The following is a 144179-nucleotide window of genomic DNA, read 5'->3' as shown; positions in this document are numbered from 1 at the left end:
GTGGAGGATGAGGCTCCCAAATCGAAACGGAAGCGCAAGAATACAGGAAAACCTAAACCGGTAAGTACTTGCTTTTGCCTTACCATACACACCGATGACTTATCTTTCTTCCCTGCATAAGAATAGTTTAAATAAGAATGCTATAAGGTGTTCTTAAACGAAAAAGTTAGTATACCCTGCCACCTACATGACACCCGGTCTTACTATTGACATACTGTTAACAGAAGGATGAAATAAAAACGACAAAATTGTTAAGGTATATAGTCGTACAGTTCAGCTAAATAAAGACAGTAACCGACACTGAATTATAAATTCGAAATTTTGAAATGTAGATATGTCATATGTTAGTCCGCCAGAGACGACCATGTTTATGTTGAGTAAATAGAAAACTCTCGATCTCAGGTTTGAATGCGACAAGAAGTGGGATCTGTTACTTTTACTGAACATATATGTTCGATCCCTGCATTGGCCGAGAAAGTTCATCCAGATTTTCCGGCGTGGTTCTCCCTTGTCAGTGATGCAGGACGGAGGGGCTGACAAGGAAAGCTATCTAGTCGTTCGGATGGGACGAAAAACCGAGGTCCCGTGTACACATTGGCGTGCACGTAAAAGATCCCTTGGCAGTTGGAATTCGATATAAGAGTAGGCCGTAGTGCCGCTGCCCGGGCAAAATTTCCCTCATAGCACACTGTATGGCGTATGCCCGTCTTCATTAGCCCAGGTTAGGAGCAGAACAGTAGGACGTTAAACCCCATTTCATTTCATTTCATTTCATTTCTGAACATATATCTTAATTAACCTATTGGTCAAACTCTAATTAGTCAATTTTAGAGAATTAGGTCGGTTATCAAGGACGTTGATCGCCGTTTCTTAATTAATCACTTATTAATTAAAATAGTAATAACAATTTTTTATCAAAAATAACAAATATACAAATTTGGTTTAGGTCAATCAGATGACATTCCTTACTGATCAATAACCCTATCCCTATTGGAGTAACGATTGGTCTGGACGAGTCTGGATATAGTGTGAAATGTTGTTTCACATTAATATATTTGATATGAATTATTAATACGTTAATCTATCAAAATGATATCTACTTGTAAACAAATTGTCTGGAGAAGATAACTGTGTGGGAATATAGATAATGGGCTTAAGACGAACGAGATATTCAAGTGGTATTCGGAGCTTAGACCTCTTTATTTACACCAGTGACGTGGTGATACCCAGGACCAACTCCTCGTTTATGTATGCAGCTAAGACTCAAGTATATAGGCTCAGTACTAACAAATATGAGCAATGAAGACATTTTAAATAACAGATGAAATACAAATGTCCTACAAAATGGCCGCTCCCCGTGAATAAATTGTGTAAAAGTATGTAATGCCAAGGTTGTGGACCCTCTAGAGGTCACAATTTTTATCCGATTTTGATGAAACTGAAAATGTATGTTTATTTCCCAAAGTTCTCGGTTCCTTTCTATATTCATGCATAGCGTACCTCCACTTTATGAAGTATGGTCCCTAGTTGTCCAAAAAACGCGTTTTTTGCCTGTGGTCCCTCTAGATGTCTTTTTATCCGATTTTAAAGACCGTTCAAATATATCACCGCTACACCCAAATGACGGTTGAGTTCGAATTTCAACAAAAATCCCTCTGAAACTGTCCGACACAATGGCCGCCCATCGTACGCAAATAGAGTAAAGGTCTGTAAAACCAAGGCTGTGAACCCTTTAGAAGTCACAATTCGTATAGGATTTTGTTGAAACTTGAAATAAATGTTCGAAAGAATCGCGTTTTTAGCCCGTGGACCCACTAGTTAACAATTTTTATCCGATTAATAAAAACCATTTAAATGTATCACCGTTACACTGCCCGACAAAATGTCCGCTCCACGTACTTTCGTAGTGTGAAAGTATGTAGGTTGTGGACCCACTAGGGGTCACAATTTTTATCCGATTTTGATGAGACTTGAAATATATGTTTATGTCCCAAAGATCTCATTTCGTTTCGATATTCGGGCATATCGGACTGTAACTGCCGGGATTATGGCCCCTGATATTACACCGGATGTTCTATTTTCTTGATTATACAAGGCGCGTTTACTTTAGAAGTTTGTTGCCAAATAGATTTTTGGGTTTTTTTAATTTCTGCAATTTGCTTTGAAGTCTCTGCAGCTTTTGTGTGCACTAAACAAAATAACTCGTTTATCAAGATGACAATAATGCGTTTTAGAGAAATAAAGATCGTTAAAATGGGGATAATATGGTTTAGAAAACTGAAACTGTGTTTCTAAGCCGTATTATCCATATAGTAATTACTTATATTGGGTGGAGGAATTGGAAGAATCGATAACATGGGTTGTTCTACTTATTGCTTATTACTAGAGTTTTAGTTATAAGGAATTATAATCCGATATCGTTTGACACCTGAGACCACTATACGATCTCTATTCGATGGTTGGTGTCAAGTTATTAATGAGGTTTCGTATTGCTTATTACTGTAACAATATATAACATAATTATTACTGTATCCAGTGGTTTATACAGAATTTGCGATATAATTTCATTTTATATGTTATTTGTTTTGATGGTATGACGTCTATACACAAAGATATAACTAATTTGTAATTACCAGGTTTTGGAAATGAAAATAGTACATGTACCTGAATCACGATCGAAATTATATTTTCTACTTTTAAGAAACGGATTGACATTTTTTATCTTTGTGTACATACCGGCCACCAATGTTCACTCTAAGGTTTAGTAGTTTATAAATGGAAACTCATTAATAACTAATAAACAGCTGTGAGAAATACAATTTAGTTTTTAAGAAAGATCCGTCAAACTAAATGAAAAGCGGCGAATTTCAAAGAACTAAAACTCAGATTGTCGTGATGTGGATTGCTCATTAGCAGTCAAAGTAAAGTGGGATGATATTTTTCATCCTGAAGCAATATAGCTTTAACCAAGAAATGAAATATGGCTCGTTGAAATCACAGTATCGCAATCTGATTAAAATACATTATATTTTAAATAATTTATACTTCCGATGGTCTCAAACCCATATTTTCCTGGTTGGTTCAAATCCCGACTAAACAAATGATTTCACTGGCAAATCACCCACATTCAAAAGTACACAGGTTTTTTTTTTGTTTTTTGTTTTTTTTTTTTTGTTTTTTTTAAACTCTTTCAGATCCGAGGGATTAAAGGGAAATCGGAACAATAAAAATGGAAACTAAATAGGATCTAAGTTTTAACCGATTGCACAGTCTCGCTTATCTAGTCTACTTACTTCCAGTAAATCCTCTTAAAACTTTTCTGGTTAATTTCTCGACAAAGCGAGGTGGCTTAGTTATCGAGACTACTGAAAGTATTCATTATTATTATATGAAACTCTTGCTCTCCGTCGATATATATAAATTAGAGATTTGATCGTTCAGTGTGAAAAGCTTTTACAAGAATCTTATTAATATAATTCTCTGATTTATGTTTGTTTAAGACGCACTTTCTTATTAGTTATCGGTTATTTATCAGTTTTGAATCTTTTCAAATATTTACCTAGCCCGCAGCAAATGTAATAATAAGTCATTAGAGGATAAAATTCGTCTCGAGTTTCCTCTGAACGTGTACGTTAGGAAGCAAGCCAGAGACTTGTATACGCGTCTGGATAATTACGGAAAATCGATTGTGGATAAACTAATTTTATGTGTGTGTTCCATATTATCACAGACAAAACGTTTATCTTAATATCTATATAGAACAATTTGGTTATGTTTTGTTTTTGTTTTAATAGCCATGTTATTTAACAAGTCAATTTCTCACTAATTAATTTTATATAAATTACCCATAAAGTTATGTTTAGAGTTATATTACTTACTTTAACGCCCGGTTTCAATGATTACTTCATAGATTAGTTCGCCATTGCCGTGGATGTAGATTACCCAAATTGTTACTGTCGGGGGGGGGGGGGGGGCGTTAGTGAGTCAAGTGGCGTGGTTTCGATTGCCCACTTGTACGTGTCAAGTAGTAGGGTCGCTTGCCCAACCTCGTGGGTGTACTGTGCCACCAGCCCCCCCCCCCCCAACAGCTAAACACCCCTACGCGAAATCTAATTCTTGAAATTTAAATAGAACCATATGTTAGTTCCGAAATTACCTAGTTTGTGTCAAGGGGACGTTAACCTCTCATTAGGAGCGTCATGGGTTTTAATGAAAAATCTCAGGACATGTCTATTGGACAATAACACCTCTCTAAATGCGAAACAGGAAGTGTTTATCGACATTGTTACATGCTATTTTAGCATTTTAAAAGAAATTACTAAAACAGAGGGATGTTATTGTCCAATCGACAGTGTCTAATTGACCAATCAAAACGCAAGATTCACCCGTAAGCATGTTACAATTCAAGTTAATTCGTTACTGCTTTAAGTAAGTCACTCGAATATTACGGATTAAACGAGATTACTTCCTTTAACATTACTTATACAAATTAGTTTGTCACTGCCTTGCTACCCTGGGTTTATTTCATAAGTTAGTTAGTTAGTCGTTACTTATTGTAACTTTCATAAGATACAATAAAAAACAGTGATGCTACATGATATATTACACAAATGAATCAGTTATTAATTAATTATAGCCGAGGTGGCACACTCTGCAATAATTCAATTAAGCGCAACCGAAGTAAAAGTGGATGAGTATCAATAATTGACAAGTTATCTTTTATTGTGTTAGGAGAATATTATTGGCCATATAAAGGGAATCTCTTGGGCCTTTAGCCATTATATGGTTTGAAAAATATGAACATTTTCCTGTGTGTAACTTCTTATCGACAGCCATTCGATCGATGTTCAACTTTTCACTTTTATACAGTGCTACATTAAAGATGCCCTCCCACGAACGTATTTATAGGGTAGTTATTTCCAATAAAAATATGGCTAGCTGCGATGAGAACCCCTGTACAGCCAGGGAGTCTTTAAATGTACTGACAATGTTTGGACTAGACCTCGAATTTTCGTTCCATACAGATCATTTTACCATAATTTCCTTGCAAATTTTATAATAATTGTAAAATGAATATATTATCATAACCGGGCTTTATAAGCGATCGACTCATATTTCTTTTGATTTAAAGATACTTTCCCGCGTACAACTGTGTGATGATATATTTGGACTAAAGATATATTCAAGCTAATTAATCTGTCAAAAAATTGCTTCACATCCCTCTCAATACTTTGTACTCGCGGTGAGATACCTCAAGCCCTTAAATAAACTGTTGTTAGAAACCATTACTGTCTCCTCACTTCATTGAGCGGGGGGGGGGGGGGGGCATTTTGTTCCGAATGTATTTTTCATTACTTACTGTTCATTTACCATACATATAGAGGCCTAAGTAAATTCTTAATTATTGTCTGTCAACTTCTTTTTGCACCGTTTAATTGCAGAGCCTTATGTACGTTGACACCCGTCAATGTTCCAAATACCGCCTAACCATTTGATCAAGAAATAACATCCGCCCCCTCAGTCAAGCTAGCACACGATAAGTTGACAGACATCTGTCGGGTTTCCAGTTAGTAATAGCCTGACATTTTTGCCCAGTGCTTGCCCCATGGGTGTTTTTTTGCATAATCCAGTATTTTTCTAGTAAGATTGTGTTTCTATACTTTCCATACATACCACATTTGCCATACTTTTATTGGAAATAACCACACGATAAATACTCTCGGGACAATGTATCTTTAATCTATTGGGAACTGCGTTCAATAGATTCGAATCTTTGATGTTTACTTCTGTCAACGTGACTTTACTACCGTTGCCATGTTAACCTATCACAGTTGTGTAATTATATTCCAGAAAAATAGGACCTTAAACCCTATATCTTTTTAATTGTATAACCTGATGAATTTGACTACCATAGATATTTATAAATGTGACTATTATAGATACAGATACAACGTGGGTGAATTTGTTAGACACAGATATAGCGTGAGTGAACTTGTCAACCACAGATAAAAAAAAATATTGGCTTAAGCCTCAGGGCCACAATTTGTGACTGGTGTCGTGCAAATTTTTCCGGAACACCTGATACGAATTGTTACTGGCTGATCTGTGATAGATCCACTTAGCTAACTAATTTATTTCCGTCTTTTGACATTATATTATTTTATGCGTTGCAAATGGCCTTGCCGTTTTGAAATACCTGTGTTGTTCTGTGTTTTGTTAATAGACCTTTCGACTAGACTCTCTGCGGTTTGAATGTTCACAAGCTCGATTCACGTTTCTCATGGATGTTTCAAGTAGGGTTGACATGGAAAGTGTATCTAGTCTTTCGAATGGTACGAAAAAACGAGGTTCATTCGTATACATTTTGTCGTACGCGTAAAAACGTCCTTGACAGTTGGAATTGGAAGAAGAGTAGACAGACCACCTCCACTCCCACCTACCACAATTTGCATTGTACAAGACACCACAGAATTGAAATTAACCATATTATGTTAATCTCAAAATATTAAGATGACGAGACATATTTTAAACCCCTTTCCATTATAATTATTCGCTAAAGTATATCTGGGAACGTCACTTTAAAAACTAGCATCGACCGTTTAACTAATTGTGTTATAGTCGCCTTCGTCCTCCCAGTGGGATAGATGTAATAATAGCCATAATGGCTTCTGTTAAAGTAATGATGTAACTGTTGTCATTTCCGGTAATTTTATGGTTCGCCATTAACCAGAATGGCGTTTTTGGCGTGTCTTACGATATCACAGTTTGGCATGAAATCAATTGCCCCAAGTTTTTAGAATACACAATTGATGTAGATTGTCGTGTTCATTTGTAAATACGGCAGGTTAATCGTTAGTGATTTGTCCTTGTTTCGATGTACCCACGAGTTTCTGATAATTGGTTTCGTGCTGGTGGTGTACGGTGTGCTTCCCTTTTCCAGAACATCTACTACTACTTTTACATGAATTTGAATACAAAATTGCAATTCAAAATTTGTTTAAATGAGGAATTGTGACCGTGTGCGATGTACACCGTGTGCTATGTTCACCAAATAAGCTAAGACATTCTCTAATTTTTCATAACGTGGGTACATCATTCACACTGTGCAACAAATCCACAGGCTTCATCCAAATCCGGTCTCACGCTGCTATGAAATGCTGCGATAACCTCACCATTGGTAACCATTGGTAGATAACCTCACCCATACAGCGCCGGATTAACCATGGTGGGTCCTTGGGCATTTGCGCCCCCCCCCCCCAACACAAGTGACCAGAACGTGGGGACCTTGCTACGGAAAGTAATATCCGCGAAGGCCGTAACGTTACGACATAGTAACTGACCGGAGTCGGAGGGCCCTGCCACTGTCACTAGCAGATGGAGTCCTCGCCAGACCATACTCACCTGTGTGAGGTTCCCTGATGTGGGGGGGGGGGCGCCCCCACGGCCATGAACTTTAAATGCTCTTTTTTTTATTTTCAGCAAGTTTCCAGCTTTGTAAATCCAGCATTTGAAACAGACGAAAGTTCACAATCAGTTAAACTAGCGGAATTAGTCGAACAGCTCATCGACCACCCAGAGAACGAACAAGGTGACTGTCATCCGTTCGGTCGTGGTAACGTCTACGAGAGGGCGTTTCATGGGAAGAGTAGCGACGGCTTCCTGGATTCGGGGAAGATGATAATTTGGTTCGTGTTAGCTCTGATGATGTTAGGAATGGCGGGAGGAATTATATTTTTATCAGGTAACTTCTACGCTTAGATTTAAGAGACAATATTCGAGAATAAAAAATAGCAAATATAAAATTGGAAACCAAACGCAAGTACACGCAAAGATGTTCTTACCAAAACTTGTCCGTCCAAACATTCCAATGATCCGCTCAAGTTAATTTTAGGGCAATTTGAACTTTGCATTTGTAGGGCGCATGTGAATTAATACTTAAGACATGTGTGCCACTGCTTGTGCGGGCATGTTGACTCTCAGTTATGTACATAATGATGGACCCCACGATTTACGTAGAGTTGACTGTTCATGCCGATGTTGCTTATATTGTAGGTTTCCTTCGACATCAGTGACTCAGTAAATAGGGTGACACCTCGTTAGCTAGGAGGTCCGGAGTTCGAACCAAGATTTAGACGAGAAAGTTCCCTGGGATTCTCCAGCCTGGTTTCCTCCTGTGGGTGGTAGAGGAAGGGTGGCCTTGCAAGTAACAGTCTCTAGTCGTGAAATCACGTTTTAGCTTGTGGACACTCTAGAGGTCACAATTTTGATCCGATTGTGATGAAACTTGGAATACATGTTTATAACCCAAAGATCTTGGTTGCTTTGATGAAACTTGAAATGTACGTTTATAACCCAAAGATCTCGGTTCCTTTCGATATTCGCGGATATCATACCGTAACTTCCTGAATCATGGCCCGATTGTACGAAAAATCGCGTTTTTAGGTTGTGGACCCTATAGAAGTCATAATTTTTATCCGATTAAAAAAACGTTTGAATATATCACTGTTACACCCTAAGGATGGTTGAGTTCGAATTTCGTAAAAATCGGACCAAAACTGACAGACAAAATGGCCACCCCTCGTACTCAAATAGGGTAAAAATATGGTATATCAATGTTGTGGACCCTCTAAAGGGGACAATTTTCTTCTGACTTTGATGAAACTTGAAATGTAAGTTTATATCCCAATTAAAGATCTTGGTTCCTTTCGATATTTGTGCATATCGGATTGTAACTGCCTGAATTATGGCCAATGATTGTACGAAAAATCGTGGTCCCTCTAGAGGTCACAATTATTATCTGATTTACAGAAACGTTCGAATATATCACCGTTACACCGTAATGCTGGTGGAGTTTGAATGTCGTGAAAATCGGACCAAAACTTCCGGATAAAATGGCCGCCCCTCGTACGCTAATAGTGTAAACATCTGGAGGTCACAATTTTGATCCGATTTTGATGAAACTTGAAATCCATGCTTATAACCCAAAGGTCTTGGTTGCTTTCGATATTCGCGCATATCGGATCGTAGCTTCCTGAATTATGGCCCTTGATTGTACGAAAAGTCGTGTTCTCTCTAGAGGTCACAATTATTATCTGATTTACAAAAACGTTCGAATATATCACCGTTACACCGTAACGATACTGAGTTAAAGAGTTGGCTCCTTTAACGTCTTACGTTTCTGCAGCAAACGAACTAATGAAGATGAGTATAGACTACGTAGTGTGGTAATGAAGGAAATTTGCCATGACCGCGGCGCTATGGCCTACTCTTTTTTCGATTTCCAATTATCAGAGGATCTTCAACTACTGTACGCTTTCCTTGCTATAACCCGCCCCATCCTGCTCTACTGACGGAAACCACACTGGTAAATCCCGAGTAATATTGTCTGATAACACTGGAATTGAACCCCGTGTCTCACCGAACTATCGTGGCTTCCAATAAAGAGTAAATAAGAAATGAGGACTTAGGAGAAATAGCTAAGAATCAGCAATATGCCAATACGTCATTAAATGTATGTGTATTGAAACGAAATAAGAAAAAGTATCTTGAACTGTATTATGATGTTAAACACGATTAAGCTATATGTACACTCACCCCCTATACCCACCGCCAGTCTTTGTTTGTGCATGATGGTAATCAGTCATACCGAACTAAACTAAAAAAAATGCACGTTCTTCTTGATATCTACTTGATAAATTCAGAACTGATATTCATAATTGTCGACTCTAATATAGGACTAGCATTTTCTGTCTGCAGCCTTGGCGTCATGTTCGCATTCGCACAGCTGTACCATATAATCCTTACTCATCTGTTTCCAATATCTGTAAATTTCATCTTATTTATAAGATGGGTAAAATTCGATCTAATCTAAATACTGAAACGTGTAAAATGCTTGGAAATTCTCTAATTAGACTATTGCAATTCTATATTAATTGGTCTTCCCGATACCCCCCCCCCCACACACACACACATACACTCCCATTAAATCCGTTATTAAATAAAGTCAGCAAGAATCGGAACATTAACCGCATCTTGGTCGGCTATTCCACGAGTTTTAAAACAACTTCAATGGTTCCCAATTCCATATCGAATTGATTTCAATGTGTTTTGTTTAACTTATCTGTCACTAGATTGTCCAGAATAACTCCTTCATGTCCTGCAACTCATAAAACCTGTAGTCAGCTTCTTTCGCCAAACCAGCACCCAGTGTTTGGGGGGCGGGTGGGGTCGATTGGGTTAACGTATGTGCTTTAGATCATAAGGTATATCATTAAGTTAAGTGTCTTGGTTTCCATCTCAAACGTGTATGTAATAAGGATTGGGGTTGCCGGATCATCTGGTTTCATCCCACTGTTAAAGATACCTATGCGCACTAGCAAATCACTGAAATCACTGAAATACGTTAGACACGGATTATTCAATCCCGGTGGTGACTCTCTCTCTCTCTCTCTCTCTCTCTCTCTCTCTCTCATTTTGTTGTTTTAATATCTCGCTTGTATATGACAAAGGATATATCGACTATGTCAATGGCCTGTTACCGACCTCCCATTAGCATCATTAATATTGAGCTGAAAGAACCAGCGTCGTTCAAAATGTATAACAATACGGAAACCCATTTGGCTTATTTCCGCCTTGAAGGTGATTAGTTGATTCTCTATTGATTTTACCTGTTTAAGATGACAGAGCAGTTATTATTCAAACCAGTCGGGTTTTTTTTGTTTTTTTATTCCACCGAGAAAAATGAAAGGAAACAAATAAAGATCAGTGTTTAATCTAAAGTAGTTTCTGTCCGGACAAACCCCCCTTCCACAGTAGTTTTAAAGCAATAATGTGAGTCTGAATATTTTGACGTTAAAGGGACAGTCTTGTTAAAGTATTTTAGTGAATCCAGCGGATTAATTCTGCATGTAAGACTCTTAGAAACATATATCCTAATCTTTTATAACTATCTGAAGCTCGGTGGTAAATTTTCAAAGAAATACGAACTTTCGGTTTCCATATATTTTGGTACATAAGTTCCAACATTTCGCGCTTTCCACGTATACACACTTGCATTCGTTGTAGTCAAGTTGAAATAGTCCAAAATCACATATTTCAGAGGTGGCCATTCTGCAAATAAAATGGTGGACGAAAATGAAGTCAGATCGCGTGTTCCCACTCTTTTTAGAAAGAACTTCCTATATGCCAATTTCCATGTTTTCGTCAAAATGTGAACGATTCTGTAAAAACGATATAAAAGCGATCGTTGGCATTATAGTCAACCATACAACTTAAATGAATTATTAAGCACCGTTAAACAAATCTAGCGATCAAGAAGCTGAAAATTTCAGAAAAACTGGTTGGGCAATTTTGGCATTTAATCATATCTTAAACCTCATATCATTTCATTTTTCATTCTTATACCCACCTTCATTAGTCACCTTATCACATGTTCTAATTCGTTTTACGGGATTGCGGTCATTGAACGACTGAACTTTTTCGATTTCATTAGACCCGACATGTAGCATACATGTATGTAATTGATCATGTGGTGGTTCAATACGGCCTAATTATAAACACATCGATTAATGACGTTATTGACATTGTATTTACAACCTGCTTATTATAAATTAACCTTGGTTAAGAAATCTTCATTATCAGATTAATCAGTATGAACGTTGTTTTCCGTCCCATCCGAACACAACTAGGCACACTGTCTTTGTTAGTCTAGCATGCGCCACCCTTGACGAGTCAAGGCCAGGCTTGAAAAACTCCGAAGGTTTTTCTTGGGGCACTTCGGTATTCGAAATTAAATGAAATGGAATGGGGTTTAACATCCTACTATTCTGCTTCGGGATTCGAACGAGGAACAATCTAGTTAAGAGTCCCGTTCTCTAACCCCTCGACTACCATGCCCCAATGTGAAACACACACATACGTCTTTGTCAGGCTTGTACAAAATTATAATTAAATACAGAAGTACAACAATGTCAACTTCTCTAATGAGAAATAGTATCAGGTGCTCAGGATATTGTTGATAATAAGTTGATATACTCTGACCCGTTTACGGAACGTGAACCATTTGTAGCTAAACCGACTAGGGGTAACTAACGAACAGGGGCTAATTACAAATTTAGCAATGCCGAAAGAAGTAAACCCACAAAAACAATAGTTGGTCCCTTTAAAATTTCAATCAATTTTTCTGAAAAGAAAAAAAAGGTCGGTTTTATAGAAACCGGTTTTTCAGATGAGTTGCGTGACCGATTCGGCGCCATTGTTAATATTAATAATTAATATTTTATTGTGGATATAAAAACCTTTAATTAATCATAATTACAGATTTTACAGATGTATGCTTTTCGCTTCAGAAAAAAGGCATGGTATTGACAATATCGATTAATGGTTGGCGATTAATCGGATTATTTTAGCGGGCGTGGTGTCTTCATTTCCCCTTAAACCACTTAGTACCGCGGTATTAATGCCACCGTATCCGATTTATTGTGTAATGCTTTTTTCTAACGCAATGGAGTTAATTGTTTAAATCAGTACCTGGAGGTCTTCTTTTGTTGTTGGTGTAAATCATGTTGTTTTAAAGGGAAGTATTAAAGGGAATCATGATGCATCAAATAATTCATTGATTATGGTTCTTGAGAAGCTGCAGTATGTTTGTATTTAAACCACGGTTGGTTACCATGTTGCACACCCGGGGCTTCTTCTTTGGATGAAATCCACCTTGGACGCTTCACTGCAAAGACATTGTGTCTTACACAAAAAAGCTGGACCAAGCCTATTTTCTCTGGCAAGTTTCTTACGATATCACCCTTGGTGGAAGTGGGCGTAAAACTCCAGGAACGAACGAACCATGTTGCTGGGGGTTGTTATGGCCTAGTGGTCTAGCGTGTCGCGCTTCGAGCTCTAGCTGGCCGGTCACATCTGGCATGCGGTTGTGGTTTCGATCCCTGGTGTAAGCGTATGTGGTTTAAACCAGGTGGGTTTACACCGCGTACTCCGGTTTCCGCCTACAGGAAAGACCCCTGTGAGTGCGCTAGGTATAATAAAATGAGACCACTCTTGTCTGCGATATCACCATCGATGGAAGCAGACGTTAAACACAAAAAGAAGAAGAAAAAAGGGGGTTTCTTCGACTTTAATTCTTTCACTCTTTCCGTTTCATTTTAGTTTGTTTATTGCATGACATCATGGTCTAAAGAGCCTTCTTTATAAGGTACGCTCAATAATGTGCAAATTGTGATTAGTGGACTCCATATCAACCTACGAATAAAATCCCGTGATACAGAAGAAAATTCCGCGAAATATTTTAAAATACTTTTAACATTAAGACTTTTAATTGACCGACTAATGAAGATGAATACGTTTTCTTGAACCTGTCCTTATATTTGCCGTTAATCGAAACACCGAGCGAATGGACGGAATGATAGGCACATATAGGCACATATGGAGACTTCGTGGATACTTCCATCGATTACAGACCAAGCTACTTGTATTGTCGCCCCTATTGAGATACCAATGACCGTTCATTCAGAGTCAATATTTATTTTAAAGGACATCCTTGCTTTCGGTTGGCCGGTGGGTATCGCTCTAATGCCTTACGTGTGATGCTTGATGAGGGCAACACATGATCTGTCCAATTCATCGCCAATTGCTTTCTTTGGTGGGTTTTCCCGGATTCGCCCAAGTACCTGTTGATGTAGTTTGCATTCAGTGTCTTGGTTTTCTTCCACATTTCCGACTCATAAAGTAAAATATACTGAATTTACATTCGAACTGAACAACTGCAGCTTGATCTTCAGATAAAGAATGTTGTTTCTCAAGGTGATAATATTGTGGTATTCAAGTGTGAGTTAACTGTGGAACATCATGACAAGGTCTGTCATCTATGCAAGTCATAGTTTCGATCACGCGTTTGTACGTGACTAGGAATATGTTTTCTGCAAGTACCCCAGGTTTCTACGCACAGTTTCAACAAAAATAATAAAACGTTACATTGGTTGGTGGTCTACTGACCTCTCTGAGCAGTGGTTCATTGCATAATGAGCCTTAGGGAGTGGCGTCAGAGACAGATAGGAGGGAGTATGGGCTGACCCATGCCCCTACCCACCAAATATTCTTAGGCAGATAAAACTTCGGCAATACTATATACCGGAAAACCCAGGAAACACCGGAAAACAACCGGAAAACACCGGAAAACAAGCGGAAAACACCATTTTATACTGGAATATAGTTTTCCGGTATATAAAACTTCGTATTAATAGAATGCCAGTTTATAGAAAAATATCCCTTTAATATGTGAAATCTTTTCCGTATGATTTTGTTTTTTATCAATAGTTAATAGATGTATGTCTCGAGTTCATGCACCATCCCACAGAGCCAAGTACGATCTCTCAAGAACTCGATTCTACAATTGGACGAAGCAAAAGAAGAGATACAAATCAAATAATAAATTGTCACGAGAAAAGATATGGCGAAAGGCCACGCATATGTAGATTTCACCAATCAATCATCGCTAAAGTTAAATACCTTATTATTTCAATCAATCACTTTGGCTGATCAATCGACAACCTGTTCACATAGTATTATCATGCTATGATAATTCTATTTGCAATGAGGAGAAATACATGTTCAATTTTGCGATATCGATATCAAAATATTTTTATAAATTTTTCATTGTTGAGTATTGAGTAAAATTATGATAGAAAATACATGTGAATAGTGCTTTGGTTATATTTACCTTCCGTGTGCATTTTACCAATTAATAGTTAAAATGGTGGAGTATTTGTTTTTTTCATTTCTTCGAAAAAGTACCACCAGCAGTTGTTGCAAAGAAACAGGATAAAGGAAAACTAAGGGCCTATCACAAAGAATTATCCAGTTGTAATCATTAAAGTATATCTTCCCGGCTGACTGGAGGGGGTTAACGTCCGTTTCCAGCTGGGGTGATATCATAAACTAAGATATCTGGAACAGTTTCTTAAAATAACCAACCGTGCTAATGTCACTTAGTGAAATATATCACTATTTTATTCTAAAGGTAGAATGTAACCTATAGGTTGTTAACACCTTGTAGGCGTTCACATTATTTCACATAAACAGTTATTTTTTATCACGATGATGATGTTATACTGCATTTACACCAACTATTATGTAACTATTATAGGGGAATAAATCATAAAATAGTGTTAATTTTACAGCGTTTATTGGGTTGCAAAAGTGTAATCGGTATTTATGAGTACTGAATACCAGGAAAGGTGTAATTCTTTGAATCGATTCTGGTCCCCATTCCATCCAACTTACATGGCCCTTGTTCTAGTTTTAAAGCGAGAATTTCATATTTTCTAAGAAAGTCAACTCACTATTATATGATCATAGATGTCATTCTCACACTTAAAACTCATTTACACAGGAAATAACAACACAATTACCTCCCTTGTTTTCCTATTGAAAACAATGGTCAGCCATTTCCTCAACGTTGGAATTTGAAGTTGAAAATGATATTTTTGCCAATTTCTCAGCTGGCAATAGTGAATTATAGAATTAATAGGATTATTCTTTAACAAGGTAGGACTGTTTATGGATACCATCTATTTTGAGGCTTTATTTTAATACATTTTAAAAATATAATCTCCTTTTGATTCCTGCTTATAACCCCTTTATAGACAAGGGATGATCGAAGAGATTATCCAACTGGCTATATTGCATCATATACCAGATTAAACGTGCAGTACAGGTTGCTTTACAAGACAAACGACATTACACAATCAAGCCAGGGGTAGTAACTAATGACTTCTACTTGGTCTTTCGCCGTGTCAAGCCAGTAATAACGTCGACCATCTGTTGGTCATAACATGATATGTATGTTTTAATCAATTTCATGGATGGAAGGTGTTAAATAACATTTGCATATAATATATTCCGTTTGCACTTAAACTCCAATTTTAGCTTTTATGCACTTAAAGACGTTTAAATGTTTCAAAATATTACCAAGTACTATATCTTAATTAATTGGTGCATAAATGAATAAACCACATTTTTCAGCTAAGTTGTAAGGATATGTGTATTGAATTTTATTCAAGATTTATATTCATTGCAAATTGATACAGATCGTCTAATTGTCCAACAGCAGTTGAATTCGAATCAGTCTGATTGTCCATTTAATGTCGTTGTAAAATGAAACGAAGTAACTGACCGACTATATGTAATCTGGGTCGGGCTAAACGCCCTATACTTATTTTTATAGAGGTCTATAGTCAATTTCAAGTTTTCTTAAATTAGAAGTCGTTGACTTGAAATAAATATCCAACAAATTACACCCGCGTTGGTGTAATAATTAAAATGGAAGTGTGATTTACAAAACATCCTTGAGGGTTAATGCTTAATCTACACCAACGGGTGTTAAACATGCATTATGCAAGAGCTAAATCTGATTATTGCAAGTCTTAATTTAGGCTTCAGATGTTATAGAAATTATAAATTAGATCTTTATTTAAACAACAAGACCAAAATCAACTCTGTAGACCCACGGATGGCTCGGCTACAGCTCGGATTTAAATAGGATTTCACTAATTGATTAAATCAAATAATGGGTAACCTGATGAAAATACGTCAGTTAGATCGAGGCTAAATGATAGAGTGTACTTAGCGAGGCCGCTGTAAAGCGTTTCGGTATGCCATTGAAATACAAAAAAAAATCGATGAATTTAACCAAGACATATCAATTGTCTACAGTAGAAATACGACGACGATGCTTGACGATTAGTCATGATATTTTAATTGATAACCAACTATAAACCTATTAAAGACAAAATCAATTTTACATTGTTTTCGTAGCGACAGAAGTTCCGAGAGCTTTAATTCACATGCCGTAGCCACTAAATATTGCATTCTACCCCTAGAAAATGTTCTACAATTCTAGGCATAATACGCGATTAGGAATAGGTCCTAGGTAAATTATCAATAGAATAATTGTATCTCGGTATTAATGAGAATGGTGGACAAATTGCTCATGGAGCTTGGATATGACTAGCCTCCAATGAAAAGCTCAAACATGAAAATACGTTCGGCATCGACTCGATCGTTAAAATAACTTTGATTTGTGATTTTAAAGTAGGAAATTCAGAGGCGAGCATCAATAGTTATCGAACCATCGAATCCTATAGTAAACCAAGTTTTTCAGATTGAGTTAGTACCTCTATGACGCACACTACAATATGCGGTGATGATCTTTCTGCCCGACAGAACGAAGCCAGGTATTTGTCGTTTTCATTTAAGGCTAGGAAATTGGAGATATTTGATATAGTCCTGAAATCACGTTTTCGATCTTAAATTAATAGGTAATTCAAACTGTTCTCATAAGGACGTAGTTTATACTGATATAGCTTCTGTCGTTAAAGTGATCGTCCCAGATATCATACGGTATATTGTTGTGGGTTGTAATGTTCTTATCCAACGCTATAATGTACTGAGACGGAATATTTACCGAGACTGCATGTTTCAGCTCTAAATGTTATATCTTTTAGGAACGACCGCCCATGCTTAACGGGGTTGCGTAATTCATATACGGATTTTCCTCCATTAGCTAATGTTTGCCCTTAAGCTTTTGGGTATCTGTTCTGGGGCTCCAAATGCAGTTTCTGAATTGGAACTTTTGCTGGATGATTTGGCTATCAAGGCTAATAATGGATTTTATTAAAGTAGTCACCAAGAAACATAACAGATTGCGTTTAAAGTCTTCATGGGGCTGGGGCAGGTCGAAGCAACCTGCGCACTCTCTTGTTAAATTATAATTATTATTATTCGAACTAACCTTTTTTTTAGAAATATGGGAACAACAGAAGAAAGGTCGTTGCAGATGTCTTAAGAGATTTAGATAGTGTGAAAACTGTAATTATTATTAACAATGAGTCTAGTAAATGCGATCTTTATACTTTAATAAAAGATAACGACTGTTTTGTTCCTAAACCATATTCGTCCACTATTTCCCAGTACCTCAGCCACTAACTATGGCCTCATTCTGGTGATCATGACATAATCTTGAGACTGTGTTGGAACGTTATATTCTTCTGAATGAGTCAACATGTAAACTCTGAAATATTGATTACAGCATGTTTAATATGTTTAGCCCTCCATGACTTGAGGAACAATTTCCAGCCAAATAAATATACTAAATCGCATTCAAAAGAATTAGGTTCTTTATTTAATGGCCCAATGGTCCAATACAATTTAGCACAATGACAACTGTGTATATGAATGAAATGTTAACATTTTTAGTGATCATGCAATTATTTTTCAAATTCATTACTATAAACTGTTACTACCAATATCCAATTTTATTATCGGAAATTGTTGTACAGTTGTTATCGATATTTTTGTTTTTTATATTATGGTCGATCACTTTAATAAACTGTTTATCTAGATATACAATCGACCAATGATCTGAATAGTTTGATAAACCATGGTTTCTACTGAACCCTTTTCGGTATGTTTTTTTGGGGGGATGAAAGGGGGGGGTAATTTTACATTTATTTTTCAAATCTATAACGCTTAATAAACTAGGGCCTTCCTATTGTTTTGTATTTTCACGATAGCAAAGGTATTCTCAATATCAATTTATTTTTAAGCTGTGTTGACCATTTTATCTCGTGACTGTTGCATTCGATACGGCCCCTTTTACACCAAAAAGGGCCCTGTGGGTAATTTGTACTGTGGCTTGAACTCGCCGGAAGAGACATCTATGTGTTTATAGTGCCGCCAGTTCACCAGGAAATGTGAGGGCATTCATACATTAGTGCCTGTCTTTAAGAAGAACTAGCTGGGATTTGTACCCTGATTGAAGTTTAAAACTTATGTTCTAAAAATGCCAGAAAATGTTCAATATTTTAATATTGCTATTTTATTTAACTTGTGTTACTCGTCTACCATATATTATACTTCAGACTGCACCAAAACGAATTTGTTTTTTAAATATGTCTCGGGCTTTCACAACGCACTGGACCTGACGTTAACTATATTATTGTTATTAACCATGAAAGTAATGCCCTTTTCATTTCTTTTCCAGAAAGACGAAGCGCTGATTTTGTTATACCAGTAAATGCAACGACGCCGCTGATTAGTTGAATGATAATCTACATCATTACGTGCCACGAACCTTTTAAACAATCAACAAAAGTGCAATTATGTATTCGTTGTGATTCTAAATATTGAAAAGTGCTATGGCTGTGGGGAAGAATTATAAAGTATAAACTGAATTTAATATACATTGTACAGAATGTCATTGTTGTTTAACACAGATCACTAATTTAATATTCATCAACTGTGATTATGCTGATTGATTTTACTAATAATATATTACATATGATTTAGGACCGGGCCTGAGGGCTGTGTATTTGATCCACCGAAAGTACGTATAGCGAATGTCAAAAAATAAGGAAAATGCGACTTGATGGTACTGAAATACTGAGGCCCATCTTCCATATGGCTGCCGTTGGATATTTCCAAAATAGTAGTCCCCAAGGATTATTACTGCCAATTTTGATACTTGTATCCAAATTTGAAAGGTTTCTTTGGTATTATATAGTTACCTGCTGCACTATTAATGGGGAAGACCAACGATTTTCAGCAAGATTTCCATAAATCTTAATTATATATTGATAAATTATCCCCTCTGTAAATGAAATGAAATGGGGTTTAACGTCCTACTGTTCTGCTCCGAATGGGCTAATGAAGACGGACATACGCCATACAGTGTGCTATGAGGGAAATTTAAACCGGGCAGCGACACTATGGCCTACTCTTATATTGAATTTCAACTGCCAAGGGATCTTTATATGTGCATGCCAATGTATACACGGGACCTCGGTTTTTGTCCCATCCGAACGACTAGACAGCTGTCCTTGTCAGGTCCTGCACAATCCCCTCTGTAACACAGGCAAAAAGCGAGCAATTATTTTTTTATTAAAACCGGAAGAGATGTAGTTGGTTCAAAAATTAATTGCTCGTTTACTAAAACATGTTTGCTTGTGTTACAGAAAGGATTATATAAGAATATATGTTTGATATTTATGGAAACCTTGGTCTTCCCCTTTAATTAAGCAATAATGTACGTGCGTATCTGACTTGTCGTAAACTTTCTAAACTGCGTAGTCGCAATGAAAAAAAAAAGGAATTTATTGTCGATAAGTTTAAAATCTACGCTGATGAAATTTTACTACAAAAGAAAGATCGGCGAATATTTAATGAATTAAATGAATAGGTAAATGACCATACATTCACTGCCGCTATTTCAATGTTTAGAACAGAACACGAAATATTTTCCCCATTTACATTTGTCGACCGATCAAAGAAACTACGCCTCAGGGCGGGACTGAACATCAAAGAACGTCATTAAAACATTCAAAATTTACTTCTTTAAAAAGTTTACGCCGCTATTTACTGAAAATTGTTACATTATCATTGATAAAGACATAAGTATAAAATATAAATGGCGAAAACCACAGTATAAAGATCCTTGTTCCAGAAAGCTGATTAGATCTATTCATTCGTAGTACGTCAGGCTGTTCGCGATAAAACAGTGTTTAAATATCTCCAATACTTGGTCGCTTGATAATGAAATATTAATATATATGTATATATTTACTATATCGATTATTTCCATGATAATCTTGGTTAAAGCACACTTCAACTAAACAGGGTACCGATCTGCTGTTACCTTGGAAACTGAATAATGTCGGATTAAACACTCTTTAAAGCCCTTAAACAAAGTTTAAGTAATCAGACCTCTTTGATGCAGGTCAATAATATGTTGATTTGTTTTCTGGGATGACAATCTGTCGTCATTGAAAAGTTACGTTTTTAGATAATATCGGTGTTAAAAAAAACAGATTGTGTCTTCTACTGTCGACATTAGTATTAGTAAGCAAGCCGACTTACTCTTTATATTTTGAAACAAAATGTAATCCTATTTAACTTGCTCCATCCCTAATCGAAATAACACATCAGATAATCTGGACCCAAATCAATAGATTTAGCCCCTTTAACAAATCAGACCTGGTCGAGTGTGTGAAATAGGTTTATTTAACGTCCGCTTCCACAAAAGTGTTATCAAAAAACGATTGTGTTTATCACTTAAACACTGATCAGCAGTTTCATTGTTTATTTGAATCAAAGTACGCCCAGCTTAAAATTACAAAAAGAAAAACATGTTAAAAAGGTTGATCCGTTATTGATAAAGGGTGCGACATTACGATCTCCAATGCGGATGTGTTTGAGCATCTATTGACATGTTTTCCTGGAAAGAATTTTTGGATTTTTATTTGAAAAATAAATGATGATTTTTTTTAAATTCTATACAAACTAATGAAAATTGTCAGTGAATTATAGTTGAGGTTTTTTTCCCCAAAATACATTAAGTTTTAATTTTTGGACGATATTTCTGTCTTTTAAATTCCCATTCATAGTGGTACAAATTCCGAAACGGTTCGATAGTGGACTCTGACTACCACTGGCCTGCAGTGGTAGAAAAAGTGATTAACAGATTCAATATTGACTTTTTCGGTTACCGTATTTCACTTTTAGCGAAAAGATAATCAAGGCCCACCAAAATCAAATAAATGTTTATCATAACTTGCAGATTTGGTCCCATATGCGCTTTTGTACACTCTACCATCTATCAATGAAATAGAACCATGTTTCAATAACTCTGAATTTTGAATTTTGTACCTAACGAAATGTGTTTTTCGATAACTAATTGCCGTGTCACTGCTCTAGCTGGTAACGTGGATTTCTATTCAAGGGAGGTAAATCTTTATGGAAGAGAACTTTTACCGACGAATAGCTCCAAATAGTCATTGATTAATTTCATTTGTCATATCAAGGTGAAAGACTCGAGATCATCAACCTTCTTTCTTTAGCTCAATAATTGGTTAGATTTCTAACTCACCATATGCCTAAAACACACCAGTTTATATATATAAAAAAAATTAAATGGTTTGACATTACCTAAAATGTCAAAAAAGTGATAATATAAATATTAAAAATTTTAATAGGGGATTTATATTTGGTGTAAAACACACGCTTGGGTATTTTATATATTTAAAAAAAATGTATTGATGGGCCTATGCACAAATGATTTTTGTTCTTATCTCAACTTTCGTTCACGTCTTGTAGGTGTGCTCTCTTCGGAATTATATGCGTGGGTTTGGTTTGGTTTTTTTTTTTTTTTTTTTTTTTTTTTTTTTTTTTTTTTTTTTGGGGGGGGGGCGGTATTTTAATCCTTAAGATAGTGTTAATGCAAGTTTATGATCGCTAGCAGATTTGTTTAATGCTTGAATGAGAATGTTAGGAATGAAACATAAAGTTTGCAACTCTTTATCGTAGAGATACAGATAGTTGCACAAGACTTGGATAAAGGTTTCAAAGAATCATTCATACCGAATGATTAGTCAAGGGGGTGAATATTAATTCTGTTTTTTAATAGTACCCCGTTTCTGGTGGGGCAATTTAGTTTTTGTGTACATGTTATTTTGTGCGGAGTTATTGCTGTGTGTATAGATGTCTACAATATTTGAAATATTTGTGTATATTATGAAATGCTGTATAATTTGTTATAATATAATGCATAATAATTAATCATTGAGTTGGTTTGGTGTTGGGTATTCCTTTGTTTGAACGAACACACTACGGCAGTCAATGGTGTTTCGGTGTTGCGGACAGAGAGGAGGCGGGGGGGGGGGGGCAAGACAGGCACCCTCACACCTCACACAGAACTTCACCCTTACAAACCCACAATTTCGTTCATGTAATTTTTCGGAAAATTAAGAAAAAACAGGTGCTCTAGAGTACCATCCAATTGTAATACCACCAAACAATATCAAAAGATACATTTTCCAGCAACATGGACAAGTGAGCTATATATTACAGAAGATTGCCATTGGTGATCAATTTTCGGGGTCACTTATGGAGATTTATTTTGCGATCTTTTATTTTCCTAGTATAACACGAATGTGAAATGCCATCTGAGAACAATTCGCTTCGTTTTTTTACACTGATTTTTTTTTACAAGGATTTGATTTCCGGTCAATGTAGGAATTTAGGGTTCGGTTCAGGGCCGACATCAAGATATTACGTTATTCGTTTTAATTCCGTTGTGCGTTGACTTTCCAACATAACGCGTGTATTATAAATGTAGTAATTTGAAAACTCACTCTACTTTCTATTCTTGGAGACGAGGAAGCTCAGTGAAAAAGACGTTTGGACACAGATCACTAAAGATTTCCCCATTGACTCCAATGTTAATTCTCGTATCTTAGACCGGCTCTAACTTTTTCCCAAATTTTCGTTGGGTAGAACGCTTTCTACCACAGATGGAGCAACATGTGGCAACCACTTGCCCAAAAGCACGTATGAGGTTCTTCATGAAAAACTTGAGATACACAAGCTTGAAGTAGAGACAAGTAAACATGCAATTTCAGGCCCTACATTTCAACGTAACCAACCTCTCAACTCTTGTATCCTTCCGCATCAAAATTATGAATATTCACCAAAACCTGGCAGAAAATGTATTTTCAAACCCTTTTCCTCAATTCTACACCAAAAAGTCAACAAAAATCGCCATGCAAAAGGGGGAAAAAGGAAAAGGGAGAGGAAGACTAAAAATAGCTTTGGCCCTTGTTTCGTGGGTGACGGCGTAGGAATATTTGGTGATCTGTGTCCGTTTGCTTGCAAATCTGGTGGTCCCGTGTTAAACCCCGGTGTTGGTCGAGAACGTTCATCGGGATTTGTCGGTGTTGTTCCCCGAGGAAAAACGTATAATCGTTCGGAGGTCTCATGTACACAGTGGGGTGTACACCAAAGTACCCTGACAGTTGGAATTCGAAATAAGAGTAAGCCGTAACGCCTCTGTTCGGGCAAAACTTCCCTCATAACACACTGTGTGGCATCAGTCCGTCTTCATTAGCCCAAATCGGAGCAGAACAGTAGGACCTTAATAAACCCCATTTCATTTCACTAAGATTTTGATCAATGTGCACCGATACTTTTCCTAACACGGCATCTAATTGGTTAATTTCTTTACGCCACACCCTCACAATTTATAGTCAAGATGAATTTAAATATATGGGTTTAGCGTCCAATTTTCTGAACTAACTAGACACGCTTTGTCATAAAAGGGACATTTTGCTTGGACATTAGCGTTTACGTTGACTCTTTTCCGAATTCCAGCGCCAACAAGTACATTGGTGGACATAGGATCTCATCCCACCAAAAGGACTGTTTGATACCAGGCCCTCCGTCCTGTACCTGTACCTGAACATTATCGGCGAACACAGGGTTCGGATTTGGGATCTCCTGGTTAGTACGTTAGCACATATTCCCTGTGGACCACCGTGGATCAGTTATTAGACGGATGTCTCAATATAAGTATTCTGTACTACTAACAGACACCCATTACACACGTTTAGAAGTTCGACTCTGCAGTTTGGATTAACATGTAGACATGACAATCCTCAGAAGAAAAAGTAAACATTGTCAAGAGTTTTTTTACGAGGTCACAAATTTGCCTCAAAATGTTTCGTTTTGAATATTTTCTATAACAAAATTATAATATATGATTTTTCTTATAACAAAATTATAATATTTGATTTTTCTTATAACAAAATTATAACATTTGATTTTTGTTAAAGAAAGGCGGCGGGTTTTATATTACTTTCAAAAGGACCAAATAGAAAGTGTTCTACATTTCGTCAAAATATAGATCTTCTTATCTTAAATGTCACCGGTTGACCTGAAAGTAAAAGATTAAGGCCACACACCCACGATGATCTATCTGAATCAACAGAGTGCGCGAAAGACGTGCAGTCGGTAGTATTTAAGAATCCATTTTCCAGGTGACTTATACGTTCGACTGTCCTTTATTTAGACAACGTCCAGCTCTGCGCTATTATATATCAGTGATAATGTTTACGTTGAATGTAGCTTTGTTTGTAGCTATTGTAGCGGTATGTTCCGCTCACATGTGTATGCTGAGTCCTGCGCAAAGAGGTTCATTGATGGGTTTCAATAAAGTTGGTAAGGTATATTTTATCAAACTTAAACGTTATTCAGCACAAATTTGTTATCTCGTGATTTGTTTATCTTGAATAAAATCGTGTTCGATACAAAGGGATTATCAGAATTATTTGGCACCCATATATATCATTAATCGGACGGTAGCAATGACATTCGAGGCTACATTGTTATTGTATCACCGATAAATAGGCTCAGAGTGAAGTAATTTGACTAATATTTTCAACATATTCCCTTTTCATGATCTATTCTGTTTAACTATTATAGCCAGAACTGCCAGCTCTTTATCTAATCTTACGTAATGCCCATTTAAGGCATGGCGCATATTTTTGATTTTACGAGTAGATCCCAAAATTGAAATATTCGACTAAAAACAAAGCACATGGGCCACAGATACCTCGATGTGAAGGTGGATAAAATGAGTTCTCATTCAGACGTCGATATAGATGGCGGTGTAAAGTACGACAGCAGGAAGTCGAAATATACTAGGCCGAAGTGACGTAGGCCGGGAAAATATTCCTTCATTGTAGCACACTTCATGGCAAATGTCCGTATTTGTGCAAAAAATGTAAGACTTTAAACCCCTTTTCATTTCATTTATTAGGTGCTACTGACTGTTATCTGAAGACCGGGCCGTGTGGAGGCAGACCAAAATCAGATAACTATGTTACTCTAAAGTAAGTTAGTGAATAAAAGTCGTACTATACTGTTGATTCTTTTGAACGGAAACGCATTTGATGATATTTACTTAATTACTTGATTGGGTTCTTCTTTGTGCCACATTTAGCAATTTCATTGAGTTTTAATCAATTCTGTCTTGTATCGTGTTTCATAGTAACGGGTGGGTGTAAACGAGTGGACAACCCCTTGATTTGTAATCGAAATATTCTAAATAGGTTTACTTTTAAACAATACCATCAATTATCTTGTGAACTTTATAATTCAGCATGACTTGTTCAAATTCAGTCCGGAAATTCAGAAATTCGACCGATTTTTTTCTCGTATCCTAATGTTCAACCACTGTATCACGTTCACAATATTTGTTAAGTCCTGGTTTTTTTAATATTAATATACTGTTATTAAAATTTAACCTGCAGAGCAATGCAGAATTTAACAGTTGTCCTCCAGAAGAATTTAGATCATTATTCAACCACTGACCCGGTAAGTATAAAACTGATCAAATGTGAATAAAAACACAAGAATTATGCATTTCGTAAACACTTTTTTGATACTCCTGGTTAGTATGTCAGAGTATCAATTGTAAAAGTTCTGGGGTTAAAATAGCAATACTGATATTAATTAATAAAAGAAAGAGGTCTATTTACAGTAAGCTATGTAATCGAGAGACAGTGGACATTTTTCGATAATATTCGGACTAGTAGAATATTATAAACTTTTAGAATTTCTAATTTAATATGAATATTCATGGATGATTAATGACCATAAATAAATCTTTAATAGACATAATTGCTGCATCAAATAGATACGTATTTGCAGGCCCGGCAGAGTAAAGGGACTAGTTTGTCCAGGTTATTGCAAACAGGTAACTATTCAGTTAGATGCAGTGACCGAACTGACGAGGCCTGATTTTAACACAGACATGAGACTTCTAGAAGTAGAACATAGGTTTTCAGAAGTAAACTGATCCCTGGTCTAAGACCCCCCCCCCCCAGTTGTGAGGGTCGCGATTAGTTAACTGGACAGTCGATTTTAAATATTTAATTCCACCTGACTTCCGTTGTATGACAGACCAAGAGACAGTGACGAAAAAACTGCATCATAAGTAATAGAGGTTTGACCATATTAATTGGCAGCTATTGATAGGGTAAATTTAAAACACCCAGTCTTACGAGGTTTCTGTGGAGCATTTGGCAGAGAGGGGTGGATAAAAGGGACCAAAAAGGGGTAAAATTTGCCTAATAAGTAATAGGATCGGAATTATTTCAAAAATGTTGCCACAAAATGTATGAAGATAAAAAGTATAAATCTGCCCGGGGAAAAGTGGGGCCCTGATTGTTTCTAACTGCCTGACTGGACGGGGCCAAAATTTGCCTCATAAGTAATAGGATCAGAATTACTTCTAAAATGTTGCCACTCAATGGACGAATATAAAAAATATAAATCTGGCCGGAAAAAGCGGGCCCATGTCCTTTTCTGACTGCCTTAAAAAGTGTGGACGGGGGCCAAATTTCGTGCCAAATGTTAGCTACGTATGAGTCGATTCTCAAAATATCAAATCTGACTGGTTTCAGTGGGGCACATCCCTAATCTGACCATTTAAAATCTGCCCCATCTGCCTAACCCGCAAAAGAGTTCGAAATTTGCCTATTAAGTAATACGATCAGGAATAGTTTTGAAATGTTATATCTGAATCTGATCGGAAAAAATGGGGCCTACCTTACAAAATGTGGACGGGGTCCCAAAAATGCCTCATAAGTATAAAAATAAAATTAGTGCCAAATGTTAGCTAATTATTAGACGGTTCTAAAAATATCAAATCTGACTGGTTTCAATGGGGAGAACTCCAAATCTGACCATTTAAATTTGCCTAATCTGCTACGCCCACAAATGACGTCAAAATTTACCCCATAAGTAATATGACTGAAACTGATGTCAAACGTTAACTATGTATTGGTGGGTTTCTGTGGGGACAAACATCTTCCAATCACGATTTGGGGCAATCTGACCCACTCCTCTTGCAGTGCCACGGCCAATTCTTGCATTGTTGTCGGTTGACGTTGACGTCGACGAACACGTCTCCCGATCAAATTAAACGTAACATACTAAAGCAAAGATAGCAAACATATAAACCAGAACGCAGCAGTTTTCATCAACCCTTCCTTGAAGTGTCAAATTTGACAATGAACCCCTCCCACGTGTATGGCGCTATTGCGTGTCGCATGTGCAGCTCAGTAGTTCTGTTAGAGCGATAAGTTCTTCATCTGTGAACATACCCTCAAGGCATTCAAATCTCCATGGCTATTTATCATATCGTAACCTGCTTAGGTATTTGCATTTCAATATCACCTATTTTTTTTTGAAGAGTATATTTGATCGGTTTATACAATCACAATCATTATAATTGTGATCTCTAGAGGACCCATATACTAAAAGTGTGATTTTTAATACAACCAGGGCCATAACCCAAGAAGTTACGGTCCGATATCCGCTAATATCGAAAGGAAAGAGATTTTTTGGTTATAAACACATTGTAAGTTTCATCAAAATCGGATAAAACCTGTGGTCTCTCGAGTGTCCACAACATTGGTATTATTATTCATATATTTGTCTAGTTCAGCATCACAGGAAAGCACCATCGACTGCAGTGCATTCGTGGTAAGGGATTTAAAAAAGAATTAAAACTTCACTTCATAGCCGAGTATTTGTACTACCCAGAAATCGCTTAGAAAGTGTGTGCGACGAAGTGTTTGCCTAAAGTCCTAAGATGGTAGCCCCCACAATCAAAAATTGTGCCACTAGATTTGCACATCAAACGATACGATAACGGAGAGATGTGATCTAGTGTAAGAGAGGCCATACATGTATCACTGGATAGATATTTTTAAAAAATATCTTAATAATATAAAGTGCTGGCATGACACACGGACGCGTATGGCACATGTTGTGTAATGAACTTGAATTTCAGAAGGCGTTATCTTTAGACGGGGTTTTTTCCAGGGTCAGTTCACGATTTCGTTTGGAGCAAATGAAGGATCTGGTATGCAGATGTTGGGTATGATCCCTGATACCAGCGAACAATCATTGAGTCTTTACGCCATGAATGTTACCATTCCTTCTGTTAGGTGTGTATTATTTTATCATTCTTCAAGCCTTGATCTCCCTTGTTGAAATGTCTTGGTTCCGACTATAATAATGGTATGGACAATACCGCGTCTATTGTGCATACGGTAATAAAATGTCTGGCTGTTCGCGTATACGGTTCATCCGATGGCTTATGTGAAATGTTCTAATCTTCGAACGGAGGATGGAAATCTTTTTTGCGCCCAACCAAGTGATGTACGTAAATTTCGATATGGCAGAGACACTAGAGTTCAACCAAGTGATGTACTTGTGATGGTTAAATTATTAAAGTAATGTTTTAATCGGTCTGTATAAGAGTTTTATAATATATAATTTGGCCACTATTATCCAATGTACTTATAGACTGGTATTGTATTTTATATTTCAGTGCTGGACAGTATGTCTTGCAGGTAATTTCTTTTTCTCTAAAAGAACAGTCTATTCTTTAGACAATAAAACGATTTATATCGTATCGATATAGACGACAATGATGTGCAACATTTTTCGTATAACCGGAGTCCAAACACCACCCTAGGTAAGCGACATTCGATCCCTCGACAGCTTCAGCTCCTACTAGAATAAGCATATCCAGTTTTGAGCCACGGTGGCTAAGTGGGTATGACGCATTGGCCGAGAAAGTTCATCGGGATTTTCCGACGTGGTTTCCCCTTGTCAGAGGTGCAGGACGGAGGGCATGACAAGGACAGCTGTATAGTCGTTCGGATGGTAAGAAAAACCGAGGTCCAGTGTATACATTGGCATGCACGTAAAAGATCCCGTTGGCGGTTGGAATTCGATATATGAGTAGGCCATAGTGCCGCTGCCCGGGCATAATGTCCCTTATAGCACACAGTATGGCGTATACCCGTCTTCATTAGCTTAGTCCGAGCAGAACAGTAGGACATTAAACCCCATTTGATTTCATTTCATATCCAGTTTGGCGCGTGGTATTTTAGTTTTCTTCAGCAGTGGACACATTAGCCGAATCATTCGGCCGAACCAATCGATGCCGAATTTTATTCGGCCGAATGGGTGGACACACTAGCCGAATGCTTCGCCCGATTCAACCTGTCGATTGCATCACCTTTCACGTCACATGATTAAACATATATGGCGGCGTCTATGTCTTCAATCTATCACGTGACTTCTCGATATGAGTGGTGATTGGCTAATGAATTCTATATTCGGCCGAATGCTTCGGCGAAGCGGACACACCATGCGAATATAATTCGGCCGAATATATCAAACCTGTTTGGTCGGTAAATGATCGAGCCTACGAAGCGAGGCCGCACCGCTGGTGCAGTCTGGATCACCCAGTTCCTGGGAAAATTTCGAGTAACGGATAGGTTTATGAGGGACTGGGTGATACAGACTGCTACAAACTAAACTTATTTCCGGGCTGATGAAGACGAATTTCGGCAAGTGACAGCGCTTCACGTTTGATTTGTAATTAATAACGCTGTTAAATGGCCAATTAAATTACACCGGAAGCTGAATAATGATCAAATAAGGTCTCGTTGGCAATAAAAACGACGGGTAGTGTTAGAACTAGTGAGTATTGTGAGATGTTAGCAGACGTAATGCCTTGAAGACGTGAAAACAAAGATGGCGGCTGAAATACCTTCTTATATACTATAATATATAGTCAAGCAGTAGTAAGAAGTTTTATTTTAATCCCTTCAAGTGCCTATGGGACCGTTGGTTTGACAGCTGATCGATTACCCCCCACCCCACATTGGCTATCGAAGGAACAAGAACGCTTTTCCTACCACCAACAACACCATTCCATTAGTTTCAACGATCCAGGAATTAATTTTTAAAATAATAATGGGCTTTTTAACTTTTTATATTTATATTTCAGTCAGTATACATCACAAACAATCCAAAGACTCTCTTCTTCTACGAATGTGCTGACATCATGATAATGTAAATCCAATAGTTTTGTTGCTGAATATCTTAGGCGGTGCAAAATATCCACAGAAAGAATCTGGTTATAATAAAAAATGTACATTTATTTGTTTAAAAAATTAAAAGTTTATCAAAGCAGATAAATTATCACTGCTTGTCTTTCTGAGGAATTTAGAGACAGTGATACAGTGAACTGAAGGAATGAAGGTTTTCGCCGCTTGTTGTATACATTATATTTCTAACGTAATTTGACTGTACAGTTAAATTGTATTAGATTACATTAGATCAGATTCGAGACTAATTTGCTAAGCTATATCTGAGATATACACTTCCTGACTTTCAATTTACGAATCATACAAATGAAATAAAATGAAATGGGGTTTAACGTCCTACTGTTCTGCTCCTATACTGGGCTAATAATGAAGACGGGCATACGCCATACAGTGTGCTATGAGGGAAATTGTGCCCGAGGGAAATTGTGCCTTCGCCTACTCTTATATCGAAATCCAACTGCCAGGGGATCTTTTACGTGCATTCCAATATATACACGGGACCTCGGTTTTTCCTCTCATCCGAAGGACTAGACAGCTGTCCTTGTCAGGCCCTCCGTTCTGCACCACTGACACGGGGAAATCACGTCGGAAAATCCTGATGAACTTTCTCGGCCAATGCAGGGATCGAACACCCGACCTCCAGGCTAGCGAGCCAGCGTCTTAACCATCTAGCCACCGTGGCTCCCACGAATCATACAAGTTGTTTAGTAGTTTAATGAACGTTCTTGAAAAATTAATTCATTTTTAATGTTGTTATTAAAATAACATTTATTTATCGGTGAATGTGACAATATCTCTTTAAGAATACAACAGCCATTTTTACAAAACACTTTCCCTTGCCGTTGTTACGGATATTGTAGTTGTTGACGGTCAGTGTAGGAAACATAATTATTTTCCATGTTTCACAGAATCTCTTCCAGTATTGTCTCAATTACACATGCAGTATCCCAGCATTAGACGCTCATTAATAAGCAGTATTTGTATTCCATAGAATTGCGACCTGCATATTCTAGTTCAATTACTAAATGCCATTGAAACATCGTGTTGTGGAGACATTAATTTAAAGTTTGATATCTATATGCTATACTTAATTGCATCATCATGCAGGCAATGTTCAGAAAGTTATATATAAATTAATAATAAAACATACTACAAACAATACTAAGACCAAGTTTGAAAAATTGGATATTTCAAACATAAACGTAAGAAGTGGTTGAAAATGCTTTTCAAATGCTTCGCCTTGCTTCTCTCTAAAGCTTCAAGTTCGTTTATTCGTGGTGTCTTTGTTTGATTGTTTTCAATCTCATGACGTTACTATGAGCCCGCCGTTTATGTGATTGTTTGCCTGGAACGTTGTTTGTGTCGAAATTCTGAAAATCCCCAGAACAATTGAAATTTCGGGACAAGGAATTGATCGGGTCTCATCGTTTTGACTAACTCGTGACTCACAAATATCAATGTAGCTATCACGAAAGCCAGGGGGTCATCAATATTGTAAGAGATCTGATTTTAAGATGTGAATAAGCTTTGTCATGATAGTATTGATTGAAGTCACGTGGTGGTAATAAACGCAAACTAATAACAATATCATATTATCTTTAAATACATATTGATAAATATTCATTATAACAATACCTTATTATCCTTGAACTGCATGATTATAGGATACTTTAAGGTATGGTGGCTGATTGGTATCATGTCGTGGTGTTATGATGTCGTCCTTCATAAGGCGACAACCCAACATCACAACCCGACATTACGACATTTTAACCCCGACGATACGACATTTTCACCCGACACCACGACATTAAAAATGTCGTAAATATATCGTATTGTCGGGTTAAAATGTCGTGATGTCGGGCTGTCAGGTTGTAGTGTTGTCGGCCAAGGTCCTCTCCAAATGTAAAATATTATTATGTTGGTCAAGAAAGTTCCCCAGGATTTTGCAGCGTGATTTCTCCCTGACGGTAGTGCTGGACGAATGGCCTGGAAAAGAGCAGTGTCTAATTGTGTAGATGGGACAAAAACACAAGTTCCTGTGTAAACATTGGTGTGTACATCGATAGAATTCCATAGAAAATTTCTGTCATAGCAGTCTACATAGCGTATTCCTATCTTCAATAGTCCGATTGACGCAGCAAAGTAAGAAAATTGAATGAAATGAAATTGGGTTAAACGTCCTACTGGGTTAATGAAGACGGGTTATACGCTATACCGTGTATTATGAGGAAAACTTTGCCCGTGATAGCGGGGCTACGGCCTACTCTTATTGAATTCCAACTGTCAGGGGGTATTTTACGTGCACGCCTTCGGACTCGATTTTTCGTCCCATCCGAACGACTGTCATGGGGTCTTTTACGTGTACGCCTATGGCAATATGTACATGAGACCTCGGTTTTTCGTTACATCCGACCGACTGTACGGCTGTAGTAGTCCCATCCGAACGACTGTCATGGGGTCTTTTACGTGCTCGCCTATGGCAATATGTACCTGGGACCTCGGTTTTTCGTCCCATCCGACCGACTGTACGGCTGTAGTAGTACCAATTATAGTAGTTGAAGTCGTGGTAGTAGTAGTATAGAAGGTCTCCGTAGACTGAGAATGTATTAATAAAAATGCTCTACAATAGGAGGATGCCTTAAAAACCAAACATTAGACATCGTTATTTAAGTCCCCTAACGCGTGGGTTTTATCATAAGGTATGCCATCGATCCAATTCCCGTGGCTTCGATTCCATGCATGCGTATGTGTAGGAGTAGGATCGCCTGTACTGCCTTTAATCCTAGTGGACTTTTTCAGAGTACTCCGGCCAACGCAGGGATCGAACACGGGACCTCCAGGTTAGCGAGCCAACTTCCTACTCGCTGAGCCACCGTGGCTCCCATAGCCTCTAACAATCTTATTTCACTTATTTTCTACACAATTGTGCATTTAGAAAAATATACAATCGAAAATAAAAATGTACAAATCCTGAAAAGTAAACTTAAAGTGCCCTCTGAAAACCCTTGGTTTGAGCAACTTAATCGGACGCACCTGATACCACTTTTATTTTGAGGGGAATTTCTCATGGCTAACAATTTATTCAGTAGATCATTTCGACATCTTAATTTAATCAGATTAATACTGAAGTGTTTATGTGAAAAGAGATCTAAGCCTTGAACTGTGAACAATATAAATATCTTATCTTGTATATTGACACAAATTATCTGAACAATGTACCAAATCCTATAATAATCCCACAGTTCAGGTAAGATTACCACATGTTCACTGTACACGTTCAATCGTGCGTATGGACTTTATCGCGATTTAAGTAGACCAAGTACAGATTTTGTAGCCTTAAAGGTAGAATCCCAATTTTTGAGGGAAACGACCAGACACTGCCCTTGTCAGCACCCCCAGCAAGGGCTAAATCTATTTAAATTTGTTAAGGCCAGCTCAATTTTTATCAAGGTCGCTGTACTGAGATGTAAATAAGGTTAGGTCACGTGGTTGTTCTCGTTATTGTAGGTTAGGGTAAACATTGGGGCTAGATCCAGGGTTAGGTTTAAGAGTTTTGGGGAGAAGTTTAAAAGTCTCCACATAAGCACAATTCACCAAGAAAGTAAACATTTTAAAATTTAAATAATCCAAGACTTACATAAATATCGATGGTTATTAGAACCTTTAAATATCTCATTGACGGATTGACCTACATTTCGTTAATTTCGCATGCAATCTAATTTGAACACCCCAAGGTAACAGTTTAGTCAAGTCACGTCAAATCGAAAATTTACCGACTCAGGAAGACCTTAAAAGGCCAGTTAGGTCGATTTTGATCTTTTAAACATGAATTCTTGTATTTGGTTAAAATTCAGAAATGATACTCTCCTAAACAAGTTGGTCAACTTTAAGGATTACTTATTAAGATTTGATAAAAAGAAAAGTTTGCCAGATCTGGACAGCGATAACGCCTTAAATGGGACATTAAATTAAGCATTTTCAACGTTTTCCAAACAGCTTTCGGGATTTCAACCAAATTGGTATATACACTGCTTTAATGGTGGACAGAGAGGAGACACCATAAAGTGACAAATGTAGATGTTGTCAATCCTTTCAACTTTTTCTCACCAACATAATGGATTTCAATTTTATAGGAATATTGCTTGTATGGAGCTTATTCTGGTGTGTTCAAATAAAGATGCGTTACCCTATATTAGACATTTTTGATAGGTATGCTGCTCGGGTGGTGCTTATTTACATTTTAATAGTAAAGAGGGGAAAATAGGGTAATTCTAGATATTTCTATTTACCATTTAAATCAAATTTTGAAGGAAAGTGGGTTTAACTATATATTTTATAGTCGTTCTAAAAAATACAAAGGTGACACTTTATGATAAAAAATATTTTCTTAAAATGGTTAAAAGGTATATCATTTATAGTTCCAAAATGGACTGGAAGGCCTTCAAACTTCAAAGTAGAACAAGATAATTTGAATTCTTATTTTGGAACCTTTTCTCGAATCATTCAAACAAGGCAAAATAGTCAAGAGTAATGTCTTGAATGACTAGTATTTTTTAATCAAACTTTACAAGCTACTAAAGCATTGTCTTGGGCGTCCAATTTTGAACCATTTTGGGCATAGTTACGTTGTGGAAATAGCAGTGTCGCTGGAACCAATAATTTGCAATTATGTATTCATTAGTTTAAAAATAGCCTGAGTTTAGCTAGGTACGTGGTATGCTGACAGCGACACCCCCATCCCCTACCCCCCCCCCTCCCCAAACACACACACACACACACACACACAAACCCTGAGCTCTTACCACACGTTAAGATTTAAATCGTCTTACAGGTAAGCTTCCGTTCATGCGAAACCATAACTTACCTCCCTTATTTACGCTTATATAAGAATACCATATTAAACCAAAAGAGGGCGTTATGCTTGGTGTTCATCTAAGAGTATACAAATGTCACGTGTGTGTACCGGTTGATATAGGTAAAAATAAAAGATAAGGTTTGTAACTCGTGGTTAATCTATCTCGGCAGGGTATTTAAAACACAATCAGCGTTTTCTACAACTCAGTTATTTGTTCTGCTGTCCTGAATTTAGACCACATCGAACTCTGTCTTGTTATCATTCATAATGTTTACTTTGAAAGCAGCTTTGTTTGTAGCTATTGTAGCGGTATGTTCAGCTCACATGTGTCTGCTGAGTCCTGCACAAAGAGGTTCATTGATGGGCTTCAATAAAGCAGGTAAATATAAATTCATGTAATGTAGCTTTGGCTCAGTGAGTAAAGGGTTGATTCACTATTCCAGAAATCGGGAGTTCGATCCCGGTGATGGATGAAAAGGGTTCCCGGATGTTCCAGCGTGGCCTGCCCTTCCCAGAATAGTGTTTAGTCGTTCGGATTGAACGAAAAACCGAGGTCACGTGTACACGTTGGCGTGCATGTATAATAACTATTGATAGTTGAAATTCTAAATAAGAGTAGGCGGTAGCTCCGCTGTCTGGGCAAAAGTTCGCTCATAACAAAGTCATTCATAAAACACTGAACAAAAAGGTGAAGCAACGTGATAAATCAATTCTCGGTTAACATAATAATAATAGATTCCATAAATGTAATAAAGCAAAGAATTAAATTTATACTTAATTGATACTGTTTTACTCAAGTCCCACACGCATGGAATGGTGACAAATTGCCTGACCTTGGCTAGATAATGATTGAATGAAATTGGTGACATAATAAAGTTGATATTTTTTTCTCGTAGGTGCTAATGACTGTATTTTGTTGAAATCTCCATGTGGTGGACGACCAAAATCAGACAATGTGATAACTTTAAGGTAATTTGAGTTCGAATCCGTCTTTGCTAGTTGAATCTATCTTTCATAAAATATAATTTGTTTAAAATAGTATTGTCATGCAAAAAAGAGCATTCTTTATATATTAATTTGGACAGTTTACCCCTTTTTATGGTTAACGCGTGCGCGTTGCATCATAATGTATGTCATTGCTGGCGTGGTTTCGATTCCCCACTTCTCCGTGACAAGGAGTAGGATCGTCTGTCCAACCTCGTGGGTTTTCTCCGGATCCTCCAATTTCCTCCCACTGCTAAAGACCCCTACGCGCAAGTGAATTATAGAAATAAAATTGAATCATGTTAGCCCCAAAATGACCTAGTTGGTGTTGAGTTGTCGTTAAACCCCATTTCTCTCTCTTTGTTTTTCATCCCACAACTAGGCACACTTTCCGTGTCATCCTGCGTCAGTCCTGACAACGGAAATCGGCCTTGATAAATCCCGAAGGTTCTCTTTGCGCATGCCTGGATACGAACCCGGGAAAAAAACTGGACCATTATTTGATGACACCAAACTAATATGAACATCCATTTATTTTAATTCCAGGTCGATGCAAAATTTTACTGTTGTCATTCAAAAGAATTTAGATCATTGGGCACAAGCAACACCAGTAAGTACTGCTTCATTTTTTGATGTCAGTGTTCAGATCACGTGAACAAATTAACCAATCAAATCATAGGTAGAGATGTTCGGGGCTGTGTTATTGCTTGTGCGTGTGGGACGTATAACACAAAGTAGACTAATCGAGCATCTCATATATTTGATAAATCCTTTCTTTGTTGTTCTTTATAGCAATAAATTAAATAAAATGTTGCGCGGTTTGAATATTGTTCAGTGGGCATTACATGCATATGGATGACATGCTATAAATAGATTTGATTTTGATTCATTCATGTCGAAATTGACATAGGACCTACATTGGTAGCGAAGCAGATTTGTTACTTAGCCCGACTGGGTGTCTAATAAATTAATGGTCCTGGAATAACAACGTGTAACGTTCTAACAAACAGTGATATACATCCAAACAATGGTTTATAATACTATACAATTTTAACATTTGCAGGGACAATTTACATTTAATATCGCCCAACCTGATGGATCTGGTATAAAGGAGTTGGGTATGATTCCTGATATGGGAGAACCATCTTTGACTTTGTACGCTTTGAACGTCACCATTCCTTCATCAAGGTACGTCTACTTTTACTACATAGTTACACCCAATAGTTTTACTTGGCTTAAATTAATAGTCTTTGGTGGGGGTATAGCGCCAGAGTGGAGGGGATAGCAACTGCATCGGGATAAAATGTTGTTTTTCTGTCTCATGATTACGTCACTGGACATACGGCCTAAATTTACTGTGAGAGTCGTATAATTAAGACGCTGAATTCGCGATTAGAATGTCCGGGATTTTTACTTTGAAATAATAATGTCCAAGGTTATTTGAAACTTAAATATGGATGATATGCTAATATCTGGTCGGCAGACACGGAGAGTGCTAAAAATCAAGCTTTAGGGGACATAAGATTCTGTCCTATTTGCTGTGTACATCCAAGAAGTTATATTTTCGGTTCACGTGTCTTTTGTATTAATTAATATGGGTTTGTTTTTGTATTTCAGTGCCGGCAATTATATTTTACAGGTAGGTTTGTTTCTTAAACAATATATGTCACCCAGAGCACGACATAAAATGTTTAGCCTAATGGTGCATATCATAAATTGGCGGGACTCGAGCTGTATTGCCGTCGCCCCCTTTCGTCACCAATCCCCCGGCCGTCGATGAGCCAGCTTTGTCCATCGTTCACAATGTGACTACAGACTGGTATCTTTTATTTCGTTTTAATGCAATGTTTCGTTTCTGGGGATATGTATCTAATTATGTTGTCTAAGCCGTGTTCGAGGGGGGGGGGGGCTGACAGGTTAACACGTTTGATCAGAAGGTCTGTCATTGCGTCAAGTGGTGTGGTTTGGATTCCCCGCAGGTACGTGACAAGGAATAGGGTCGCCTGTCCAACCTGGTGGGTTGCTAACCTGGTGGGTCCCGCTGCTAAAGACCCCTGCGCTCAAGGGAATTAGTGAAATAAAATTGAACCATGTGTTAGTCCCGAAATGACCTAGTTTGTGTCGATTGGACGCTAAACTCTCTCTCTCTCCCCTTCTCTCTCTCTCTCTCTCTCTCTCTCTCTCTCTCTCTGATGAATTAAGACTGAATTTTGTTGTTTTTTGTATTTCAGACACAATATGTCACCAAGAACCCACAAGCTCCCTCAGTGTTCTACCAGTGTGCCGATATCATGATTATGTAAACTGAATTATATTTAAATATTTGTTGATAGAGAAATCTGAATTGTTATGGCTATATTAAACGACTGGTTAACGTAATGTTTAACAAATATATTATTATTTGGAACGATTTGGGGACAAAACCTGACACACTTTTAGGTTTAAAATCAGCGAGTTAATTTGAATGAAAATTAACCGTTACTGCGCCGCAACTGTACATAAATAGATGAAAAATACGATTGTGAATTTTTCTTCTTTTATTTTACAGGGCAGAGCAGGATAAAACACATATTATTGGTTAAAAGTGAAATATTGCCCAGTCAGGGGTAAACCCAATAAAAATGGTGAAACGTTTAAATATTGTTTTACATTTTTTTTACAAAGTCGTAAATATAGCCACTGCAACCAATATATAAATCGTATAGTCAGTTTGCTGAAATTCATCATTACATTACATAATGGTTATGCGCACAAATACTTATCTCAGAAATATTTATGTTCACGGTTTCAATTCATTCAAATTGTTATTTTATTATTTGATAATAATATGTTGTTGTCATCCTTAATACTGTGTATGTTTGCATTTGCTATTAGACAATGAAAAAAAATTGAGAAAACGTACGAAATTGCTTATAAGAATGAAGTTGTCGCCCTTTAACTATAACTAATTCTTGTATTAGTGTTTATCGTCCGATTCCACGGAGGACGATATCGCAGACAATTCATCTTATTTTGCTGGGCTGAGCGTACCCGCGAGGTGAGGGTGGGGGGGGGGGCCTGTGGGAGGAAACCCAGAGTACCCGGAGTAAACCCTATAGAGCTCGAAGCTCGACACACTAGGACATCTCAACTATAACTGCGATAGAATAATTTTTATACACCCGTATTTTCATGTGAAAGTATATTGTCTGTGATCACTCTAGAGGTCATAATTTTTATTTTGACGAAACCTGAAATTTAGGTTTATATCCTTTCGATATTGGCGGACCGTAACTTCATAGATTATGGCCCCTGATTGTACGAAAAATCACACTTTTAGCTTGTGAACTATCCGTTCGAAACTACCCTACAAAATGGTCGCTCTTCGTGCGCAAATCGTGTAAAATTATTTAAAGGAGCTAAAGCTCTATTCTTTGGCCCCTACAAATGGACACAAATGGGTCACAACGCATATAATAGTGTATTATGTATGTATATAAACTGATTTATATTCAATAGGGTTTTTTTACTGTAATTTACTGATACTGATAGTCCAAAATTGTTTGACAGCCTTTGGTGCCTGGTTATTCCAGTCTAGGCCGTTAATATTCTCCTGTTACATATTTAGCCTCGTTCGTCGAGTCGCAGTATTACAAGTCGCGCTCGAAAGCCTTCTGGCACGCGGTTCGTGTGCCAATTTTAAAATTTTAATTTTGTCTTAAATGTTGGATATCAGAAGCCCATCTTTTCGGGGTAAGATCACAACACCAATGTTGGTGTTTGTAATGTCGAAGTCTGTGGATGATATTGAGTAAGAGACTTGCCTCCGTTAATACCAAGGTTGTAGAACCTCTAAAGGTCACATTTTTAATGAATTTTGATAAAACTTGGTTCCTGTCGATATATCGGATCGTCACTTCCTGGATTAGGGAACCTAATTGTACGAAATGACCGTTGCACCATAATGACGGTTGAGTTCGAATTTCGTGACAAATCGGTCCAAAACTGCCCGACAAAATCGCCGCTCCTTGTACGCAAATAGTGTAAAAGTATGTAATACCAAAGTTGTTGACCATCTAGAGGTCACAATTTTTATCGGATTTTGATGAAACTTGAAATGCATTTTTGTAATTCATAGATCTCGGTTCCTTTTGATATTCGCGCATATCATGGATTATGGCCCCCGATTGTACGAAAAATCGCTTTTTTTTAGCTTGCTCTCTGTCCATCTCTTGCAAAATGTGGGCTTATCTTGCATGACAACCGCTTGTTATACTAAGGAATTGCAAGAAGTGGAATTCGTTTCGGGCATCGCCGTATATGGAGGTGTTTCATATGCACTACCAATTAATCTTCCATTATCCAAACGAGTAGACACAATTTATTTTTCAGTCTTATTGTCGTTAGCCTGAAAAAAGTAGGAATCGAACTTTAAAATCTCCACGGCTATGTACTCGGAAATTAGAACCCGGAAACTTCTGGTGGTCGCGAGGCAAGTGTCCTAACCACACAGCATAAGCGAAGATAACTAAGACGTACTCAGTTATGAAGGCGGGCCCAACTATACCCCGTGATGAGGTCGGAACTCACCATTGCACAGATGGCAATGAAGTATGGTCTAATCTGTGTCTTTAAAGGAGCAGTCCCACATTATATGTTATATCGTATCGGGGGGTTTGGGCGAATGGTTAGCGCGTGCGTGTTGTAGCATAAGGTTTGTCATTGAGTCAACTGGCGTGGTTTCGATTCCCCGGTTGTACGTAACAAGGTGTAGGATAGTGTGTCCAAACTCGTGGGTTTTCTCCGGGTCCTCCGGTTTCCGCCCACTGCTAAAGACTCCTATGTGCAAGCGAATTATTGAAATAAAATTAAACCATTGTGTTAGTCCCGAAATTACCTAGTTTGTGTCGAGTGGACGTGAAACCCCATTTCTCTCTCTGTAACTATACCTGAAGTTCTTTTGATATGAATAACGAACTCTCAGTTTCCATTTGGGGTTGGCGGTAAGTCTCCTAATTCCACGCCGTGTATGTGACTGGGTAACAATGTTAAAGTGGTAATTGATCATCGCAATTATCAAGTCACTCATATCAACATACCAACGAAGAATAAAATTACTTTCATGACGAGTTACGTAAATCTGCAGTTAAGCAAATCCTCCAATTTTATATATTAATCGTCATATTTTGGGCGTCATTTATACATATTTAAACCGACATTTATTTACGGTAGTCTGTGATAGAGTCAAACATCCTACTAATAAAGACGGGTATACGACATATTACCGTGTGCTATAAGGGAAAATTTGCCTGAAAAGCGGCGCTACGGTCTAGCCTACACATATCAAATTCCAACTGCCAAGGGATCTTTTATGTACATGCCAATGTGTACACGTGACCTCAGTTTTCAAACCCATCCGAACGACTATACGGTACGTGTCCCTTGTCAGACCCTCTGTTCTACATCATTGACGGGGCCAATATAAATGATGAGACTGTTAACTATTAACATTGATTAGAATTAACTAATTAATTTCCTATTGATTTGAACAGCATGAGAAAGTTCTGATCGTTGCTCTTCTCATCCGAGATAACACCGTGATAATATCAAAACTATCTCAGTGAGTTGTTAACACGTGTTTGTTGTTGGCCGTTTCCCCGGCTTAATTCGTCAAAGGATGTGACTGCAGGTAACGTTTTTGTTTTAAATGTTTAGAAAAAAATTGGATAACGTTCGAAATTTTGTTGACCCACCTCGCCGCTCTATTTTTGTTTTCCTGTCGGTGATGGTTCGTCGACGATTTTTATCTCCCGTAGTTGATACACGGCGACAAATAAACGGCAATGTGATGATCTTTCGGTCGTGGTGGTCATGTGTTTAGTGTGATATGTATTCATAACGACAGGGATGTGTTCGGATAGTATCAGAGGAGAATGTTTAGTTTCAAGAACAAAGGCCCTCAACACTCTTTTAACCTACTAATAGTAAACAAGACTATATTATCAATAGTAAGCAATCTATTGAGCTCCAAAACATACGCTTTACAAACTAAATAACAACTATATTATTAGGCTGGGGCTATTATTATGATTACTACTTATACTCAGGCTATTTTGGTTTAATGACCTTTCCAGTTATACTATTTGAATGCTTTGCCATACTGCTTTATTCAAATTTCTAACGACGCAGAGATATCGACCCTAGCTATCGGCCTACATAGTTATAAATTATAGAATATATCACATTATAATATTAGCGATTATTGTGGATGTTCTATTGGAATTTAGACATTTAATTCATTTTTATGAAGATTAATAATGTGGATAGTGCTTTAAGAAATGTCGGTTAGTGATGACATAATAGAGTGTAAAATCATGTACTTATTTTAGACGATAACTTTTGGAATATAGATGTAGGCTTATCATCAATTGCCTGAATAATTATGTGTCATCCTATATGAATAACAAAGATGGAATATTAGGATAAATTTAAGGTAACTGCACATAAATATTCGTGGTATCGTTCACCTTCCAGTACAGTTCGTCAGTTGATGATATTTTTAAGAGGTCTCTTGTCTTACGATGGTGTTGTCCTGCGTCTAGTTCGGATTCACTTTGATGTCCATATGCCATTGGCTTTGCGCCTTTTTAAATGTAGACCTATATTGTCGTCATCTGCGTCTGTCCAGTTTTTCTTGTGAACGCTCTACACACTAAAGTTCTTGCATTTTTTTTTTAATTTACAGAGGTTATCTTTTTGGTCAAAAGGAAGAATCCTATGTAAATTTAGAATTTATCGAAATGACCCGAAGACGTGCGCTAGCCGTTAAATTAGTATTTTGGTGTCTTTTTTAATTGATACATATCAGCCGGGAGTTGTATTTACCCATATATATAGAGAGAGAAACGTTAGCATCCTTACCTCCAATTAGAAACCGGTGTCTTGGTTTGACAAGGTACCTTTTTTGGCTCTGTTTTTCAAGACCTTCATAATTTTTGCAAGTAGAGTGGCAGGCGTATAAACATAGTACACAACAGACCTAACAGAACACATATTTACGGAAACAATTTGCATAACTAAATAAGAAATAAATATCCCAAACGAAGATTTATATTACTCATCAAACGTTGGGTTGTTGAAAGGTTTCTAGCACACATTTTATAAAGACAATGAAAATGCATATGAAACAATTTTCGGCTCTTATATTAGGTTCAGTATGAAAACGGGGACCAAGTAGACACGAAAAACGATGTTAATTCACCCATTCACAAGGAACCGGGCCATTTGGTGTAGTATTTTTTATTTATTTGTTTATATCTTTTTCTTTTATATCAAATATCAATAGGTTTATTGTCTATTAATATGTAGGTCCAAGATTTCTAGTTTTGTAACTAAACGCGGATCGGTATCGAGCCAAATCGCGATGTTTTGTAGCGTTACCACAGAGTTTTACTCTGTGGCGTTACTATACTAGTTTAGCCATAATGTACTTACTCAATGTTATATACCAATTACTGGACCTACTGGTAATACTAGTTTGGCTGGTTGCGTTAATATAAACCATATTTAATAAACATGTTTATATATTTGGTAACATACTGTTAAATTAGTTTGAAAAACATACGGTATATCTTAGCTTAAAGAGAAGTTGCACAGACCCTTGTGAATATGGAATTTTGGGATTTTTTGCTTAATGCGTGCGTATAGGTATAAATATCGGAATTTTGCACCCACCAAAACCCTCACACATTTTTCTAAATCAATGAATACTTAATGTTACGTGAAGTGTGCCAGGACTTTGTCGATCATGCCTTCGGGTATGGGTGATTAATGGCACTATAATAATTAGTTGGGGTTGGGGTGTCCAAAGTTTTCGGCTTATATTCTGCTTTTCATATTTTGCGATGTTTCCGCTCCTGTCCACATAAACGAACCGTTTAAACCACGAACTTGTCTCGTAAATGGTATGTATATTAACAAGTATGTATGCAATAAATCAAAAAAGCTTTGAAAGTTTCCTAGTAGGCGATGATAGATTGAATCCAAACATGATCAACTACTTCACTTAAAGATATTAAAAACAAACAAAGGTACATGAAAATCCACTTTATTTTGTTCAGAGAACTTGGATCTGTGGGAATTTATTGACGAAACGGATTTTCATATAGATTAAAGATTTTGGCATTAAGTGTAATATTATTTCCGGTGTGTTAATTTGTTTATTAAATTTGTACTTGAAGAGGAGAATATAAAGATCCTTTCCTTAAAGATGCATTATAGAGCTAAACCTGCCCAATTTACATGCCCTTCTTTTGATTTCAAAAGTTATATAAATTATTAATTAGACATTAATTCACGTAGCAAGCCCATAATCAACTCTCTAGGCCATCGGATGGCCGTAATTTTCAATGGATTGAAACAAGATCGCCATTTAATAATTAGATCTAAAATTGGAAAATTGAGACTATGTTTATTATCGTACTTGACGGGGGGGGGGGGGATGGCTGTCATTGAGTCGACTGGCGTGGTTTCGAATCCCCGGTTGTACGTGACAAGGAGTAGGGTCGCCTGTCCAACCTCGTGGGTTTTCTCCGGGTCCACCGGTTTTCTCCCACTGCTAAAGACCCCTATGCGCAAGCGAATTATTGAAATAAAATTAAACCATATGTTAGTCCCGAAATTACCTAGTTTGTATTGAGTGGACGTTAAACCCCATTTCTCTCTCTCTCTCTCTCTCTTATCGTACTATATACTTACCCACCCATCCCCCCCCCCCCCAAAAAAAAAAAAAAAATCGCTCAGAATAAAGTATTCAGCTTTATGAACGAAAAAACGTTTAAACCCATTATTTCTATATATATTAGGATTACATATATACGACACATAAATACGTAGTCATTTGCAAAATATATGTACTTCAATATTTGTGTATTTTTTTTTTTTTTTTTTTTTCTTCAAATTTAGGTTTCGCTTATAACATGTGCCATGTTATGGCATTCAAACGCCAATCTTTCAAATTCTGTTTAAAAATCTTTGTGTCATCATGGACAACAATCTATCAATGGGAAATCAAATCAGTTTCTTCTGAAAAACATGTCATTGCCATGTTCGAAACATTGGTTCAATACGTCATTTTATAACAGCAACTCTGGTCCGATGTCCTATTCTTCTCGTCTAGACTACTGTAATAGTCTACTACCTGGAATATCGAATGAGCAACAAAATCGACTTCAAAGGATATAAAATTCATTTCAGCTGTTTTAACCCCCTTCATTGGCTTCGTATCAATGAACGTATTGAATTCAAATTACTGTGTTTAACATATCAGGCACTTCAGAAATAGCACCTGTGTACCTCAAGGATCTTGCTCGGAAACATTAAATTTTTACTCTCTAGGAACCTTAGATCAAAAAATAACTTTCAGCTACAGCTACCAACTTACAATTTAAAAACGTTTGGAGCAAAATTATTTTCATATCTGGCAGCTTCACATTGGAATAATCTCCCTACTTATTTGAAACAGTGTCCAACCCTATCAGCTCGCTCGACCTAGCTTAACCCGACAATGGGACATATTGGTGTAAAATATCCCGTTAAGCACACTATCGCCTCCTAAGTTACCGAACTAACTCTTAGATAGATGTGACTCAGCCTCTCAACAACACAAATTAGGTCATTTAGGGACTAACATATCTAATGCTTTCATATCAAACATTCACTTGCGCGTATGGAATTGTCACGTAAACGCGTGGAATCAAAACCACAACCCCTGCCTCGATGATTGACAGGCCCGCAAATCAAAGCGCGTGCGTTATCCTCGCTGATAGATAATACACACGTATATTTTGTAGCAATTACATGATATTTTGTTGTTTTCATATACAGGTAAAAAACTTGATGTGGGCCTTTAAATTGTGATCAAGCGCTATAATTTATATAGTTATGCTTTAGAGCATTCTAAACTTTACTAAAATATATGCACAATGAAATGTATGCGAGTTATATATGTAATTATCTGTTACTTATATCATGTCTGTGCATATTCTTTACATACCATTGTTATTTACAGTATACAGAAATTCCTTTTATTTTCTAGTGCACAGAATCACAAGAAAATAAATGGTTTATACAAGTCAATTCTTGTATCTCCGTAGACCTACACTTATAGATAAAGCGCCATGTTTAAGCTATAGTCATGATGAAAGAACTTCTCATATCCGTCAACCTGTCTAGTACAGAGGTCAAATAAGTAAATAAAAAAATCCTTGCCTGTAACAGGTGTGTTTAACTGTTTACTTTCAATAAGAGGAATATACACCACCGCTTATAATGGTAAGTAAGATATTTATATAAATTAGATATAAAACTGTCCCTGTGTATCGTAATGGGGAAAGGGTGGGTTGGGGGAATTCCCCTCCTGTAAATGACTTCAGAAAGTTGATTGTAATATATTTGAACAAGAGACTCTGTACATTATGTATATACACCACACGTGGATATGACAACGATTTCGCCATGTTTTTAAAAACAAAGGTGTCACCTGAAAAATTAACTAGGGTTTGTTTAGATTCGACACTATATACGTTTTAAATACAGACAGGGTTTATTTTATACTAAATGAAAATATACATTGATTCAAACAAAGATAAAGTGAGGGGTCCGAATTGGGCCTAGAAACTATTGTCTGACTCCATAGTCTCTCTTCCTAAACATTACATTTTATGCATTTTTGGTTTGTGTAAAGTGTATTTTTAAAAGAAGAGAACTGTGTCAGCACATATCAGAAAGAGGAGTTTATTTATTTCTTAAAATCTTTGTCATTTTAAAAATGAACTGAAATTAGATGAAATGAGGTTTAACGTCCTACTGTTCTGCGTACAGTGTGCTATGAGCAAAACTTTGCTCGGGCAGCGGCACAACCGCCTACTCTTATTTCAAATTCCAACTGTTAAGGGTTCTTTTACGTGCACACCAATGTGTCTCCGGGACCTCGAAACGACTAGACGCGGTTCCTTGTCAGGCCCTGTCCCGCACACTTACTCACTGAGCCACCGCGACTCTCTTGTCATTTTAGGATTGTTTAATTCCTTGCAAACAAGGGCCGACGAGGTTTTTTTGGTCAATAGCGTCCAAAGTATTGCAAATTGTGACCGACAAGGAAAGGTATGTTATAGACATGCATACAACAATATCGTGAAGAAAGATTTGTCTATTAAATTAATATCAGTCTAAAATCATTCATTTCCTTACAGTTTTTACAAAGATACGATGAATTGAAAAAATTATCAAACTTCATCATCCCCTGCATGCAGGCAATATAAACAGGAAATGATCAAAGCAAGCCAGTGCCATCTATAATCTTCGTTAAAATCCCCCATGGTTCTTTTATCTATATAAATAAAATCAAAGATGTGTGTAGGTATGTTCGCCCATCACGCTTCGTCGCCGCGATCCACCCCCACATATGTGATATCAAATTAACAAATTAACTAGCATGACACCGTGAGTTTTTTAGTCCGTGATTTATGAAGGTCAAGAAGATCATTTATTAGTTTAACACCGCCAAAAATTTGTACCTGCAGCTTTACTGCAATTAAATGGTGAATGGGGGGAGGGTGTCGGGGGTAGTAATATTAAAAGAGTAAGCAAGTCGTTGCTAATTCTTTATATTTTGGTTATTATCCAGTAATAGTTTTAACCATGCTGAAACCGAAAAACAGATCGGTTTCGTTCTCTATAGCTGTGACGTTATCAGGGTAACTGTCATTATCTATAAACGAACATAGCTGTCTGCACACGTTATATTAATCATCGATAAAACGACTTTTTTCGTGTATTCACCGACAAACGTATATTTACAGAGTTTGAAGAGTATCAATTATAGCACGTGCACGTGGTGATATTTATAAACGGTGATCGACAGTTATTCTAATAACCTGACCTCCGGCGTCTTAATTGGTTTATTACAGACAAGCGGGTTTGTACTTCAGTACTGTCATAAGGTCCTTGGTACTGTCTAGTGGAAACGAATAAAATAGTAAAAAACTAAAACGACTGGACTTGAGAATTGAGAATTATATTTTTTGTGAAATAATTTTGCTATCAATAGAAAAACTAATCAGATCGGTGTCGTTTACTTCTGAAAATAAACATTAGAATATGTAACTTCTCTATTTATAAATAACCCACACAATGATTACTGATCTTTATGAAAATCACTGCATAGACTTTAACTGTCCAACGCGTAATCTATCTTATAAAGTCTGGACAATAAATTGGCAGATGTCTTAGATTCCCATACATTCAAATTTGAACATATCCGGGGTTACGATATTGTCAAACCAAGTCAATTATGCAGTGGGTGTTTTGTTTATCATTTTGTGAGACCAATTCAGTGTTTTGTTTATCATTTTGTGAGACCAATTCAGCGTTTAACTTCCCCTATGTTTTCAAGGTGTATTTAAAGGGGTACTATCACTTTTGTAAAAGTATCGTATTCAAACTAACCCAACTTATTTTGCACGAATATTTGCTAATCTCATTAAAATAACACTAGTAGGCTACAGGATCATTTTCACGCCAAAGGCCGCCAATACATCATGTGCTTCGTTGAATATCTGAACTATAAAAATATAAGGAACACGTTTATCATTGGCCTTGCTCGGCTGGAACAAATACCTTTACATATGTTTCTGTTTCTTGTTAATCTTCCGCAGCCAAGCGCTGTTGTTTGGCATTCGACCTATATGGATATTGGATATATCCCAATCTGATTAGTATTTTGGATATTTATAACTAATAGATCTAACAACACAAGTATTAAAATCGTGATCTAGTAATGTTTATGGCCAACTAAGAATAAGACGAGAAGTATATATCAAGAGAAAGGTCGTGTACCCCAGCTATGCATATTAAAAATGACATTGTCTGATTTATTTCATATCTAGCGGTCAGAATATAAATCTTTGGGGACGTCAGATCTTATAGAAAGGGGGGAGGGAGGGGGAATGGCCGAATGGTTAGCATGTGCGCACTGTATCATAAGGTCTGCCATTGAGTCAACTGGCGTGGTTTCGATTCCCCGGTTGTACGTGGCAAGGAGTAGGGTCGCCTGTCCAACCTCGTGGGTTTTCTCCGGGTTCTCCGGTTTCCTCCCACTGCTAATGACCCCTACGCGCCAGCGAATTATTGAAATAAAATTGAACCAAGTATTAGTCCCGAAATGACATAGTTTGTGTCGAGTGGACGTTAAGCCCCATTTCATCTCTCTCTCTCTCTCTCTCGAAAGGAAATGCAAAAATATGAAAAACAGTACATAATCTGGCCTGTATCTCAAATTGACCATCAGTGTTCTTTTCGATCCTGGACGCCGGTTCTACTGGGTAGGATCGGAAGCTATGAACTCGCGTTTTTAGATCCCCAACAACGTGATATGGTGTCTCCGAAAAAATTCTGAGAATTATTTTATTAAATTTGGTGTGTTGATTTGTTTTTGTGAAGTGGGTATCTGTCTTTGCTATTTTAGTTTCGAAATAACAGTAAAATCAGATGTAATGTAAGCACTGATGCGTGGTTTCACGCCTTGATAATTGTAATTCCCTGTGTGTGCTGGTCTGCTACTAAACTAAAGAAAGTACGTTTGGCAGCCTTTCAATTATTTTACTTCTTACTGGGTTTTTTTTCTTTGGTTTTTTTCTGTGTCTTTTGTGTTTATCTTTCATCTTTTGAAATTATTTATTTTATTATAAATAATTTAGTCACCTACTTGTATGTCAAGGCATTTAAGCACTTTGGTCAAGACAGCAATATGGTAATGACAATAAATGCATATAAAATGTTAGGGCCAAAATTAATTTTGTATTTATAACAGTCGAGAACCGGTAAGAACGGCCTTTTGTCAAATTCACCAAAAGTATTGCAGAAAGTGACCGACGAGGAAAGATTCTTGTCGATTCTTAGTAGGACCGACACTATAAAAATAGTAAACAGAAAATTTACTCGCATGGATCGATTATCAGATCAACACAAATCAAACCATTATTTAAAGGTTGGGGTCCAACTATTTATTTTTAAATAACTGTCATAATTATATCATTCCAGGCGGAACCTAAAGTATTCACGTTTTCACCATCATCAGTTGAGAAAGCCAGGATAAATTACAAGAGGAATTCTATACCCTATTTACCATTTAAAAAGAAACCTAAACGACTAGAGATACCATTGAACGATGCTGATATATCGAAAAGCAGAGAAAGCCTGTTTGCTCAATACCGCCGACGAAGCTACGCAGAAAAGTAGGTCTATAAAATTAATAATCCTTATTGTTTCTATTTTATACGGCCACATTTTCATGTGGGCGTATGTCGCCACCCCTGTCCGTCCGGCCCGGGCATTTGGACATTCGACCGTTAAGATTTGTTTGTAGACACTTTACAAGTCACAAATTTTATCATGATTTTGACGAAACTTAAAATATGTTTATATCCCAAACATTTCGGATGGGTACGTATCGAGCCACAACTTCACGGATTATTGTCCCAGGTTGTACGAAAACCCCAGTTTTTAGCTTGTGGGCCCTCTGTTTATTTTATGTATATCCCAAAGATCTCAGATGGGTTTTTGGTACGAATCGGACCGTAACTTCCTGGATTATTACCCGATTCCCCGGTTGTACGTGACAAGGATTAGGCTCGCTTGTCCAACCTCGTGGGTTTTCTCCGGGTCCTCCGGTTTCCTCCCACTGCTAAAGACCCCTACGCGCAAGCGAATTATTGAAATAAAAAATTGAACCATGTGTTAGTCCCGAAATGGCCTAGTTTGTGTCGAGTGGACGTTAAACCCCATTTCTCTCTCTCTCTCTCATAACTCCGGAATGCACAAAATTCGAATTCATCCCGGGTGCAGTAGAATCTGTATTCAGCAGTCACTAAAGGGAATTTTCATTACTGACCGCTTAAATATACATTTAGAAAAAGAGCTGGTAGTTCTTGCTATAATAGTTCAAAACTAGATAAATGCCATATAAATATATTGAAAATTTCATCTAAGCCAAGTTATCACTTTTGGTAGATTTGACAAGATATTTGCATTGATTGTTTATTATCGTAACACGGTACTGGTATATTCGAGATTTAGACTAGCTTTCCCATTTTTAAATTAAATCATTAAATTGCCGAACCGTTCTAATCTACTTAAAATCAGGATCATCGGATGGCATCGAGGGTTGATTACGATCTTGCCATGTTAATAAATGTAATATTTTAAGACCGACCTGCAATAGGCATATGTAGCTCTTGAATGATGTATCCTTAACGAGAGTGACCACCTAATAAAATCTCAGCGTTTGTTAGTACCGTGAACGTGCCTTTATTTTGTCTTGGGCGACGTGACGCAACCCTTGTGTTATTTGTCACTAGTTCTCACAATGTTTATACCTAAATAATAAGAAGAAGTTGTTAACACATAATGTCTAAATGTCTTCAAGAGATATAATGAGTTTCTGGGTTTATATCCTAATTTTGGTAACCATAGATTTGATGAGCGTGCATACTAAAGTATTTAATCCGTTTCTAATGGGGAGGATTATAACCCAGACAATGACATGCCAGCAACCGCGGTTTAACTAGACCAGGGGGATTATCAATTTGAAAGTGAGCTAGTGGCTTAAAGGAGCTAAATCGCTAATATTTAGGACCTACAAATTGACACAAATGGGTCGCAACGTATATAGTAATGTAATATGAATGTAAATAAACTGATTTACATTCAGTCGTTTCCGTTTTTACTCTAATTTCCAAGCAGTTATGTTCGGCGAAATACCCCAGAAGTCTCAATCGAATGGCAATCTCTGCGTCTGGTTATTCCAGTTTACACCGTTAGTATTTATTGCGCATGCTCTTCAGAGAAGAATATGGAGTCACCGTTTGACATGACTTGTGGAATATGTCTAACCTCGTTCTTGGAGTCACTTGCTACAATGTTAACCATCAAAAGATCTTGAATGAATTTGAATTTTGTGCATTCCAGATTTATGCCCCCTGCCTTTTACGCAAAATGCTCGATTCAGATGAAACTTAAAATGTATGCTAAGGATCAAAAGATCTTGGGAGATGCTAATTGTGGGCCGGTTGGGGAGGTTCGGTAATTTCCGGATTCCACAATGGCCGCTTTATATAAATGAGTATTTTTACATAAAATGTGAAATATGTATACAGTTTGTGGACCTTTATAGCTCATATTGTTTGTCCGATTTAGAGAAACTATCTTAAATCAAACGAGGCGCATCGGACTTCCGTTCCGATGGTATTCCCTCTTTCAGAAAATCTTGTGAAGCTAATTACGTTTGACCATATCGACCATATCATCCATTACAAGCTCACGCGGCCGAGGGAGATGCCATCAGCGGGGTGTGATTTGGGAATGTTGGGGATGGGCTTCTATAATTTGATTAGATCCATGCTGGGCCGAAATTACATTTATTGTCCACTTTAAATGACGATAATCAATTTATTTTGTTACTTTAAGTTTACATTTTAAATTAAAATAGAAACCCTTATTCATTAAGTGTTGTCTTTAATTAACAATAATAATTTAACACGCCGGAAATAAACGAATTATTGCTTTTTGAGGAGCCACTGACGTACATAAAAATGTTGATATATTAGCATGGCGTTTCCATGATAACGATAAAAACTATTATTAGAACATTTTATAATGGTATTTGGTATGACATATAATATATAAATCATTTAAATTAATGTAATAAAGGAACGTCTTCTCTAATTAAAGTTGAACTAAAAATTTCAATAAGTAATTTCAAGTAACGGGTATCGTTTATGGGGTTGTTTGTGCTTGCTGTTTCTTGGAGCTTGAAATCCTGAAAGCACTACTGTTATTGACCACAAAGTATGAAGATGCATTAGGCTCTTGAATCCAATGTCCAACCTATTACTCCGATTTAATAAGTAGTGATAGGTGTTGTGAGAGAGTTTGGGTATGCTGACTTTATCTGGAACACCTATACCACTTGTCATTTTTAGAAGGATTGTGTATCTAATCAATCATCGGTGTATATTGTTTGTAGTAACGATTTCTATTTTGAAATTCACACAATATCATTTAGGTCACCACTTTAAGCTACTGGCTTCCGTCAAATAGTTTATATAGAGACCACTTCAGTCAATATTGCTAACCCTTATAGTTAATTACAGAACTCAATTATGTTTACACAAACAGAATTCTTCGTAGGTTGAACGGAATTTAAAAATAACAATAACACGACCGACTCCTATAAGGCTGCGAAGAGTTAAAATACATTGATTTCGGTTTTGTGTAATTTGGATAGGACATACTGATTTCGAATCATGTATACGGTAGTAGCAGAATACAAGTCGGAAACTCGTGATACGACATTAATCAAACGCAACATAACTGGTGAAGTTAGCGAGATCGTACAACTTATGATACCGGTACTTATAATTCTTATACTCACGTCCTTAATGTAATTATGCGAATAACGACAGAGTTAATCCAGATAGATATGTTTGCATTGTGATTACTTAGCTGGATTATCAAAGATAAGCCTATAAAGAATTTCTGGTGTTGTGTATACTATTGAAATGGTAATAATATATAAAACTTTGTAAGAAAAATCTTTGATCATGTGTCAAGTTATTATGCAATTGTGTTAATGCGTCACACTCCATTGGCGATCGGTTATAACACATACTTATGGAAAAACAGCTACTAATTTATTTGGGCGACGTTTATTTGCTCTACCCAGTTACTAAATGTCTCTAAAAGATTAATATCATAATAGTCTATTGTGTGATATATAGGGAATCTTCTGGTGTGGGACATTGTAAACAAATTTGTATCAAGTGGATCATATACTATGATACATAAGAAATATTCATAATGTGATCAAAACAGGATTTATTTCACCATCAAAGAAAATTGTGATCTGATAGTGTATACCAAGTGATAAACTAGAAAGAGCCTAAACTTTATAAGAAATTAAAAATATATCAATGACCTTTGGAACATCTAATACCACTTCCCATTCGATTTTTTAAGAGATCTAATTTATGTTGTAATTTTATATTAGAAACAATTATACATGCGCTACATGTATAATAAACTATTGTTCGTGTTTTGGTGTAAAAGTGTGTAACTTCGTCTGAAAGAATGTAAGGTTATTTAAAGTAGTGTATGTTTTTCTAAAAGTAGTGCCTATACCATTACTTAAAAAGATGTACTTGTATCTAAAAGAGTGTGTCGTTTCTTTAAAGGGTGAACCGTTACCTTAAAGCGAGTACATCGTTATCCAGAAGAGTGTGCGATTAATAGTGTCGGTACTTTTTTTTTAATGATAGACCGTTACGTATAGGCTACCTCAAGAAGACATACGTTTTCCGTTATCTAATAAATGTACCAGTATCCAATAGCGTAAATGTATATTAACAGCTATCAAAAAGAGAGGGCTACCGTTATGTAATAAATAGAGCAGTATAATTGTGTACAATGGAGTATTTCTATCATAACAGACAATCATTTAGAAGGGAGAGGTGTTCCACTCCCGAAACGTACAATAGTAACTCTCCCGATACGTACAATAGAAGGTAAGACTTCGTAACATTTTGGCTAATTCTTTTGACGCCGATGTCCCTATACAGCCCTCTGTCCTGATTAACAATAGAGGCTATAGGTAATTCTAACATGAAACATACACTGCGTTGCCTGGAAACGAACAAAGTCCACTTGAAACCTTCTCTGCTGTGATGTTAAACTAGTTTTAAAAACTGATCCGTTTAGGATTTAGTAGGTTTCGGTGACAAGGGAAATAACTCCGCTTAAAATCGAAACTCAACAACTAATTTTAAAAAATCGCAAAACTTTACCAGAGTTTGGTGACAAGGGCAGAAAATGTCTATGTGATTAGCTGAACAATCCTATCGAGTTTATTTCTCCTAAAACTCCTGTGGAGCGTTTACAAGACGAACCACAGTGAGTGACGACCTACTCCAACATTATGAACCGTGAACATAGAGATAAGAGATATTTTAGAATTGGCTTATAATAAGTTATACAATACAAATGATATGTACATGTTTTACTTTTTTTTACAGTAAGAAGTTTGCAAAGCACGAAACAGAAGAGTTACTCAGGTGTTCATCAGATTTAAGCTTGGATGAAGGGTAAGAACTTTTATAATTTTGTTTCGAATACATCGAATTCAATATCACCACCCATCATCGACATCATCATCATCCATTGGCATTATCATTTCAAAATCGCTCGATCGCTTTAAGATCCTGCATGTCGCCAAACACAGAAGTTTAGTTTATCTGGCTCTTCCGATAGCCGACATATTTATCAAATACTGGGCCCATAGCTGATTGGTAATTTATCTTTTATACAAACCTTCAGCCATCTGAAACCATAATTGGCATTCCCCGATGCTTAGCCGAAATTGTATTCTAAAACCCAAATTATAAATTGGAGTAGTCCCCCTTGAATTACTAAAACAATAAACGAAAGTTTGCCCGGTTTATTTCAACAATGCCAAGTCTGGTCGTGAAAAGGTTGAGAAACAGTCGCGCCTTATAGTTTGTCAAGAAAGAATACTCAAGTTTCACACACCAGAGAATTACTAAGCTGTGTCTTGATACACCAACCAAGTAAGTGTTATTTATTTTTCATTCATAATTTTAGACAGAAGGTCGTGTGAATTATACGGGGACGTATCTAGCTAGGCTTATTCAATCATAATCATTGAATGTATACATACCTATATCACTTCGTTTCAATTTGCCGAGTATCTGTGATTTGACTTTGTCTCAGCCACATCATTCACAGATTACAAAAAAACCAATTTTGCTCGTGCACTTAACAACAAAAGAGTCATTATAAATATCAAATTTTTGTATCATTGATTGATCAAGCAAATCAACAGTACCGGTACTGGCGGTACAGTAGTACTTAACAAACAAAAAATATACCCCTTTAATTGTGAAAAATGATCCAGCTCATCAGTTGCGCAAAATCTTGATAAACATTAACAGTGCAAAGTCAAAAGAGAATTGCAGTCTGGTTGTATTTAATACTTAATAAAAACAAATGTAGGGGTATATGCCATGATAATCATAAATAAATAATAATATGATTTTAAAGACCTCTCATCATGATGGATGGAATGTGAATGCAATATTTTTTTGTAGCAATGCAAAAGCACATTTAATTTATGATCTCTATTAAGTCTACATTGTATCTGACAGTAGGCTATTATAGTACCATTATGCATGATTATAGGTAGGAGTAAGAATAATGATCAAGGGTTGAAGTTATGTTAAGTGGACCTGTGGTACACTTTGCCCTTGACATGAACATGACATAGGCCTACAATCAACACAGGATAGAAAGCCAATATAAAGTTTCAAATAAACACACAGACATTAAATGGTTTTTTTTCTGTTACCTTGCATATATATGCACAAGAACTGAAGAAGAATTTTTTTTTCAAATTATGAATAATTTATGAAAAATGGTGCCTCACTTGTTGTTTTTGATTTTGGTTATGTTTGCAGAATGACATGAAGTTGAATTTATACCTACTTCTTATAGATATAAGAATTGATTGATACATGTATGTCAAGTGGTCATTATTAATGTATTTGTAAAAACATGGCATTCAATTGTGCCTAACTGTATAAAGATAGTATTATTTTTTTAAAATTATTTTTTTATTAAATATTTCTATCTCTGTGTTCTCCAATGAATGCACATGTCAATCAAATTGTAACAATCTTTACTCTTTACTATACACTAAAGATGCTGAATTGTTTGTTTTGTCCTTATTTTCCTTTGCAGTTACTGAACCCAGCTTTCTTTGTTAGATTTGTTGTTTTTTTTCTGAGTTAAAATTTTGTCAATTAAAGACCCAGTATGTTCACGTCCTGTTTGTAAATTGTCAATAAAATGAATCATTGATGCAGTCGGTGGGCGGTGGGAAGGATTGTCTTCGTCCTTGGTTGAACTTTAAGTTTTGAACAAGCATGATCAAGTGTAGAAGTATTTAGGGTTTGTAGAATTTAACAAGTGATTATCTCATTGAATAAAGATGTTTACTTATTCACACATCAGATAATTAGAGAAAGTAAATATATCCAATTAATGTTACATAATAAGCTTAAACATGCTAGATCGTGTAGGATAAGTGCTTAAGAACCACAGACAAACATCAAGTGTGTCTTTTGTGAGTCTGTTATATTATTATAAGCTTATAACTTAAAAGTGAGCATCTAATTAATTAATTTTTCATCATAGAACTATCAGGTATTATAATTAATTATTTGATAAACAGATTAAACTTAGGAGGGTTGTGCATCAGATAGGATATGTGTTTGTTGAGGTTCCAGTATAGCTTTGCTATTACCAGCATTTGTCACATTTAAACACATTGACAATAAGGAGGAATAGGATCAATGCTGTCAAAGATGCAAGGAAAGGTTGTCTGTGCATCTCCGACATTACATGTATGTATGTGTACTTCACATAGAAATATGCCAGGGAGTCCAGAAATGGAGAGTGGTGCTCACATAGTTGATCTGGTCTAGAAGCATTTGATGCAGAAATATATCAGGAAAAATGTCCAAACATTCCAATATTTCTCCTTTAGTGAATTAATTCCCAAGAGTAATGTTAGGTTTTGTCAGTGAATTTTATTGTGAAAAGACATAAAGAACAAATAGGTTGCCAGGCAATGAAACATACATGTACGCCCACAGCAGCCAAGTACCCAGAGCAGTCCACAAAGGTTGCCAAATATTCTTTTATAGTAATTATCAGAAATAATTCAACATTTATTAGCTTTCAGTTTTTCCCATAAAACTAATTTTAACATTCGCTATTCAAAAACAATATGCTTTTTTTCAAATACATAAGTGACCATAACTCCAGCAGTAATTATCATAAATCAATGAGAATTAACAGGCTTATCAACATAAACATTGTGTATAATATTTTATATCAATCAAAAGCTTTTCCAGGTATGTCATATCGAGAAGTGGGGTTGTTGTGAACACAACATCCGATTACAAATCGTAGAAAGAAGTGGGATAGGCCTATATCTTATATATATATATATATATATATATATATGATAATGTATAATAAAGTGTTTCACAAAGGGAATCTGTATATGACGATTCTCAAAAACTTAGGAATCTAATGTACAATTTAGTACCTTTGAGAAAATCAGGGAGTTATAGTTCTGCTGATTCTCTTCTGGCCATTAAGGGGGGTTGGATGGCCGAATGGTTAGCACGTGCGCGCTGTATCATAAGCCTGTCATTGAGTCAACTGGCGTGGTTTCGAATCCCCGGTTGTACGTGACAAGTAGTTGGGTTGCCTGTCCAACCTCGTGGGTTTTCTCCAGGTCCTCCGGTTTTCTCCCACAGCTAAAGACCCCTGTGCGCAAGCAAATTATTGAAATAAAATTAAACCATATGTTAGTCCTGAAATGACCTATCTGTGTCGAGTGGACGTTAAACCCCATTTCTCTCTCTCTCTCTCTCTGGCCATTAATCACCAAACTAACCATAAAAGAAGTTACAGAAGAGTCAGACATTTAAGATTAATCAACTATATGCATTGTAGAGATGATAGGTGGTCATGTTCTGATTTTTAAAATCAGGGACTTCTGACTCTCTTCTGGCCATTAATCACCAAAATAACCATAAAAGAAATTAAAGAAAAGGTCAGACATTTAAGATTAATCAACTACATTTAGGGATTGTAGGTGGTCATGTTAGAACTGATTTTTAATATAGAAAACTTGGGTGCGGGCCTCTTCAATTTCTGACATGATTGTAGGATAAGACTGTCAGACATTTTTCTTGCCAAGACTTAAGAAGATTTGTTATAACACACTTACTTTCAGCTCTTGATAAATTAAAGAATATATGGGGATACTTGAAATTAAATAGCCTACTTATATGGAACTTTATTTAGATTTTTAAGACTCTTACTCTATCTTAAAGTAGATTTATTGACTTGTTGACACATGTAAAAACTCTTGTTTAAAAAAGCAGAGTACTTAGGTACTTGAAATTATAAAGGCATTTCTATTATTATGATAATATTAATTTCATTATTATATTGTTTATTATTGAAAGAATATTACATGGAGTAGAAATTTAATATTCAAAAAATGATTCCAACAAGGAATTAAGTTCTAAATTTCGAAAAAACAAATTATGTTTGTAGTATAGTAAATTGATTACCATTAGAATATAAAAGCAACAGATTTCCAGTATATATAGTAAAGTAATATAGTGTGTTCTGCAAATATAAAGCATACATTGGTGCTTGTGTCCTGTTTGTTTTATCAAACTTTTCTGTTTCATTCCAAATATAGGTTTGTTTAGAACAGCATGTGATTTTTCTTTTTTTTCAAAATAAGTATCTTATTAATTTAACAGTTCAAACACAATTAAAACTAAAGTAGAAAACAATACATCTTTACAGGCATAACCAGCCAGATCGTTCATTTTTGGAATGAAATTTCTTTTAAAGCTTTAACTTTGTAGTTTGCGAGGAATTGTATTTGATAGGTTGGATAATGCCACTGAATGGTGGTGACAGTGTGTTGCCCAAATACAACCAATGTATCAGTCACTTTTTGTCCTCCGCCTTTCGAAGAAAGCAGGGGATTATTAAAATGGGTTCGTCCGTCCGTCTGTCTGTCCGCCTGTCTGTCTGTCTGTCCGTCACACTTTTTGGGACACAATAACTCTCTTTCTAATTGAGCTAGAATGTTCAAACTTTGTGTAGGTGTTTATTAGGTCAGTGCCTTGATGGAGTTCGAAGATGAGCATTTTATGCTTAGGGTAAGCTGAGCGATAAGCAATTTGATTGGCCAAGACTTTGGAACACAATAACTCTCCTTCTAATTAAGCTAGAATGTTCAAACTTGATGTAGGTGTTTATTAGGTCAATACCTTGATGGAGTTCAAAGATGAGCATTTTCTGCTTAGGGTAAGCAGAGAAACGCAATTTGATTGGTTGATGCTTTGGGACATGATAACTTTATTTCTAATTAAGTGAGCGTGATGAAACTTAGTGTATAGTTTCATTACATCAATACCTTGACTAAGTTCGATAATCAACATTTTCTGCTCAGGGTAATCAGAGTGATAAGCATTTTGATTGGTCGAGACTTTGGAACACAATAATTTTAACTCTCATTCTAATTGAGTCAGAATGTTCACACTTGGCGTAGGTGTCTATTATGTGAATGCCTTGATGGAGTTCGAAAATGAGAATTTTCTGCTTAGGATAAACAGAGATAAGCAATTTGATTGGTTGATGCTTTGGGACACGATAACTTTAGTTCTAATTAAGTGAGAGTGTGGACACTTGGTGTATAGTTTTATTACATCAATACCTTGACTTAGTTCGATAATGAACATTTCTGCTGAGGGTAAGCAGAGCGAAGAGCAATTTGATTGGTCGAGACTTTGGAACACAATAACTCTCCTTCTAATTGAGGTAGAATGTTCAAACTTGCATGGTGTTGGCGTTCATTAGGTGAATGCCTTGATGGAGTTCGATGATCATCATTGTCTGCTTACGGTAAGCAGAGATAAGCAATCTGATTGGTTGATGCTTTGGGGCACGATAACATTGGTTATAATGAAACTCCGAATATAGATTCATTATATCATTACCTTGATTAAGTTTGATGGTGAGAATTTTCTGCTTAGGCTAATGAGCAATAAGCAATTTGATTAGTCAAGACTTTGGAACATAACAACTCTGCTTTTAATAGAGGTAGAATGATTAAACTTGATGTTCATTAGGTGAATGTTTTGACTGATTTCAATGATTAACATTAAGAGCAGAAGCTAAGCAGAGATAATCAATTTCATTGGTCGATGCTTTCGGAAAAGATAATCTTGATTCTATCTGATAGAGAGTGATGAAACTTAGTGTAAAGTTTGATTGCTTGATAGTTTTGAAAAAAAATAAATGTGCGATTAATTGTGTCATCTATTTATTTTGGGATTTCGGCGGGGGACATCAACCTCACTGTTGGCTTGTTTAATTTCCCTATCTTTTCAACATTGAACATCTTTTATTCAAGTCTCTCCAAATCCTGGTATTATATATAGTTCTTTCTTTTTGGATGTCAATTTATATATGGAGTCTATGTTTTAATGGAGGGCCTATACAAGTTTGAATTTAGAACATTCTTTCGATCTCTTCTGAGAGATGTTCATGAGTCTTAACCCCTTATCACCAGATATTGTCTAAAACTCCTCTTCCCTGAAGCGCATAAAACCACCAGTGTTTTGTGAATGGCAGTGACCTGATAAAGGGCTGTATATATACTAGTTCTGTTATTCCAGTAGTCTGAGAGATGTTCATGAGTCTTAACCCCTTAGCACCAGATAGTGTCCAAAACTCCTCTTCCCTGAAGCGCATAAAACCACCAGTGTTTTGTGAATGGCAGTGACCTGATAAAGGGCTGTACATGTATATATACTAGTTCTGTTATTCCAGTAGTTTCAGGGGGTTTTGAGGCAGGTGATTTCAAAAATGGGCTGTAGAACTTGTAAAATGATCACCATTCTCAAATTTTTTAGGGAACTCAATCTGGTTAAAACACAGATCCTATTTCGTTTCGTTTTTATAGTTCAAAATTTCGTTTTACTTGTCTGGTGTCAAGGATAAGCCAATGAAATGGTCTGTTACGGCGAGCTTTAGGCATGTTTTGCACGGAACTGTGGGTAATCCACTAGTAACATCAATGCTGATTGGTTAATCAAATGTCTGACGTCATAGGGTCATAAGTCGGTCTTTTGACCCCTGACGTGACCTATGGCTTTAACTTGTCAGATCTTCATGTAGTGTAGGCTATCGAAAGTATAAAAAAACGAAACAAAATATAGATATGTATTTTAATCAGATTGTATGGAACTGGGATAGTCAATATTTACATATACCAGGTACTAAAGGGTTAAAAGGAAAGTAAAAAGTTTATATTAACTGAGAAAACATACCCCGAGCAGGGAGCTAACTTCAAGAACATTCTTATAGGAAGTTTATAGAAAGTGAGATGCTTAATTTTATTTTTACTCTACTTGTTTAAAGTCCTTGTATGCTAGTAAGTTATACAGTATTTGAAACATTGCCAACTTTTTAATTGACGTGACCTTATTCAGTGTGTGATATAAATAATTTCTGGTCATTGACAATGACCATTTTAACATAGTATATTATGGTTACATGTTATTAGATGACAAGGAAACACACATGGCAGTTGACAGATAAGTATGTTGTTATAAGCAATAAAACTAATCATAATTTACAGGAATAAGAAATAAATAATACATATAGGGATTGGTGACAGTTGCATTGTTGATGAGAATATTTAAAGCTTTTTAGATTTTAATATAAAGTTATTGTTTGAAAGATTACATTTGCATACAGCTGTGCATGAAATGCAACTTAAGATTTTATATAATTATAAAAACAAACAACATTTAAGTTGATGAGGGATTTATGTACTTTTATTATTTATCAGATTCTGCAATAGTTTTATTTAATGGGCAATTAATTTCATCTTTCATCCCCTTTAATTTAGAAAGAAAAAATTGAACTTGTAAAACAAATATCTGTTTAAAGAGATAAGACAAATAAAAATATAATGAGATATATTAAACATGGTATCTTATTAATGATTTAAAATAAATCTTGTTCAAACAATGTTCAAACAAAAATCTTTATGAAAAGTTTTGTTTCCTCAAGAATATTCGACCCTCTAAACTTATTTTTATGTGAAAGTTTGACATTTGTAATGACCAGGAAAATTCAATTTATAGACTTAAAATTGCCTTATAAACCCACAATAAATTTTTACAGACTGTCAACCACTGAGTCTGACGTTATCATAGTGAATGCATTACTCACACTTTACAAGGTAATGCGCTATATCATTCATTTTTTGATATTCTTTCAAATGCAATGATGTGAAAACTTATAAATTATTTCTTGATAATTTATTTAGGATCACAACTGTCAAGGGAACATATCTTTTTGGATAATTTTGCATAAAAAAACCTGGTAAACTTGAAAACTTCATTCTAAGTCATATTGCCTCAATCAAAAATAAATCCACTTTTTAAAAAAAGTTATTTGATGTTATATATATAATATAACATCAAAAGATTTTTTTACTTGCTATATATGATATTGGAATAGAAAAATATTTTGTGACCATAATTTAAACAATAAATAATTTTATAACATTTGTCTTGAGGGGAGGGTTTAAAATATCGAGACAAAGGTTTTGAAAATATCAGAGTTGAAATTAAGATTTATATTTTGATTGTCTTGCTGTGAAAAAATCATTTTCCTTTGATATTGAGCAAATATGCTGAAAACAAACAGGAGAGGTTATCTTTCTGATTGATAGATACAATACAATTGTTTAACTTAAAGGCATGCTTACACATCAAGTTCAATTGTTCAAAATGTTAAATGCAGTTCAGATTTGTAGCTTTTTATTAATATGATATAAAAACGTAAATAAGAAGACATGGAAGAGCATGATTAATGACTTTTTTGTAGATTTACATACATGGGTAATAATTCTTTTTCTGAACTTGTTACAAGGTAATGGCTAAAATATTAGCTTTAACTGGAAACATTTTTTGACTAGTGTGATTTCTGTTAAGAGCAATTTTTGCAGTAAAAGTAATATCTTCAGTCACGAATCTCAGTAAACATGGATTTAACATATCTCTATAATACTAGGGTGTGTCAGTGTCACTATATCTTTTATTACAAGTTTTAACGAACCAGAAAATGACAATTTTAAGTGCTACAAAAAGAAATATTCTAATTGTAGGTTTATAATCCACATTTTATAGACTGTTGCAAAAATGACAATACCCTACAACATGACTTGACATTATTCCACAACATAACTAAAAGTACAGTCTACAACATAACTGAAATTATTTTCTACAACATAACTGATAATTCTCTAGAAGATAACTTTACAATACTTTACAACATAACTTACAATACTATATCCAAAATAAACTGATAATACTCTGCAATAACTGACGAGAATCTGCAACTTGAACTTCACAATATTCTACAACATAACTGACAGTACTCTACAACATAACTGACAATACTCTACAACATAACTGACAATACTCTGCAACATAAATGACAATAGAATATTTTGTCTTCCATCACTATACTCTTCTGTATTTGATTTGTAAGGGGAGGCTGAAATCAAGAGATTATCTGACATAAATTTAAAAAAAAAAAAAATATTATGGTGGGTTTTTTTTTTAAAAACATGTTTTAAATATTTTTTTTTTAGAAGGATGAATGATATATTGTTTTAAACTGATTTTTCAAATTTTCAAAACTGACTATGTTTATCTATTAAATAACACTTTTTGGCACTCATTTGTCTAATTTAGATAATACAAATTTTCATAAACCTTCTGTCATTATCATTATGTCCTTTCATGATTTTTATTTGACTTTCTGATTTGCACACCTGGAATTCTTTTCATACTTTTTTTTAACAACAAATAATTATATTCTAATTGTTATATAATCCTAATACAATATTGATCAAAGTTTTTTTTTAACAGAATTTCTCTTTAAATTTTATTTAAAATTCATGGTACATGATAAAAGATGATTATAGACAATGGTTGTGAAAACATCCATGGTTTTAAGTGTTTTTGTCCAGCTAGCAATGAATTGATAAAGGCTTTTATTTAATCTCGGATGGGGGTTAAAATACATCTGTAACATGTGGATTATAAAACTGTTATTTCATTTGAAAGACAATGATATTAATGAATAAATGCAGTGGTACTACCAGCCTCTTTTTTCTAAGCCATTAAAATTTCTTTAATTCAAATAACTTTTTTTTCATATCTTATTTTTTATTGGATTAATGAAAGTTATATTTCCTTGACACACAAAAAAGGTTTGTTTTCTACCACTGGTAAAGAGCCCTGAAATAAAGATTAACTTCTGGCCACCCTTATTTCAGCAGATCCAACATGAAATATATGCTACAAGGTTCACACACTCCTTGAAGATTCTGGAGAAATGTGATTTCCAGTATTGGAAACTCCTGGAAAAACAAGATAACTCCTTGAAACTCATGGAAAATGAACATTATTAGTGAGCAGAAATTCGCCTGTATATCCGTTATCACTCGTCACATCAGTCAGTTATATAGAGAGATGACTCATGTTTTCCTTTGGCGTTCGTCACTTCCGATCAGGAAACCTGTATTACTCAGCTATCGTAGCAATGATCTCTGTGTTAAAATTATATTTGGAATGTGTTTAACCAGCTCTATCACATATGTGATAATGACTGGCACCAATATATATATTGTCCTTTAAGATATAAACTGAACGTAGTCATCAAATGTTTCTTCAAAAGTTCACGAGTTCGTCGCCGTAGTAAAAGTTCTTCAAGCGTAACAAAAATACTTTATGATGCAGAATTCTATACAGGGACTCCTGGAATCTGGTAAATAACTCCCGGAAAACTCCTGTAAAACTCATGGAATTTTAAGTGTACTGAGTTGTGCACACCCTATGACTATCTTTTACAATTTTGATTTTCCATTATGTTAATCTGATTAAAATGTTTTTATTTATTTTGCTTTTTCTTTCTTTATATCTTTCATATTTTACCAGACTCAGTTTTACTTAACATCTGACAAGTTTGATCATTGTGTCTTGGTCGTATTTGGACGGAGGGCCTGACAAGGACAGCTGTCTAGTCCTTCGGATGAGACGAAAACCGAGGTCCCATGTATACATTAGAATGCACGTATAAGATCCCTTGGCAGTTGAAATTCAATATAAGAGTAGGCGCTAGTGCCGCTGCCCAGGCAAAATTTCCCTCATAGCACACTGTATGGCGTATGCCCGTCTTCATTAGCCCAGCATAGGAGCAGAACAGTAGGACGTTAAACCCCATTTCATTTCATTTCATTTCATTTATTCCTACTTGTGTACGGTAAAAAAAAACAATTAAAATCCAATCATGCAAAACAGCAATGATCCTTCTATAAAATCACAAAAGTCACATGCATAAGGTAGATGATGTTTGCCATCTGTACAGCAGCCATTGTGAATTAGATCTTATGTAGTGTTGAAAAAATCAGTACCACAAAACCAAAACTATATAAAGATATCTTGATAACTTTCCACAATACTTAAAAAGTTAACAAAAATTGCTATGGAGTTGGCTTCAGTTGATTCTTTCTGTATTTTCATTTATGTATACCAATTTCACAACCATTGTGTGGATGTTATAACCACATTTCTTCCTATGAGGTATTCCTTGAAAAAATGTCTTTTTGTAATATGCGTATCTGAAAACATTTCCTTTAATGCCTTTGTGGTTAGTAGCACAATTATAATAAAAAATGCTGTATAAGCAGAAGGCGATTACAATAGGATACGGTACTATAGGTAACAGTCACCTCAAGTATACATAATACAATAATTAAGCTCATTTAATTAAAAAAAAATGTGATGGAAGTAAAATTACTGTATTTAACATAATAAAAGACTCTTTTCTTTTATTGACTAAAATATTGTTTTAAAAAATGAATGACAGTTACTCTGCTTAGGGTGGGGTGGGGGGCACAAAAGGTCTAACATGTGCTTTAAATCATAACATCTGTCATAGAGTCCAGTGGTTGGTCTCAATTCAGTGTCAAGGAATGGGGTCGCTTGTGCAGCTGTGTGGGTTTTCTCTGGATCCTCTAGTTTCTTACCACTGCTAAAGATCCGTACATACCAGCTTATTTTTTAAATAAGATTGAACATTGTGTTAGTTCTGAAATGACCTTGTTTGTGTTAAGTGGATGTTAAACTCCATTTCTCACTCTATCTTCCTCTCTCTCTCTTTCTAGCTTGATGCTGGACCTATAGGATATTCAAGTTTACTCTGTTGGGTAATTCGCATGTTAGTGCTAAGCAAACATAATGTAGCATGAAAAAAAAATCAGTACTTAGCCAAGATATGTCTGGAAGTGTGCTGTATAGACATAGATCCATTTTTACAAGAATCAAAAATAAGGTTGAGTCACAGCACAGCCAGGACAAATAAGAATCTTTTCCAGTTTTTATAAAGTATAGAGTGAATTTACTCAGGTAATTATGGTAAAATTAGAAAACACTCTCTCTTGATAGGAGAATAAATAAACAAACTTTCAATAAAGAAACGCTTAAGATAAAGAAGGATTTATGGATATAGACAAGACAATTACTGTATTACTGTGTACAGAGATTTATGGAGTGACTATTGACATGGCTACATCATCATTCTGTGACTATGTATTTAAACTAGTGTACATTTGAACTGTAGAATAAAAGGACTGAGAAAGTCAATAAGGTAGGATGTTGATGATTTCCAGTGGTAACAATGCTCTTTGCTTTTATCACAAATTTCAAAAATCTAAAACTTTACCACATATCTTGCTAATAGTTTTTTCAAGATTTTCACACTTTTTTCCTTAATGATCATGAATTTTATTTCATTTTGGAAATATTTAATTATTCAGATTTCATAAAATGGCTGATATATTGAATTTTGTATGACATATTGTTTTATTATTGAATTTGTATCAATGTTAATTTTAGTGTCTATATTGTGCTTTTTCCAAAATTAAGAAGTAAATAAGTTATACTTTTATGTCCCTGTCAAATTCTTGAATTGCACAAGTAACTTTCAAAGTAACAAGTGACAGTAAACACATTTTAGGAGTGGCTGTGTTGGTTAAGTGGTAGGGCACTGGAACATCAGGTTAAGATCTGAAATGGGCTAAGAAAATCAGAATTTTGCACAGTTGCATGTAAAAGAATCATTGACCATTGGAATTAGATGAAGAATTGGCATGAAGGCTGATGTCCGAACAATTTTTTCCTGATTATCATTGCACGTCTGACCATAGAACAAAAATATATGTTAGTTTTAAAATGAACAAAATGAGGAAAAAATAAGTTTATGCCCCCCAACTCAGTATTGCTAAACTAGTAAGCTTACTGTGATTGTGGTAGTCTAGTGGTAAAGGCAATGGCTCTTTAGATTAAAATGTAACCGGTTTGAATTATGCCGTGGATAAAAGAAGAACCAGGATTTTTTCAGAATTTTCTAGCCAGGTTTTCCCTTGACAATTGGAATTCAATGAGGAGTTCCCCGAGTAATTTTGAGGAAAAAAGAAGTTTATGGCCCCCAACTCAGTATTAATAAACTAGTAAGTTTACTGTGATTGTGGTAGTCAAGTGGTAAAGGCAGTGGCACTTTAGACTAAAATGTCTCTGGTTAGAATTATGCCATGGATAAAAGAAGAACCAGGATTTTCAGGGTTTTTTTAGCCAGGTTCTCCCTTTACAATTGGAATTCAACGAGGAATTGACTGGAAATGCTACTGTCTAGGCAAAGTTATCTTCCGGAGCATTGCACTGAACTATATGTTAGTCTCAAGATGACCAAAATATAGTGTAGTGTTGACAAGACATTGCCGGAAATTTAAAACTCAATTCCTTTCTATTTTTATCCTTAATTATTGTTTCTCTGTTTATCACTCTGGAAATACTGAATACCTCTTTAACTGTTTTGTGTTTCTGGTTTTGTTTATTTAATTTGTTAAGAGCATGGTTTGTTTACAACATGTTAAATATCTTTGTATTTATTTATTTACACCTGTTTTGTGGTTTCTTTTTTTTACATTGTTCATGACTTGGCTTTATCTTGAGTTTTGTATCTTATCTGTGGTGTTTTACGTGTAGAAGCATAATAACTTGGGTATAACAACTGTTTTTATACTGGCTTGTTTTTATAACAAATCTCTTCAGGATCGTTTTTTATGTTACAAATCAGATGACTGTACTTGGAATATAGATTACAAATCAGATGGCTTCATTGATATATACCGGTACTTAGATTAGCAGGTTTACCTCCAGGAAGTTCATTGACCATGACCTAAACTGTTAGTTGTACTAAGCTGTGAATCTGACGAAACAAATGCAAAGTGGTGAAATATGTTTGAGATAGCATTAGTCTTTTCATACTTATGCATAGGCGTACGAGCCAGGGGAAGGGTGGTTAAAGTCAAAACAAAAGTTATTGTTTTATTTAGTTGGCAAAATAAAGCACCCGAAATCTAATAAAACACTAATTTTGCTTTTCTTTTAATTGAATACCATATGAATTTGTACTGAATTGACTATGGATTAAAACATTTTGTCTGGAGTCACTCTGTATGACATTTTTCGGGCATCAATTATTATTTGTGAATGCAGCTGCAACTGTCTAATTGGATGGTTGGGATTCACCCTCAGGTTGGCATAGAGTTGGATTTCGGTTACAAAACCACTGGACAACTTTGAAGTTGCTTAACTCAAAGGCTAGAATATCCCGTGAAGATTGATTGGTTGTTTGGGATTCAGGTCTGCCACCTAGGATAGGCTATATTGGGCCACATTGAAGTTGCTGTATTCAGGGGCTGGAATAGCAGGTTGTTTGGGATTCAGGTCAGCCACCTAAGGTAGGCTTTATTGGACCACATTGAAGTTGCTGTATTCACGGGCTGGAATAGCAGGAAAACACGTGTGCGGCAGTTAAATTTTGAAAATTTTCCCCCAACGGTCCCATCTCCATGGACTGTAAACGATTGATTGGTTGATTGGAATTCAAGTCAGCCACCTAAATTAGGCTGTATTAGACCCCTTTGAATTTGCTTTATTCACAGGCTGGAATATCAGGAAAATGCGCTTGCAGCTGTCAAATTTTCCAAGCCCATACATACAACCACACAGAGCAATTGTTTTCGACTTTTATTTCAGAAGTCAGTATTGATACAAAAAGTAGGTAAAATTTTCCCCCAGCATTTAATGTGAAATAGAAAATCCCCCAACGTTTAATGTCAAATAGAAGATATGTAAAGGAAGCATTATAATCATTTGTTAATTTGTTCATTGATTTTATTTTTTATTTTTCTGAATTTTTACTAATTAATTTAAAATTTTTTAAAAGTTTGATCTGTTTAATAATTTTTTTTTACATATTTTAAAATATAAGAATTTTTATTAAATTATGGAATAATATTCATATTAAACAGTATTATCACTTATAGTAATGGTGGTTTCAAGTTTGATTACGTATGTTCCAAAGTACGTGATCTACGTAACATTTACATGTGTATGCTAACTGTTTATTATAAACAATATTTCTTTTACCTTTATTGAGTGGTACGATAGTGATACATCCTTGAAATGAGAATTAAAGTATTATTAATTTATTAATCTCCTCATGTTGAAAAGAACACTATATAATAAAACAGGTGAATTGTTTGACAACAATAATTAGAGATACATTTTAAACATAATGTAATATATTATGTGACAATATCATGTTGTAAACATAACCTCAACTAATTATAGAAAATTCAAACTCTGACTTACTTAGATTACCCTTTTTGCGTGACTTATCATTAAACTCCTTTTAAACCAGGTAAGAGCTAATAAATTACATTGATTCACTTAAAATGAATGCACATGAGCACACCGGGCAAACTTCAATCAAAACTCTGTATCTAACATGCATTACGTAACCTTGCATGACAAGTAATATATAACAAAATACCTCCTTGTAAAAATGGCTTACCCATTCCATCATTAGTACAAATAAGCTGATAATTACAATGTAAAAAAGATCATTGTTTTTATCTCTAAAATTTATTTAGAGTTGATCTATTTGTATAATTTGACTATTCTATAAACAGAACTATTTTGAAGATTATTAATGAGTTCAGTGGCGTGTAGTATTTATTGTGAGGATTTGTATTTCTGGAGGTATGTTTTTTTAACTAGTAGATAATTACTACCTTATATTGAATGGCGTGTACATGCCGTGTAGTATGTATTGGATGGATATATATTTGGAGGTGTGGTTTATTAAAGATACATTATGGGAGATTAGATAAAGAACTGGTAGTTCTCACTATAATAGTTAAAAACGAGATAATGTAAAGGGGATTTGATCCACTCTGAACCAAGATTTTAGCGATTGAATTTTCGGCCTAGCCTCGATCGTCATTACTAAAGTCAGTACGATAAAAAAACATAGTTTTGATTATCCATTTCGTGATTAAATCATGAATGAAAGTTGAGCAACAAATCTGATCGTAATCCAATAAAAATTGCAGGCAAGCGATGCCATCTAGAGTTGATTATGGTCTGGATAAGTTAATTAATGTCTAATTCTAATTAATGATTAAGATAACATTTAAGACCTAAAGAAAGACCTGCAATAGGCAGATTTAGCTCTTGCATAATGTATGTTTAACTAGTAGATAATTACTACATGTATTGCCTAAATTATGTTTTACACCAATTCTCAATTTCATCATAGACCACCCTTCTATACATAAGGATGTACCTGTCAAAAACCAGAGTTTTTGTCCAGATACAGACCTTTTTTAAGACTTCTTTTCAAACTGTTCCAATTAATCTTGTTTGTTATTAATTCATTTCTTTCCTAATGTTGTCATAGTAAGATATTAGATTATAAAAAAATAATTACACAAGTAATTTATTACATTCCAAGAGTAAGAGTACCGGTGTCAGGGTTTAAATTGGAATCCATGGGACTCAAGTGGTTAAGTTCCATGTTTTCATATGGTACGTGTTCTCTTACTGCTTACAATTGAGAATTGATTTATCATGTTACTTCATTTTTGTTTCATCATTAAGTAACGCTTGGCTTTTCAACAAGATAGTTGTTTATTATTATTGTAATACTTTGATTTAGCAGTATATTTGTTATTATTAGTACAAAAATAATGCCATTTGGGCTACAAACATCTGTAATAGTGCCCTCTCTCCTTTTTGTGTAAGATCTACCTAAATTAAATTGTAAATTTGCCATACAACAGCTAGATACTTCCAGAATTCACTGTTTGAATACCTTGTCAAAAAAAACCCTCGCTTTTATTTAAATGTCTTTAAGGCCTGTGCGGATGTGATGTTAAATATGGTAGCTACTGAAATAATTTCTTTGATAAATAAATTAAATCAGTTTCTTACATCTTGGCTATAACAAGTGATAGGTTTCATGCAAAAGGCAAAGCATGCTTAAATTTATAAGAATGCCTGATGATCATTTCTCATCTATGTGTATGTTAGAATTCCAGTTCTACATGGGGTCTCTTCAAATAATGATTGACAAGTGTTTGTAATATGCACATGTACTTGTACATGTCTGTGATGGACAGCATTCAACTTACATAGTACTTATATAATATAACACCTGTCTATTATAATACCTATATCTCTGATCTTCATTGTCTTTGATCTTTATGATATATCAATCAAAACTAAACTTCAAAATCTCAAATACCTTTGTAGCTTTATCTTATTTACTGATTGTACAGAACACAAGTTGCACTGCTTTTTAGGGAGAATGTTTATTAAACAGGGAAAATTAGAGGTCAGATTGATAAAGATTATTATTTATTGTGCTGCATATCTTTGAATTTTTTAATCTGCAAATATTAGAGGTCCGATTAAAAAGACTAGGCTGTATTTAAGAAGTAATGTTGAATTTTCCTGATTAGATCCGCTTCATGTAAATCTGTCAGTACTTCACTTTCCGCAAAGGAAAACTTTTAAGTTGCTTCTTATTTTCTCCTGTATGACATGCTTGAAGCCGTATCTGTTTGAATTAATATTTTACATCTGTTATAAGTATGTCAGTTTATGTCATAAATGTTTTTGATTGGGTTTGGAAAGTATTAGATGTCATCAGCACTATAGCCATACAGATGACATCAAAATGTCTTGGATGTCCCACTTGTAATCACTTCAATTTTTATGTCATTGAGTTTTGAAAAGAAATACCAAACGATCTTTAAATATAGATATGTACCTTCCTTATTCCCCCCCCCCACCCTCTGTCGTTTCAGGTGTGTACACCACAGGATATACAACTAGGTGTATATAAGATATATTTATTATTCATATCTGTTATCTGACGCGACCATCGTGTCCTGTACGCCTGTAAGGTAGGGCTGATTTACAGACGGATGTATGACAAATATTTAACAGTTTCCAAATATATCTTTCCACATGAGTTGTCTGTCTTTAATTGAAGTTATTGTCCCCCTAAATTGTAGGATTCAATGAAAAGTCACAATATTATATTAGATTAACGGGGCATTATGTAAGATTAGATAAAGAGATGACAATTCTCGCTATAATTGTTAAAAAATAGATGATGTCAATGCTACCGTTGTTAAGATACTAAACAAAGTCTTGATTATCCATGTTCAGATTAAAACATTAAATGACCATCCGATGGCATCAAGAGCTGATTATGGTCTTGTCAAGTTAATTATTGTCTAATTGATAATTTATATAACATTTAAAGCCAAAAGAAAGACCAGAATAGACAGATTTAGCTCTTGAATAATGCCTGTTTAAAATAAATATTTCTATATCGATTACTGTAAAAAAACAAAACTATTGTCCCATGAAATTATTGCTTTAGGGTAGACTATAATGTTATTGTTACATAAAATTTATGTGAGTTGGAGTATATAGCTAGGTAACAAAAGAATCCTTGGTGACTATTCCCCTGTCTCGTTATTAATTAGTTTAAGTGTGAAACAAAATTATTGTCCCATGAAATAATTGGGTAGACTAAAATTTTATATAAAATTAATGTGAATATATATGGCAATGTAAAATAAAATCCTTGGTGACTATTCCCCTGTCTCGTTATTAATTAGTTTTAGTTTAAAACTTCTTTAGGTGTACACTTATTATCTCATCTTCATTATGTCCAGTGTACTTTGTTCGATATCATTAAACAATAATACACGGCAGCCATTTTGAAGCAATAGTGATTATTGTTCATCAAATTGTTCATCAAAAAGTCAAAAATAATCATTGTCATTAACGGGTAGTCATATAATATATGGGTGGGTACATCTCTTGGAAAAAGAGTATAACAAGGAGATATAATTCATATCTAAATGGTCTCGATCATTCTTGATTTAGGCATTGATTTCCTGACAAAATTTTGTTTCGGTATGGATGTAATTTGTCTTTAATTTCATGTATGCAATAACTTTAGTAGTTTATTTTGTCATCCATTCAGCACTTTCATTTCCAAAGCTGACTTTGATCGTTCTGCCATTTAAAGGAAATTTAATGATTGTTGGAATGAAAATGTTCAAATTTCAATAATAATGATAACATATCTACCACGATAGCTCAGTGAATTGACATTGGCTTGTTACATGGAGATCCCAGTGTTTGCCGAGGAAGTTCATCTGGATTTTATGGCATGATTCCCACATATCCTTAACAGTGTGGAGCATAACAGAGTGACTGGCATGGAATGAAAAACCAAGGTCCTGTGTACACATTGGCATGCACATTAAAGAATCCTTGACACTTGGAATCGGTAGATTATGTCGTAGCATTGCTGTCTGGGCAAAATTTCTCTCATGGCACAATGTATGATGTACGCCTGTCTTTAATAGCCCAGTTGGGGCAGAAAAGTAGGCCGTTAAACCCTATTTCATTTTATTTTGTAGAGCATCTGAATACAACACAATGTGGTGCCAATCGGTGCTCTTACATTTTGTATAAGTCAAACTATCTGGTGGAACTTGGTTATCTGTTTTTTAACTGAAAATATGGTATTACTATAACTTAAGATCTGGAAAAATAAATTTATAGACTACATTAAGCTCATGGTAATTAAAATAAGGAATTCTACCCTGTTAGCTGCAAATTTAGCAGATGACTGTTCATACCGGCTCGTGAAAACATAGGTTATTAGTAGGCCCATACGCTATAATATAGTATTCTTATCCCCTTCAGCTGTATGAAAGGAATTTAATTTGGATATAGTCTTAAATCAGTGGCTATGTAAGTAGGACGTTGAAAGTCAAACGGGTAGGGGGGGGGGGGAGGTTAATGCGTGGGCATAAGATCATATGAGTAAATATTTAGAATTTTTACGAATTTTATATCATAGATTTTGAAGAGAATTAGTTCATTTGTTTGTTAATGATCATTGATTAGAAATGAAAATCTGATATAAATTAAAGGTTTAGAGTATTTTAAATTTCTAGTATTAATGGGTACTTACCATGATTAATTCATTTTTTAAATCTATGTGAGTTTCTTTTTATAAGGAATACTGCTTTATGTTGGCCATTACGAAGTCTGGTGAAGAATGATGTGTGTACAAACGTCAAATTTTTAACCAGTTGATGATTAATTTCTGGACATTTTATGAGAACGTGCAATTTGTACAGTTGAATTATAATTACAGTATGCAAAAAAGCAATTTATGTTTTATATTTTGAGTGCCAATCGTAAAAATGTCATTAAAGTACGTAGATAAACTTGATCTTATTTAATCTTGAAAAGGTGTGTCATGATGTTTATCAGATTCAGAAATCTTGAAAAAATTGTAACACTTACTTTAAGCCTTAAAGTGTGATTTACCCATGAAAACAAATATAGTTTTGTACTAGATACTTGCTTAACAAACGTAATTATGTCTGGTCTGTAATTAATGAAAACATAAATATTACAAGGTCATGGTTTAGAGATTTCTGTAAATCAACCATTCCATCGATTTATTACATCAACCATGTCCATTGATTTATGTCAACCATGTCCATTGATTTATTATGTCAACCATGTCCATTGAATTATTATGACAACCTTGTTCAAAGATTATGTCAAATCTAGTATATTTTTGACACTGGATTAGTTTCAAGAAGAGGTTTCTCCAGAGCAGATAACTATGATTCAAGTTTGATAAATCATTTATATATCTCTGGCTTAATACAGGGTACAATTTTATGGATACACAATTACTGAGTTTAATACTAAGCGACGTTTCAACGAGGATACATACGTCTTTATCAAGCAAATGATACAGGTATGTGAAAAGTAGGCAACTACATACAGAATATTCAACAAAAATAACAATCAAATACAATTAAAACTTAACACCTTTGATTTGGGAATAATGGCACTATCTCGACATTCCATTAAAATGCCAAATTGTTGCAAAATCTAATATACTTGCCCAGTAATTGTGTATCCATAAAATTGTACCCTGTGTTAGTATGTTCAATTATAAGGTATATTTACTTGATGGCAATTAAACAAATGTAAACATTATCTGGGACTACTGCTACTTTAAGATTTATATGACTATACCATCTTGTGTAAAGTTTAGTACCCAAATGTTAAACTATTACCGGTGTTTGTTTTCTTTGATCCGGTTGGGTGTTCCTTTATAAGGTTTTATTTCTTTTAGTCTACACATTAATCAGTTGACAAATTGAGTAAATACACTTAAGATTAAAATTAAAGTTTATCAATCTTACATGGAAAGTAACTGATAGGATTTTGATTTTGGATTGTACCTGGTAATTTGTAATTAATTTGGCCCTTTTGGAGGTAAATTAATTATTGATATCAACATATTTTATTTATCACAAACAAACTTAATTTCTAGTATAGTAAATCAAATTCTTACTTTCTTTTGTGGTCAGATTAAAACTTATGTATATTAAAGAAGCTGATCTGATTTTGGGTTGTAATTTTGATTGGTTTGTTCCTTGTTTTGTTGGTAGATTAGTTATTGATATTAATATATCTTATTTATGATGGTTAAAAGTTAAAATTAATTTCTAGATAGTAAATCAAATCTTAACAAAACTTCCCAGTTTTGTTTTTAGCCTTCAAAATGTAATCAATATGTACGAAAAGAACAAATCATCTTTGACTTGGGGAGAAAATCAAAGTGTTGATTTAACATAGTTAACATTCAATACATCTACTTCAGATTGAGTCCATGATCGAGATAAGCTGCATTTAAGGTAAACAAAAGCAAAAAAATGGAAATTAGTAGACCAAATCATTACCCATTACAATCCTCAATATCTTCCCTGGGGATATGTATCTTATTGTTCTATCATCTCTTTGTTTATGTAGCGTTTATTTGATCTGGGGCAGGTTGTCCTGATTGCCTATCATAGTAAGATTCACCTGTAAGATAAGATTTATTTTGACGTTTCATGTCAGTGATTTTAATGCAAAAAAGTTCATGACGTTCAGATTTTGTTATATGTACGTCACAGTCTAATGCATGTAAATATATATATTGCATTTAGTTTGTAGTCAAGTAAATATTTCATTAGTTTTATTTATGAAAGGTTTTCTAAGGATCCCATTTTTTGCAGGTGAGCTATAGTAATTGCGTTTTAATATATCTATTTGTATTGGTTTGTACATATCTATCTTTTGATGATCACTAAATAAGACTCGGCGAGAGATGGGGTTTAGCAACTATTCAACAAGAACCAAGTAATTTCAGAGCTAATTTCATATTATATATATTCATTTCTTACCTGGAGAAAACACACAAACTTAGGCTGGTGACCTAAGTCCAAGATCAATCCCATGATCTTATGATCAACTCTTCAGCCACCCAACTCCACAAAATTACACTATTATCAATTACTATAATTTTTCATTAAGTCTACATGTAAGTAAATTTTAATAATTTCATCTCATGTGTTGCTTTGTTCCACTTCATGTTTTTAACATTAACAGAATTAAAAATGTACCTGAACTATTACATTGTCTACATTTAGATGAGAGATGAAAATTAATTGCCTACTTAGATTCAGACATTTTTAAGATACGTTAAAATTGGTCGATCTGAATAATTTTTGGACCAAAATGGTGTGCTTTTTTTGTGTGTGTGTGTGGGGGGGGGGGGGGGGAATTTGTGCTCTATATTTTGGTTTATGTCGGGGCTTTGAAGATTGAGATGAAATGATTTTCAATTTTATGTCATTTGACTGTGTACAGTTGTAGAGGGATGTTCAGATTAGATTGTATACAAAATTTTAAACAAATTTGCAAATCTGCAAATCCAGAGCTGAGATACAGATTATTTAAAATTTATTATTGGTTGTATAAATTGTAAAATGTCTTACTGGAAATTTAGATTTTCGATAGATAGGTGAGTCTATTCTTGGGTTATTTCTGAATACATCACATAAAACCTATTCTATTTATTTCTGTATTTCTGTCAGAGTTGTGCACTGTTATTTGTTGAATTTGATAATGTGTCTTTCTTTAACAGATTGTTGTACTTGTCTTACCCCTTGAAACTATTTGGTTGGGTAGATTTTAAATTTACGTGAATGTATATAAGAGGTGATGTGAATGTATATTATGTAAACAAGGGTGTAGGGGTAAAGATGTGTTAATTTGTTATGAAGTTTTCATCTTGAACAGAGGAATGTTGTTCATTTAAAGCTAGTTTATCTATTTGATACATGTTTCACTGTCGATTAACACCGAAATTAGATAGACAGATGGATGATCCAATGAAAGTCATTGATCTGGATTGTGAATTTTTCGAACAATATCACAGCTTTATTTATGCTAAAATGTACTCCTATTGATTATTTGATTAAGAAAACAAACCCTAATGAGTGAATAATCTGCCAGCTTGGATTCAGATTAAAGATTTTACCCACAGCGAATATAAGCAAATCTTTGGACAATGCTTCATATGGTGTGGTTTCCAGTCAAGGTCACATCCATTTTTTCCATCATATTGCTTGCAAAATACCTGAATAAGTATTTCTGGAGTCCTTAGTCCTGAAATAACCTTGTCATGATGCATCCTTATATCTCTCTCATTAATTCAAGGAGTCACTGAATACATCATAGAACTATGTAATAACTGTCTGTTATATATACTACTGTAGTTAACCTGTCAGTAAAGAGAGTTAGTATTTTGGGGGTGGGGGGTAATAATTAGAATTTCTACAAATTTCTTAATTGTTGTTACTCTTAGACCTTTAAAGTCAGAGTAACTGTTTCAGTTTTGTAAATAAATGTATTTTATTACTGTCATAATTTTTCAGTTTTGTAAATAAATGTATGTTATTATTGCTGTCATATTTTTTCTTTTCAGAAGGATGATAAGATAGAATGCTGGTAAAATGAAATAAGCAGACAACAAGAGGCTATAGCAACAGACTTCAGATGTGAAAGACCAAAGTAAACATTGGTAAAGATAGGAATAACAAAATAAAGGATGAAACTCAAAAGAATTTAACAGATTTACCTTAGTAGTAGCATAGTTTTAGTTAAAGATGCATCTGGTTGTTTTATATAATCTTTTAGATTTCAATCTGTACTAAAGACTCCAAGGATTTTACGGGTTTTAGATTAGAAAATAGTTTTTAGTGCTGCAGAACTACTTCATAATGAAGTAAGATTCTTTGATGATCGGAAAAATTAGCGAAAGTACCATGGAAACAGCTGAGTAGAATATTTTAATTAGAAAGTTTAAGCACTTACATCTAAGAGGTGTAAAGAAATTCCCAAAATTAACCTATTACAGGAGTGTATGAAAATAAACCTAAAGCAGAAGTGGAAAATTGATGAAATAACCGTGGCTTCAATTGAAAATTAAATTTTGCAAATGATCTGCTGGTAATCTGGAAAATGCAAATCGTGAAGAGCATAATGAAAGTTTTTAAGGATTAGTAATTACTATGTAATTGTATATATTGCATCTTTCTTTTCTTGGATGAAGAAATCAACAGCGATTTTACATGTTTATCTTAAAGACTAACAAGAAGAATGACAGGAACAAGTTGATGTATAACAGAAATTGTACAAACTTGAAGGAAATGTAATAATACATTAAAAACGGTGATACTAAGAAATACTCAAATAGTTCAAAGTTTTTAACCATTTTGTGTTGTGGTATTGATGTTGAAGAGCAATTGAAATATATTAATAAAAATATGTTTGATTTAAAACTCAACTTAAAAAAGAAAGTTTACATCAACAAATGAGGAAGTACAACAGAAATCAGTATTTTAATGTCAATATTTTAAAATTAGATTTCAAGTATTGAATTTTTAAACCTTTCAAGAAATGTTTTTTATTTAACCAAGATACAAGGAAAGTGCACAAAAACCAAGACTTACAAAATAGATATCGTGATTTTATTCGATTGTAAACTTTTTTGGATTTTATAGTTTTTATTGTAAAAACTGATTAACCATATACATAATATTGAACACCAGGAAGTTAATTTTATTCATCCAAGAAAGATTTTTTTTTAATTTAAAATTTTTAAACCAAAGATCTCAAATTGTGTTTCCAAGAGGCAGAACTGAATTTTTATGTACAATTTTAAAAAGTTTTGTTTTAAATATAACTTAAGGAATTTTACCAACAGCGATCGGTGTTACCAAGAGGAACTCTCATTTTATTCCATTAAAATATCTAAAAATACATTTTATCACACTGAAAACTTGGTGACAATAAAGTTGGAATTCCAAAATGTCTGTTTATCGTCGTTCTATTCCCGTCTGTGCTCAGTTTGATCTGGGAGCATTAGATAACGACTCAGATGATGAACAAGATGATACCAACGATTTAAGGTAAGCTGGGACCCTAATATACATAACTGAAATTCAGCACCATAGTATAGGGTTATTGACCTTTTTACATGCCCCTTTTTGGTATAAGAGAATCTATGATTATTTTAATGATTGTTATCATCATTATTTTAATCATTGTTATCATTATTTTAATTATTGACATTATTTTAATTATTGACATTATTTTAATCACTGTTATCATCATTATTTCAATCATTGTCATCATTATTTTAATCACTTATCATAATTATTTTAATCATTGTTATCATCATTATTATTCTTGCTGTTATCCCTACATCATCATCATCATCATCATCATATATTTTTGAATGTTATTATGGGATATTATGGGTCACGTTCAGGATAGAATGTTGCAGGTTCGAATCCTGGAGTTGGCAGAGAAGAATGTCTCCCATAAACTTCCTTAGACACACCCACAGGATGATACAAGTAATTATGTAATATTTAAATGAAATTATTATTTATCTATAGGATATAGAATTTTCATTTACTTGTTTTATTTCAGTTCAATACCAGTTAAATTCAATACTCAAGATGTATCCATCCGAGGTCGTTTACGACGCCTCCTTATACGAAACTCACACTCTAGTAAGTAATGTTTGATTTTTGGATTATTATGACATCCCTCACCTCCTACCTCTTATGATTTATTTATATAGTATTTATAAGCCAAGTAATTGTAGCTTCCACCTGGCTTATCTGGTAGGAATCACAAATTTGATTGTCAATATGTAGATCAGAATTGATGTAATTTTTATGACAATTAACCAAAAGCTACAATCTATAGAGTGTTTCGTGACGTAACAATAAACTGTCCGATATGTATTTCAGTCTGTCAGTTTTGACAGACAGATGACCAAAAAACCCTAATAGAACCTTACTTCTGACTCTCCTCTGTTTGTCAACAATCAGAATGGCAATCAAAAGGCCCACGGAAAGAGTCAGACAGATCAAACTAAAGTAAGCGTTCTTATGAATTTATGATATTGACAGACAGAGGCTCTCATTTCAAAATTTTCAGATTCAGTCAAATGTTCACTTATTTTCTTTTTCTCAAACAGCAAATATTTTTTCCAAGAATACAACATTAGCATTATCTCAATTTATAAATAAATTTTGAAGTATAAATTGTAACTGTATTGAATTATTTTGATTGTATATTTCAGGATTAGCTAGTACGTTTTTTGATCTGATAGTCAAACTTATTATATGTATAACATATGTTGTTCGTGTTACACTAGATGATGCACAAACATATGCATGGTAAGTATTTTATCTTATACAATGACCCATGTTTTAACAAGCAGTGTTGACTGTCCGGTCTATTGTGAGATCATTATTGTCAAGTTGCAATTACAAGTATAATTAAATGAAATGAAATAGGGTTTAACGTCATACTTTTCTGCATCATACAGGCTAATCAAGAGGGAAATAAGCCATGCAGTGTGCAATTCCGATTTCCGATTTATTATACTGCCAATTTGCACAGGTCCCTAGTTTTCTGTACCATCTGAACACATGTGGCTTCTGAAAAGAAATGATATGATAATGCTGCCCATGAAATCATGAATGACCACTGCAGGACAGTGTTTGCGGAGGGTTACCCCTAACAGACATGCCCAAAATGCCACGGACCCCAACTAGGCTAGATTAACAGGCACTGTTCCCGTGGTCCAAAAAATTAAAAATTGTGCCAGGATGGGTAGAATACTAATACCTAGCACTTATGGAAGAGGCGATAAACTGCAGTTACAAGAAATTGATTTTTGGGTAAAAAAATTTTTATGGGGCTAAAAATGCATTTTTGAACAAAAAGAATAGTTCCTGCTTCCATATGTGCTAAGAAGGTGGTACAGATTTTAGCTAATCTAGCCTAGCTGTGGTCTGGAAAATAGATAACACTTGTCAGGGATACTCATTCCCTACAAATGTCTTGCAATTAAATAGCTCTGTCAGGGGTACCCCACCACTACAAATATCTGTCAAAGTGTTTTTGTAATACTTGAAGACGTAAGGTACACTGCTGTACGATTTTCATATGGGAAACTTTTGAGCTAATCTAGCCCAAGAATTCATACCCAGAATCACAACCCTCACAGCCTCTCCCGACATCAGAAACCTGGCAGACTTACATTCTGATGATACCAGATATACATGCATTGATACCATATAGGAGAAAATTGGTACACTTTCAGCTAGGCTGACTCCTCTAGCTCCAGGTCTATTGTTGAAATATATGTGTATATTTATATCTCCACCAGTGGCACTATTTTGATTTTCCAGTAATGGCGTTCCCTGTGATAATGCTAATTCTAATGATAGTAGTGAAGAACAAACAGTCTTTTCATCTACCAGTATTAATTGGTAAGTGTAATTCCTAATCTTACTTAAAAAATTATAATAGATACCATTTTACAATTTGAATGTTGTAGTTATCAATCGCATCAAAATATTGTCTTTGGTCTATAGATACAGCCAGTATTGAGAAATAACCATGTCGAAGGCTTAATGTTTCAGATCAAAATTTTATGCATATTGTCTCATCACTCATCAAAGTAAAACATCAGATAAATTTAATTCAGTACTTTGTTATGACCTGAATTAATGCGATTTAATTTCTTTAGGCTTACCATAATATACTGATTGTTGTTTAATACTAATAGTTTATATTCTATTGTTGTAGGTATGTTGTGTTTTGGGTTGATAGACCACTGCCTTTATGGATTGTGCAAGTTGTTTTATCAGCCATTACATTATCTAAAGCTCTCTTATTGGTCTATATTTCTACAAAGGTAAATGAAAAAATTAATTTTAGATTTTGATATTGGCGTCATTAGTTATTAATGTGATAAATGAGGCGAGCCTATGTGATTTTTTTCCAAAATGGCCAACTCATGTGGATTCTCTTGAACACTAGCTACATGTAGATGTTCAGAACAGTTTATTTGTAAATGTCTGACAGCAAAATAAAATATTTTTATTAAAAAGATAGGTCTATTACCAGAATACTTACCTGTATTACAATTATAATGTTGTAATAATCAACCACATTAAAAAGTTTGACAGACAAAATTTTGATTATTTTTCAGGGTCACAGAGGAGAACATATTCGTACAACTGCATTTATTTTAGAGTTGATTTGCTCCTTACCAATTCTTGCCACAGTAAGTAGGACTTACAAATACAATTTATAAAAGATAATCCCTCAGAATTTTATTTATAGCAGTGTATTGTGAAAATGAAATTAATTAGCTTTCTATATTTCAGTCAAAAATATTTGTATTTTGTGTTGTACATGCATTGAATTAAAATAAAATTTGCCATCATTTATATATATATAGGTTTTTATATTTTGTGATGTACATGTATAGAATGAAAATGATAGTTCTGAACTGTAATTATATAACCTCATGATGATATAGCTTTAATTAGATGGGTTTATAATTTACTGTTATTTCATTTATTATATTTTCAGGTATGTTATCCACCCCTGTTACAGAACCTGTTTGTACCAATATTTCTCAATGTTTGGTTAGCAGAGATAGCTCTAGAGCGAGTATTTGTAAGTATAGGAAATACCATTCTCAAAGACTCGTTGTCAGTTGCTGTATGCCTTACAGTGACTACAACTTCTCCAAATGCATATAGATAAATATTATTACCGTAAAATTCATGCTATTTCTGTGTAGTAATTTCTTGGACTATTTTTATTTTAATTTGTCATTTATTCCAGAATGATCTTCATTTAACACGTCAAAGATTTCAGACCATGTCAGTTACATTATCTCAACAGATATTACTGCTGTTAGCCAGTGTTGTTAGTTTAGTTTATACAACGTAAGTATTCATATTAACATTTTCACAAGCTGATTGAAAAAAAACGTCTAGATTCTAGGAAAATGGCGTGTATCAAAGACTTTTCAAATCTGTATTATCTTTAATTTCTAATTATATACTCTTCAAAAAAAAGTAGGGGATATTCAAAAACAATATTAGAAGTAACCAGTGTAAGTTGATAACAGGCCAATTGCTTACACATGAACATAAACAGTTCATATGGGCGGCTTATCTGATGGCCTCATTTCACTCGCAAAGAGATACTGTCAAAAGTGAAAATGGATGTTTTTGATTTTTTTCTTAATAATGAGTAAGTGCTCCACCAATCCTCAGACATTCAGCAATTCGTCATGGCATGCTCCTAATCAACCATCCAATCACGATTTGGGGCAATCTGACCCACTCCTCTTGCAGTGCCACGACCAATTCTTGCAGTGTTGTCGGATGACGGTGACGTCGACGAATATGTCTCCCAATCATGTCCCAGACATGCTCCGTAGGGGAAAGGTCAGGACTCATGGCTGGCCAAGGCATATGGACAATATGGTGATGCTTGGGGTAGTCATTCACGACACGGGCGTGGTGGGCATGGGCTTTTATCATCTTGAAAGATGAAACATCGACCTGCATGTTGAGCAAAGAGCAGAACTATCGGTGCCAGGATGTGGTCACGGTAGTACACACCAATGACCCTTCCTTGAACAATATGCAAATCTGTTCTGCCAGTCATGGTGATTCCTCTCACACCATAACAGAATCTGTCATGCTGTCTGATGTTAACACGCCTCCAAACGCGAGCATGCCTATCGATGAAATCCTGAGAAAAATCTAGACTCATCTGAGAACATTGCACGCGTCCATCGATGATTACCCCAATTTCTACACCATTGACGCCTGTTTGCCATGTGCTGGAGAGTTAATGGAGACACAACTCGCGGTCGTCGTGCATGCAAATGGGCTGCATGTAGCCGATTTCTAATTGTTTGTGGTGTAACTCGAATACCTTTAACTTGGTACAAGTTTACAGAAAGCTGATTGGCCGTTTGTCCTCGATTTCGCAGGACCTGTGTACGAATGTATCGATCCTGGGTTTGTGTTGTGGCTCTAGGATGACCTGAACGAGGTCTATCATCCACATTGTGTGTTTGTTGTTACCGGTTCCACAGTCTGCTGTTCACAGACTGTGACACATTAAGCATGTTGGCTACTACTCGCTGTGTAGAACCCATTTGAAGCATGCCAATAGCACGTAGACATTCATCATGTTGAAGACGTCTCATTGCAAATTAAACATAGCACACTAAAGCAAAGATATGCTACACAAGAACCGATTGGAAAGCAAACATGGATAGGATAAACTAGCACACAGCAGTTTTCATCAACCCTTCCTTTGACAATGAACCTCTCCCACGTGTATGGTGCTATTGCGTGTCACATGTGCAGCTCAGTGGTTCTGTTGGGGCGATAAGTTCTTCATCTGTAAACATGTTCTCAAAGCATGTCAAGTGTCCATGACTATTTATCATATCACAACCTGCATAGGTATTTGCATTTCAATATCCGCTACTTTTTTTTTGAAGATTATATATATTATATAACTGTTGTTTGCCCCCAAAACAGCATTATTTTGGTTGATTATGGTCAGTTATTGGGCATGTCTGTTAAAAACATAAAAAATGATGGTCACAAGCAAAAATATACATTGAAAGAGAATCCTTACATTTCAGAATATGCGGAATTCAACATATACAGCGTGGAAGTGCTGAAGCTAAATTATCGATGTTTGAATCATTTTATTTTGTAATCGTAACATTCTCAACCGTGGGTTATGGAGACATATCCCCTGATATATGGATTGGTCAACTCTTTATGATTATTATGATTTGTGTGGCGCTTATATTTATACCTAGACAGGTAGGTGTAGTATGATATTTATACCTAGACAGGTATGCATAATATTATATTTATACCTAAATACCTAGACAGGTAGGTGAAGTATTATATTTATACCTAGATGGGTAGGCTTAATATTATATTTATAGCAAGACATGGAGGCATGCATTAACTATTAATTATTTCTTATGATTTACTCTTGGCAACATTATCTGAAGCCCTAAGGCATTTCGTATTTTGTCAATAGTTTTTTTGTATTTTATCTACATGTTTAGTTAGAAGTGATAGCATCAACATGGATTGAGAGACAGAAAGCAGGTGGAGAGTACAGTAAACGAACAGCAGCTGGTAACAAACATGTTGTCGTCTGCTCAAGTAACCTAGCAACTGAAGCTGTTATGGATTTTCTCAGTGAATTTTATGCTCATCCAAAACTTGAGGTAAGCACCTTTGTAGAAATAGAATCATATTTGACAAAGATTCGATTAAAATTAATTAACTCTAAACATGTTATAATGTATTTGGCAAGATTATGCTATACACTAGGTCTATCTTTATTGGCATGAATGGCTTTAGTAATAATCAATTTGGCTTGATTTGGAATTGAAAATGACAAACAAAAACCAATCTTGCTCTTTTTGCTAGAAAATATTGCTTAGCTATGTGGGCCTTTTAAAATCTTGCCAGTATATGACAAATAAAGTTTAAAAATGAATTAAAATTAGTCTACAGTTTTCATCCAAGTTTGATATTTTTGCCATGATCTAAAGCTTTTGTCCCTGTGGAAAGTGATTTTTAACAAAGGTCACTGAGAAATGCGTAGGGCTGTCTTCCAATCATGGCTAGTAGCCAGTTTTGATAGAACAGGTATTAATGTTTGATAGCTGAACATAAGGGTTAAATGCTCTACATATTTTCAATCTTTTACTTTCTGCCATTCTTGATATTTAGGGCCGACCAGCTTACAAGCCTTGGCGTCAGGTGATACAAGAGTTATTGCCCTTAGTGCTTCATTTGTGGGAGCTAGTTAATATGTTCAATCTGACTAAAATTAGACTACAATTTCATTTTGTTGGTATTTTTTGTATAATCCAACCTACTTTCTGTCACAACAGAGTTATATTTGTGACCTGCAATCAGACAAACACTAATGGGCGTCCTTGCTAGAGATAAAGGGACATAATTTCATAGAGGAGCTGGTCCCACGTGACCTCATTGTATACCGCACAGCATTGTTTTCCTGTACATTCAACACGAACTGATGTGTTGATAAACGTTAGTTTTTGTCGTTAATATGGAATTTAATCCCTATACGTCGAAACGCGGTCCTTTTACTATCAATAAGGTCACGAGGAACCGCCTTTTTACTGGTGACGCCTGGTAGGAATTCCTTCAGCGAGGATGCCCATATACTTTTCTGCTATATGAATTCCCTGAGTCCGATGTCAATGTAGTACAACATCCAAAATAAAACAAAATGTCTGGTTTTAATCAGATTGAAACATGAACAATTTTATGTGTTGTTATATTTGTTTATGCTTGCTTTGGTTTAGATTAGAATGTTCTATTTGTTTAAAAGTTTCATGCCTTGTGTTTGTGATGGAATCATAGAAAGTGGAAACCATATTAACGGTTCTTTCAAAGTGGACTGTAGATCCTCTTCATATTTTCTGCAGCAACCTACTTAATCAATCTTTTTCAATATTTATTTTTATATACACACATGGAAATGTGGCCGTATATTGCCGTCGCCCCCGTCCATCCGTTGTCTACGTCAGCACTCTAATGCCAAAAGTTACTATCCGATTGTTTTAAAATTCATATATGTTGTTTATATTAGTGAGATGAACAATCCTATTTAATTTCAATAATTTCTGTTTATTACCACAAGAATTATGGCCCTTTGTTTCACTTTATTGAACCTTGTGAACGCTCTTACGCTAAAAGTTATCATCCAATCTTTGTGAAATTTATATGCATTATTTAGATTAGTAAAACGAAAAAGCCTGTCAAATTTCAAAATTTTCTGTAAATTACTTCCAGAGTTAAGGCCCTTGTTTCAGTTTGTAGAACCTTGTGAACCCTCAAACGACAAAAATTATAATCTGATCTGTATGATATTGTCTTGTAAATGCCACCAATTACATACAAAAGAATAAATATGCGACAAACCTTGTCGACCGCTCTTACGTTTTATCTGCTGTGAGTGTATGTTTCATTGCCTGGCAACCTATCTTTAAAAGAACCGGAACCTCACACAAGGTAACAAAGCCTTGTGCTTGGTAAAACTTTCTCCATAACGGCGGCTTTAGTTTCTTTTTCCTTGTCTGTATTTGTTTCTTTTTGTCTTGATTGTAAATTCAGAGGGTATTTTAGTCTATTAATTGTTTACTCTGATCCTTTATTTCTATTATTTTTTATATTTTAATATGAGCAAGAAATCAATTATTTTATCATGCATTTATTTATTGTAAACAGGTTAAAGCAACCACATAAAATTATAACAAGCATTAATTGTATTTCATAGAATTGTGTTCAGTGTATATCCAGTTTAGTTACAAGATGTAATTAAAACAGTTTAAGATAAAATACATAGTTAACCCATTATTCATAATATCATTAAACTTAATATCATTCATACTTTAAAAAATGTTGACAATAATTAATTAGACGGTAATCAATGTCTTTGATATCAAAACAATTTTATAAGTTTGGACAGTTTAAACCATTTCTAGTGCTAGCACCAGGTTCACTAATGTTCAAGTTTCAGAATGACGATATTGATATAAGATAAAAAATAGTATGATACATCCAGGTCACATTAATTTCATGAACCAGTAATTTCATGAACCAGTAATTTCAATATCCATTAATTTCTTGTTTTTCATTACCTCTTAATACTTATTGAAATTATGCCAATATTTCGTTCTGTCTGCTTCACATCGTCGACTTCAGATCAACAGACAAATAAAAATCTGTGATATAAAAATTCTGCGAAATATTTTGCAAAGCTTTGATCCCAGCTTTGTTTAATCAAGGTCATCATAGGTTCAGAAAGCACTTTTCTTAGGCATGTTTTTAGATGTTAATAGAGTGATAATCGATTAAACCGAATGTAAATAGCCTCTGGTTTTTAATTAGATTGTGTATCATTATATGTGGGACTATTTATGTCAGTAGTTATAAGTAGTATATTGGGTACTGTACGTCATAGTGGTTCTTAGAAATTATAACATCACCGACATCTCATTTCCTGAATAAAACTATTGGAAGACTCCACTCAATATGCATGTGCATCTACTATTTAGCAATTATAGTCTATATCAAATTTCCTGGAAAAAAAAACAACCTTGGATTTAAAATCATAGTTTTAAATCAACTTTATTCATATCCTATCTAAGGTACTCACACAGAGAGAAACTATTTTTTTTTAAATTTAAACTATTTATTTATTTATTGCAGTAAGACGAATCATTTTCACAAATATTCTTTGATCATGTTTATTCAGTTATAGATTCGAAAAGACCTTTGGAAAGGGAAGAATAAAATCGACATCCAGAATGTTCTGTTTTCTGAGACTTTTGATTTAGACTTTAATATTGAGACTAATGTCCACCCAACACAACAAGAACAACAACTCCAAAAAACACAGAGATTCAATGTGGGATGCAATTAGAAAGATTCTATTTCTAGACAGCCAAATTCATGCTGTCATGGAATTATAACATTATCTGTGCAGTTGTTGCCCTTGGTGTATGAATCCAAGAATTGTGAAGTTGTTGTTACAGTTGTCCGGTGGACATTCGCCTTAACTGAATCAATTTTAATATGTCCAGCGACATTGCACATCATTGGGTTAATATTATTTAGTTTGAGGGATCAGCAGAATAGATGGAATGAATATTCCTTCCAAACTATATAGAATTATTAGGTTATCATGAATTATTGCATGTTTTTCTTCCTCAATGAGATGTTTCCTATTTTTGTTGCAAGATCTGTTGAAAGGGATCTTAATTTAAAATGAAAGTAAAATCTTTGGTATCACCAACTCCAGTTGGTTTTTAAAAAATTGGCTTTTCACAACAGAGCTTGTCACATATTTCTTTATATCTTCTACTTCAGAAATATAAATTATATTATTGATTATATTCATTTAATATTCATTCTTACATTAAGATGTCTTCTCATAAAGAAAAATCATCAAGTTTAAAGGAGTGTTGATCAAGATATTACATGTTGTCATAAATAATATAAAAGTAAAACTACCGGTACTTAATATTTATCTAATAATTGAAAATGAACATAGAATGCATGAGGACTACTTGAATATAGTTGAATACCACTACAAGTTTTAACTAGAACAACTGTATTTTGGAAATAGATCAATGGAGCGATCTCAAATTTTGCACATATATAATAACCAGTCCAATCAAAATCAGATCAAATGAGATTCCAATTTACAAGCATGGAATATTTTGCATTGTTCAGAAAATCAAGTCAAAATGATTATATTTTTGAATATATTTCTAGGACCATCTTGTCATATTACTGAGTTCCCATGAATTGGATAACAGTATGCAGGTCATTTTGAAGGATCCAAAATGGACCCACAGAGTGATTTATATGAGAGGTTCTTCACTCAAAGATCTTGATTTAAAGCGATGCCGGTATGTAAATACATGTATTTCTGATTATTCTTTCTGAAAACATCTAGAATGCCCTAAAGGTTTAAATCCTGGGATGGTGTGTAGCAGAATTAAGAACTTTTAAGATATCAAATGTGTTGAGAATAACCATGAAAGGGATAATTGCAGTAGAAATGGAAGAATCTCATATATTTGAAACAGGATAAGTGGTTCAGTTGTGCAGTGCATATATCAGAAATAAAAATTACCATATGTCTCAAAAGTATTGTGTTGATGAGCCTTTGAACCTCGTTCTTTTTGATACAGTAGAGGAATGCTGCTGAAATAGATCAGTTAAGATTTGCATACACAGTAAACATAAGTTAGTTAAGATTTGCATACTTAGTACACATAAATCAAATATTTTACTCTACAACTCTTATTAATTTTTGGGGGGAAGAAAAGTAGGACGTTAAATCCCTATTTTATTACATTAGCCTTTTCAATGCAGAAAAGTAGCTCATTAAAGCCTATTTCATTTTATATCTTATTTAACTTATGACTCCTGGTCATCTACATGTATTATTCTGAATTAATACGACAATTTCTATTTTACAGAATACATGAAGCTGATGCCTGTTTTTTCTTGGCACCAAGAAATGTTGTAGATAAATACAGTGCTGTAAGTTTTACAAACACATTGAATATCTGTACAACAACATACTCCCATTCAGAGCGCTTACTTGGCCCAATTTTCCTATATCCCACATCCAGTTCTGCTAGGTAGAAGAAAATTAACAAATAATTACAACAGATTTTATTCCTGTTTGAAATATGTCATCATGGGGGGAGAGGTCGTGTGTGTATAGATCTATGCTCTCTTGTTATTGTCTAGATTCTTTTTTACAGGTCCACCAGTTTCCTCCCACTGCTAAAGAACCCATTCACAAGCAAATTATTGAAAAAAGATGGAATCATATTTTAGTCCTGATATGACCTAGTTTGTGTCAAGTCGATGTTAAACCCCTTATTTCTTTTTCTCTACTGATTTTTCATATTTAACATGTGCCAACCACCACAGTCACATGGAACTGAGTTTATAAACAGAACTAAATCACTATTGTCGATGCAGATTGCAGATGTAGCTGATGGTTTAACATCTGCATCGACAATAGTGATTTAGTTCTGTTTATAAACACAGTTCCATGTGAACTACATTATCAATGTCATAGGTATAGCTCTTCCTGGGATTCGAACCCACGATCTTAAGTATACGCTATACATTCAAACATTGGGGCACCCTGCTCAGTCTGCTGGCTTCACTTACAACATATTCACAAACACATAATGTACAACCTGTTAAGCCAACAAGATGTGTTTAATGTGTTAGATGTGGCCCTTTGCCAGTGGTATTTGTTTCAGTACACATATTTGTTCTCTGTAATATTAAGGTGTGGGCGAGTTATCTCATAAATCAGTTGTCTAGTCATAATATCCCACAAAACAATACAGTAATTATATTACGGTTATTAGATGATAGACTAATCAACATACCAGTGATTATCTGTCTTGTAAATGTTGTCTTAATTATATGTTAATATTACGAGAATCCACCATTTTAAAGTTGCTAAATTCTTATTCTTTGAAACAGAAAATTGACGAAAATGTGTCAAAAAGTAAATATTAATGTGATATGAACGTATATACAGTAACCTGATTTACATCATTTTTTTTTTTAAAAAATTAAAAATTTCTAATATCGGTTATGTTCTTCGAAATATGTAAGTCTGATTCAGATTAGTCCAGTATACATCGAGAATACAGTTTGACATTTCGCTTATGCACTGACGTTTTGCCTTGTTCATCAAGGTGCCTGATGTCGCTGACTGATTTTAAAATTGTTCATTGTGTCTTAAATATTTGATATCAGGAGCCCATATTTTCATGGTAAGATAACAACATCACTATTGATTGAAATCGACTAATAAATCAAGTTTGTAATGTCCATGACTGTAGATAATATTGAGTTAGAGCTTTATGCCCTAATGTTAGATACAGTGTAAAGCATTAATTTTAATGCACATTAATTTTCTTCTCTAGGATCAACATACTATCTTGCGGTCATGGGCTGTAAAAGATTTTGCCCCACATTGTAAACAGTATATTCAGTTATTTAAAGCACAAAACAAGATGCATGTTAAATTTGCAGGTGAGCTATATCCTATCTGTTTTTGGTTACTGTCAATGTTTCCTTCATTTAAAACCGCTGATAATCAGTATATAACTTTTCTTGCTAAAATGTACACCAATTGATTAGCTTGGATTCAGTTGGAATAAAGAGAGTCTCATCAAAAGATTTTACCAAACATTTATAGGAGGGTGGCACTGGCTTGTAAGCAGAAGAAGCCAGAGGCTGCTATAAATTCATACTGAACCATATTGGGAGTGATGTTCCTTTTACAATATTGTGTTTGCTAGAGATTTAAAATCTCTCAAATGATAATCATCTCGTTAATATTAAATGACATTATTGACCAGACAAATTATATTTTAAAGTTGATTACATTTAATTGCCGATAATAGGTTGTTTCAATCATGCAGAAATAATTTGTTGAATAAGAAAAGGAGCCGTGATTGGTTTAGTTGTTTTAATGGTCGTTATAGATTACAGAAAAACTTTCTGTTTAAATATTTAGAATTTTCTGTCATTTTATTAAAATTGACTTTTTGTTTCAGAACATGTGGTATGTGAAGATGAGTTTAAATTTGCGCTGTTAGCTAATAATTGTTTATATCCTGGATTATCTACCCTTGTTTCCCTCCTTGTTCACACATCAGGAGGACAGTAAGTTTATTTCAACTAACAATAAATACAATTTTCAACATATCAAAGTGAGCATAGCATGTATTTAATCACAGATATTAAAACATTTAACCCTATGGTTTGATGCTGCACCAAGTTGGAACGTATGAAAAAAGTCTCAAAAAAAGGTTGAAATGTTGACACGATTTAGCGGTCACTCATGATTTAAAAACAATGTCCACTATCATTGACAGTTGCAATTTGATAAAAAATAGCAGAAACACCACTGTCCAGGCAAAATTCTCCTCCCTAACATTGCACATGTAACCATAGAAAAAATAACCACATGTTTAGTCTCAAAATGTAGATGTTTATTAGATAGGTGAATACTTTGATGGATTTCGGAGATGAGCATTTTCTGCTAAGGCTCAGCAGAGATAAGCAATTTGGTTTGTCAATGCTTTTAGAAATGATAACAGTCTCACTGTTGGCTTGTTTAGATTTTGCTTTAAGATCATTGATGTATATGAATCATTTTGCCTTTTCAACAAAATAATACCTGTTCTTCCCCAAATACGAAAACATCTCTTCAATGTGATGAGTCATTACAGTTTTAATTGAACAATTATTCTGCCTTTTCAGAGAAGCTGAGCTGGCAACAGAACAGTGGCAGCAACTGTATGGTCGGCATTCGGGTAATGAGATATATCATATTCAGTTGATAAAGAGTTCGTTCTTTAGTCGTTACGAGGGCAAGAAATTTACAGAGGCATCTTCTGATGCTCATCAAAGGTAAGAAAAGAATCCTTAGGTTACTACAGAATCAACCGGAGGATAAATGAGATGAATTATCTGCCAGTCAAATAAGGTGACTTAAAATCAGGGAATTCTAAAAATTTTGCATTAAAACCTAATACACACTATTAGATATAAGCTTATACATGCTTGTAATGATTTGGGGATAATGCTAAAAATTGTTATAAATTCTGAAATGAGAGACCTTGTTTACCAGTATACTGTTTGTTATTGGTTTTCTGATATATGTACCATATTATCTAACTGTTTAAAGTAGTGATTTTTTTCTGTTTTATATTTATTAATTGCTTAATTATTGTGCTATTCTATGCCGTTCACAATGTGGAGTTTTAAAATACCCTCCAAAATCTTTTTAGATTTGGTGTAGCATTGATGGCTATTTTAGATACCCAGATACCTGAACCACGTCTACAGTTAAACCCAGGACCAAATTATATCATGAAAGGTTCAGATTATTGTTTCTATATGTCTGTTACTAAAGAAGAATACTCAGAAATCAGTCCTGAAGCCTTACAAGATGACATTGGCAAAAATGCTCGGCAATCAAAAACATTAGGTGAGACTTTTTTTTTTAAAAAAAAAGCATTTTCAGCAGTATAGAAATGAGATTTCAGAGTGAGAAACCAGGCAAATATCTGCTGGGTAAATAGTGTTTGATAAACACCAGCTATCTCATTTTGGGACGAACTTTGTATATTTTTTTTATTTCAATATTCTGCTGTTTCCCCCCCAAAACCTGTGATGTTAGGCAGGCTTCTATTCTACTTTTCACATATACACTGTACCAGACTTAGATCCAAACCATTACACTTGCTCAGACCTTAAAGGCTCAATACCACTCTTGTTGTAACTGAATAGTATGTCCCAATCTTTATTCTGGTCTACAAATTGTACTATTTTACAATATTCCAATTAATTGGTGATACAAATTTCATCTTAACACACCTAATTTAAAAAATTGGAAAAATTCAACTAAATGATTTGAAAAGCCTAACGTAAACCTTTTCCAATGTGACTTGGATTTAAAAATATTTTCGAACCCTCTGGACAAGTAAAATAGGATGTAATGGATAATTTACACAACAGGTAGGACACTTAAACATCTAGTACTTAGAATAAGGCTATTATTTATTTTCTGGAGCTGTCAAGCCAGCAAGAGTGTTATTGTCCCTTTAAGATCTAATTCACATGCATTAGACCAATCTGTTCATGGCTAAAGTTCTGATTTAAATGCTCACAGACAAAAATGATTTAGATGAATTGATTTGGATTTAAAGTTTATTTGGCCAAACAAGAATTTATTTTCACAATTAACGATGTTAATTTTGCATCAGCAGAAGAAGAGAATGAGATAAACTACTTATTAAAACGTAATAAATCTAACGGTAAGATGAGTGTAGTAGTAGTATCAATGTTCAGATTGTTTCACTAGTTCTAATATTTTACTTAAAGATTCATATCATTTACAGCTTTTATGCACATTCATTTTTTGCTTGTCCCCCAGGGTTGTATTTCACAAAGTGCACGTACAAATGAAATAATTTAATTTAATAAATCTGTAAGGAACATAACTTTATTATGAATCCATTTTGCATTTTTTTGCGTATCTATTTTGCATTTTTTTCCCAAAGAAGAGTTCTTTGAATGAAACTTTGTAATCCTGACTGATAGTTCATACTTTAAAACACATTACCGTATATTAATTACTTGTCAAATTCATTTTTGTCCCCCGCCTTTTGAAGAGAGCAGGGGACTATTAAAATGGGTCTGTCAGTCCGTCACACTTTTTGGAACACAATAACTTTTCTTCTAATTGAGCTAGAATGTTCAATCTTGGTGTAGGTGATATTAGGTGAATTCCTTGATGAAGTTCAAAGATGAGCATTTTCTGCTTAGGGTAAGAAGAGATAAGCAATTTGATTGGTTGATACTTTGGGACAATATAACTTTAATTCTAAGTTGTATACCTTGACTAAGTTCGATAATGAGTATTTTCTTCTCTGTTAGGCTAAGTAGCGATAAGCAATTTGATTGGTCAAGACCTTGGAACATAACAACTCTGCTTTTAATTAAGGTAGAATGATTAAACTTGATGTAGATATTCATGTGAATGTCTTAACCGAGTTCATTGATTAACTTTTGAACATTTTATGCTTAGACTAAGTATAGATAATCTGTTTGATTGTTCACTACTTTTGAAAAGGATAAATGTGCAATAAATGTGTCATGTATTTTTTTATGGATTTCGGCGGGGGACATTAGCTTCACTGTTGGTTTGTTATGTTGTAAATCTTACCTAAATATAAGTGGTAGACATCATAGAATATGTTGCTTATACTTTTTTTTATTTGTTGATAATAGAAAAAAGTACTGCTAGTATAGAAATATTAACAAAATTTGATAAATTTTCAATGATTTATTTTTGTGTGTGATTACAGCATGTATTATAATATTGCATTTTTGTCCCCCGCCTTTCGAAGAAAGCAGGGGACTATTAAAATGGGTTCGTTTGTCCGTCCGTCCGCCTGTCTGTCTGTCCATCCGTCTGTCTGTCTGTCTGTCTGTCCGTCACACTGTTTGGGACACAATAACTCTCTTTCTAATTGAGCTAGAAAGTTCAGACTTGGTGTAGGTGTTTATTAGGTCAATACCTTGATGGAGTTCAAAGATGAGCATTTTCTGCTTCGGGTAAGCAGAGATAAGCAATTTGATTGGTTAATGCTTTGAGACACGATAAATTTAGTTCTAATTAAGTGAGAGTGATGAAACTTGATGTACAGTTTCATTACATCAATACCTTGACTAAGTTCAATAATGAGCATTTTCTGCTCAGGGTAAGCAGAGCGATAAGCAGTTTGATTGGCCGAGACTTTGGAACACAATAACTCTCATTCTAATTGAGTTAGAATGTTCAAACTTGGCGTAGGTGTCTATTAGGTGAATGCCTTGATGGAGTTCGAAGATAAGAATTTTCTGCTTAGGATAAGCAGAGATAAGCAATTTGATTAGTTGATGCTTTGGGACACAATAACTTTAGTTCTAATTAAGTGAGAGTGAGGACACTTGGTGTATAGCTTTATTACATCGATACTTTGACTTAGTTCGATAATGAACATTTTCTGCTGAGGGTAAGCAGAGCAATGCATTGATGGGGTTCAATGATGAACATTGTCTGCTTACGGTAAGCAGAGATAAGCAATCTGATTGGTTGATCGCTTTGGGGCACGATAGCTTTGGTCATAATGAAGTGAGAGCGATGAAACTCTGAATATAGATTCATTATATCATTACCTTGACTATGTTTGATGGTGCGAATTTTCTGCTTAGGCTAAGGAGTAATAAGCAATTTGATTGGTCAAGACTTTGGAACATAACAACTCTGCTTTTAATTGAGGTGTAGATGTTCATTAGCTGAATGTTGTGACTGAGTTCAATGATTAACATTTCGAGCTAAAGCTAAGCAGAGCTAATCAATTTCATTGGTCGATGCTTATGGACAAGATAATCTTGATTCTATCTGATAGAGAGTGGTGAAACTTAGTGTATAGTTTGATTGCTCGATACTTTTGAACAAAATAAATGTGTGATTAATTAATATGTGTCATCTATTTATTTTGGGATTTCGGCGGGGGACATCAGTCTCACTGTTGGCTTGTTTTTTTTATAGAGTGAATTAATCTATTTTTGAAAGCTCATTCTTATCTACATCTTTATTTTAAGGACTGGACTGACAGTCGACAACTTCTATCTATTCCACTGAACCCTTAAACATAAAAGGTCATGTTTAAACAAGAATCTTCAAGATTAATATTCATATCAATAGTTTAAAGAATCTAACGATTATTATTCAAATTCATATCCTTTGAAAAATCACCCCTGAAAGTCATGTTATGATATACGCAGCTAAATCTGTGTCTGTGGTATTCAGGCATGAATTAAAGGGGGATTACTGAAGATTAGTTAAAGAGGCGGCAGTTATCACTATAATAGTTAAAAACTAAATAATGTAAATTGAATATGCTGAAAATTTCAGTCAAATTGCTTCACTCTGAACCTAAATATTAGTGTTTGAATTTTAGGCCTAGCCTCGATCATCATAACTAAAGTCGGTACGATACAAAGGATAGTCTCGATTATTCATTTATGGATTAAATCATCAAAGTAAAAATTGTGCTATCCCTCCCCACCCCCACCCCCACCACAACCACACACATACACACACCTTAAATTCAAAGAGTTTTGCAAGCTTACAGTATTGTATTGCAAAGTGTCTGGTAGATGATGTGGCAGCATTGGTTTGCATCTGTGTCGATTTTAGTTACACATTGTTTTTGAAAGGGGATACCTGTAGATAAATTATCATAATTTTCTTTAATTCCAATTTGTAATATACAAATTACTTTGTAGATTTTGTATCTTATCAACATTATAATAAACTATTTAATTAACATTATAATAAACTTTTTACTGCAATTTTTAGACGTTTTTTCAACATTATGATAACAATATATTTAGAATTATTTCCAGCTAATAAACTTTTTGCTGCATTTTTTTGACGTGTTTTCAACATTATGAAAAACAGTAGATTTATAATTATTTCTAGCTAATAAACTTCTTATCGAGATATTTAGAAGTTTTATTTCTAACATTATAATAAATTGTTGCAATATTTAAAAGTATTTCCAACATAATACACTGTTTATTGCGATATATTAAGTATTTCAAGCATTGTAATAAACTTTTTTTATTTCAATATTTAGAAGTATTTCCAACATAATGATAACCAGTTTATTGAGATATATAGAAGTATTTCAGGCATATTAATAAACTGTTTATTGAGAATTATGGAAGTATTCCCAAAATTATAATGAACTCTATATCTAGAACTATCTCAAGCTTTGTAATAAACTGTTTATTGAGATATTTAAAGATATTTCCAACATAATAATAAACTGTATATTTAGATGTATAAACTGTTTATTGAGATATTAAAAGATATTTCTAACATAATAATAAACTATATTTAGATGTATAAACTGTTTATTGAGATATTTAAAGATATTTCCAGCATTATAATAAACTGTATATTTAAAAGTATTCCCAACATCATGATAAACTGTTTATTGTTATATATAGAAGGATTCCCAACATCATAATAAACTTCTTATTATGATATTTAGAAGGATTTTCAACATAATAATATAATCTGTATATTTAGAAGTATTTCCAGCATGATAATATAATCTGGCAGGATTGTGTATCAAAATCAGACACGATTAAATTAATGATTCTAAAAAAGCTTCTCACTACAAAATGTCATGATATACCTGATCATCTGTGTCGTAGGCTAGTATATGATGGACCATATTTATTTATTTCAGAACAAATAGCCCTAGTTCTTCAGAAATATCAGAATGAAAGTGAAGATGATGGGGATGAAGAAGAAAGTGTCTTTGACACAATTACCAGCATGGTCGGTCAAGAAATCACAAAAATTATTCATGGAAAAGAAAAAGAAAAGGATACCAATGAAAATGATGGAGATAACAACAGCAACTATTTCGATTATCTAAAACCAGACAAAATGGCTAAGAAAATGAAAGATGGCAACATAATGGAAAAGGAAGCAGATGGATTGAGTCATAGAAATGGAACAGGGAATATTTTACAGTTTTATAATGATATGGGTCATGAAATGTAAGTAGTGAAATGTAACTCTTAATCATACTTTCAATCTCAACTCAAAATAATCTTGTTTCAAAACCCGATCTGTAAATAATCAGTGAATATAACAACCAACATCACCTTAGCAGCTGTTCTTCAGTATTAACATGTTTTATAAATAACGATATTATTATCCCGCGCCAAACGAAGTTAAGGATGGATATTGAAATGGGGTCCGTCCATCCCGATGATTTCGTTTCCGGAGCATATCTCATAAACTGTTCAAAATATCTTCATGAAACATTGTACAAACATCAACCTATTATAGTAGTTGTGCCTTTTGCTAATTTGGAATTTCTGGGGTTGAATAATTTTCGTGTTTCCATGGAAACAAATTTGACTTGGTTTTTGGTGTTCAATTTTGTTTCTGAAGCATATCTCATATAAGATATCTTCATGAAACATTGTACAAACATTAACCTATTATATAGTAGTTGTGCCTTTTGCTAATTTCGAATTTCTGGCTTTTAATAACTTTTGTTCAATGGAAACAAATTTGACTTAGTTTTTGGTGTTCAGTTTTGTTTATAATATTTTATTTTCTGATGTATAAGCCTAATGTTTAACATACAGCAACTGATTAAGTTAGGCAAAGGTTGTTGTGCAAACCTTACAGGGAGTAGCGACTGTGCCTTGCCGAGCTACTGTGATCAGAGTATGAATCTTCTGATTAATCCCATTGATATTCCTAGAAGTTTGGGGGGTTGGATGGCTGAATGGTTAGCATGCGCGCGCTTTATCATAAAGTCTGTCATTGAGTCGACTGGCGTGGTTTCGAATCCCCGGTTGTACGTGACAAGGAGTAGGGTCGCCTGTCCAACCTCGTGGGTTTTCTCCGGGTCCTCCGGTTTCCTCCCACTGCTAAAGACCCCTACGCGCAAGCGAATTATTGAAATAAAATTGAACCATGTGTTAGTCCCGAAATGACTTAGTTTGTGTCGAGTGGACGTTAAACCCCATTTCTCTCTCTCTCCAAGAAGTTTTTTTTCCTTATGCCTTCCCTACAAGTGTAAGGGCGCGGGATGGTGATAACTAGTCAATCTTGTTATTATTTAACACTCAACAGATTCTGTGGAAATTGCTACATCATGATTCTGCTAACACCACCCACATCTGTTTTCAGGACTGACAGAACTGTGTTAGGACTCAATGTCAGCCGTTTTGGACTGACAATCAAGTGCCTCCATAGCCTTCCATAATTTCTATATATTATATTCATTATATTTGGTATATTTACAGGATTATGACCGGACCACCACCAACTACAATGTATCTAGGATCACGGAGAACAAACTGTCATATCATGAAAACACCTCGTTTATTCTGTTGTTTAGAATGGGGAAAGGTGGGATATTTTTTACATTTAGTCAGTTTGCTATAAAAATGTATACTTTGAATTGCTCTGTTGATTATAAGATTGGCTCAGTAACCAGATTTGGTTACATGTTGGATCTTCAAGCTGGTTGTAGAATAAAGAACTGTATTATTCGTATGTATTTCAATATATTCAGCTGTAAATAGAATAATTACATTTGAATTTATGCAGTAGGGTTGTCTATGTATTTACACAAAAATTTTGCACATAAGACAGCAAAAGTTGGGGCAATAAAAAGATCACTTGTTCCAGTGGAAATTTATTAAATGAACTGCAAATACACATGACACAATTCTATGGAATGATCAATGTTTTCTAATGAACTGAACATGTTTTGGGTTGGTTTTAACGAAGGATAAACAAATAACCAGATTTACTTGCAATTTGGAAGATCTGAAATTTGACAATCCCGCAGTAATATTATGCCACACTTTGAACACAACTGAAGACCTACTGATACCAAGTTGCACACTTATAACTGTTAAAAGGTTTATTATTCTATGTACAGATCTACATGAATGCCTAGATTCTAAAGGATTGGTAGGTTTAATATTTACTGGTATATTTTATTTCAGCATTGTGAACATTGTACATATAAAAATGCTAATGATGATCGTTGGACAAGACAACTAATTATATTATCTGTAGAATATGCTAGCTGTGGTATATACAACTTTATAGTACCTCTACGATCTAACTTTATTAGTAAATACTGTCTGAGTCCTATTATATTACTACTAGAAGAAGAGTAAGTATATATATTTAGTCTCTGTTACTACAGCTACTGTACCTTAGGTTTGAATTATCATATGGCCCAATAAGTACAATGTTAGAGGTTGGTGTCATTATTGACATTGATGTAATACACTTCTGCAGATCATTAGGCTTATGTAACTCATGGACTCAATCCCAGGTCTGTACATAAGCAAGAAGTAGGGTTTTCTCCAGCCACTCTATATGACTCCGTTTGAATATACAATATGTTAGTCCCCAAATCACCTAATTATTATTGCATAGATACTAATCCCCTTTTCTCTCAATCTCTCACTATTAGATATTTTTCTCATCCATTTTATAATTCTTAAAAAGGCTCTGCTATATAGAGTAAAACCAACTGTATTAGTCCTAGTGATTGACTGTTAATTATTTTTTGTTTTTTTATTTATTCAAATGTTTTTTCTTTGAAATGTATTTTTATTTATCATTTAATTCCAGTCCAGATAAGATATTTTTAGAGACTATTGCACAGTTTCCACTAGTTTATTGGATGAAAGGAAAAATATCAAGGTAATAATTCAACTTTTTTTCTTATCAACACCCTTGAATCACGGCACTCCTGACAACAAGGGCTGAAACAATGCACAAAAGATGTGAGGAACACGACAAACTATGTCCACATTCTAATTGTGCCATTAATAATTTTATCATTAACCCTTTTGTTACTTGTCGGGGGGGTTGGATGGCTGAATGGTTAGTGTGCGCGCGCTGTATCATAAAGTCTGTCATTGAGTCGACTGGCGTGGTTTCCTCCCACTGCTAAAGACCCCTATGCGCAAGCGAATTATTGAAATAAAATTAAACCAGATGTTAGTCCCGAAATGACCTAGTTTGTGTCGAGTGGACGTTAAACCCCATTTCTCTCTCTCTCTTGTTACTTGTCACTGAAATCACCATCTTACTGAGCATATTTTTACTATAGCTGACCTAACCTCGTCCTACAGTTACTTTTAATTTTCTACTATATCCATTCTAATAACAAAATTGGATCTAGTAACCAGGCCCAACGGCAACTTTACGTTTCTACTATAGCCATTCTGATAATAAAATTGGATCTGGTTACCAGCAACTTTTAAGTTTTGTGTGATGACCCAGTGATCAGGCCCCATGTAATGACATTCTACTGCTCTTGGTCATCAGGTCTCCTGTTTACTGTGATTGTTCTAAGCTTAGAATAAACCTGTTCATCTATTCCCACAAAATCTCTGCATGGTGTGATGATCAGGTGATGTCTGAGCCCCATGTAATAAAAAGGCCCGGTTAATTATTTTACAAGAATACAGAATGATATGGACTAAATCTAACTGATTCTTCCTTGACCATATCATATATGAGGCCTTGCATTCACATTAGCAGACATGGGTTCCATAATTCAAACATTTTACTATTTATTGAACTTGGGTATGTGTGTATACAGGTAATAGACTCCAAGTGAAGATGACCTATACCTGATGATTATATAATATAGTTCACCAAAAATATTTCAATTATTTTATTTTCTAGTGTTGATGATTTACTACGAGGTGGTATTAACAAAGCCAGCCATCTGGTGGTGGTAAATAAAGAAAAACATCAAAAACAAGGGGAAGAAACTCTATCTGACTCAGAAACAATTGTAGCTGTTCAAACTATCTTTAGGTAAGTTGAAATGTTAAAAAAGGATAAATTGCATAATTCTATTCTATAAGCCAATGGAATACAATCATTTTTGCCAGCACTCCTAACAACATTTGCCAAAGTGTATCAAAGGCTATTTTATACCTATTTTGTTATTGTACACTGGTGCCCGAATTCCAGAATAAACATTGATTTTGTTTACTTTTGTGATAACATAGATATCACTTCACTTAGAAATCACCTGAATGTAGGAAATGAATTGTCATAAAAAGTTTCTACACAAGAATATCGGTTTAACGAATATGTGCCCAAATTGAGAGGTCTAAAATAACCCGAGGGCATACTTAAAGAATATAATCTTGGTGTCAGTGTATTATGATGATTGTCAGTATTTAAAACAAATGATCACATACTATTAAATTATACTAATTATACTCCTTGTTTTGGGTATTTGGGGGGGCAGGGGATGGCCGAATGGTTAGCACGTGCGCGCTGTATCATAAGGTCTGTCATTGAGTCAAGTCAACTGCCATGGTTTCGATTCCGCGGTTGTACGTGACAAGGAGTAGGGTGGACATTAAACCCAATTTCTCTCTCTGTTTTGTTCATTAAGATGATCATCAGAACATGATTAAACTGAATTATACTCCATGTTTCAGGTGTATTAATAACTATATCATTAGAACTATGTTTGAATTATTATGTTTATATTTACAGGTTATTTCCTAATGCTAATATTATAACAGAATTAAGTCAGGCATCTAATTTACGTTTCATGCAGTTCAGTGCTCATGATGAATATTCACAAAAAATATCACTTTTAGAACAGGTATGTGTTGTTTTGGTGTATAAAAATATCTTATTTCTGTCTTATCAGACTCTGCATCAGAAAGTTTTAAAAATGGAAATTAAGGAATGAGGTACATGCATCAGGGATTTATTGTGCCTGTTTCTTGGGGTGACCATAAAAATATTCCATGACACTTGTTCTTGGAAGAAGTGCAGGTGAGCAAGCTGCTGACTGAGCAAAATTGTCTTTAGCTGTGTACATGTAAACCTACCCTACTTGGAATTCAAATAAAAGTTGGTGAAAATGCCAGCTATCTGGAAAAATTCTCCTCCCTCATATTGGATGTAACCACATGTATATAAAATATATATTTGACAGACATTAAACCCCATTCCTTTCTGTTTTTCATTTGTGAGTTGCCACACTTGTTATTGGTTTCATTTTGAGTGAATTCACTACAGGCCTGGGATTGTACAGCACATGGATGCTTAAGTCCATCCCCGGATTCATAACTTGATTTGATGGTACTTTTATTGCTTATTACTTATACTGTTCATGTTTTATGTGTGTGAAGTATCTTATACAGGTTTGTCTTCTAGGTTTCTGTTTATATGTGATGCAATTCTCCTGCACGTACTATGGAGTACATGTATAATCTGAAATGCATTTCACAAAGCACATAAAATTTGGTTTGTAATTAGTTTTCATCTATTATGAATTTATTACAGAAATTAAAACAAGAAACACCATCAAATCTGAGTTATATGTTTCGTCTGCCATTTGCTGCAGGACAGGTTTTTAGTGCTAGTATGTTGGATACCCTGCTATATCAGGTCAGTACATATTCCATATAATTAGTAGTCTTTATTAGTGTAGTGAATTTGAAAATGGAAGTACTATGTTATAGATACTCTGATTATCACAAAACTAAAATTTTATCAAATTCTCATCAATAGTCTATCAAATATACAAGTATTGTATTTTAATTTCGGAATAGGTTTTATTTTACAAAATGGTGTTGAGTGCAGTAAGTTGTATCTGGAGAATAAATGTTTACAATAAATTTGTTTGGTGTTTCTACAATCTGATTGAAATACAGATCTATATTTCGTTTCTTTTTTTTTATACTTTCGATGGCCTACACTACATGAAGATCTGACAAGATGTACTCGAAGGTCATGTCAGGGGTTGTACTAGCGATGTTTGACCATATGACGTCAGACATTGATTAATCAGTCAGTGTTGGCATTTCTAGTGGTTTACCCACAGTTTCGTGCATGGCATGTCAAGAAGTCGCTGTAACAGACTGTTTCATTGGTTTATCCCTCACTTCAACCAAAATGCCAGTAATATAACAACTCTTCCAGATCCTAGTGTAGTAAAGACAAGTAAAATGAAATTTTGAACTATAAAAAACGAAACGAAATAGGATCTGTGTTTTAATCAGATTGATGTTTCTAGAAACACTTTAGCATTTTTAAATTGTTGGACAGATGCGATTTTGGTAAAAGTATGTTTGAATGCACTTTACCCATTTAATTACTAGCAGTAAGTTTTGTTTTTAGCTCATCTTTATTTATTTTGAACAATTCTATGGACAAATTTAAATATTGTTGAATCTGTTATGGATGTGTGTCATATTTTATGACTTTACATAATTTATTTATGAACCTTGTAATCAATCCAATCGATTCATTTTATTTGTCAATTAATTTCTTGTCTTTACATATTTCAGACATTTGTTAAAGGCTATTTAATAACATTTGTACGTCTACTACTTGGTATAGATGCAGAGCAAAATTCAGGTCATTTATCAAGTGTAAGTATTCAGATATTTTAATTGTCTTCCATTTTTCAAAGAAAGCAGGGAATTCTTAAAATGGGTCTGTCCATCACAGACATTGGGACACAATAGTTCTGCTTCTATTAGATGGAGGATGTTCGAACATAGTGTATTTGTTCATTAGGCGAATTTCTTTCTTGATTGAGTTCGATGAGCATTTCTGCTTAGGCTTAGCAAAGATAAGCTATTTGATTGGTCGATATATTTAGAACACAATAACTCTGCTTCTAATAGATGAATTCCTTGACTGTTTTCGATGTTGAGCATTTTCTGCGTAAGCTAAGCAGATGAAAACTAATTGAGTGAGAGTGATGAAGCTTTATATAGTTTCATTGGATCAAAGGCTTGATAATGAGCCTCTTTTGCTTAGGCTAAAATAAATGAAATGGGGTTTAACATCCTACTGTTCTGCTCCTATACTTGGCTAATAAAGACGGGCATACGCCTTGCAGTGTGCTATGAGGAAAATTTTGGCCGGGCAGCGACACTATGGCCTACTCTTACATCGAATTCCAACTGCAAAGGGATCTTTACATGCACGCCAATGTATACACGGGACCTCAGGTTTTCGTCACATCAGAATGTCTAAACCACTGACAAGTGGAAACCATGTCGGAAAATCCCGATGAACTTTCACGGCCAATGCAGGGACCGAACACACGACCTCCATTCTAGCGAGCCAGCGTCTTATCCACTTAACCACCGTTGCTAAACAGAGTTAATTTGATTTGTTGATGCTTTGGAACACTAACTTTCATTATTTATATCAACACCATGACTAAGTTTGAGAATGATGAGTGAAGTACAAGTGTTTCTTTAAACATGACTTACAATTTACAGTATTATTTTTAAAATCTAATTTGAACAGATTCGTGTTAAAAGAGCCACATTAAAACTTTATCCTACATATGGTGAACTATATCAAGGACTGTGTACAGCCACAGGGGAAGTCCCTATTGCTATTTATAGAACCGAAAAACAGGGTTTAGAAAGTAGTGAACCAACACCACCACCACCAAAAAAGGTATATTAAATTTTAGTTCTCTACTGTTACATCAATCATACACTAACATTTAATCAAAATTCATTAAAAAATGGTTAAAGTTTTCACAAAGATAGGATTTGACTTTTTTGTCCCTCTCCTTTCATCTGTATATATTGTAACCTGTTTTGTATTAGATATTGTATGCTGTTTTGTATTGCATTACATGTATATTGTATGCTGTTTTGTATTACATTACATGTATATTTTAGGCGGTTTTGTATTACATTACATGTATATCGTATGCTGTTTTGTTTTACAATACATGATATTATATGCAGTTTTGTATTACATTATTTTATATGCTGTTTTGTATTACATTACAAGGATATTGTATGCTATTTTGTTTTATAACACATGTGTATTGTATGCTGTTTCGGTACTGTAAAAATTTGGATTGTATCTTTTTTATAGGATTTTGGTCTGAAACGAGAAACAACATTCCATGCCAGAAATCCCTTTATAAGTTTCCAGAACTCTGATCAGTGTGATTTAGCTGATTTGATTCGCAACAGACTTAAGAGTCTGGATATTAGAGATGACGATTATTGTAAGTAATCTTTGTCCATATCTTAGGCTTTGAATTTGTGGGTACTGTAATTTATATAAAAATTAAAACAAAATTGTTTTATCATGTTTAATAACCAATATAACCAGGGGCTGCCAGGCAGGATACGCCCACATTTTCGAGAGATGGATAGAGAACAAGCTAAAAAGAAAGTGATTTTTCCTAAAATCAAGGACCATAATTCAGGAAATTCCAATTCGATATGCGCAAATATCGAAAGGAACCGAGATCTTTGTTATAAACTTACATTTCAAGTTTCAACAAAATCGGATAAAAATTGTGACCTCTATAGGGTCCACAAGCCAAAAATGTGATTTTTCGTACAATCAGGGGCCATAATCCATGAAGTTTTGATCCGATACATGCCAATATCGAAAGCAGTCGAGATCTTTTGGGGATAAACCTATATTTCAAGTTTCGTCAAAATCGGATAAGAATTGTGACCTGTAGAGAGTCCACAAACAATTGTGGACGGACGTCCGGACGGACAGGGGCGACGGCATAATACGTCCACATGAAAATGTGGGCGTATAAAAATAATACTTTGTTTGGCCTTGTTTTTCTGAACAAATAAAAAATATACATTTAGATTACCTTGATGGTGCTGTGCCAAAAATAATCTACGTATAACTATCTTCATATTGATGTCTTTCCTCTCTGTCTGCATCATTTTAAGATGTAGTAGTTGCTCAGGTCTTATTGGTCTGTCGAACATTTTAACAGAGTGTTTCTGGTCCCTACTTCATCCTCATTGATAGAACTTAATGATGGACTATGGTTTTGTCTTAACTATAATTCATGTCTGTACAATGAATTTTAATTCAAAGTTTATACTTTTTCAGGTGAATTGAAGAAACGACCAAATGCTCTATCATACGTCATCCTTAATCCTTCCCCCAAACGTAAACTAAAGCTAGGAGATATAGTGTAAGTTACCATCTTATAATCATTTATTTTATGGAGAAAGAAATAAAAGGAGTTTAACTGAACACAGTTTCCAACTGGCAAGTGTTCATTTACATGTACGTTCTTCATTAACCTGGTTGGTGCAGAAAAGTAAGACATTAAACCCAACCTTTCATTTCATTTTACTCCAACATTAGATAAGTCTTTAACTCAATATTATCCACAGTCTTCCACATTGAAAACATAAATTATTTGTCAATTTAAATCAACATTGATGTTGTGATCTTACTGGGAGAAGATGGGCTTCTGATATCCAATATATAAGACAAAATAAACATTTTACCATTGTTCACGAATTGTGTACCAGAATGCGTTTCAGTGCCATTTGTAACAAGGGACTCGAAGAACGAGGCTTGACATATCCCACAAGTCATTTCAAACGGTGAAGCCATATTCTTATCTGGAGAGCATACGCAATAAATACTACAGGTGTAGACTGGAATAACCAGACGCTAGAGATTGCCATTCGATTGAGACTTCTGGCGCATTTCGCTGAATATAAATGATTTGAAATTAGAGTAAAAATGATTGAATGTAAATCAGTTTGTATACATTCATATTACATTATTAAATTAAATATTAGCGATTTAGCTCCTTTAACATCCATTCAAAATAACCAGAAAAGTAAGATGTCGAATCCATTTCATACATTTATTTCGATATAACTGAACGGGAGACTAGCAAAAACATTACAAGACAGATATTATATATATATTGAAATTAACTTGCCTTCACTAATTTTTTTATATTTCAGGCATGTGCTACAACCATACACTATGCAGGCTTTTCCAAGTAATGCTAAACAACCGTGGCGACCCAGATCAAATAGTGTTAATGTCTTACTTCCACGACATCTTGACAAACGAAAGGGATCCCTGCCTGACCTCACTGATAAAGAGAAAGCCCAAGATTCCACCACAGAAAAAGAGGATCCTAGACCACATACGGCTACAGTTAATGTAGAAGTGAGTAAGTCTACACCAGCTGAAGGCATTCAACGCAAGCCGTCACGATTTACTGTAGAAAGAAAGCCTGAGTCCGCCCTTGATACTCCGACCATTGTTGTAAATGGAACGGAATGTTGAAGAAATATTAATTTACTTGGAATTGTGAATAGAACTGGTAAAAGTCAACCTCAGAGTAAAACTCAAAAGCAAGTTGTCCAGAACTACTATAGACTGAAAATCACTCAGCCCAAAACTTAACAGTGTTTGGGAAAAGCTTTAGTTTGGATAATTTGTGACAGTCTGAGAATAAACATAAAGATAATCGAAAGCTCTATCTCAGCTGTAGATCTTCTACCTACAATGGGGAAAACACCAAATTACTTAAAGATGATTCGCATGCAAAAGTACATATTGGTTGTACGGGTACATGAATTATGAACTGAATCACATAGAATGGAACCTTTTGTTTGTGTAGAAAATTCTATCTACTCACGCAGTCAAGCATTTAAAGGATATCAAGGGCTAGTTAAAATGGAAGATATTCGTTTGTTACATAAAGTAAAAAAATTGAGTAGATTTTCTGCTAGTGTTGTGTGAGTCAATGTTTAGCAATTACACAAATAACAGAAGATTTCTCAGTCAACAAAGATAGAGCTTAACAGTCTTACTACGATATTGTTGTCTCTCAATTTTAGTCACAGGAGGTGAATGTTAACGTTATAGTGGGGGATTGGAGAGGGTTATGATTTTAAAAGTGTATTAAATCAAGTACCTTCTCAAAATCTTCCATCTTGTTTAATCAGCGACCATTTTAACAAATGTGGTAGTTGAGTATTTTATTAAACAACGGATGGCATCGAGGGTTGATTATGGTCTTGTCATGTTGACAAATGTCTAATTAATAATTTATAAAACATTAAAGGCTCTACTATAACTTCAGCTAGTATATGGCTCCTGGTTTCTGGGAATAGCCTGGCCTAGTATACTTAATTTTTAAGGATTTAAGGTTTCGTTAAGGGGGAAGACAGAATCTTCTGATAGAAAAATCCTACAAACATAAAGCATATAAATGCCAACATGTATTTAAGATTTTGTAAAAACTATGGGTTTTATTTGTTATTTAATAACTTTATGTGATAATATATGATTTGTTGCTCATGTTCCCTACAAAAATTAAAGTGATGAAGAAAGAATTATTTAACTTTTCATAAATTGGAATTATTGGTACAAACTTTATTAAAGATGCCTTAGATCAAATCAGTATATATTATGATGGAATTTAATGTATTTGAATGTGCCTTACTGAGGTATGATCAGTTTAAATGCTATTGAATAAAAATATTTAAATGTCTAGAGCGGGGCTTGAATTCTGAATGTAACCAGTCTATGAATTTATTGAAAATTTTTTAGAAAGGACTGATTTGAAATTTAATCTGTCCATATATATATATTTTTGGCAACGGTTCAGTTTATAAGCCTAGTTTCAAATACTGTCTTGTAAAATTTAAGGAAAGGTAAATTTGTCCCAAAAATATTTTCATTGCAAGTCAGTCTGGATTTATTGACCAGATTGAATGGTGAACTCTAGATTACAAACAGAGCCAGCTTTAAGACCCCCATGCAAAGCAATGGCCCATACTTGCCAATCTGAACCTTCATTTTTATACGCCCACATTTTCATGTGGACGTATATTGTCGTCGCCCCTGTCTGGACATCCGTCCAATATTTGTTTGTGGACACTCTTAGAGTCACAATTTTTATCCGATTTTGATGAAACTTAAAATATAGGTCTAGGTTCCTTTTGATATTGGCATATGTCAGACGCTAATTTCACGGATTATGGCCCCTGATTGTTGAAAAATCACGCTTTTAGCTTGTGGGCACTCTAGAGGTCACAATTTTCGACTGATTTTGATGAACTTGAAATGCATGTTTATAACCCAAAGATCTTGGTTCCTTTCGATATTTGCGCATATTGGATCATAACTTCCTGAATTATGAAATGCATGTTTATAACCCAAAGATCTTGGTTCCTTTCGATATTTGCGCATATTGGATCATAACTTCCTGAATTATGGCCCCTGATTGTACGAAAAATCACGTTTGAAATGCATGTTTATAACCCAAAGATCTTGGTTCCTTTCGATATTTGCGCATATTGGATCATAACTTCCTGAATTATGGCCCCTGATTGTACGAAAAATCACGTTTTTAGCTTGTGGTTCCTCTAGAGGTCACAATTATTATCCGATTTAAAAAAACGTTTGTATATATCACCGTTTCACTGAAATAATTCTTGAGTTCAAAATTTGTGAAAATCGGACTAAAACTGACGGAAAAATGTCCACTACTTGTACGCAAATAGTGTAAAAATATAGTATATCAAGGTTGTGGATCACTTGAAATACATGTTTATAACCCCAAGATCTTGGTTCTTTTCAAATTTCGCGCATATTGGATTGTAACTTCCTGAATTATGACCCTTGATTGTACAAAAAATCATGTTTTTAGCTTGTGGTCACTCTAGAGTTAACAATTTTTATCCGATTTAAAACGTTTGAATATATCACCGTTACACCCTAATGATGGCTGATGTTATCAAGGTTGTGGACTCTCTAGAAGTCACAATGTTGATCTGATTTTGATGAAACTTGAAAAATATATCTTTATAACCCAAAGATCATGGTTCCTGTCGATATTTGCGCATATCGGATCGTAACTTCCTGAATTATGGCCCTTGATGTTACGAAAAATCTCTTTTTGTTTAGCTTGTTCTCTTTCCATCTCTTCCAAAATGTGGGCTTATCCTGCCTGGCAGCCACTGGTTATTTTCTAAATTGAATCTTGGGTTCGCTAAAATCCTGGGGTCAGTGTGCCCATGCGATAAGACGATAAGACGGTCCTGATTTCGAGATGTGCTCAGATGTTTACTACGTTCATGGGGAGACCTCGACACCTGCCCAGTGTGCCCATGCGATAAGATGGTCATGATTTCTAGATCTGCTCAGATGTTTACTATGTACACAACTGAAATAATATTAGGAGCTAAATTGACCTCTTTATAGGAGTTATAAATTAAATCTGTGCCTTATTTGCGTTTATTTGTTATTTATATAAACAGTGTATATTATTGTTATCTTGAGGTTGTAAATATATCTTCATTATTACTCTTTCATCCCAGGGTTCATACGTTTAATGGCTTTCATTTAATTATTGTTGTTGTTGAGGGTATATATTGGGATATTTTTCATTATTTAAAGCCATTTACATCGCCCCCTTTTATGTCTTCAAAATAATCATTTATTGGTGTATGGCGATTATTGCTGTGATCTATATTTTTGCTCATAGTTATAGCTATTGTGGCTGCACATCATCCAACCATCATAAGAGGCTAATGATGGTTACCTATACATGTAGTAAGGAGAACAGTTGAATGTTAACAGCATGCATTTACTTGCCAGTTACTGATAAGCCCCTAAGCATTTATATCCTTATTTTGTTAAAATTTTATGTTTTTGTAAAAAAAAAAAATGATCTGGCCACAAATCTGACATATTTTTGCTAAATGAATTTGTAAAGTTTGATTACAAGTGTGTTGTATGTTGACATTTCTAGTCTGTGTTACATGCTGCCTCATCCATCATATAAATTTTACTCAAATTTTGCATATAACAAAAAACATTGAGTAGGTTTTCAGTTTTCAATACCACAGAGAAAACAGTTTATGAATACTCATGTAGTTTATTTCATCTTATCTACATGTATTTATTTTGTTAATAATCATATTATTTAAATCCGTGAGAATCTCATATTAATGTACAAATGTATCTAAAACCTTTCAGCTGTATTTCTGTTGATGTTTATTAAAGGGGAAGTCCCAGTTTATGATATCAGCGACCTGATAAATATATGATATCTTTTGTAAAAAATTTCCAAGGGTTAATTAAAACATAGCAATCTGCAAATTTTATTCCACACAGGACAACATAAAAATGATGTCACTGTGCATTTGTCTTAAGTAACAAACAATTTTGGACATGGACAAGGCAATTGCATATTCTAGTAGTGACATGATGTGACATTGAAATATATCTGGGATTTCTCCTTTAAGAATATATTGAACAAAATTTTTTTAGATCTTCCATTACATGTATTTATAATGTAACATAAATTGGATGGTGCTACAAGAGGTTCATGTATAAAGGCACCAACTCTTAATTTACATGGGCCTAAAACCTAGTAATACTAATTATCTGGGATATTGCCCTCAGTGGAATTTTGGCTTTGTAAGGTTGTTTTCCAGTTTTCCTAGGGAGAAAGGGAGATTTTTAATTATTTTTATTAAAAAAACAAAACAGAATGTTATCCAAATTAATCTTTTAAGAAATTAAAAGAGATTTTTTCATGACGAGATTTTAGATTCTTCCAGTAAGTAGTGTGTTCATTCTTATATATTATATATTTAATAGCTGAAAGTATTGAAATGTTATTATACGAAATTCTGGTTATTTGAAATCCAGTAAATACTTAACTGTTTGTTATATTTTTGTATTGGTATGATTTGGAAATATTAGAGACATGAAAGTTATATAATTTTGAAATTGTGTTTTATTTTTGTGGGGGTCTGTAATACAAAAGTTGACGGATTTTTTTAGCCATTTGTACAATTGGGGCTCGCAGTGGTCAAGCGGTATGACATTTGTTTCTTTCTTTCTTTCGGTTCAAATCATAGTGTAGATCAAGAAGAACCTTCAAGATTTTTCACACCAGGTTCTGGTAAGGAACAGCATCTAGTCACTCAAATGGGACCAAACAATGAGGTCCATCCATGTACACCTTGCTGTGCATGTAAAGGATCCCTTAGAAGTTGGACTTCGTGAAAGAGGCGGCGGAATTGTTAATTGTTGGGGCAAAATTGCACACCTAACCACTGAAATGAAGTATTGTGTTAATTAGATGTTAAACCCCCATTCCATTCCATACACCACATATTGATAGGGTTAAAGGTATTTGAACTTTCTAACTAATGCGAAACTGTTATTGTTCTAGAAAAATAAATGGGGGTTAAAGCCTCATCAATACAGTAATTTTTAGACTAACATAGTTATTTTTAAACTCTAGCCTCAGCTACTGGGGAGGAGAATTTAGCCTGCACAGTGGTATTTACACCATTTCTTCTTTGGATTCCAGCTTTCACTCATTCTTTTAGTATAAATCAATATGCAGATGCCATCTTTCAGTCGCACAGCGAATACCCCTGAAAATTACTACAATTGTCATATTCGTAGACCCCATCATTAAAGCTAGGAATCGATCAGATGTTTCCAAGCAACTGCATTACCCCTGACAATTGGGAACAGGGTGTATTAAAGATAAAACTCCTTTATTATAGCGCAATAAACAAAATGTGTAGAAGTTTTATTTACAAAACAATTATTTACATAATACATATATACACAATTGTTATATAGGTATGCATTAATTAAAAACTACAATACAATTTCTTGACCTAACCCTGCTGCAAATATCTTTTTGAATGTATCAGTTCAAATGTATATTAGCTCTATTGATTTATGAAATTATACATATCAAATTACAGTAATATGTTATTGGTTACTTTATCTAAATATACAAGACTGATCTTGACACCCCCCCCCCCCCCCAAAAAAACATGCCCCTTCTCTTACATGTAAAATGTACCTCTGGTGCAATTACCCCACAAAGCAATTTTGAAACATATTCCAATAAACCCAAATGGTAATAAACTTTCAATCAACATTAATTTTGCTGAATACTCAATTATCAAAACAAATAATTACGGGGTAGTTCTATAAGCCAGCTTATATTGTCAAACATAACAGTGTCAAAAACAATTGAAATTCTCTTTCACAAAATAATATATGAATTAAAGAATAAATATTATAAAGTTGAAAATATTATAAGCCTGCTTATAAATACATCTTTACAATACTCTCTGTTGTCAAGGTATAGATACTCATCTAAGACTATGAGTTGTTTGTCTAATATCAAACAGACTTTTCATAGGACTGTACATAAGTTGTACCTTAATCCCACAAACTGAAATATTCTAAGAAAGCAGCCAAAATTTGTATTAGAACTTTGACAATTGCCAGTAAAAAGTCTGTATATTTTGTGATCTGTATCCCTATCAGTCCCTATCAGAATGTTGATTGGAATACAGTCACTGATGAGTGCACACAATATAATCACGAAGGCTATTTTGACTGTACTGTATTCATATGGTATCTACCACAACTTGTAGATCCAACAGCAAAATATGAAAACATAATACAATATGGATTATGTACAATATACTACATTATAGCATTAACAAAGTTATATTAGAAATTTGAATGGAAAAGTATGCAAAAAATGTTATTCAAATTTTCATTAAAGTAAATTATAATAAATGAAACTTATAAAAAATATTAATTTCTTTCTCTTAAAGGTTCTTGGATGTTATGAAAATTATTTCTCTTAAAGGCTCTTGGGTGTTATGAAATTTATTCAACACAAAAAATATATTTTGTACTAAACATTTTTGGCTCCAGGACATAATATCAAAGGGCCAGTACCAGACTTTACAGGACACCATAAATAATCGTGGGTATAAGTATGAAAATCGAATGACTATTTTTTTTGTCTAAAATTAAAAATAGTCGATCAGATATGATAGATACATTTGCTTAATGGGTTACATAACTCATTTAATTAGGCATTCCATTGTTGTTGAATTTAAGAATAGTAATAATAGTACACACAAACAACTGGTTGGGTTGGTTTAAATGCAAACCAAACAGAATGGTATTGCAGGATGGTATCATTTACTTACAGTTTATTCAAATTTGTCGATACATGCATATCAAAAACTCAGATATTAGAATATGTCATACACATGTATAAAAAAATTTTTTTAAACATACATTATGCAAGAAGCTAAAGCTGCCTATTGCAGGTTTTTCTTTAGGCCTGAAATTTTATCTAAATTATTAATTAGACATTAATTAACTTATCCAGAACATAATCAACTCTTGATGTCATCGCTAGCCTGCGATTTTAAGCAGATTGGAATACATTCTTTTAAAAATAATTAAACATAAAAATGGATAATCGAGACTTTTATCGTACCAAGTAATGATGATCACTAATGATGATCGAGGCTAGCCTAAAATTCAAAAGCTAATATCTCGGTTCAGAGTGGAGCAATTTTATTGAAATTTTCAGCATATTCTATTTACGTTATCTATTTTTAAACTATTATAGCGAGAACTGTCAACTCTTTATCTAATCTCCCATAATGCCCCTTTAAGTAAAGGCATCAATTACAAATCATCTTTTACTTTTGCAACTCGTTTCCTCATAGATCTACGTGAGCCAACAATATCGGTAAATAAATCATCTCCAAATAGGGGTGAAACACATCTCTTGGAATCCCCTTCCTCACTTGTTTCACCAAGGCTTTTCTCTGACAGTTTCCGTACTTTAATAATTGGTCCAGTTTCAGAAACTGGCTCGGAAGGGAAAATATTTTGGGGTGTTTTTCTTTCTAATTCATCCATTATGTTATCATTTGATTGGTCCTCGCTTTGTTTTTTATCAACTTTCTCTTCAGTATTGTTTGAATCCTTGTTACCATCAGCTTTTATAACATTTTCTAACTTATTTTCTGTCGTAATTTCTGATTGGTTAGCTTTGTCAGCAATGTCACTTGATTGGCTATTGATAGCACTAATTTCTTCATCTTTTGATTGAGCTGGAGGCACTGGGATAGAAGCTGTCTGATTGGTTACTGGTGATGTAGTTGAATCCTCTGATTGGTCACAAACCGTGACGGTCTCTGCTGAAGAGTTTGTTTCGGAGTTGTTACTGAAGGTAATGTACTCGGATGTTCCATTGGATTTTACCCATAATACTGTTCGAACATTTGGATTTGGTGGAGATTGATCCTGGAAAGAGACAAGTCTTGTTGGTCAAAAAATCTGAATGGAATAAGATGTCATGAACAATAATTGTGTATAATATGTAGATGCCAAAAACAGTGCAAATAATTATACATACCTCACAGCAAATTTTGAAATAAAATCAAATAATCTGCACTTTGAGAATCTTCAGTATTATAACAGTCATAATGGTTATCTAATAACTGTTCACTTAATCCCAATTTTGATAAGGATTCATCCTTATTCCTAGTCAAGTTATCCCAGCAAGTTTGAACATTTTTTTTCTCATAAACTACGGCAGAGCATGGAAAGTAAAATAAAAATTTCACTCACCTTTTTAACTATGGTACTTGTGCTACTAATAGAGCTCTCATTAATTATTGATATATTATTGGTATCAATAGCTTGCATATCATCATCAGCATGGTCACCATGTTCATCATCTCCAGCTGATTGTAATATCTGTTCAGCCATCTGCTGTCCATTTGCGACAACATTTTGAATATCTTCCAAGGCAGTAACATCACTATTGTTGTTAGTTGCATTGGGCGATTTCACTTCCTCTTGTTGCATTGATGTGACGCTGACAATTTTAGGAAGTGTGGACGTATCATCTTCCACTTTTGATTCTACCTCAGCAGCGGCTGCTGTGTCAGACACTTTTTCTAATTTAATAGTCGAGACATTTGCTGGAGAAGTCACCAATACATCAAGAACCTCTTCGCTACCATTGTCCGTAGAAAATTTTAGACGCTTTGTTGACGGTCCTGCTACTTCACTTGGAGAATGCACAGTTAGCCTTTTGTTGCTAGGCAAGGTAGAATTCTGCTGAGGAGAACTGCTGGCAAAGTGTACCGACACCTCTTCATCACTATCATCAGACTCCATTTTGGTCTGTGTTGCTGCTTTTGGAGTGTTCAGATTTAAGATTGCCTTAAATTCATCAGACTTCAGCTTCAACATTCTTTTTCGATTTTCATACTGTGATACTTTCTGTTTTAATTCTAAAATAATTACAGACAACATTTTTAATAGACAAGCTCACTGCAGGAAAAATCCATCATAATACAAAGACAGAAAATATAACAATAAATTCATATTTTACTCCATCTGAATATGTATGCTTCTTTACTAATTTTTGGTAGCCAAAAGTCACTGATTTTCAATTACATTTTTCAGATAAAATCTAATTTTTCACAGCTAAATCCACGCTAAAATTTACTCAAATTTAATATTCAAAATTTAATTAAGAAATCAAAAGCAAAATATCAATAGTAGTTGTAGATAATATCCCAACTTCGATTGAATACAATCAAAAAGAGGCTTATCAAAACATTATAATGAATGTTACCTTCCATTTCTTGATCAAGTTTCTCATAATGATTATCCATATCTTGTTTACATGAAGCTAACATGTGTTGTAGATTATTAGATAATCCCATCTCTCTCACAATACAACTTAATTCATGGGCATCTACAAAATAATACAAATAATGTATATTTCACAGTTACTCAATTGATGTAATTTGTTAGTCACCTGCCCCTGAAGATTGTACAAAGATTTATGCGAAAAGGTAAATTAAGCACATCCTTTTTGTTGGCGGTTTATAAAAGATCAAGTAAATAATTATACATAACATTATATACAATAACAGGTAGTGTAAAATGGCCATTAAACGGTGCAAAAAAACCATACTTATATAAAAATGACGTCCTATCATATGCCAGTCAGCAGTACAATCAAGATAGTCATATCACTGAAAAGTTAGCATAACTGTATTCAATTACACAGATATATTTTCTATAGTACTAATAGTAGTAAGTATAAAACTATAACAATCAATAAAGCATGATCAGATCAATCACAAATAATATGCTCTTAAATCCCCAACATCCCAGAATAAAAGTTATCAAGTTACAAGATCATACACAATCAAAAGAACTTTCATCTCGAAAAAAAAATCATCGCATTAAGAAATTATTCAAATCAGCCTTAGACAAATTTAGTAATAATAATTCTATCTTTTTGGTAACATTTGATATGATATATCTGGCACAGCCATTATAAGTATAAGTATATTACATGTATTACATACCTTCTTGTCGTACATTATGAAGAACGAAATCAGTTTGAAGTGTATTAATATGATCTTTGATAACATCAAAACATTTAGCTATTAATCCGAGTTTCACCACACCTCTCCAAAATACCTGATTATCAGTTATACCAAAACTAGAATTAGATCCTGGAAACAAAACATAAAAAATTCATTACTTTACAAGAAATATCATGATTAGGGTACTTTGGAAAATATTCCACTAAATTTCCTGTAAAAGGAGAAATGGAGTGACATAAATATGATGGAATGGGGTTTAACATCTCATCAACCCATTACCTTGATCATTTTAGGACTAACATATGGTCATTTTTATTTCACTGGTTACGTGTACAGCATGACGGCAAGAATTTTGCATAGACAAATTCCAACTGCCAAGGTGCTTTTAAGTGCACGTCATATAATGACCCTTGATAATTAAGAAACAGGCTTGAAAATTTCTGCTCTGAGGATTCATTTCTGCCCATGCTGAGATTCAACCCATGGACATCCTAGGCAAGAGTCAATGAAATTAATGTCAACAGAGGTTGACATAAATGTGTACTGAAATAAAAGTGAATGGTGATAGGTCTTATTTAATGACAGCATTAATTTCATGTTTTCTAGTATCAGAAACTGACACGGATACAATTAGCTGAATTTGTCTGAAGATGTCTCATTCCTTGAATTACAACATTGTAATGATATTTGTTTATTTGCAAATTGACATTAGGCCTATATATTTTCTTTACAACTATCTGGTAGCAGTCTTTTTAAAAATAAATATACAGGCTAAACACATCTTAAACCGTTCAAGATATCTGTATAAAACTTGTACACAGATCTACCTATTATGGTAGTTGTGCCTTTCAATAATTTGTAATTTCTCAGATTTAATCATTTTTGCGTTTCTTTTGGTATACTAACTAGATTAGGATGCGGGATGTTGATTACCAAGCTTTGTTTTGTTTTGTAAATAAACTCTTTTGTTTATACTACCTTGTGTTATGGTGGTAGGAATCGGTCTCTTCAGTAATTCATTAAGGACATCAATATCAGGCTTTTCATCAATACTTTCATCCGATTCATTTTCATTTTCATTTTCATTCTCATTCTCAATTTCATTTTCTATATAAGGTCTGGCATCCGGTTTACTAAACTCTGGACGTCTATCGGTTTCTAGGAATCTCACGTTTGAGATGTCACCTGAGGTGTTAATGAAATGTTCAGGTGGTTGAGCTTTGGTGCGGAACAGGTTCACAGGCAGACGGGCTACACAACGTCCTGTACAAAATTCTTTATGTCTGTAGAAATCAAGTTGCTTGTTTTCAATGAATTTTCTGTGGAAAAATAAGACAGTAAATCAAGTTGCTTGTTTTCAATGAATTTTCTGTAGAAAAATAATACAGTAAAGGGAAATAGTCACTCTGCATTGGGGAATACACATGTACAACACTTAACTCATAACATATTGGTAGTGATGTCCTGATTATCAATTACACCATCGGTAATTGGCATCAGCTGATAATCAGTCATTTGACGCTACTGAGTCACCAATATCTGTTCAAAAAGACTCAGTAAATACCATTCCAGTTGTGAACAAATCATTCTCTCTTGCTTGGCGTATTTTTTTAGTTGCCATGTATGTGACTTTTTAGACATAATACAAGACTCGACTCCCAGATAGAGACAGTAAAAAGGAAAGAGTAAACAATACAAAACCCTTACTGCTCTACTTTAGCGTTTTAATCCTTCACAGGTTCTGATAAAAATTTACTTCATTAATTAATTAATAACACAACAAAATAATAAGTTCCCAATAGATTAGATGGTTCTATTTTAATCTCTATTATTTTATAGATATAGTGGGATTATGTTGATCACTTGATTGAGAAAGATGAGAAGCTATCATACAATAGACATTATGTACTTTTAACTCTGTAGGAAGCATGGCCCATTTATTCCTTCAAACACTGTGTTCGACTCCAGAGAAAAAATAGTACCCTGCATTTCCCGACTGACAATGACATGTAGATCAATTATCATGACATTCGAGGCATTTTAATGAGTAATATTTTTATATAACGGTAATTGTATTTGTATTGGCTGATGTTTTTCGCTGTCGACATCTAAAACCGATGGTAACCATATCGGCATATCACTACATATTGGTATTTATTGATCTTAGATTTCAGAATATTGGTATTTATTGATCTTAGATTTCAGAATAAATTTTTTTAGATCAAACACTACCTTATCTTAACTCCATGAATTCTAACAGCATTTTTCCAATCTTTCAATCTCTCTTTATCTCCCATGATCATAAACATTTTAGGTGTAATAAACTGGTTATTATATTTGATACATTCTCTGTGAATACCAGGACAATAAAACTTCTCTTTATGTAGTTCAGCTTCCAAAGTTCCACATGTAACCATTATTATTTCTTTATCCAGCTTTTTTACTAATCTACAAAAAATGTCAAAATTACATTACATGTTAGACTTTTAGAAGATCTGTGAATAAAACAGGTCCCCTGAAATCTGCATTTTGTACAAATCAAGATACTTTTTTCCTTGATAATTCAATCTGTAGCATATCATATTGATATTTCCAAGAAAAATAATTAAATATCAATAAACTGGTTAGGCAGACGGTATCCACAGATACAATAATTTTGCATTGATAGATTAACCTATAATATCTACATAATAGACTTTTTAAATATCTCCTTTAAAAGTTAATACTTTAATATATTTACTTCTGTTACTTATTTCCAAATGCAGTTTGATAGTTGCAATTGACTATGAAATGTAGTGACAGCAACAGAGCCTGCAACCGATTACAGAACGGTCCAATCATGCAATTACATCACCAGATTATTCTTTGAATATGACTATGCATTTTTAAATGATACCCTGGAATGTTCTGTGTGGCAGAACCTGAACATAAGAAAGTTTCTAGTAAGTGTATTCAAGGTGCTACACCCCAAGGTGTTTGTATCAGATTACAGATCAGGGGGGAGGGGGGGGACACATGCCTGCATAGGGCAGTCACCACCAATTCATTAAGGCAGTACCATGAAAACAACCCAAAAAATCATGCTTACTTGGATTTGAGAGTACCAGTAGGGGCAGCAGGAAGTTCCATTTTCTTTTCATGCTCCATCCATTTAAACACACTAGGTATTACACCAGCTTTTAAACATGTACGCCCTCCAAGATTGACAATATCTGACTTCTTAAAATGATCTAAACATATGAACATGTGGAATGGTTGGTCAACCTGGAAAATAAATTGTCCAAAACAGATTCTGTTGAAGTGAACAGAAAGTACAGTAAGCAAGTGTAGCAAGAGAAATGAGTTTAACGTCCAGGACAGGTCTGGACATTTTTTATTCTTAATAATTTTAAAAAAATATAGCATAGCGTTGCCAGGCAATAATGCCCATCTGCACATTTTCAAGTCTAGTAACCGTTGTTACAAGTCTTCATGTCATGTAAACCTGAATATCTGTTTGCATGTTTTAAAATTCCTGACCAGTCCTAGTATGGTCAAGGGTTCAGTAAGGCAAGAGTTAAATTGTCTAAGACTAGCATAGATATGATAAATGTATGATTTGCAATTACACACTTTAAGTTTTAAGAGCATTCGACCACCCAATCAAGCAATCATACATCTCATTAGATATGAAACGAGGTCACTTTCAATATTCTAAGTCGGACAGGTAATAATAACTGGCAACAATGGTCAAAATTAAATTCCTAATATCTATTGTGTTTCAATAAATATAGACTGAATAAATTTTCACATGGATACTTTTGTTCAAATTTTTAGGAAGATGATTACCGTAGGTAGATTTTTAATAAACTTACTGGAAGAATTTTCTTAAGCTCTGGTCGACGTATTGCGTGCAGCCATCTTTCTTGCATTTCTCGACGCTTTGGAAATGGGAAAAAGAGGATTTGTGGTTCCATATGGTTTGTGTTGTAACATGCTGGAACACAGCATTGTACTGTTATCTTTTTTTCCGACATTGTCTCTTACTTACAAGTAGGGTACCTTTTATACAACTTGTCAAATTCTGAAGAAAAAGGATAACAATATTTTAATCTTTTGTATATCTCCCCTTTATTTTAACAATTAATCTTGCAAAACAATATTTACATGCACATACCACATAAGCCTGTACCAGTTTAACTTTGATTCCATGAATGGATCCTGGCAGAAAGCATCAACAATTTGTTTCAGTAAGCTTATATCGGATTTGTGCAAAAACTTCCCCGCTGTATGAACACACCTTTTTACCCCCCACCCCCACCAAAAAACACCAAAAAAACATGCCTGAAAAAAGCTAGTAGATATGTGTGTCCTAAATATAAAAGTTTGTTGAGATGGGCCAAGCTGCCTTCTCTTTAAAATGCATAATTTATAGAGCTGACAGTTCCCCTTATACGGTACCATACTAATAGTTTAAAAACAAAACAGAAACCATTAATGAAAGAGGAATATATTCAAAATTCCAGTCAAATTACTTTATTCTGAGCAAAGTTGTGAATATTTGAAGAATAGTGCAGTCGCAATTTTAATTGTAAACGTTGTTACGATAATAAACTAAGTCCTGACTTTATTGATTTTTAAATTGAATTATTAAATGGTGATCAACTGTCTATCACTATCAGTCCATTCAAAATTGTGACCATCTTATGTTCTCAAGTTGATTATGCGGGCTCGTCATGTGAATAAATCAAAAATTTATATAACATTTGAGGCCAAAGAAAAGATCTGCAATACGCAGATTTAGCACTTACATAAGGCATCTTTAAGATGCTTGCTACTGTTGTGTGAAATCTTTCACAAATCTTAAATTGATAGCTTTTATAATCTTTTTATTAAACAACTTGCTTGAACGATAGGCCTATAATATAGAAAGTAATATAAAATCTATTTTTCAGTGTCATGTCAAATCCTTTTATTATTATTATTATTATTATTATGGTCTAGGCCTAATAATTTTATTAATGAGAACCTGTGAGTTAAATTCTGGCTAATAGTAATAATGTCTACAGGTAAATTTATTACTATAATTGGTTACAAAATTTACATAAAGCTTATATTTGAACATAACAAAGAGGATATAGCCTTATAGCGAATCTCGATCAAAAACAAAAATATCATCGATAGATGTGTTATTTTTGTTAACTCAATGACATCGAGAGATAAAATGTAAACAAATTATTTAACACTTCCGCAGAACTAAAAAATAGTTTACGAATCAATGTAGCCTTTAGTAAAGTATGCTCTAAAATAGTAACTCGTTGGCATATTATACACCGTAACGATTTCACCGATGATCGGCCTTGTGCCAGTACCGTAACGATAGAAAAACGACCTCTTCTTCGCCATTTTTGTTTCGCGAGTGTAAGACGAGACAACGAGTCCAAAGACTTCACGAAAGTAGGTCACGTTTTGTTTGTATCGAGCGTCAAAGTTACAAATTTGTTGTACAATGTTATTATACAAGCAAAAATAGAATATACTAACCTCGACAATGTTTTTTATTCTGTATTACTTTGTTGCAACATAATCACGTTGGCGTTTCGCTAACATCCACGGAAACAAATAACTAGAACGTTATTAGCGGTGACGTCAACGTAGGACTAAGTTGATTTGAATACCCGGTGACTCAAGATCATGTTTTTCTTGTTCCTTGCCCGGCCCTCCCTCCTACACCAATCACATGGGGGTGGGGGGCACAAAGGAAAATCCCGATGAACTTTCTCGGCCAACACAGAAACCAAAATGCGTCCTCCAGGTAATATTACCCTTTATATTATTCTGATAGTTCGTTGTGAATGCTACTCCACCAAATATAATTGTATATTTTGGAATTATTTACAAATAAATTTTATTTGCGCAACTTTAACATGCTATAATTAAGAAATAAATTAAAGTTGCAGAAGTCACTTCAGACAAGGTGCGTTGGGCATTATCTAAACATTCGTCAACTTTTCTGGTTTAGCTGTGCCAGTTTCTCCTTTTCACAGATAATCGAGTAAACCTCACTCGACAAACCTCGGCAGATTCCGTTACTCTACATCTAGCCTCGGCTGTATGACGGTAAGTGATGTGAACCTACGCCTATACAATTGCGATGCGGCACTGGTTTACTTATTACTTGATAAATTCTTTTTAAAAGCGGCAAGTAATAAGTAAACCAGTGCAATTGTATAGGCGTAGGTACATATCACTTACCGGCATACAGCCGAGGCTAGATGTCGAGTAACGGAATCGCCGAGGTTTGCCGAGTGGAGTAAACCTATCATCAAAAGTTCAAGGTCGTTGTCAATTTTCCCCGCCAAACTGTAGATTAAATTTTCCAGACTAACACCTTAGCATGAAAATATCTTCCCGAAATACATCAGTTTATATTCAAGATCTTGGCCTCCAGTCTATTAATTTATTTTTTATTAGTTGATGATATGTGTCCCTTTTTGTTGGACTAGATAGGAGCAGTAGTAGAAATCAAATCTTGGTCCGACTCTGAGCTTTCCATAATTGATTGACAAGCTTAGAAATGTCAATCTCAATATCGAAGCTCCTCCCAACTTCTGATCTCCAACACTAACCTTAGCAAAAGACCATTCTGAATTAACTACGGATGAAGGCCAATTGTACTTAAAACTAATTACTGAATTAGACATAGAAGTCTTCTTGCCAACGTTAATTCACCGTACAGTGTCAGTAGCATATCATGAATGGCAATAAATATATGTTTATCCAGCGTCCTAAAGAATCCTATTATCTCTAGTCGATGACTATGAGGTCGCCCTTGCCCGAACGTCAGCAATTTGTTCGTTAACGCGATGAGGCTACAGTTTTTAGCGGATTTTCTTCATATTTGGTGTGAAGCCTTCTGGTCATCAGAGGACCAACCTGTCGTTCCAGACCCCCGCCTTTTCTGAAAACCTTGTTAATAAGATGGGATACAGTTTTTAATAGATTTTTGTTCTAATTTAGCCTTAGGTTGATGGGGTGATGAGAGGATATAATCCTATCGATAGCGTTTCCCAACCTACCATTCTGGCGATCCGGAGTTAACCCCCTTTGCGAAAACCTTGTTAGCGCAATAGAGAGACAGAGAAATGGGGTTTAATGTCCACTCAACACAAACTAGGACATTTCGGGACTAACACACGGTTCAATTTTATTTCCATAATTCGCTTGCGCGTAGGGGTCTTTAGCAGGGGGAGGAAACCGGAGAAAACCGACGAGGTTGGACACGTACAACCGCGGGGAATCGAAACCATGCCAGTTGACTCAATGACAGACTTTATGGTACAGCGCACACGACAGTGCTAACCATTCAGCCATCCAACCCCCGTTAGTGCAATAGAGACTAGCCTACAGTTTTAACAGATTTCTTTCAAATTTGGTGTGAACCATTTGGGTTATGGCGGTATGAACCCTATCGATATTCGGCAATCTGCGACTTTCAGTTCCAGGGTTACCCCCGTCCTCTTCTCCAAAAACCTTGATAACGTGATAAAACAGGCTCCGGTCTTATACAAATTTGGTGTGAAGCATTGGGGTCATGAGGGGACAGAGCGATCAAAATTCGGCGACAAATAGGTTGTTTACAAATTTGGTGTGAGAAGATTAACCCTATTGATTTACAAAATTGGTGTGAAGCATTGGAATTGGAGAGGATGAACCCTGTTGATTTTCAGTAATCTAGGACTTTCTGTTCCAGAGTTTATGTGTCCGGAAAAGTATTTTGAAGATGATAGAGATATAGATGACATGAAGAATCCTAGATTCCTATAGTATCAAATTCGGTCAACATCCACGTTTTCCTTTCTGATAAGCTGTTGTGAAAAATCAGGTGTTTGGGCGTATTTCCAAATAGCTATCTTTTCAAAATGCAAGCCCAAGATTCAATATGAATATAGAAAATTTCGGGCTTGACCACCTAATGTTATTTTCTATTGATTTCACGCCACCATATTCCTCTTTTGCTAGCTGATTCCCATAGGCAAAGGAGCTGCACCCCTTACTTTAGGACAAAAAGATTTTTAGGGCAGACGTGTAAAGTGGATTTAAAACAGTACATTTTACGTGATAAATAAACACTTACTTTACTACGGCAAATTTTTACAGTATTGACCACTATGCTTTGGGCAACATTTTCCGAGCATCAATCGTTATTTGTTTTATCAATTTTTCGGGAATGTTATTTTTTTTAAACCTTTAATTGAACTTAGTGCCACACTTCGTAAGCCACACTGCTTTTTTTTTTTCGTGAACAAAGCCCCTAAAGTCCGGTGAATGCAGTGGCAATAGCCTAATTGATTGCTTGATTACAATTTTTATACGCCCACATTGAAATGTGGATGTTAATTGCCGTCGCCCCCGTCCGTCCATCGTCCACAATTTCTTGTGAGCTCTAACGCCAAAAGTTATTATCCAATTTTTAAAAAATTGATATATGTTGTTTACATTAGTGAGATGAAGAAGCCTATTTAATTTCAATAATTTCCGTTTATTACGTCTAGAGTTATGGCCCTTGTTTCACTTTGTTGAGCCTTGTGAACGCTCTAATGCCAAAAGTTAACATCCGATCTTTGTGAAATTTATATGCAATATTTAATTTAAGTTAGTGAAACGAAATGAAATGGGGTTTAACGTCCTACTGTTCTGCTCCCATGCTGGGCTAATGAAGGCGGGCATACGCCATACAGTGTGCTATGAGGGAAATTTTGCCCGGGCAGCGGAACTATCGCCTACTCTTATATCGAATTCCAACTGCCAAGGGATCTTTTACGTGCATTACAATGTATACACGGGACCTCGGTTTTTTGTATCATCCGAAGGACTAGACAGCTGTCCTTGTCAGGCCCTTTGTCCTGCATCACTGACAAGGGGGAATCACACCGGAAAATCTGGATGAACTTTCTCGGCGAATGCAGGGATCGAACAGCCGACCTCCAGGCTAGGGAGCCAGCGTCTTACCCACTTAGCCACGTGATCCCCTAGTGAAACGAAGAAGCCTATTGAATTTCAGCAATTTCTCTTTATTACGTCTAGAGTTATGGCCCTTGTTTCACTTTATTGAACCTTGTGAACGCTCTAACGCCAAAAGTTATCACCCAGTCTTTGTGAAATGTATATACATGATTTAAATTAATGAAACTAAGAAGCCTATTGAATTTAAGCAATTTCCGTTAATTACGTCTAGAGTTATGACCCTTGTTTCACTTTATTGAACTTTGTGAATGCTCTAGATTTAAATTAGTGAAACAAAGAAGTCTATTGAATTTCAGCAATTTCCGTCAATTACTTCTAGAGTTATGGGTATGGCCCTTGTTTCACTTTGTTGCACCATGGGAACGCTCTACCGATTTGTATGAAATTTACATGTGTCATTTAAATTAGTCAAGAGAAGAATCCTATTGAATTTCAGCAATTTCTCTTTATTACTTCTAGAGTTATGGCCCTTGTTTCACTTTGTTGCACTTTTTGAACGCTCTAACTGCCGATCTGTATGAAATTTATGTGCCATTTGAATTAGTCAAGAGAAGAATCCTATTGAATTTCAGCAATTTCAGTTAACTGCCGATCTGTATGAAATTTATGTGCCATTTAAATTAGTCAAGAGAAGAATGCTATTGAATTTCAGCAATTTCCGTCAATTATTTCTACAGTTATGACCCATGTTTCACTTTGTTGCACCATGGGAACGCTCTAATGCTCTGCCGATCTGTATGAAATTTACATGTGTCATTTAAATTAGTCAAGAGAAGAATCCTATTGAATTTCAGCAATTTCAGTCAATAATTTCTAGAGTTATGACGATTGTGAACCTTGTGAATGTTTGAATGACAAAAGTGATCATGTGATCTGTATGAAATTTATATGCATTATTTAAATTAGTAAAACGAAAAAGCCTGTCAAATTTCAACAATTTCTGTAGATTACTTCCAGAGTTGAGACCCTTGTTTCAGTTTGTAGAACCTTGTGAACCCTCAAACAACAAAATTTATAATATGTGACAACCCTTGTCGACCGCTCGGACGATTTAGCTGCTGTGGGCGTATATGTTTCATTGCCTGGCAACCCCCCCAGCTCTGTTACATAAAAAAGAAATTGTAAAACAACACGTTTTATGAGAAAATTATCATGGTCATGTGTTCTATCCTTTATCGCCAGATGGTGGGATGGGGTGGGCATTCAAAGCACTAGATAATGATATAGACAACGATATCACAATCAATGCTTTGGATCAATGAAATTGAATCACAATGTCATCATATTACTTCATAATAAAAATTGATTTCAGTATATGGGGATAGAGACCATGTATTTCTGAAAAAATTTCAGACCCCCCAAAGATACATTATCTCAGGAACTTGGCAAACCCTGTCCTGCAAGAATTTCTGGATCCGCCCCTGACGCCTTTGACTCTCGCTGGCTGACTACTAAACTGTTTTTTTTTCTCGGGCATTTCATTTAAATGGTCAAAGGTAACAAACTTTTATTTATAACAATAATATAAATTGTCATATATCCATAATGTAATAACAAATTTTAATGGTGGTGATAGAATAATAAACCTTACATCAAAACTTACAATGAATGAAATACATGACTTTGATTTGAGATTGACATGGTGGGGTTGTACAAAAAGCCGATTCGGCCCCCACATGTACAAACGACTGATGTACAAAAAGTTGAATCGGTTCCCACGTGTACAAGAGACTGATTTGATCCGGACCAGTGTGATGTACGAACAGCTGATTCGATTCCCACAGTGTGATGTACATGTACAAACAGCCCATTTGATCCCCAACAGTGTGATGTACATGTTAAAACAGCTGATTCGATCCTCAACAGTGTGATGTACAATTAATGGCTAATTGTACCAGTCTCTTCCCCCCCCCCCCCTGTGAGGTATACAAAAAGATTATGTGTGAGAGAGAGAAATGAGGTCAAACGTCCACTCGACACAAACTAGGTCATTTCGGGACTAACACATGATTCAATTTTATTTCAAAAATTTGCTTGCGCATAGGGGTCTTTAGCAGTGAGTGGACTCGGAGAAAACCCACAAGGTTGGACAGGCGACCCTACTACTTGTCACGTACAACCGGGCAATCGAAACCACACCAGTTGACTCAATGACAGACCTTATGATACAGTGCACACATGCTAACCATTTGACCATCCAACCCCCCCCCCCCAAAAATGATGATGGCGACTCTCAATTCAAAATGTTGCCAAATGGACTTGACATTTGAGAATTTACTACAAATTATTTGTGAGACCAAATATATAACTATTTATCATTCTTTAATTAATGTTGTAGCCAACGTTTTTGCAATTTATTGTGTTATTTCCAAATTCAATTTTTTGGCAGGTCAATTTCAATGCCAGTACAAGTAAGCACATACTAAATTTTACATTATGTTTTGAAATTTGACAAATATACTTTTTTGAATCAGTAATAAATGATTGTGTAGCATAATTTCAGTTCGTAAAAGAAAAAATCACAATATTTTATAATATAATATCAGAAATATGAACAATCAATGTTTATTTCACATGATTGTCAGTAAAAATATATTCCACAATCCATGTATTATCTAAAAACAGATAAAACAGGAAAGTTTTCTTCGAATTACTTGATACGTTCACAGTTCATATGATCTTTACCATACATAGAATATCTGATACCATGGCCATGTTAATGACATTCAAAGTGTACTATTTGTACCAATCACAGAAATCCTTACAAATCAATGCATCTAAGAAAGAAGACTATTAATGCAACCTTTTAGATGTTACTTTACTTTTGATTAAACCAATCAGAAAACATGTAAAAATCATTGCATACCAAGCAAGGAGGCTACTGATGCCCTGTTGTTGTCCAATACTTGTGAAATTAATGTGTCATGAAAATAATGTGACCAGAAGGGAGTCAACATATAATGCATTAAAGTTAATGTGACCTGCCACAGCCTACTCTGTTATAAAATCAGTAGGTCTTGCTATTTGAACATATACAACACTATTTAACAGATAATAACACCATTGTGATGTTATCAATGACTTTAGTTATCCTATTAACAGCTATCATGTAATTAAACACTGTTGATTATTGTATAGAGAATATTAATTACAAAATCACCAATTGAGTCAATGTTCATTCAACACTTATATGAGAAATAAATCGTAATCGAAGTTGTAGGGCAGGGCGGAGATTTCTAATCACATTTTCAGTCTCTGCCTTGACGCCATCACCAACAAACATATACTTAATGTGATAGAGAAAGTCACTAATAGGGTCCATTAAATGTAACTGCTCGGAAGCTTTATCCACATTCAGTAAAATCTGATACAATTCCACAGTTAGATCAAGTAAAGAACGTGTTCTCTCGCCATGTAATCTTTGTAAGAATGGTCCAACCAAATGACACACATAAATAAATTGATCTTCTCTCTTGATCATTGGTTTGATTCTGTCTTTCAAAAATACTGGCAAGTGTGACAACTGTCCTATTCCAGCATGGTGCCATATTGCGTGACACAGACACAATAAACTGCTACAATCACGTTCCGCATATGCAGCATGGCTCTTCTTGAAATTGAGCTTCTCAAAGAAATTGGTTAATGAGCCGTTTCCGAGATTCGCAAGTTCTTGACTTTGTAATGTTTTTACTATTTGGTCGCTCAAGACTGACCACCAGCATAATTCAGGTAGCGAAGTGAGGATTAAACCAACAGCATTCATCCAAGACATTATCTCATTTCTGGGAATCTGACATGAGCTTTTTAAGCAGACATCCAGTAGTGCCGAACCAACTACTTGACTACTAACAGGAAGTGCCATCAACTCTACACAAGATACATACAGAGCATGAGCAGCCGGGTTAGGAAATTCGTTAAATCTCCAATCGCATTCTGGGAAAGGTGGTGGGGATTTTCCTGTAATTGTGTCTGATAATCTTCCAACAATCTTTAGATAATAGTCTGAATCTGGCATCCATTCAATTTCATCATGTCCTCTTTCCAAATACATCAAATATGCATCGGTTAAACACCAGTTTCTGGGTCGGATGTCGCTAAAAGCACTTGCTATCGTTTGAAGAAGTCTTCGTTTAAGAACGGGCCGATCAGCCAAAAGTTTTTCGTAGTAGTAATAAGTGTTGTACAGATATGTTATGGGCCGATCATGAAATTTGAAAAGACGACCAATTTCTTGTAAAATGTTTTCAAGTACTTTATGAACTGCAGGAGTTTCAATCAATCTGTGGATGGCTACATCAAATACTGGCAAAAACCGCAAGCAGACATTTCCAAAATAAACTGGTAAATACTGATGCTGTATGGGACTGTTCATATCCTGGATTCCCTCAAAAAAAAATTTTTCTGGATATATTCTATGGAAGTTCATGTGTTTTTCATGACAGTTTGTCGTCTGCCAGTGTTCAGGACTGTTATCTTTGACAAAGTCTTGAACTCTTTGCTTGAAGTCTTTACACTGGATAAGGATGAGCTGCGTTAAAAGAAAACGAATATTTGAATCTTTGGAATCCATATTGCGCAAGACAAGACATAATATAAGCCTGTCGATGGTAATTATGTTACATTTCCAAATCATGTCATTTACAGCTTCCACATATCTGGTGATATTTTGTGACTGCAGGGCCACTTCAACAACTAAAAAATCGACAAATGTTCGGAGATGGTTCGAGAGAGCTCTTGGTCCAAGTCTGTCTAAAACTTTGTAAGCAGTGGGAGTTACTCTGTTCTCCTCGATGAGATTCTTCCAAATGATACAGAGGAACAATGGTGGAATTCCTTGCATGGAAAAATGGGCAATGATGTCATTCTCATTAGCCATACTCTTCCACTTCTTATATTCAGTTTCCACCATTTTCCTCAGTAGATTTTTATCTTCCTTTGCGACAGGGGTTTGGTTAAAAAAATCACTCAGGCTGGTGGGGAAGCATTGGAGGGTAGCAGCCGGCCATCCCAAAGGTGTTGATTGCATAACAGACAAAAGGATGTCTTTGGCCCAATTTGTTGAAAAGCTATCTGCTCCTGTTATGTGCATGGCTCGAGCGATGGTTAAAACAAATACACGATTTAATTCTTCTGATTCTCCAGCTAAAATCCCTTTGGGTTCACTTGATAATCTTGAGAGGTGTGGCTGAACTTCTGCACTTCCTAAACTGGTGATAAGCCTTAAGGCTGTTGTCTCCACACAAAGATGGAGTTGATTTTGGTTAGCTTGCTGAATGTTGGCCATGGAATTTAAATAAGTTAATAACTGGACTCTGTAATGTATTTGTATATGGTGCATACGATAGCTGAACATTTCTAAAAGAGTATGAAGAATTCCAATGGCGTTACTGCTAAAGACGGTTGGCAGCAGCTGACTAATGAATCCTTTAATTCCAAGAGATTCAATCTCTGTGTAGACCAGCAGGCGGCTGTATGTTTTAACTAGAGCTGGTGCCAGAGCCACAGAGGATTTTGATTTTGCTAATTTAATAACCCTTGATACTATACTGTGAATCAAACTCATCTTGGCATGAACCGTTAGCGAATCCAACAAACTCATGGATAGTGGTTTGATTGGGGATGAAGCAACAACATTGCCAGGGAGTAAAGTTGTTGTTTTGTTGTTACCATAGATACTTTCCAGCAGATGACCCATGGGAACACTGAAACAATTGGTATCTGTGCTGTAAGCATTGCAGAGTAAAGCTACTTTAAAATCATTCAGCATAAGATTTTTTAATTGGAGTGTCTGTCGTAAAAACTCCATGTGGTCGTTCAGAGCAAATGGAATTGGTCTGTGCAACTTGACATGGTCTCCTTGGGCTTTCTTATTAATATGGATCCAGATGCAAGTCCCTGCAAAAGCATGTGTGCAATGAGCACTGTTGACATCTGGGATTGGAATAACTTCGGAATCGGAATACAACAAATCATACAGTTTCATAACTGGAAGAAAGTCTGCAAGTGAATTCTTTTGAATGCTACCGGAAATAAACTGCAAAAGAACCCACATAAGGTGATCCCGACCCTTCTTTAAATTTTTACCATTCAATTTCTCGTACAAAGATGTTACCATATGGGGAAAGCTCGCAAACTGAAAAAGAACAAAATATATCAGCTGACTGGAAAGATGTTGCCATAATAACTGTGCATTTTCTGCATTACCATCTTGTAAGCTGCTCTCTTCACATTTTTCAATTGCCATGACAACCTGATCAACTAGTTGGTTCTCAAGTGCTTCACAGCGTTGCTTTGTTTGTTTATTTAGGCCTAACATGTTTGATGCCATTTCTCTGGAGTACGGTTGTTGCAGAACATATCGCATTAATCCAGTTTGGGGGTCTGTCAATTCCTTCTCATATGGCAACGGACCATTTAACATAAAAGATAAAGTGTTAGTGTTCAATCTCCACACGTTATTTGTTGACACAGAATGGCCTACGACCGGTAGCAAACGGCTTCGTCCACATATAGATACCATTTGCGCTGCAAAATTAAAACTATTTATATAGTCTGATAATAATTTTCCTAATCCCCAATGTGGCCATGCAGTTGTTCCTCCACAAACCTTTGTAATTTCATTCACTGCAAAATACCCTGGAAGCAAACATGCATTCCGATCAAGAATGTACTCAATGACCTTTAAGGATTCATCAATTTGAATCAGCGCTGTCGCATGGTCCCCAGCAGATGTGTTACAGCCTTCTTTTTCCTGACATTTTTCTAAAACAATTTTCAATAAATCGCGAGCTTCTTTATAATGAACGCCACCAACGATATTGCGCAAGGTGTTAAATGTAGCTCTCCAATGTAGCTGATCTTTGAATGTTAACCCTTCATATGCTAAAAGATGATCGCTGACAGGTTTTGCGGATATTGTGTTATTTTCGACAAGAGATTCAAGAACATTACATAAAAAATACAGTCTGCTTTTGTTTTGCTGTTGGAAAAGACACTTGACAAAGGTTTGAAGAACTTGGTCGTGGGATTCAGGTGCCAAAGATTGTAAAACGGCTTTGATTTTCTTGGCTTCTGCTTCAATCTTCTCTTTTTTGGTCATTGGTGGGTGAAGAACATCATTACTAAATGATTCCTCCATAGGTTTTTTCAAGATGTCTTCCACAGATTCTACAACCGCATCATGAACAGACCTTGGAACATCCATTTTGATGGGTTGTCTTTTGTAGAAAATGACCCAGTGGAATTAATATACGTACCTGTTAAAAAAAAGAAGAAAAAAAGGGAAATATGAGTAAGTATATTTTAGGGTTATAATTATAACTTACAGCAGCATAAGCAGTTTGGAGATCTTCGGAAGTTGGTAAAAAAGTATATTTCGATTTGCCCATAGGCTGGAGGCTTATATAATATTGCCATGTACTCGTGCAAAATACTTTTCTCTGCAGTAACAGCCAGTATGCCAACACTTAGACTTTTGGTAATCAATATGTCAATCATGGTTATCTTAATATATAGAATTTTTTACATTTATTTTCTTGGTGAATGTGAAGTACCATGCAAAAAAGGAACAAAATGTTACATTGATTTAAGGCATGAGTGAGCATCTAATCTAAACCAATCAGGGACTTTTGATAATAATAATAAAGAAAAGTGCAAATTACTATTATGCACCAAGGTTATTATGGCTTAGGGAATGCTGTCATATATAAGACTAAAGATAAGTACCTGGAAAACTCGCAGGTGGTCACAATATATTGTCGTAAAAATATTGCTACCTCAGTATGACTTTGGAATTTGTGGCACAAAACAAACCAGTTTCCCTGATTATTTATACTATACACAATTTTAACATTCGTGTCTGTAGTATTATAGATGATAAAGATCCCTTCACTATTATTATGGATTTTAATAGCTAAGGACTGAAACATGCATAATGCTCTAGGCTCTATTGCCATTGAACAAAATTACAATTTTCATGCAATTTTTTAGCCCATCACTGGCATCTGAATCTGATTTTATCTTTTACAGTTTACAGTAGGCCTATAGTTCTAAAACAAATTGGCTTTACACATTCTGTCGAATTTCAATTACTCGTAATTACTTGTACATATCTAAATGTGACTGTGATTTAATGAAAACAAAGACAGGTGTCAGGAAGCATTTCATGAAGTATTCTACTAGTACCGGTACAAATCTGGGCTTTTTCTTCCTTTGTTTACACTTTGGCCGGCTTTTTCCGTCGCTAACTGCAACAGACTGGAGGGCAAAATCGAGCAATGTCATTGGTTTTAAAATGATTTTTGGTTTTAAACACACTTCTTACGATACTTTACTTCTAAAACTCACCTATCAGTAAGGTAAATAATGTTAAATTTACAGATTATTATTCAAACTCCAAAAATATATGGAGGCTGCCATCTTGGTCACGTGGCTTCACAGTTTAAACAAACGGCCATACCAAATTCGCCCAAATCATTCGGTAATATTCGACAGTCAAATGGAGAGGTCGGGATTGGACCGGTTGGCCTACCACTACAAAGCTAATAACTTTGCTCTTTGATGTAACACCAGCAAAATTGAAAAAAATATGATAGTAAATACTTATAATGTCAATGCGAAAAGCAGGTGCATAGAGCATATCATATACCCATTTTCATTTGGTACCCCCATAGACCTAATAATACTAACACAGTAACAGATTGATATAGGGCCCATGGTAAAACATATATGGATCTTCCTTTGGATTGTGGCATATGGTAACAAACTATAGGCCTACTTAATTACCTCTTGTCTATCTAGTGATATATTTTTATTCCTATACGTCCAGCTCACATACCAGGAGGTGAAATGAAATGGGGTTTAACGTCGTATCCTCTGCACAAACTGGGATAATTAAGACGGGCATACGCCATTCTGTGTACTATAAAGGGAAATATTGCCCAGACAGCCGCGCTACGACCTACTCTTAACCTTATTTCGAATTCAAACTGTTAATATTTCCTTTAAGTGCACACCAATGTGTAAGCCTACTAAAGTACCGCAGTTTGCACTTGTGTGTCTTATTTTTATACGCCTCAATCAATAGAAATTTAACAACTACACAAGCTAATTACAGAGGGTTGGATAGGATCAATATTGACTAAGTCAAAATGATGCATTTGATATTTAGATAAGTTGATATACAATAATTAATAGAATACTATATCAAACCAGCGGTTGCCAGGCAAAATGCACCCACATTTTGCAAGAGATGGATAGAGAACAAACTAAAAAGAAAAAGATTTTTCGTACAATCAGGGGGCCATAATCCAGGAAGTTATGGTCTTGAGATGCGTAAATGTCGAAATGGACTGAGATATTTGGGATATGAAGATAAATTTTTTGTTTCATTAAAATCAAATAACTATTGTGAATTCTAGAGTGTTCACAACTTTGGTATCACATACTTTTACACTATTTGCTTACAATGAGCGGACATTTTGTCAGGCAGTTTCGGTCCGATTTTCATGAAATTCGAACTCAACTGTCACTAGGGTGTAACGGTGATATATTTAAACTTTTTTTGAAAATTTAATACAAATTGTGACTTCTAGTGGGTTTACAAAATAAAAATGTGATTTTTCGAACAATCAGGGGCCATAATCCAAGAGGTTAATTACGTTCGGATATGTGCGGTTAACGAAAGGAACCAAGATCTTTCGGTTATAAACATGCATATCAAAATCAGATGAAAATTGTGACCTCTAGAGTGGCCACAAGCTAAAAACATAGTTTTTCATACAGCCAGGGGCCATAATCCATGAAGTTGTGGTCCGATACATGCCAATATCGAAAGGAACCGAAATCTTTGGGAGATAGACCTATATTTCGAGTTTTGTCAAAATCAGATAAAACTTGTAACCCGTAGAGTGATCACTTTGTGGACAGACGGATGTCCGGAAAGACAGGGGCGTCGGCATACTATATACGTCAACATGAAAATGTGAGCACATAAAAATATACGACAACCCTTGTTGACTGCTCGGACAACTAAGCTGCTGTGGGCTTATGTTTCGTTGCCTGGCAAGGTAATCTATCTTTGTTTGTTGATATCCAAAGCGTGTGTTGTCATTTGCTAATGGTGTTAGGTTAGAATGTGTTCTATAAAATACAATAGCTCCAAAATGAGCAACATATCTTGATGGATAGGAGGTCTATTAATATATACTAAGCAGCAAAAGAAACATCAGGTTGGTATGTTACTCTGAATAGACGCATTGCATAAAACTTGCCAAATGTTTTTATTGTATATTTGTGACCACATCTCCAACTTTACCTGAGAAATAAGGCTCCTTTCCAAACACAGAACTGAACGCAACCTGACTTTTGAGATGGTTAATGTGTTCTCCATGATTTTCATGTAACTCATGCTTCACATGCTGTTCACCGGGACCAGCCCTATAAAATGCATCCCTATACCTGATTGAATCATTCACACTACAATGTCAGCAGCATGCCACGACTCACGACAGCTCAGAGGAACCAGGCGCTTTGAAGACTCGACGCTGGCCACACTGCCCAAGCTGTTGCCCATCACTTCCAGATCAATGTTCGGACCATCTACAGGCTTTAGCAACGCTTTCGGGCCACCAACACCACGGATGATCACCCTTCACACAGGCATCTGAGACAGCACGTCAGACAGTGGGAATACACGGAAGACCCATCAGTACCGATACAGTGCGCCGATGTCTCACCAGAGAGAAAATCCATTGCCGTAGACCTTACCATGGAAAGATCCTCACCTCTCGCCATCGAGGTGAACGTCTACAGTTTGCCCAACAACACCAGAACTGACCACTGGACCAGAATATGGCGTCGACGTGGCTAGCGTTATTCTGACTAATGTGTCATGGAACGAGACTCATGGGGAGGTCCAAGCATAATGGTTTGGGGTGAAATTGGCCTTAACCAGAGAGTGGGTCTTGTGGTGTTCCAAAATTTTGGTCCAGGGAGAGGAGGCGGCATCACACAGCAGTGCGCTACATCGATCAAGCTCTCAGACCCCACGTCATACCACATTTCGCACGTCATCAAAACAACGTTTTCCAGCATGACAACGCCCGTGCCCACACCGCCAGAATTACTCGGGTTTTTCTACAGCAGAACGGTGTCAACGTTATGCACTGACCAGCTCTTAGTTCGGACTTAAACACGATTGAACATCTTTGGGAAGAAATTCAGGGGAGACCGAGACCAAACACAGCAGATGGATTGCTCCAGGCTTTTCTGAGTGTGGTTGCAGATGTAAATGGCGTTCATCAATCGTCTGGTCCACTCCATGTACTGACGTTGCGCTGCTGTTATTGACAATCGCGGTGGACACACCAGATACTGATCTATAGACTGTGTACAGACTAAACCTTCTCGTAATGTCTTGGAATTGTGATGAATTAATTATTACTGTGTCAACATACTGTTCACAAAAAATTGCTTTGATCCATTCAGTAAGTGGTTTTCTAGAATGATTTGATTAAAGTGCCTAGTACTCCATTATTACTTTACAATTACATAATCTGCATTTCTCCAAAAATCTTGTTGGGAGTTTTTACAAAATAAATGAGAGAAAGAGTTAGTTTAACCTCCACTCGACACAAACTAGGTCATTTGGGACTAACATCTGGTTCAATTTTATTTCAATAATTCGATTTGTGCATAGGGGTCTTTAGCAGTGGGAGAAAACCAGAGGCCTCAAAGAAAACCCATGAAGTTGAACAGGCGACCTTACTCCTTGCCACGTACAACCGGGGAATCGAAACTATGTCAGTTGACTTAATGACAGACCTTATGATACAGCATGCACACGCTAACCATTCGTCCATCCACACCCTCCCTACAAAAGAAATGAGAATAAAAACAGTTTCATTTATATTTATACAGTATTTTTATTATTGTACATTATAAATGCCAGCAAAGTATAAATTTCACAACAATTATCTTTGACACTCTTTTTCTAGCTGTTTACAAAACAAACTTTTTAAATCCATGATCATTAGGTTGTCAAATTCCTCATGCAAATTCATTTTCAGTCATACCTGCCCAAAATTTCAGGTGCTTGTAAAATGGAAAATCTTTCCAGATTAACATTAAGCTGGGGCTACGTATTATGCCTAAAGTCTATTACATTCATATTCACACAAGCAAAATATTCCAATTCAGTAGCAAATTGATGACTACCTGATCAGTCTAAGACACATTATACGGGTATACCACCTTTAATTTTCTCTGATATCAACTCTGTTCCTGCATCTCCCTTTAATTTTCTCTATCAACTTTGTTCTCATCATTGTAAAAGGCAGTTTCTACCACAAAAATATATGATATGATAATTTCATGACTTTGGTGGACAGACATACCTGTATTTTTAAAAATTTAATAGAGAAAAGTGGGATCAAATGTGGCAACCTGGAGAGAGAGAGAGAGAGAGAGAGAGATGGGGTTTAATGTCCACTCAACACAAGTCACCAAATTATGTCTGGTCTGTTTTAAAAGCCGCAGATTGTCATTTGAGAGATTTTGAATCCCTTGCAAACTACAATATTGTGAACATTGAATCTCTAAAGTACATGTATATATATCGGTCCAAAAATAGTTCTTCAATTCAGTTCAGTATTTAACAAAGATATGATGAATTATACATTTCGCAACATTCAGCATCCTTTGCAGATGGCATAAACAAGCCTGCGTCATCTTTAAGTGTTCGGTAAAATATTTTGATGAGCCCCTTGCAGACAAGTACATTTAAAGTAGCTGTATGCTTCTTTGTGTACTATTAATGTTATACTACTTACAATCATAAAACATGCCAGGTTCTCTATACTAAAAGGTTATTTTATATCAACTATTTTTTACGGCACATATTGTTAAACATGATTCACCTGTCCACATTTCATTAAATTACAATAAGATAGTATATTTATTTTTAAATTTGCAAATAATATTTATGTTTATTGTAGTGAGTTTGTTTTGATTTTAAGTGAAGCCCGTATTACTGTATGTCCCAGACGATACAGAACAGTTGATGTTTACTGGTAATCCCTGGAACAATACACATGAACTGATAGTACTTTATTATTTATTACTTACAATGTCTGTGTTTGTTGTCACTATGTGTCTTGTCTGCTGCATTCTGTTAGGTTTTCTGTGTGGGCAGTTCTCCCCTACTCTATATATATATAAATATTAATAATACTTCTGCCATCTTTGTCGTACTAGCAAATATTTCATAAGGGTTTTTTTAAAAAAAAAATACTTAGATGTGCAATTGAGATAGTACATATTTTTGTGATATATGAACAATTTGGATTATGCCTGTAATGGTATCCAATCTTATTGTGTTTTTTTTTTTATAATTAAAACAAAGTGGTTTGAAGTGGATGATTAAATTATTAAAAAATCTACCATTATACTGGTATTGGTTTAAAGAGCGAAAATTGGGAATCTTCTGATTCTCTAAAGACAAATGATGATTGAAATATCGAGTTATACCCCCATGGTAGGCTACAAAATATCAACTACCCTGTGCAGCCTTAAATGTTAAATAATCAGTTTGAGGATAATTTAGCATGAATTAAGCCATGAAAAATTAGATATTATCCAAAAAACATATGTTGGGGATTGGCGACTTTAAGTAGTTGAATCTATAATACTCATTTAATTTAATGTTACATGTAGTTTGGTATTCCATGCAGAAACAAATTTTGAATTTTTAAAACAGATCTCCTTAAAATCTGTAATAAACCATATATGAATCTGAAAGTACATGTACATGTGCAGAATCTGTAATAAACCATACACGTTTGAAGGTACATGTACATGTATTTATGAATCAGAAGGTTCATGTGTACAATTTGTTTATTATTGTTTTTGTTCACTGTATATGTCTCCACCACTTGACCGAGATGTTTGCACAAGTTAACTGAGAAATGAAGAGTAATGTGACGTCTACATAATATACTGTACATGTATCTTAATAATTCGGATTACCAGGCCTTTCTCCTGCTTTGATATTTTTAATACAATTTGAATTACAGTAAACGTCGCATAAGTCGGATTCGTATAAGTCGGATCTTTGCTCAACTCGGATAAAATCGTTTGGACCCTTTGATACTGCACATTTTTCTTATTAACTTTCTGTGCGTAAGTCAGATCTTCCCTCAACTCGGATCAAAATGTTGGGTCCATTTGA

General features: G+C 34.9%; 4 protein-coding genes across 7 annotated transcripts; 2 read left to right on the top strand and 2 right to left on the bottom strand.

Annotated features, from left to right (window-relative positions):
* Positions 1 to 35737: 35737 nt before the first annotated feature.
* Positions 35738 to 40149, top strand: LOC126808462 (uncharacterized). Its single transcript, XM_050533178.2, has 7 exons — positions 35738 to 36049; positions 36567 to 36639; positions 37201 to 37264; positions 37718 to 37842; positions 38272 to 38293; positions 38886 to 38953; positions 39203 to 40149. The coding sequence occupies exons 1-7, from the start codon at positions 35938 to 35940 to the stop codon at positions 39234 to 39236; spliced, it is 498 nt and encodes a 165-aa protein (XP_050389135.2). The 5' UTR covers positions 35738 to 35937; the 3' UTR covers positions 39237 to 40149.
* A 15962-nt stretch (positions 40150 to 56111) lies between these two features.
* LOC126808461 (potassium channel subfamily T member 2) lies at positions 56112 to 115911 on the top strand. Its single transcript, XM_050533177.2, has 31 exons — positions 56112 to 56312; positions 79738 to 81223; positions 81750 to 81832; positions 82411 to 82507; positions 83528 to 83608; positions 83928 to 84036; positions 84334 to 84408; positions 84720 to 84806; positions 84978 to 85081; positions 86809 to 86995; positions 87250 to 87414; positions 87926 to 87955; positions 91505 to 91641; positions 92218 to 92281; positions 93700 to 93808; positions 94336 to 94444; positions 95045 to 95194; positions 95575 to 95774; positions 96556 to 96603; positions 100600 to 100915; positions 102182 to 102287; positions 102893 to 103065; positions 103533 to 103604; positions 104598 to 104732; positions 105429 to 105540; positions 106230 to 106334; positions 107237 to 107320; positions 108213 to 108368; positions 108801 to 108936; positions 109797 to 109881; positions 110675 to 115911. Exons 2-31 carry the CDS (start codon positions 81123 to 81125, stop codon positions 111003 to 111005), a joined length of 3747 nt encoding a protein of 1248 aa, XP_050389134.2. The 5' UTR covers positions 56112 to 56312; positions 79738 to 81122; the 3' UTR covers positions 111006 to 115911.
* Positions 115912 to 116524: 613 nt separating this feature from the next.
* LOC126808466 (glucocorticoid modulatory element-binding protein 1) lies at positions 116525 to 126577 on the bottom strand. 4 transcript variants are annotated; one of them, XM_050533181.2, is made up of 9 exons: positions 126470 to 126577; positions 124801 to 125009; positions 124035 to 124210; positions 123179 to 123394; positions 121925 to 122265; positions 120926 to 121075; positions 120181 to 120303; positions 119163 to 119833; positions 116525 to 118835 (listed from the first exon to the last, which is right to left on the bottom strand). In XM_050533181.2, the coding sequence occupies exons 2-9, from the start codon at positions 124960 to 124962 to the stop codon at positions 118212 to 118214; spliced, it is 2463 nt and encodes an 820-aa protein (XP_050389138.2). In that variant the 5' UTR covers positions 124963 to 125009; positions 126470 to 126577; the 3' UTR covers positions 116525 to 118211. The 4 variants fall into 4 exon arrangements, with proteins under 4 accessions (XP_050389138.2, XP_050389139.2, XP_050389140.2 ...); XM_050533182.2 differs by lacking the exon at positions 126470 to 126577 and adding an exon at positions 126298 to 126364; XM_050533183.2 differs by lacking the exon at positions 126470 to 126577 and adding an exon at positions 126274 to 126316.
* Positions 126578 to 131444: 4867 nt separating this feature from the next.
* LOC126819622 (mediator of RNA polymerase II transcription subunit 23) lies at positions 131445 to 138382 on the bottom strand. The gene is made up of 2 exons (XM_050547752.2): positions 138299 to 138382; positions 131445 to 137208 (listed from the first exon to the last, which is right to left on the bottom strand). The coding sequence occupies exon 2, from the start codon at positions 137154 to 137156 to the stop codon at positions 133128 to 133130; it is 4029 nt and encodes a 1342-aa protein (XP_050403709.1). The 5' UTR covers positions 137157 to 137208; positions 138299 to 138382; the 3' UTR covers positions 131445 to 133127.
* Between the last annotated feature and the right edge of the window lie 5797 nt (positions 138383 to 144179).

Source organism: Patella vulgata, chromosome 1 (assembly GCF_932274485.2).
Source record: "Patella vulgata chromosome 1, xgPatVulg1.2, whole genome shotgun sequence".
Taxonomy (NCBI): domain Eukaryota; kingdom Metazoa; phylum Mollusca; class Gastropoda; family Patellidae; genus Patella; species Patella vulgata.
Note: the sequence above shows the minus strand (reverse complement) of the source record. Positions and strands in the feature narration are given on the sequence as shown.

What these genes read in the sequence shown, in the direction of transcription:
- LOC126808462 (XM_050533178.2), top strand. Translation starts at nt 35,938, where the DNA reads ATGTTTACTTTGAAAGCAGCTTTGTTTGTAGCTATTGTAGCGGTATGT. An exon ending in GACAATGTGATAACTTTAAG is followed by an intron (nt 36,640 to 37,200) that starts GTAATTTGAGTT and finishes TTTTAATTCCAG; the next exon opens with GTCGATGCAAAATTTTACTG. An exon ending in TGTGCCGATATCATGATTAT is followed by an intron (nt 38,954 to 39,202) that starts GTAAACTGAATT and finishes TTTATTTTACAG; the next exon opens with GGCAGAGCAGGATAAAACAC.
- LOC126808461 (XM_050533177.2), top strand. Translation starts at nt 81,123, where the DNA reads ATGTCTGTTTATCGTCGTTCTATTCCCGTCTGTGCTCAGTTTGATCTG. An exon ending in ATGAAAGGAAAAATATCAAG is followed by an intron (nt 103,605 to 104,597) that starts GTAATAATTCAA and finishes TTTATTTTCTAG; the next exon opens with TGTTGATGATTTACTACGAG. An exon ending in CTAAAGCTAGGAGATATAGT is followed by an intron (nt 109,882 to 110,674) that starts GTAAGTTACCAT and finishes TTTATATTTCAG; the next exon opens with GCATGTGCTACAACCATACA.
- LOC126808466 (XM_050533181.2), bottom strand. Translation starts at nt 124,962, where the DNA reads ATGTCGGAAAAAAAGATAACAGTACAATGCTGTGTTCCAGCATGTTAC. An exon ending in TCCTACCACCATAACACAAG is followed by an intron (nt 121,076 to 121,924) that starts GTAGTATAAACA and finishes TTTTGTTTCCAG; the next exon opens with GATCTAATTCTAGTTTTGGT. An exon ending in TCATAATGTACGACAAGAAG is followed by an intron (nt 120,304 to 120,925) that starts GTATGTAATACA and finishes ATTATTTTGTAG; the next exon opens with ATGCCCATGAATTAAGTTGT.
- LOC126819622 (XM_050547752.2), bottom strand. Translation starts at nt 137,156, where the DNA reads ATGGATGTTCCAAGGTCTGTTCATGATGCGGTTGTAGAATCTGTGGAA.